We start from the raw sequence: 122,163 nt of genomic DNA on the forward strand, positions 1-122,163 counted from the left end.
TTCTGCTATCCTGCTTTCATCCTCTCCCCGGATTCTTGTCCCTGACCTTGGAATCACTGCAGCTTGCTTCTGACGGCTGCGAGAGGTCACATTTCGTCGGCTACGGCAAGATTGACACTGAATAACTGGAAAGAATTTTCTGTTGAAAGATACTTCTTGCCTCGTTTTTCTTTAAACTAAAATTTAGCAGACCTATGTGTACACACACACACGCACACACACATAGAAAGAAAATGAGAACTTTCCAAATCTTGCATTTAATATTTATACAGTCATTTTCTGAAAGCTTTGAATATAACCAAAGCTACTGTTCGGCAAAGAACTTTGACTATAATGAAGGTTATTGTAAGACAAGAGAACATGCTGTTTTTATCATCCACCCACTTGCTCTCCCCAAGAAAAATACTGAACAGCAGTTAGCTCATTTTAAGGGCTATATCTAGTTGCTGCTAAACTGGCAGACTTCTGTCGGGCTTCTAAAAGCAATTCGTATTGATTTCTGACTTTAGGGCTAAAATTAATAAGGAGCCCAGGAAGGCCAGGGTTTTTCCTTGAACAGAGAAAAAACCCAAAGGTTATGTTAGTGACTGAATTTGCTGTGTTAGTTAAGGGTTAAAAAAAAAAAAAAAGAAAGAAAGAGAGAGAGAGAGAGTACATATATTAAAGACTATCAATCACATTGAAAAATGGGCAGTTACATAATAAAAGTTAATATCAGATTTTGGTCTCTTTTTATTGTAAGCCAGCAGTGACCCTTCCATTTGCCTATTAGAGAAAGTAGAATGTTTTGTGAGCTAATCGTTCTATAAAATAATACCTCCCTGGCCTGTGTGTTATTAGATGGCAAACTCTGGGTTTGTGGAGTAAGAGTAATTCATTCCTGGAACCAAGACTAATGTTACTACTGATTTAATAGACACCTGTAAAATCCGTATCATAGAGCCCAAGAATTAAAATGGCGCAGAGCGTCTCTAGTGAGGCTCCTCACCCACCACTGCAGAAATCCTTTTTACGGGTGGGCTTGGCGGCACCACCATCACCTCAACAATGAGAGTTCCTACTATGACGGAGGTAACACTAGAAGCTATTTTCTTTTTAAGTTTCTTTAAAATTTTTATTTATTTGACGGAGATCACAAGTAGGCAGAGAGGCAGGCAGAGAGAGAGGAAGGGAAGTAGGCTCCCTGCTGAGCAGAGAGCCCGATGCAGGACTCGATTCCAGGACCCTGGGGTCATGACCTGAGCTGAAGGCAAAGGCTTTAACCCACTGAGCCACCCAGGTGCCCCTAGAAGCTATTTTTATATTCCCAATCAAGTCCAGAATGGTGTTGGTACTCTGAATATCTATTAGTTACTCTTGATTTAGTAAATGTGTCTCAGTATCACACAAAAGCCTCAAGTACCGGTGAGAAAAATCAAAACAGAAAACAGGCACAGCAAGCATTCCAGTAGCAAGGCTAGAGAGAGCCACAGGTAAGGAATGGACTGTTCTGGAGTGGTCATCCTTGGAAGCCAATTACTTTCTCAGCAAAATTAATTTCTCTTTCCTTCAGGTTCACTTAAAAGTTAATAAAAGGAAGAATATCTGGCAGGATCATCTATCTCTCCATCTACCCACTCGCTTAATCACTAGCCACCATGAACTGAGAGTCTGGGAATGCACATAATCATTGGATTTAATTGGATCTGGCACATTCTATTTCCTAATAACTTCTGCCTTGTCTTCCATTAGAGGTAAAATCTTTTAGGGTGAGTGGATAGGTCAGACTTTACAGAGAAGTTTTTCAATTTTCTGTTTGCCATAGGAGTAAATTAAAAACAAGAAGATGTAAGAGCCAATAGCTATGTCCTTTATGGAAGTACTGGGTTCTTGGTATTTATTGTTGAGGAATTAGAGATTCTAGTGCAAGGCTAAGACCAATGTTCTAAAAATAGGTTGGTGTGTATCCTCTGATAACTGATTAATGAAGAGTCCTTTCTAGAAGCTTTAAACATATACTTCAGCATCATGCTTTTTCATTTAAATAGTACTTTGTTTTCAGTGTGAAACTGAGAACCACAAAGTAAGGAAGACTAGAAGTCATGAAGTCATGTGACATCCTAAGATTTGCATCTTTCTGTAATGTTTGTGTTTGTGACATGAAGCTCACCAGCTTAGGTAATGACTGAGTTGCCAACTTCATACAATGAAGTTTTGGATACTTGACAGCAAGGCATCAGTGTTGCTTGTAATGCAAATTTTTACTTAAACTGCCTAAACTTCACAAAACACTGATAATCCTTTTGCTCTTAATAAACATGCCTAATTCCCTAAGAGAAGTCACTAAGGAAATTCATTTATGATACATGCCAGCTATTGATTTATCATGTCTTAGCTCCAAATTCACCCTCAAACATTCTGTAATCATGGACAGAATCCCTTTAAGCATGTCTCCCTCACGTGAGTCCAATGTTAAGCTTTCTCAGTTGTAGGCTCTCCTGTGTGAGAGCATGGTGGGTCAGTCGTGTGGGTCTTGATGGTGCTGCCTTCTCTTGCGGTGGTGGTGGGGGGTTGTCGCAGAGCATAGGGTCCCACAGAGACCTGGAGCTCTGGCCCAGCCATAACCTCCCTCAGCCCCCTTGACATGGACACACGCTTCTAGTCTCCTCTGTCTGTCCTGCATCTTGACTCCCTCTGCAAGCCTACGTGCCTGGCCAGAGCTCCCGGGCCCCTGATTGCACTTGAGTTTGCTTGCTGTTGCACATGACTGGAGACTAGCCAGCAAACCTCGATGCCATCAACCAGTTAGCTGCAACCTTGACACCCACCCCCCACCAGGAGCTCTGAAGCCCCACTTCCCTCCCAAGTTTGTCCCTCCTTGGGTATTCTCCCTTAGCCCTGCAGTAAAACATAGTGTTCTTATATCTGATAGTCACTTCTTTCTCAGTGCTTGGGAATTCTTTGTATTTAATTTCCTGTGCAAATAACCATGTGGTGTTTACCTCTTGCTTGGTTACAGACTGATAAAAACACACTTCACTTAGCAACTGGTAATTGTCAGCAGAAAGAACACAAGGGATAGGCGTTACAGGGATACAGTAAGAGAAGAACTCGACTTCTCAGCTCAGGGCCGTACTTTCGATGATCAATTAGACTGTTGAACACATACTAATAATCCATGTATTTTATTTGACTGTAGGGTCAGCTTTTATGTAAGAAATTTATTGTATGCAAGTTAAAAAAGGACGTACCCGTAATTCATCTCTCTTAATATAAAGCTGACCCAAACCAAATGGTATAAAACACACACACACACACACCAAGAAGTTAGCTTCTGAGATACTAAGCAGTGAACATTTATGCTCACAAGTAAATTACAAAGAGTACTACACTTTCACAAACATCACACAAACAGAATATCAATACTGGGTGTCAACAAACTCACATAATGGTCTTAATACAGAAGAGATAATGGTTCTGGTTTTTATAACAACAAATTTGGGTTTCACTGGGGACCGGTGTTTACACCCTCACTAAAATGGGAAAATGCTATTTTCTTTCTCAGATGTTTACCAGGTTAAAAAATATACATATAAGCTGAGATACAAAGAAAAAAAAATATGACTTACTAGCACAGAGTTCTTGGGCTTTGGCTGGACAGCTTATTTGGTGACTCTTAGTTCTACCACAAATTATGAGAAGGATGCTCTTCCAATCAGCAAAAAATTAGAAGGTAAATTTTAACTCTATTGAAAATACTATTCAATAAAGAGCTATTTGCAATGAAAATGCAGTAATGTTTTCAGTAATGGTGAAAACACTGGAGAAAACAGATCTTCCCCATCATCTAAAATCTATTCTCTCCTGAAATTACCCATTTTCAGGAAGATGGCCATCTCTTGAGGTAGACACCGCTCCCACCCAAATTCCCGTATCACAACCTGTCATTTTGCCTGCATATCCATGATTCCAGCAGTAGGTCTGTCCACCCTTACTGCAGATGTACCGGTTTATGTGCTGGGGTTCTAGAGGACAGAGCCCCTCTGGAATTGTGTCAGAGTTAGCCTGGTCTCTAAATGAGTCAATGATAGGGAACAGGTTTCCTGCAGTCATTCAGAAGCCACCCACAAGTCTCAATGCCGTAGTCACTTCACCTGCCAGATAGGTAACTGCTAAAATTCTGTTTGCCCGGTCACTTTATGACTAGAATGGGAAACTTGTCAGGATTCAGTTTCTCATTTTGATTCTGACGGTGTAATAATAAATACTTACGAGGCATGTAAAATAGTCGAGCAAGGGAAGCTGCAGCCGGAGGCACTCCTTCTGCCTGCCAAACTGGAGAGTAAAAATACCACTGCTGTCATCACTTCTGCCACCTGTACTAGTGGAGTAGGATGTGGCTAGGAGCAGATTGTTTAGGAGTGGTTTACCACTAAAGACAGGCAGGGAGAGAGAAGAAGGTAAATCCGGTCTAGGATAACAGAGTCAATGCCAAATTACAGGTCTTTTTTTTTTTTTTTTTTTTTTAAGATTTATTTATTTATTTAAAATTACGGGTCTTTTTGCCCCAACTATTTATCTCAGAGTCATCTTTGAATCTGGCTTTGAATCCAGAGCCCAGAATCTGTATTTCAGTCTAGGGATGTTATTAATATGTGGCATGAAATGGATTGATATGAAGAAAAATACTACCCCAATTTAATACTTTGGGATAATAATATCAATAAGCTACATCAAATGAACATGAGAAATGTTCATCTATAATTTATCTCAGACAGATTCTGTGGGGTTATTCCATCCATCCTGAAAGGATAAAGCCTACATACTATGGTAGTTCATGAGAATGACAAATAATGAGCCCCAAAGCAACATACAAAACAGCTATGTGAAACACAGATAGTTGGCATCTGTTGGCATACAAGGACTATAATACAATCACTCTCATTTCAGGGAAGGGTCCCAAACAAAATAATTAAACAACAACAACAATAACGTCAAACAACAACAACAACAAAACCCAGGGCACCTGGGTGGCTCAGTCAGTTACACATCTGCCTTCGGCTCAAGTCATGATCCCAGGGTCCTGGGATTCAGTCCCAATTGGGCTCCTTGCTCAGTGGGGAGCCTGCTTCTCCTTCTGCCTGCTGCTGCTCTCTCTGACAAGTAAATAAATAAAACTTTTAAGAAACAAAACAAAACCCATTCTCCTACTTAACAGCTACTGTCGCCGTCCATTTTTTTAATGACAAAATGTAGGTTTTCCCCCAAAACCGTTTCGCTGAGAGTAGCAACAAGAAAATGGCTTAAAACCCTGAGCAAAAAAGGGAAGATATTTTCCCTTAATACTCACATTCTGTTTTAATCTTTGGCAATGAGACCAGAGAGAAATATACAAAAAGTAGATTGTCCGTATATTCCTATGAGCTCAAATGAGTTTTACAGATACAGACAATTAACATTTTAGGAAATCTAGGATAAAATCCTATTGATATTTATCACTGTTTGGCAGATTATAGATGCATCTGTATGGTTCATTAAATTTCCTCTTTAAAAAGAGGGGCGACAGGGTGGCTCAGGTCACGATCCCAGGGTCCTGGGATCGAGTCCCACATGGAGCTCTCTGCTCGGCAGGGAGCCTGCTTCTCCCTCTCTCTCTCTGCTTGCCTCTCTGCCTACTTGTGATCTCTGTCAAATAAATAAATAAAATCTTAAAGAAGAAAAAAAAAAAAAAGAAAACACACACACACACACAGACCACCATGACTGTTTATAGATGTGGACCAATTAGAGAGGAGATACCACTTTGTAAGGCAATAAAGGAACAAGAGGTTAGATAGAGAGAGATGCCCCATATTACCATACACAGAGAGATTACTCTTTTTATCCCAGGGGAAAAAAGAACCTCCCTCTTCACTACAAAAGTGCTTCAAGCTAGAAGGACAAAAAAGCAAAATGAGAAAAACATCTTTCTTGGCAGTATTAGAAAATTATATTCCAAAAGATGTTCACACTTTCATTTTACAAATGAAAGAAGGAGCATTATGCCAAAAACCCCAAAAACCTTTTAAAGGTTTTGTAAATTCTATTGTAAATTCAGGCAAAGGTTGGTATGGAATAGTACCATCCAAGAGGACTATAACACAAGCTATACATGTAATTTAACATTTTATAGTGGCTACCTTAAAAAAAGTAAATTCATTTTAATATTTAATTTAACCCAATATGCCCCAAATATGATCATTTAAAAATGCAGTCAATATAAGAAGAATCAGTAAGTTATTTTACATTCTTTCCTTCATACTACATCTTCTAGTATGCCAGGATCCTATTAAAAAGCTATTAAAAATGCTGTCCCTGGGCAGCAAGAGCCTCAGAAGATAAGGCTGCATGGTAATTTCTCATTCTTATACCCACCAGTCAGTTCACACACATGAAAACATGCTATGAGCACATCACACTGTGTTATATTCATAGGCTACAGATCTAACTCATTCAGCTTAAGGATTATTTAACTATGAGTATAGGTTCAAAACAATCTATAACTTAAAGTAACTTTTTTGATGTCCTTTTAAGTATAGCATCATTTTGGCCTAGCGTAATCTTACATTTTGGTAAACTAAGGAAATGTGCATATATAAAGATTTCCTTTCAATAAAATTTTGTAGCAGAAAACCAAATGATATTAATTTCCTGCCAAATAACTAAAATTGATGAGCCTTACGATAAGCTTCAAAGAAAGAACCCTGCTAGAGCACAGAGGGGCTTCTCTGGGCGAATATGCGGACAAGCTGAAAATTAGCACAAAATAAAAACACACAATATATGCACTTAACTTTATTTTCTCCAAATAGAAGAAAGCTTCACATGCTTTTCATACTTCTGGTAATTGCTTCAGAAGATTTTTCTATTCTAAATATAATTTCTCTTTAAATAGTTAAATAAGCATTAACTGATAAAAGGTAAGTTATAAAGAACTTTTACAAATTGATAATTAAAAAACAGAATACCATAGGAAAAAAGGTAGGAGACGCAAAGAAGAATTTCCAAATTCCTACTTAGGAATTACCATAATAAAACACATTCAACCTATTAGTAATCAAATATGTGCAAAATGAAACCGCAATGAGATACCATGTTATATTTTTTGGCTTGGCAAAAACTTGATTCCAATGATCCTGAAGGTGGGCAGGATCTAGAGTACTGAAAATTCTAGGATACCAGTGGAAGTGTGAGCTGGTACCATGACTTTGGAGAACATATCTATTGATAATGTGCTTTACTGTACCACACAGCAATTCTATTCAAGGTATACATCCAGTCTTGGCTATGTGCACCAGAAGTCATATAAAAGAATGTTCATAGCAACACTTCCTTTTTCTATTTCAAAGAAAGATGCAGTTCAATATCCAGCAACAGAAGAAGGGAAAAACTGTGATACAGTCATACAATGAAGTAATACCTAGCAGTGAAAAGAAACCAGGATACCTGTTCCAAAACGATAGCGCCCAATTGCAAAGAACGTAAAGTGACAGAGGAATACAGTTCAATGCCATTTATTATTACTTAAAGGTACAGAGGATAAAGGAGGTAAAACGGTAAAGGGGAAAAAGGTTATGATCTGCAGACTTCAGGAGAGGGGCTCCCACTCTCAAACGGGGATGGGAGAGGGCCCGAGAAGAGCACACAGCGCCTCAAAGGAAAGGCACTGAGCTGGTGGCAGGCACACAGGCGCTTGTTCTCTTTATATTTTAGTGTGTGTGTATGTACGTGTATATATTCCATTGCAAGAAATAATCTTAAAACCTGGAAGGGCTGTAACAAGCGAAGGAGATTACACATAACATTTCATGACGAACGGAGTGCCAGGAGCTGACCTTGACCCTATGGTTCATCACTCGGCGGTAATGGCCACCCCTGACTGAGTTCTCCTTCACGGTGGAGACTCCTGCCCTGCTCAGACAGTACCCACTCCAGTCCAGGGGCTCAACACATGCTGACTGAAAGGATGACCCGCACTTCTAGAAGAACTAGGAACACTGAAAATCTGGGGTATAAGTGGGCAGTAATGACCTGGCTTCTTTGGCCTCACGATTTGGCACATTTCCTTCAAGCTTAGTCTGTTCTCTTTTCTCTCCTCCTTCACCCTCCTTCTGTCTCGGTGCTTAAGGTCTGAGATAGTTCAGTGATGAGATCAGCTTCAGACTCTGCCTTCAGAAATGTTTTCTCCCGCTTTTCGGAGAGGGCTGCCTCAAGGGAGGCCTGGCTGTTTAAGGGTGGTGGCTATACTGTACTTGGTTTTTTGCACCCAATTAAGGGAACAAATCCACCAGCCTGTGGCTTCAGTGTACTCAGGAAAGCACTATATCTACTGGAACAACCAAGGGAACGAGAGATCTAATGCGTCCTTGGTCCTGGTCACTGAGAGGATTCTGCGATCACTTCCCATCACACATACACATAGGACCACGTCATGTTGGTCTCCTCGAATGGTCAAATGCTCTGTCCACATTTTTACAACAAATCTGCAGCATTCAGGTATGAGATTCAGGAACAGGAGTACAAGTACAACATCCCAATTGAACAGGAAGGTTTCAAGCAAACACAGAACTGACATTAGAAAAGGTATAAGAAATGGCAGGGGACAAACACTCCATTTTAAGAATATGTGTTTTCTGGAATTTATTTCTTTTTAATGCTGAATATAAAATCTGAGGTTTTACCAGGGCCCTTAAAGACAAATGCATATACACTGAAATCTAAAAATAATAATTATGCAGATCAAAGAGGGCCCTGACACTTAAGAAATGCTGTCAAATGAAAAGTATTTCTAGATAAAGCAAAACCCTATATAGCAAAATCAAATTAAAACAAAACAAAACAAAACAAAACAGAAAGAGGCTTTGGTACCTTTCAATAACAGAAGACAAAAACAAGTTTAGTTCATTTTTAAATTCATGTAACACAAAAACAGCTAGGTATTTAAAGAAATCTATAAAACAGAAACACATCTAAAATATATCAGAATTTGACAGAGAAAAAAAAATTTTCCTTTTCTTCTCTTTGATTTTAACAGAACACTGGAATTTGGAAAAAATCAGTATTTCCCCAACTAAATTTTCTTTTGGTCTGCATATACCTAGCATGATGGCACTCTGTATTTTATCTAATTTTAAACTGGCATAATTTTATTTTTAGCAGCACATTTCCTTTGTCCCAATGAGCCTACTCCAGGAAATAAAAATTCTGAAATGCCTTTGATATTACATCTACGTCTGCAACTCCCACCTAGTTCTTTCCTAGGTTTTTAAGCGTGTGAATATTCAAATCTAAAGGCAGCTAGTTAAAGAAGGGAACAGGAAATCATTACATGTTTGGAATTTAGCTGGTAAAACAGTACAAGGAAAGAGACAAGCTTCTCTGAAAACAACCTGGTCCCAGAGGGCAGTGCCCGGCGGAGCCTGGGTATTGCGGCAAAGGCCACACAGGGTGCTTCCACCTCCCTCAGAACAAGTACAGCACCAGCCAGGGCTGGGCTCTCTTATTTCTATGCTGATTTAAAAATAATCATTATTATTATTAAAATAATGAGGTGAGGAGAAGACGATGTGTGACCGGTAGCAATTTAGCAATGCCATCCAACTAGTCGGTTTAGGAGACCCATTCGGGTCCTGCCATAACCACAGTAAAGCAAAAGTTTTAAGATAAATAGATCTGAGGAGCTGTCTTTGTCTAGCAAGTCTCTTGTTGATCCCACAACCCCAGAATCTAACTTGCAAGGCCTGGATCTTACCAAGTTGGTTCTTGGTGCTCATTGGCAAGAACAGACTAAATGAAGTTAGACCACTGTGGCATTAAGCTTTTTAAAACTGTTGTTATCTGCAAACGAAATTCTGAGCCTAGTCAGAAGACGCACGGACTCAAACACAATATCCAGTTCAAAATAAAAGATTTCTGGATAGTCCCTGGGATTTATCAGATGGAATACGACCTGGATCTTCTTTAATGCCACCTAAGCAGTAATACCCATGATTTCACAGCAGCTTTCCTTGGAGAGAAAATTGTGGATCATGTATTTGTTCCAGTCAAGTCGAAATCTATGGTCATGCTCGCTCTTCTTCGGGTCGCAGTCCTGGGCTGCAGATCTCAGGCTGGGGTTTCCGCGTCAGCATTCAAGTCCTTTAGAGTGGTCCACATTTAGTTAGTTGGAGGGTGAGAGAACACAGGTGACAGGGCTTTCGTTCTTATGTACTTTGAATTTCTTACATCCTGCTCAGAATCTGAATGACAGGTCCAGCATCACGATGCTGAGGAAAGCAGAGTATTTTAGGCAACCCTCTAAGAATTTATCCTATTCGAGACTGTTTATGTTTGGCAACCAAAAACTCCAAAGACTATAGACAGGGACAAGGATGGAGAAAAGGAACCTTTGCCTGAAGGAAGTAGACATGCTCAGCATCCATTCCGAAGGCAGTAGAGAGATTCTACATGCCCAGTACCATTCAGAGCTATTCTCTGACAGTTCCTTTCTCTGAAAGCTCACTGGTATCCACACACGGAGTGAGAATACGTATCTACATTACCCTGAAAAATCTGGGACTGTACATTGGCCAGAAATAGTAGCAGGCAGTTAAAGGTCTGGTGAAAAGCAACCAAGGGAAAAAAAATAAAATTGTACCCCAATATTAGTATCTTAGTATGCCTCATTAAGGGCTCACAAAATATATCTAGCCAAGATCTTCCTTTCTCAAAAAAAATATAATCCATTCACAAAATAGAATAAGCAGCTGTTAGTTAGGGAAGCTGCATTTAAAAATATGTTACTTGTGCATAAAGAAGTTGCTAGAGCTGAAAATCCCTTCAGATAGGAGTCAGATCATTTCCCTATAAATTTACTATCTAATTAGGACACCTCCTAAAATACATCTTTTCTAAGCTCTCTTTTACATTTAAATAAAACTTTTCCCTTGCAGATGAAGAAGCCTGTATTTTCCAAAATACCAACTATTTTTATCCCTGTAACTTGGTCCTGATCACACATTGTTGCGACAGTGATTTCTGGAAACATCTGTAGGAGTTTGGAGGATTTATGGAAGTAAGAGTGTCCATTACCAAAGGAGGCTAGAACATCTTTATCTAAAGGTGCTATCACGAAGCCCAGGACTAGTGACAGTTGTGACTTTTGCAGCAAAAATCTGCAGCCCTTTGTCAGCCAGCATTGCTTTGTTCCTCTATGATCAAAAGATTCTACTAGCTTGGCAAACTAAGTTCAAGGATATGATCCAGGCTGCTTAAAGAGAGGCGGGTCTGAGCAATACTGGCATCAACTACAACCTAGGGCAGATCCAACATCTTCTCTCCAATGGTGCCACCCACTTTATCTTTCAATCATTAAGGAAGCACACCTGTAACAGGTTAGAGTACCTCCAGGTGAATGAGGCAACTGCAGGCAATTTTGAAAATAAGGGAAAAACCACCACAGTCCTGATTTGGTTCTAAGCAATCATGCAACCCCATTATACCCATGTCTTCTAAAAACACCTTTTCCGTGGCAAGCAAAGTTACTGATGATGCACGTGGCTTTAGTCACAGTGATGCATTAGGTAAGCAGGTGTGTGCTGAGTACCAAGGGGCGCTCCAAAATGCATCTCCGTTATCTTCCACTTGTCGTCTCTAAGGTTCTGCCTATTTATTTAAAAAAAGAAAAAAAGGTCACTTGTTGCATTGGGTTGATAAGAAAATTCATCCCGGCAATGATTTTTAATGATGTCAGGAATGGAGATGTTGGAAATCATAAGAAATCACCCCCATGTGATGATGAGAGCAAATCCTAGGTTTTAGGATCAGCATAGATTACAATCATACCCACCTGACCTGCCAAGTATGAAAGGAGAAAGGAACCCACCTGTTTCCAATGACTGCACGGACTGACCATGATTTACTAGCTGTTATGTATTTTGAATATCACCTCTGAATGGCAGGGATCCCAAAGCAGAAACTTCTACTCCAGACTCTGCTTTAGGTATAATTAAACAACAAACCTGATGATTTTCTACCTGAAAATTATTGGTGAAAAGGCCTCCTTTTCTCTTAGGTAGCTACCCAGGATGGGTTGGCTTCTACTGGCTCCAACCAGCCAAAGAGGAAGTGGGCTCTCCTAGGGTTTCTGTCCTTTCAATTTTTTGAAAGAAGAGAAGTGAGAAACCTGTATTTTTAATATGAGCAACACATTTAAATTCTTTTCAAAGTTCTGTGTAGGACAGATGCATCCAGACCCAGTGCGTCCTATAGGCCACCATTTTGTGACCTCTCACCTTTCTCTGCCCTGTCCATTTCTAAGAACTGCCCAGAGTCTGCCTTACACCTGGGCCTGTTGGGCTTGTGAACGTTCTCTTTCTACCATCTCTCTATTCTCTCCTCACTGTGTAAGAGCAATTACAGAAGCTAGTGGTGATTTATATGTTCCCCGACATATATGTATATAGTACATAGAAAGCTCTATTGTTTATGAACATATACTGCAGAGAGGGAGGGAGAGAAAGGAAAGGAGAAAAGGGGGCATCCATCTTTTAGTACCTTATACCCATGAATGCTCTGTCTAGGCCTTTGAGTGTGGATTGTGGATTGAGTGTGTTTTACTACCACAGTAAAAAAAATATGTGAGTAGGAAGGGGTAAAAGCTGAATTGCTCTTCAACATATTTTCACCTCTCTCCTATGCCAAGTGTGAGTTGCCATTAACCCTTAAGGCCCTGAATGATTCACGAGAGAAGACTGCACAAACACTGTTCCATGGACTTGCACTCTGGTTCCATGTGCTCCTGCTCACGTGACCAACTGAGGGGCTGGAATATGGTGGGCTGAATGGGTGGGGTTGCCCAGGGCCTTTAATGCCTTTGGAATGGTCGACTGAAGTCAAGCAGTTGTCAATGGCATTGGAAGACCAACTTGAATACTGTGACCACAGGTTATGTGAAAATGCATACTTATAGATTATAGACTTCCTGGGAAATTTATGAAAATAAATATTTTTAAAGAGTAGGAAAGTCAGCCTTCAAAGTCTCTAAGGAATCTGCCTCTTCAGGGAAAAATGAGAACAAAGATGGCAGGCACACAGTATTTTTTTTTTTAAGGTTTTTTTTTTGCAGAGATAATGATGTCCACTAGATTTATACATCCTTTAGATTACTCCCACCCGTGTTTTTTCCAGGTCTTTGAAGATAAATCTGGATTGTTTAATATTTTTGGATGAAATATGTTGTAAAAACACTATAATTTTCCTAACAAGTATTCCAATGTTCCATCTTTATAAAAATAGTTTTAAGAACCTTTAAATATTATATGTGTGGGTTTTGCCACTGTTTAAAACATATGCATGGAAACCACCCACAACCATCTGTGGACTTAGTAATGTAAAAACAAAGCAAGATTTCACATCGGCTATGAACTGCGGGTGTTGGTATAAAATTTATATTATTAATAATTTCTGCTTTCCTCCCATAGGTGTTCCAGAAATGGACAGATCCTGGGAAGCCTCAAGAGACCTATTGCTTACAGACATCAAAGTACCCAGTACTGCACTTTCATTTCAATTTAGTGTTAAAAATAGATACTTTAGAATTCAGTCTCAATTTGAAATAGAGTCAAAACCTCAACTGGTTTGTATAAAAAGACTGCAAGGAAATATACCCAAAAAAGTGAACATGCTTATCTCTGGGTGGTGGGATAATGGGTGATTTTTATTTTCTACTCTACTCTATACTTTTGTATTTTCTTAAATGAACCTTTCCTAAATGAGGCTACTTTCATAATCAGAAGAAAATGGTATTTTTTAAAGGGGGAAATAAAATATTACCTTATTTAATAAATAAACCCTATTTTTTACTTTGGAAGTGAATCTATATATTTCACAAACTTGTAATAATATATATAACTTCTGGTCTTAATACTAGAAAAGCCTGAGCCTTTTATGTTCCTTCAAAGACATATGATGTAATAAAGTAGCTTCAAAAAGCTTTCTGATTTAGTTTAGGAATTTTAGTGTTTTTTTCAAAGTTGACCGTTTATTATTACAGACCATCTCCCTTCCAAAGTACAGGAGTTAAATGTGCAAAAAACGTTAAAATATGGCTTTGATTCTGCTATTTCGAAAAAATGTAAAATAATGTAAACTTGCACTTTAAAGTAGAAAGCACTTACTACCTAAATTCTTCTTGGAAGAAGGGGATATAGATTATAAATGAAATAAATGATAGATAAAATTAAACTCTAATATAAAACAATTGAAAATTTGAGGGAAAAAAGCTGGACTCTTTGTGTGTTTTTACACCAGGTAGTCCCTGACCGTGCACTTGAACAAGCAAAATTTAAAAATTTAGGAGACTACATACGCATTCCTTTAACACCTTCAATCTCAACCCCTAGAGACAATTCAAAAAAGATAATTTTAAAACAACAAAGGATTTCCCTACCTTTGATGCCAACCGTGGTTTCAGGCCTAAAAATGAATAGACCGTGTTGCTTTCCTTTGCTTCAAAAAAACTGTCATAATCCTAGAAAAAAGAGGAAGAGAAAAACAAAACAAAAAAAAAACAAACAATTATCAGTATTTGGTGCTTCTAAAAAATTCTTTATGGAAACAAAAAAATGCGCCATTGCTTCATGCAGGCCAGGGAAGGCCTATATAAATCTACTGGATTGGCTCTGCTGGAGCATAAAAATTTCTCTGAGTATGACGATGGGTGTACCATGTTTTTAATACAAGGCCTGTGACAGGATTAAAATGTAAAATACTGACCAGACAAGTGAAATCAGAACATGTTCCCTCTCCCTCTTGTGCCAAACTAACATTTATTTGTGTGAAATCACTCTGATAAAAGATTCTACTTCGGGTGCTTCCATACGAAAGGCTGACTCCCAATTCCATTCTTATATTTTGTTATCTAGGGCTTTAAAAGAAAAAAAATCACTGGGTAAACAGGAAGCCATAAAGGTCTCCGTGTGTCCGTGCAAGTGCTTCTCTTCTGCTTCTGAAGTTTTCCACATTCTTTCAGACTGTGTCTTCAGAGAGAATATAAAGATCAAATAAAACCCAGAGGAAACTATATCCTCTGTAACATTTATCTTTGCCTCAAACACAGAATCATTTTTTTCTTCCTACTTTCACAAGAGAAACTAAGAAGGAATTCTGGTCAAGGTGTTCATCAATTGTTTCTTTTCAAACTTTGCATGGATGTTAACTATATGGTTTCTAAGTTCAGTTCAGGTAAAGCAGTCTCAAAATTTGGTAGTTCCTTGGATAACTTTTTCCGAAGGATCAATGTAAGCAGACAGTGATCAGAATCACTGGAGCCATTTGCTCTGTGCAAGGGACTTTAAAATCAGTACTTCATTCAATCCCCACCACAGACCACCAGGTTGGAGACTGGCTCCGAGTCAAGAAAGTCTGCCCAAGGTTGACAGGCAGTCCGTGAAAGAGCTGAGATTTGGGGCCAATTCTCACTGACATTAAAATCAATGCTTTTTGGACTCTGATGCTTTCTAGCCAGAAGGAAACCAGGTATGGGGCACCCTGTATTTCAGTCACTGAGTCCTAATGAATTCGCTGCTGAGCCGAGCCAATGGCATCACAAGTATTTCTGAAACCCGTCTAGGAATCTGGATGACAGTCCATCACTTGAAGAATGGAGATTTGCTGCCTGCAAAGGATGCCTCAATGATGAAAAAAATCTTTGAATTATTTCACTCTGTATAGAGACTCCCTTGTTCAAATGCTTTAGCAAGTCGAGTGTCATGGGGTTTTGAAGGAAGCTTGATTTGAATTCACGATCCTCTCAGCCTCAGGCCTTCCACTCGCTCTTCTTCCATAATCTTCAGGTGGTAGCTCCCCCTGCGAGTTAGGAACAGCCACAATACAGTGCATCGCCGAAGAGAGCCTTCCTTGACCCGACAAGAAGGAGCAATGTATCTAAAAAGCGAGGCTCAGCAAAAAACCCTACGTCAAAAGTGGCATTTTAAGGGGCGCCTGGGTGGCTCAGTGGGTTAAGCTTCTGCCTTCGGCTCAGGTCGTGATCCCAGGGTCCTGGGGTCGAGCCCAATGTGCCCTCTCCTCGGTGTGGAGCCTGCTTTCCCCTCTCTCTCTGCCTGCCTCTCTGCCTACTTGCGATCTCTCTGTCAAATGCATAAATAAATAAATAAGTGGCATTTTAAGCTGAAAGATGGAGGAGGAGAAGAGCTGACCAAGTGAAGGGCTGGGACAGGGAACAGCCCTGGTGAAGAGTGAAGCTGGCAAGTCTGACAGGGAGGAGCATATGCCAGACTGTGCAACACCAAGAAAAAGATTTTGAATTTTATCTTAAGTACAAAAGGAAATCATGTATGGGTTCTGGGCAAGGAGCAGAATGATTTACTTTCCTTTAAGAAAGTAGCTAAGTTAGGGACCCCTGGGTGGCTCAGTCCACTGAGCACCCGACTCTTGATGTCGGCTCAGGTCATGATCTCAGGGTCCTGGGATCAGCCCCACACTGCACCGTACCCAGTGGGGAGTCTGCTGGAGATTCTCTCTCTTGCCCTCTGCGCCTCTCCCCACTCACGTGGATACTCTAAATAAATGGAGATGAAATCTTTAAGTCCACTGTGTGGAGAATGGCTCAGAGACAGGCCTACAAGAAGGAAAGCAGGGAGAAAAGTCAAGGGAGTACTGTGGTAATCAGGTAAGAAGGTGGCAGCCTGAACCCAACCCACGATAATGGAGAGAGAGAAAAGTGGACAGACTGGAGAGATTTTGGAGGAAGAACTGACCATACTCACCTGTAGAACTGTGGGGGAGGGGGTTAGAGAGAATTAAGACTTAAGGCAGCTCTGACCTTTGTGATTTGACAGAAAAGACCAGAGAAAAAGCAGATGTGAGAGTAAGGCTGAAGTGGTTTCAAAATGTTCAGTTTGAGCAACTGTAAGGGACATCCAAGTGAAGAAGGTATCAGCGAGGCAGCTGGAGGTTTCTAGTGACTATCTAGGATATTACAGATTTCGTAGTTTATAAAATTTATAATTTTTTATAAGAAAAACGATGTCACAAATAATACAGGTCTAACAGAACTTAGGCAAAATCCCATGAATTGAAAATACTGACAAATATTCTTTATAACAAAGGTATTTCCAAATAGTTGAATACCATTTTACTGATCTGGGTTCAGATCCTGTTCAATGCATACTTTCTCTGGCTTTAACATCACTATGGCTAGGGGGCTTCTTACCTGAATATTGAATTGGATCCTCCCAATAGCTTAGATATTGTCACTTTAGGTAATTAACTCCTTTCAAAGCGACAAATATAAGATCTGGTAATTAACTTTAAAAGCAGAATAATTTAAGGGCAGTAATTTTTAAAAGCGTGTGTTACAACAGTACCTGATACACACCAGGTTACCAATATTTGTCAAGTGGATGAATGAGTTATGTTTGCTAATTAATGACTGATGGGTCATGTTTCAGGAAATCTTATGCTAGTAACATGCTAGTAACATAATTGGAGTGACTCCTATCCTGGGTTCTTAAAAATTATGTAAAAAATTTATTTTCTGATATTTAAAAGTCTGATGAATCTCAAAGTGTAAAAGGTTTTCAGCTTTTTTTTTTTGTCATATTTAGGCAGATAGGAGGTTGATAATTTAAAATCTAGGATTTCTCACTAGTTAATACCTCCTTTTAGAGATAATAAATTAAACAGTATGACTGAAATAATTTAAGAATAAAGTAGTATTAGAAAATTTTAAATCACCTCCTATTAAGACGTAAGTTTTATGGCCTTAGGCATTCCCCAATAAAAGAGAAAGTGCTGCTTTCTTATCAAATTCATCTCATTTATCAGGCTTCTAATTTTAAAAATGTATTAAGGTTTTTACTGCAAAAGTTAAAAGCACTGTTATTTTAAAAACTCACTATAAAGCCTCGAAGTAGACTTGCTGAATTCTATATAGTCAAAGACACTTTCTGGAATGTCTATAAATACACATCTACAAGTTATCTATTTCAGCAAAAGCAGCCTTCTGGAACTGTACAATATAATGATCAGTTAATATTACGTTTGGAGAAGGGTACAAATATACGAAGCATATTCAAGATAAAATTGCCCAGTTTCAGAAGCTAGTACATTTTCATTACACATAAGACAAAAGAATAAAACTCACTTTGTTTCTAGTGGAAGAAAAGAGAAATTTCTGGACTATACAGGTATCAACATAACTGAGCACTATTACTAATGGAACATCTATCTAAATGCTGCAATTTTAAGAAAAATAAAGAAGGCTAAACAGCTGTTAAGAAGGGCGGGGGAAGCTTCTGTCACCTAAACTTCTGTTTGCATTCAAGTGAAAACCAATGTCAGAAGATTTATAAGCTCATGATAAAATCTACAACAGGTAGAGTGCATAATAGCCTCCTGCTTCCACAGAGCTCACTTAAGTACATTACCTGTACACCATGATTAGACTGTTAAGGACTAGACAAGAATTTGAAACAAAGACCTTAAAGTTCTTTGCCCTTTTAGTGTTCCCTAGGAGAACAGTGAGGAAAACCCACAGCAGCCACACTGCTAGGCTGTATCACTTCCCACGCTAACTCAGTGACAGTTAAGTGACAGACCCATATTATTTCCAAATGCCAAGGGCACATCCAAACAGGAGGCTGTGCGGAATAAAAACTACATGACTTGTAAGGAAATGGTGGCAGCAGTCGGTTCTAACTGAACCAAAGCAAATTTGGTTTACCCAAAAGAAAAAAAAGTAAATAAATGCTAAGACAACCAACGTTATTGCTGCTGCAGCTGAAAATGGGCAGAGGCTCCTTCTTAAAATTTTTCAAGCCTGAGGGTAGCCTCTGAGCAGAATATCTTATTTAGTGGTTAAGGACTATGAATGCTATGTTGTATTTTATAAAATCTTGATATAGAAGGAAAAAATAGTTGACAGTTCCAATCCTGGTAGGGTATGTAAGATGTATTTGTCTGAAACAGCTTCATTCAGCAATTTCTATGCCAAACACCAAAAATATGGGTAAGCCCAAAGCTGAGGATTTTAAATTCCTAATTCATGTTTAACATTTCTGACCATGCTGGTACAAGATGGTAGAACGAGCAAATATAGCGACCCAAGCACCAATGGAAACTGAATGGAAAAAAAAAATTGTGTGTTAAACATAGGAAAAGGAACCAGCAATAACATTTTAAGAAATACCCAGAGGAGTTAAGTGAAGAGGCAAAAATTAATTAAGAGAATCTCTTGGATATTGACATTTATGTCATTCTCCTTTAAGCCACAGGGATTTCGTAAAATAGAATAACATACCCTCCTCTATGACTGTGGACACAACAGCTCTATAGAGATTAGCACTTATAGGTTCATACCAAAATAAATATTAAATATGTTTACATATTATATTTTAGAATAGTTATTACAGTCAGAGAGGAGAATGTGACGTATAAGCTTTAGCAATGCTGTGCGGGCGTGTGGGGGAGAATCAACGTGGGGGAGAAATGAGAGAAGCTATTAAGAATGCAGATTTCTCTTCATCTTTCAAAGAAAAACGTGCCCTCTAAAGTTTTATATCAAGGAATACAGGCACAGAATGGTGATAACCAAGAAAACTGCAAAGTCGAACCTCACAGGAGAGGCGATCTCTTGGGAGTTTGGGGGTGGGGGGCACCTAAGAAGCAGGGCAGAGGAAAACTGACTTTTCACTTCTGACCCTCCTTTATTGTCTTCACGTTGATAATATTAACACGGCCTTAGTGTCTTTAACAGTTTTGTTTTCTTTTCATTAACTCTAACTGCATGAGGCTCAGAAAGAGAAACATTTTAACCAAAAGAAAACCTCCAACGTGATCCTATTTAAGATACACCGTTAAACATGCAGCTGGGGCAGCCAGAACCTGTCTGGATGAAGGTTTTCAATATTCACGGCATAAGCCATCGTTTTCATGAAAGACACGTCGCAGGGATTCATCACTGCAGAATACTGCAGCAGACATCTCACTGAGCTGAAAGTGGGAGATTAAACATTTATACATAGAAGAATACAAACTACGGTTATATAAGAGAGATAAAACCGCAAAGAATATCTAATTAAATTGTTATGCTTCTAGGCATACAGCTGATCAGCAAGAGATAGAGAGGAATTCCTATCACCCCTTCCCCACCGCCTGACTTTTTCCTTTCCTAGTATCTGTGAGGATGTCAAATAAGATTATTTACAGTAAAACATCTGAAGATTGTTCTTGATTCGATAAGTTATCTTTAATTTGAATTTAATTCAAATTAAGTTTCTTAAGAAAATTCTACCTGTAGGAGAGGCGAGTTTCCAACAGAGGTGATTTTCTAAAGAGATGTCATTGTAAAATTTAGAAGATGCCTCAGTGAGCTTCCTCTTAAGACTTGACTGTTATTAATAAAATGGGAATGCGAATGCTCAGAACTTCGACAAGGTGGGACCCAACAGAATAGGTTAGCTACCTGCTCAGCTGAAAACATCTGTGTAGCTATTCACCCATTCACACAACCAGTGTTTGGTTAAGTATGTTCTGGGTTCCTAGCATCATGCAGATACTAAGGTAAATATGCCACAGAGCCTGCTGAAGTGAACACAAGGAACCTCACGGACTGGCTGAAGGGAACTACATGAAAAAAAATTCTGATAAAGATCCTAACGGGAATGAGGCACAGGTTTGCTGGGCCTAGGGGAGGGGCAGTGAAAAGCAGAGCCCTAGTGAGACAAAGCTCAGTAACAAGGACCGTTTGAATGGAGTTCTGAGAGAGAAAGAGGGTGGAATTCCATAGGAGATAAAAATTACAGGATTTGGTAATGAAGGGGGATTGAGGGGAGGAAAATGAGTCTGGGATGACTTTCAGGGCTTTGCCTTACACACCATGGAGATGATGTAGTCATTAAGCCTACGTAAATAACATCCATATTTTAGAGACAGAGCACAATCTCCCGTGAATAACGAAAATTTTACTTCAGCTTTCCTTTTTTACTTTTCCTTATTGACTCCAACAATCAGAGTTACAGTAACACAAAATTACTGTCAGTAATTCAGCCTGGGTCAAAATTCTATCACTATGTTCTACTCCATTCTGCCAGACGATATACTTCATTTTCAGAGGAGACTTGGAAACAGCTAATCTTGTGTTTCTCAAATGTGGCCTCTAAAGAACCCGCAGAGGCAGAAGAAACAACAGACCTTCTAGATGGCCCCTCCTCGGAGCTAAGCATGGTTTGACATTTTTAAATGACTAGAAAATAAGATGAAGAAAACCAAATGAAAAAGAAGATGTAGCAGAGAATTGGTGGCCTGAAAAGACTAATTTATCAGTTGGCCCAACCCTTGATCTAGAACATTGCAGGATATATTTTGAGGCAGCCCCTATAAAAGTGAAATTTCTTTTGAAGCCTTGTTCAATCTTAAAAATCCATGGAAATCAGGCATCCTGCCCCATAATGTATCTGTGTTTCTTTTGCCATTAAAAAATATGTTTTGCAACGTACTCAAAATCTTCAAGCAAAATGCTCTTTTGGACAGACAGGCAGTCTTTATCCTATGACTTTGGGTACCCCTGAGCCCTCAGAGACTCAACTTGTTTTAACTTTTACTAGTTTTCATTTTGCCAAGTGATTTCTTCTTCACCTCGAACCCAGATTCTAGGGCCACTCAACAATAACCCTTCATTTCTTAATAAATCCCAAAATATTTTTGTTATTTGACAGAAGACTCTTGAAGAAAGAAGGAGAAATGACTCTAAGGAAAAGAAAAACAGTAGAATAGCTTGAATGAGAATGTACTTTAAAAAATAACATTCAATTTAATGCATTCTTCAAAAGAGCTTGCCAGTTGCAAACTATTATTTCAAGTGACTGGAAACAAACTAAATAGCCCATAGGGAGGGAATGATTAAGTTAATTATAATAATCTACCCAAGGGAGTAAGATGCAACCTCTAAAAACCAAGCTTATAATGACATGAAAACTACTTCTGTTAGAGAACAAAGCAGGGCACAAAACGGTATATACAGTATGATAAAAAAATGTGACTTTAAAAATTTAAATCAACTGGTAAAAAAAGAGAACATGTATAGGCCAAATGTTTGCAGTTGTATTTGAAAGGTAGTATTTATTGTTCCCCCTTTCTTATTCTCATTTTTCAAATATTTTCTACTTCCATAATCATTTTAGTGTTGGGAGAAAAAAGTAACAACAATAATAATGTTGGATAACCAATTCAATATGAAAATCTCTTTAAATATCTCTTTCCAACAACTTCTTAAAAGATTTCTGGCTGAAAATCATTTCTTACATTTATGTGTGGAGATATATATTTATATGTTCAAATTCAATATATTCAAATTAAAATATATGATTTTTAAAAAATAAAATCATATGCATGAATCAGGGATTTTAAAAATGATCATTAAGGGAGTTGGTTCTGCATGCTTCAAAAAGATGCCCAAACACACTTAAAATGTAGAAACAATAAAACTACATACATTTAGGTGTTCTGTGGTGTGCTTCTGAGCCTCCACCAATGGTTAGAATTCACTAACATATCTCCTCATCTCCCTTGATGGGAAAGAAAGAATAGGAGAGGAGAGGACACGAGGAACCATTGCAGGTCATTCAGCCTTTCTGCACCTCCTTGAGATTATTCTAACCCATTTCTAGTCTACTTCTAGGCTCCAATTAAATGGACAAAGTTGGAAGACTCGCATTTCCTGATTTCAAAACACATTACAAAGCTACAGTAATCAAAACAGTGTGGTACTGGCATAAAGACAGACACATGGACCACTGTTACTGAACAGAGTCCAAAAAATAAACCCACATTTATATGATCAAATGATCTTCAACAAAGGTGCCCCAAGACCACTCTCAATGGGGATAGGACAGTTTCTTCAACACACAGTGCTAGGAAAACAAATGCACATGCAAATGAATGAAGTTGAACCCTTATCTTAAACCATATATAAAAATTAACTAAAAAATGAATTGAAGACTAAATATAAAACCCAAAACTATTTGGCAAGTAATGATCTTAGGTATGACTCCAAAAGCACAGTCAATGAAAGCAAAAATAGACAAATGGGGACTACATCAAATTTTAAAACTTTGTTCATCAAAGAATACAATCAACAGTATAAAAGACAACCTAAGAATGGGAGAAGATATTTGCAAATCAGGTATGTGGTAAGGGGTTTAATATCCAGAATATACCAAGAACTCTTGAGACTCAACAACAAAAAATCCAATAGCCTGATTTAAAAATGGGCAATGGACTTGAATAGACATTGCTTCAAAAATGATATACAATTGTACCATTAAGTGTATGGAATGCTCAATGTCACTAATCATCAGAGAAATGCAAATCAAAATTACAATGAGATACCACCTCACACCTATTAGGATGGCTGCTCTCAAAACAAGATGAAACTGAAAAAAGAAAACAACAAGTATTCATGGGGATGTGGAGAAATTGGAATCCTTGGGTACTGCTGATGGGACTGTAAAATGGCACAACCATTATGGAAAACCGTATGATGGTTCTTCATAAAATTAAAAGTAGAATTACCATGTGATGCAACAATCCCACTTCTATGTATGTATCTAAAACAACTGAAAGTGGAATCTCAAAGAGCTACTTGCAAACCCATGCTCAAAGCAGTACCATTCACAACAGCAAGGAGGTGGAAGCAGCCCAATCTGTCAGTGAATGAATGGATTTAAAAAATGGATATATACACACATCAGAAGCCTTAAAAAGAACTGAAATCTTGTCACCTGCTTCAATGCTATAGGCTAAATGTTTGTATCCCCCGAAATTCATGCTGAAATCCTGATGCTTAAACGCCTTTAGGAGGTGATCAGGCCATGAGGGTAGAGCCTTCAAGGATAGGATCAAGACCCTTATAAAAGAGGTCCTCCGTCCTCTTCCACCATGTAAGGACATTTCCAGAAGTTGGAAATCTACAATCCAGAACAGCATCTTCATCAGAACCCAACTATGCTGTCACCCTGATCTTAGACTTCCAACTTCCAGAACTGTAAGAAATAAATTTCTGTTGTTTGCAAGATACCCAGTCTGTGGCATTTTGTTACAGTGTCTTGATGGACTAAGACATACAAAAACATGGATGATCCTTGAGGACATTACGCTAAGTGAAACTAGTCACAAAAGGACAAACATTGTATGATTTCACTTCTATGAGATATCTAACATAGTCAAATTCATAGGTAGAAAGCAGAATGACTATTATCAAGGTCTGGGGGGAAAGGACAAAGGGGAGTTGTTTAATGGGTACAGAGTTTCAGTTCTATAAGATGACAAAGCTCCAGGTATCTGTATTACAGCAATGAATATACTTAACACTACTAAACTGTACAATTAAAAGTAAGATAGTAACTTTTACAATGTATGATTTTAATCAAATATTTTTAATATTTATTTAATTTAATTTAAATGTATTTTTAAGAATCCAAATCTTCCCAACCCTCCACCGAATAGGGAAGGAGAAAAGAAATGAAAAGGGAGAAAATACTTTCCTTTAGTGCAGATGTGTGCATTTTCAATTCCGGTACACTCCACACGTGCCAGTTCCACACACAGAGAGGACAAAGGTTAAACTTTCAACATGAGGACCATGGGCTTTCCAAAATCCAAATCAGACACTGTAAAAGCCATCAGAAAAGTCTAGAAATGGTTTACCTTTAGGTCACCCATTTCCAGAGAAGAATCTTGCTCATGGTAGGGATACTCCCAGGAAATAGCAAGAACAACCAGTCTGTGCAATTTGGGTTCTTGACTACAAACAACTAAAATGGACATTAGCAACTTAACAGGACAGGAAGTTGTGGCAGTAGAGCGGGAAGTTGTGAATCCACATTAAAGCTGGAGAACCAATTTATAAGACGAACTTCTATGTCTGGGTGGCCAAGAACACACCCCGGCCACACCAGGGGTTTGCCCCATTAGGACACCTGCCATGGCTATTCCTGACCCCAAGACCCCCGTCCAACTGCTCCTGTGTTGCTGCCCTATCTCCTCAATGTTCAAAATCGGGGGTGAGAAGAAGTGACTGAACATGCCAATGAGCTCCCATTCAGTGGCGGAATTCTTCCCTACAGGCAGATTATTCAAATACTAAAGGGCAGAGAGAAGGAAATGGTCTACACCGATTACCAAGTAGCTTAGCAGCTGTTTATGTCTCCCATGGCTAGCTCACCCAGTTTAAAATAAAGTAGTTTCCAGCCAATTCTGGGGAACAGGAGAATCTTCATGCTCACTGGATTCTGTCCCTTGCAACGCAGCAGGTTTCCACAAGCTACCCAACCAGGTAAGACCACTCCTAAACTGTCACTAGGTAAAGCAAGGCACACAGGAGCAGGCAGGATGAATGAGACCATGGCTAGTTGCCCTCTAATGCTTTTGCTTCTGTCAACGTTGAATTGACTTGATGGTGATAAGAGCAGACACTGTCTTCCAAACTCTGCCAGCACAAACTATAAAGACAGAGTGTGTACCAGTGCTGCTGTCACCAGTCTCACGGGACTAACACTGCTCCATCAGAGAGGAGGCCATTTATCCAGCACAGTTTAATCAATGGGTAAGCCTCTAGCCAGCTCCCAGACAGTCCATCTGAAAAGAATGTCCATAGACTCTGTAAGCCAAAGATACACAGAAATTTAGAAAGTCATAAAGAAGTGAAAGCAAAGGTAAGGAATTAACTTTCTTTCACATTACATTCTTTTATTCATTCAATACATTCCTGTATTAAAAGGGCTCTGAAAAATAGACTTCTATTTTCATGATGACAGACCAAGATGTCTCTTCCTCCTTTATCTTGAAAAATCAACCAAACAAGAATTTAAAAAAAAAACACCAGAAACACCATTTTAAAAAAATAAAACTAGGAGACTGCTATAGCTCTGAACCACCACCTATGCAGGCAGTGAGGAGAGAAATGGTGAGGGGCATGAGAGAGCAGAGGAGATCAAACCTCGGTGTCTGAACAAGCTGCGGGGGCGGCCCCCGAGACGTCAGGAATGGAGGCATTAGCTATTGCGACGGTGTGGTGAGTGGGCAAAGGCAGAAAACAGGGAGACTGAAAATCTACCTACACAGCAGTTAGATTTCCAGGGTACCTCACTCTCTCCAAAGGAACTAGAAAGTATACTATTAATAAATATGGCTTCTGGGAAGCAATAAACTTACAAACAGCAGCATGGAAGGGCAGGGGGGTGAAAACAGCAAAGTGAAGGTGAACAGCAGTGAGCAAAACCCTCCAGCTCTCGCAGCCTATAGGTCCAGACCTCCAGTGGCCTGGCTGATATCCCCAAAGCAAGAGACCAAAGAGCCATTCTCCAGAAAAATTAAATCATCATCTGAGAAGAGACTTGCAGATTTTATTATCCATATCTACCACAAGAATATAAGAGGCTACCCAATCAAACTACAGAGAAGTCTGGTAGGAAACAAGCCCACCCCCCACATATATATGAGCACATACACAGCTTCTAATTAGCTTTCTAGTGCCTCAACTCTTAAACAAAAGACAAGGATCAACAGATATCTGAGGAGAGAAAAGACCAAAATAAGCACGTGAAAAAAAGGGGAATTAGTAGAACAAGAACAATACTACTAAGAAAAGAAAACCTAAAGAAATCATATTTAACATCTACACTGAGCTAAGATCTTATACTCATCTTACAAAAGCACATTATTAAAATGAAAAAATCAAGATGTAAGAAAGGAAAAAAAAAAGATGACATAAAAGTTCAATGAAAAAATTCAGAGATTAAGTTAAAGAAATCTTCCACAAAGTAGAACAAAAAGAGGACAGTACAAAAGAAAAGGATAAGAATATTAGAAAATCAGTGTAAGATGTTCACATGTAAATTAATACATATTCTAGATAAAAAAAGAACAGGGAGAAAAAGCAGGGAGAAATTTTTCAAAGAAAATAATATAAAAACATATTTAATAATCATGTAATTCTTGGATAATAGGGACCTACTCAACACACAGCACAGGGAACTGTGTAACATGGTGTAACATGGTATACATATAACACAGATTACATTATGGTAATTCACCAAAAAATTTTAGGATACACTTATGAGTAAGAGACATTAAAAACCTGGAAAGAAGAAACTGGCAAAAACATACAAAAGATCAAGGAAAAGGGCATTAAACTTCTCCATTGCAGCACTAGGCAGCAGATGGTAATGAAGCAAAACCACCAACACTCTTCCCAACCTAGAATTCTATACCCAGCAGAATTATGACTCAACTACAAAACCAGAACAAAGGAATTCGCATACCTGAGAACTCTGAGGGACAGAAAACTGCCAGATTTTTAAGTCTTACAGCAAGCACTATTTGACTAAGAGTTTTGCTTTGTTTTGAACTGTACAGTTTATATACAGTTTCAGCTATACCTCATTTCAGTTTGCAGACATGAGAGTCCATTTTCTAGGGTTTGTAATCATGAACGGGCTATACCTTCAGCTACCACATACTCCCCTAATAAAATATGAGATCACAATGTAAAAAATTCCACAATTAAAACAATAAGCTTTATTCTTAAAAAGTACTTTATAGTCACAAAATATCCTGGGAAGTAAGACAGATATTATTATCCTTTGCTTAAAGATGAGAAAACTGATACTGTAAGGGAAATGACTTCCCAAAGGTGTCAACACAAACATAAAGTCATACGAGAACTATCTAAATCTAGCGCCATGTTCAGGATTTTAACCTGACATGAATTCAAGAAGTCTGTGCACAATCTTTATGGCTTTACATTTCAACATCTCTTTCTCTCTTATGCATAGGAGAACTGCTTCCTTTCAAGGTATCTAAAGCATTATTATCCATTTTCTCCACTCCAATATAACCCAGCTACTTATTTCACCTTGAGCACCTCAGTACTGGAGCCCCTTCTCCTTCTCCAGGACACCCTTAAAGAACTGTAGTACAGGTCCTAAAATAAACACTTAATTATACACTAGAGTGTGACAAGGGCAAATCCTAACTACTCATTAGGAAGAAGTTTCTTTTTTTTTTTTTTTTCCTTAACCCAGGGAAAAGTAAAACAGATAATTAGACAAATGTGACTTCATCTTCTCATATGCTACATACAGAAAGAAGGCACCTAATGTATCTCAGGTGTTCATAATGATCCATCTGACTCACTACCATAAAAAAAAAATGTATAAAAAACAATTCTGGTTTATAAGTGGCTATTAGCAGATTTTTATAACATAGAGGAGTAAAGATTCAAGAACAACTATCCCTTCCATTCTGCCCCCAAAATGTATTAATCAAAAAATCTGCTTTAAAATTCAGAACACATTAAACACAAACACTCCCCTTCCCTTCCCACCACTTTCCTCAAGCAGAGAGACAGGAGGACTGACAGACAAGTATGCACTCACATTCACACATCATCTGTGTCCTTGGACTCATAAACCCTCTTTTACACTGTGAACCTGAAAGGCACAGGGTGAAGAGGTCACAGTCTTCCCTGAAAAAATCCAACTTTTCACTCTAGGTAACTTGTTTCAAATCACCCAAATAACAGTGTGGTAACAATCTGCTACTTACTCCACAGTATCGGTCACCATTAAATATCTGAGGTGGCAGAGGGTTGCCCTGAGCAGGCTTCTTTTCTGGGGGGATGTTTTTGTACATCCATTGTCTTTGTTCTTCTGACATCGTGATATCCACCTCCTCAAACTCTATCTTGTTGGCTTCCAGAAATCTAACCACATCCTGCTGCTTCTTCTTTATCTAAAGAGGGAAGACAAAGAAATAAGGAGACAGGCTCATCTGAAACAATGTGTAAAGATTTCCAAGTTGAACTAGATTTGATTTCTTATTGTCAGAGATCACTGATGGAAAAAAAAAAAAAAAAGAGGCAATATCCATAGGCACCAAGCACCATCCTCTCACTGGATATCCAGAAGTCTAGGCAAATCCTGACATGATGATTTCTTCACCTAGACTCCCCAGAACTCTGGGGCACAACCTGGAAGGATCAGATTATGTATGAGGTGAGGGACTCAGTTCTCAGTAGGCCATAACCATTCTCCCTCCCACTTACAGAAGTTGACATTTACAATCATGAAAGCTCTCTCTGCCAGAACCATTTGAAAACCATGTATAGCCCATCTGAGATGTCAACATTTCACCGATTCCCAGGAGCAGCAACATTTTTATTCCCCTCAGCAGTCTCTTTCAGATATTCCACAGCTGTAGCCACTGTCATAAAAGCATCTTTTCATCAGTTCACAAGAGAAAAATGTTCTCTGCTTCTAAGGTGAAAGTAAACAAGCATCATCTTACTTTGAACTTAACCCTTTTTGTTCCTCTCATCTTCAGTCACCAGGAGTCAGGTATGCTCTTGAAGAGCAGCAAACACATCTGTAGGTTTTCAAAATCTTATCAATCTTCTTATTTAAGGGCACATATTAAATAATTCAGACAGAGTGACAGCAGTCAGTATCTTAAACACAGCATGTAGAACATGATTCAAGGGACTTGCTTTTTCTAAAGTGAATCTGGGAAATGGACATGGAGAAAAAACTGAAATGGTGAAGTAATTTTATAATGGCCATAGAAAAAACTCTTTTTGAGAGATCAAGTCACCAGAAAGACCTCTCATCCAAAAAACAGAATGTCTGAAGAACAAACATTCATATACAGATTGCCCCTACCAATTTCCTCCACCTTCCCCCCAAAAGCCTCAATGACATGTGCTTCTGAGATGGAAATCCGCTGTATGCCATGAGCACACAGTTTTTGATCATTGAGTTGAAGCCTATGAATGACTAACAAGATTGCACAGTTAGTATGGACAGAAATACAAAGCTAGCCAAATAGGAATCTTTACACTCGGTGATATCAGAAAACAAGGGAACTACTGTATGGTAGTTTGATATATTATCTTAGTTTCTTGAATTAAGCTCTTTCTAATTTCTGAAAAAGTTAGCTTTTTTTCCCTCACTGGTATACAACTTCAGAAATGTAGTTATATTATTCTGAAACTTTGGCTTGCAAAAGAAAGTATTTTTCATCCTGCTTAATTTCCCTATATAGCCCTAAAGGCTTAAGATAAACAAGGCTGATGCTGAGGTCAAAGTGGTCACTTATTTTTTTTTTTTAAGATTTTTATTTATTTATTTGACAGCGATCACAAGTAGGCAGAGAGGCAGGCAGAGAGACAGAGAAGCAGGCCCCCCACTGAGCATACAGCCCAATGCGGAGCTCAATCCCAGGACTCTAGAATCATGACCTGAGCCGAAGGCACAGGATTTAACCCACTGAGCCACCTAGGCGCCCCATGATCACCTATTTTGATCAAGGTCTTAGTATGTGTTCTTGTTAAGACAATTATGTCATTCTCCTGTTTATTTAGTGGGTCCCCATTGACCTTGGAAGAACACACGCATTTCTTAGCATAGCACAATGTCCTTCATGATCCAGTTCCTTTGACTATGAAAGCAATGTATTTGCATTTTTATAAGTCTAGAAACTGTAAAACAACCTAGTAAGAAGTTACTTGCAATCCTCTCAAAATCTAATTGGAGGAAGGGGTTTGGATTTAACGTCCATATGTAGAGCTTTACATATGCAACACATTTCAAATGTTCATGAGAGTGATCAAAAACGTAACTGACACACAGTCACACTTGAGTTTTCCATATAATCTATATACACATAATATCCATCCCACCTCTACATCTTCCCCAAAATGTGAGTGCCTAAAAACTCATATACTCTCAATACTAGGATATATCAAAGATACATACATAGCTTCTTTAATCCCCAGTTCCCTAGCTCCCCCCACCACATACACACATTAGTGGACTATAATCCCCTATACCGCAACTGGCCATTCCTTTCACAGAATCACCCTCAATAAAAACAGCTGCATCTTGCCCCTTTAACTCAAAAATACACCCTGTGTACTGTCCTGTCATTAAAAATTTTTCAAAAGCATGAAATATGTGCTTAGCAATCCATCATGTACATGTTTTTTGTTAACTTATATTCAATTATTGGTATTTAGAATACTTGTAACTTCCACCACTGGAAGTACCATGTCGTGAACATGTTTATTTAGAAATCTTTGACTGTAACTCTCAACACTATTTTAGTGACAAAGCCCGATGAATGAAACTCAAATCAAAGGGTAGAGACATTTTTTAGGCTCCTGATGAACACATGCTAAACTGCTTTTCAAGAAGTCTGTGTCAATATACGTTCCCATTAGTAATGTATAAAAGGGTTCACGGCTCAACACCCCTCCGTCCTTACAGCCAATATTTGAAAGATGTATCACACAATATTAAAGTTCAAATGATGTGAGTGATGGATGTGTTAACTATGGTAATCATTTCACAATATATACATATATCAAATCATTGTGTTGTATACCTAACACTTATGCAATATTATATGTCAGTCGTATTGCAATAAAACTGAGGGAAAGGAACAAACTGGCTGCTGTTTAAAAAAGAAATTCAAACACATCACTACACACTAACAATGCTCATGAAGCAAAGGATAGTTACTAACAAAGGTGATAACTGACAGTAGTACAGGGAGTAAAATGTAAATAATTATATCTCTGGTTTAAAAGAGGAAAGCAGAGAAGGCAGGAGTAGGTTTGTGTTTCAAAGAGATCACTTAATACTGCCCAACTGAAAAATAAAAAAGGAGAAGCTCTGTATGTACCATTAACACTGCCATGAAAGATCTCCAGAGACCATTAGTAAGTGTGGGGGGAAGCTAGAAAAAACAAGGAAGAGAACTGTGCATAGACTAGGAACACTTTTTAAAAATAGAAAAAATAAAGGAACACATTTGTATTTGCTTTTATTTATGTTAAAAATGAACTCTTGAGTTTATCTTTGTGTATGGTGAGGCAGGAATCCATCAGAATCCTAGAGGAGAACATAGGCAGTAACCTCTTCGATATCAGCCACAGCAACTTCTTTCAAGATATGTCTCCAAAGGCAAAGGAAACAAAAGCGAAAATGAATTTCTGGGACTTCATCAAGATCAAAAGCTTCTGCACAGCAAAGGAAACAGTCAACAAAACAAAGAGGCAACCCACTGAATGGGAGAAGATATTCACAAATGATAGTACAGACAAAAGGCTGATATCCAGATCTATAAAGAACTTCTCAAACTCAACACACACAAAACAGATAATCATGTCAAAAAAATGGGTGGATGACATGAACAGACACTTCTCCAACAAAGACATACAAATGGCTATCAGACACATGAAAAAATGTTCATCATCACTAGCCATCAGGGAGACTCAAATCAAAACTACATCGAGATACCACCTTACACCAGTTAGAATGGCCACAATTAACAAGACAGTAAACAACACGGGATGGAGAGGATGTGGAGAAAGGGGAACCCTCTTACACTGTTGGTGGGAATGCAAGTTGGTACAGCCACTTTGGAAAACAGTGTGGAGATTCCTTAAGAAATTAAAAATAGGGGCGCCTGGGTGGCTCAGTGGGTTAAGCCGCTGCCTTCGGCTCAGGTCATGATCTCAGGGTCCTGGGATCGAGTCCCGCATCGGGCTCTCTGCTCAGCAGGGAGCCTGCTTCCTTCTCTCTCTCTCTCTGCCTGCCTCTCAGTGTACTTGTAATTTCTCTCTGTCAAATAAATAAATAAATAAAATCTTTAAAAAAAAAAAAAAAGAAATTAAAAATAGAGCTTCCCTATGACCCTGCAATTCCACTACTGGGTATTTACCCCAAAGATGCAGATGTAGTCAAAAGAAGGGCCATCTGTACCCCAATGTTCATAGCAGCAAAGGCCACGGTCGCCAAACTGTGGAAAGAACCAAGATGCCTTTCAATGGACAAATGGATAAGGAAGATGTGATCCTTATACACTACTGAGTATTTATGCCTCCATCAGAAAGGATGAATACCCAACTTTTGTATCAACATGGATGGGACTGGAAGAGATTATGCTGAGTGAAATAAGTCAAGCAGAGAGAGTCAATTATCATATGGTTTCACTTATTTGTGGAGCATAGGAAATAATACGGAGGACATGGGGAGAGGGAAAGTTGGGGGAAATTGGAGGGGGAGACAAACCATGAGAGACTCTGGACTCTGAGAAACAAACTGAGGGTTTTGGAGGGGAAGGGTGTGGGGGGTTGGGTGAGCCTGGTGGTGGGTATTATGGAGGGCACGTATTGCACAGAGCACTGGATGTGGTGCATAAACAATGAATTCTGGTACACTGAAAAGAAATTTTAAAAAAATAAAAAATAAATTAAAAAATGAATTCTTGAGAGAATATAAAAAACTAACAGAAATTGATGTCTAGGGGCTAGGGGAGTGGGAACTGGGCGACAGAACAAAGTAGGAGTGAGAACTTGAAACGTTTTTGAACAGTGTGAATATGTCAATATCCAAAAGATAAAACAGAAGAAAGTTATGTTGAGAAAGAGAGCTTCATATAGAAGGGAACAGTAGTATATAGCCATATAGATGTGGTGTTGTTTTTTGTGGGGTTAGGGGTTTTTTTTTTTTTTTTGAGTTTTTCTTTTTTAAAGATTTTATTTATTTATTTGAGAGAGAGAGAGAATGAGAGGGCATGAGACGGGAGAAGGTCAGAGGGAGAAACAGACTCCCCAGCAGAGCTGGGAGCCAATGCAGGACTATATCCAGGGCCTCCAGGATCATGACCTGAGCCAAAGGCAGTGGCTTAACCAACTGAGCCATCCAGGCGTCCCAAGATGCAGTGTTTTATATAAATCAGGTTTTCCAACCGGACATGAAGCCCCAGGAGTCAGAGCATGTTGTTCTCACTGGCCTCCATGTTTACTCAAACTTGTAAGAAAAGCCAGATGATTAAAAAGAAATTTTTCTTGGGTGCGTCTGGGTGACTCAGTCGTTAAGTGTCTGCCTTCGGCTGGGGTCATGATCCCAGGGTCCTGCTTCACCCACTTCCACTCCCCCTACTTATGTTCCCTATCTTACTCTGTCTGTCTCTGTCAAATAAATAAATAAAATCTTCAAAAAATAATAAAATAAAAATAATTTTTTCCTAAGAAAGAGGTAAGGCGACAGAAAATTAATACTACAGCAAATCATTCAAATAAACAAAGGGCAGAAATTTAACCCAGAGCAGGAAGTTTTGGAGTGGATATCTGTGGCATTAGCATCAGGAAGGAAGATGAGTCACAAGCTGCCACTACTGGCTATTTTTAAGATCTGCTGGGGTGAATGGGGCCTGGAACTGCGGAAGCCCAGGCTTATATGGCAGGGGGACAGGCCAGCTTGGGCAGCGGGGACTTGGGAGAAGAGACGGCTTGCTGGGTAGGGCCCCAGGTAATAGAAAGGATTCCCACGTGGCAACAGGAAGCTGCCCATGGCGCTGCCGTGCTGGCATAAACCCAGAATTCAAATAACACCAACATATACCCCCTTGGTACCTCCTTGATCCAAGGAGCTTTATCCTCCCATTTCAACTATCCTGAAACAAAATGTACAAAATGTAAATGATATTGATGTAACAATCAATATCAAAAGACACATGGGGCGCCTGGGTGGCTCAGTGGGTTGAGCCGCTGCCTTCGGCTCGGGTCATGATCTCAGGGTCCTGGGATCGAGCCCCGCATCGGGCTCTCTGCTCAGCGGGGAGCCTACTTCCTCCTCTGACTCTGCCTGCCTCTCTGCCTACTTATGACGTCTCTCTGTCAAATAAATAAATAAAATCTTTAAAAAAAAAATCTAAAAAAAAAAAAAAGACACATGAAGTGATTGTGGAAGAGAAGTAAACTGTGGGGCAACAGTGGGACTACCGTCGCTGTCACGTGTGACAATTCAGCTGTGATCAAGGACCTACGTAACTCGGGGTTTTTTTGTTGTTGTTGTTTTGTTTTTTAACACACATTATCGGCAGATAATGCTAGTTTTTACCCAGTAGCCCATCTCCCTTCCTCTCTTAGTACCAGAAGCCTGGTTTTCTTAGGAAAAGCAGTGCGCTCCACTACAAAGTCCTGTTTTACCCAGACTCCTCCGGAACCAGAGGGTCGTCACATGACACAGTTCTGGCCAATGAGAGAGAAGGCGGATGTTCTCCGGAGGGCTCCACTTTATGAATGAAAACACGAAGTCCATCATGTCCTTCTCCCTCCTCTCTTGAAGGAATACAGAAGTGGTGCCTGGAGGGGCAGAAACCATTCTGCAACTGTGGAAACAAACACCAGATGCTAAGAATGGCCAAGCAGAAAGACAGGAGCTTGGGTCCTTGATGCTGTGCAGCCAGCTCTAAACCTTTCTGTATTAGACAAATTAACCCTAAATTGCTTAAGCCACTCTGCCCAGTTTTTCTATAGCTTTATCTGAAGGAAATTCTTAACTGCTACTTAAAATGTCTTCAGAAATACGAGGATGATGGATTGAAAATAAAAGCTATTACTGCATAGCAAAGCCTAGAAATAAAAGCCGTAAGACATAAATTTAAGTGAAATGAATGTCACTGAATGAACAGATGAATTTTCATTATTATCACAAAATGACTGCCAAAAAAGAAAAAAAAGGTGAGGGACCCCCAAACAGAAAAAGAAAGAAAGGAAAGCATGAGAGTTGGATTTTATTATTCAAATATACACCATTACACATCATCCACAGCAATTAAAAGACATGGATAATCCAAAATCTCTTAGGCTAGATTATGGAAGGCAAACTATGGCCCACAGCCTAAATTTAGCTCATAACAGTTTTTGGATAGCCCACGGTCAAAAATGGGATAATTTTTAATGGGGTCAAAAAAAAATAGTACTTGATAACACATAAAAATCATATGAGATACAAATTTCAGTGTCCATAAATAAAGTTGTGTTGGAAGATGACTCCAACCACTCATTTCCACACTGTCTGTGGTAAAGCTGAGGGCTGCAACAGAGGCACAGGGCTCCCAAAACCTGAAGAAGTAGTCTGTCCTTTATAAAGTTTGCCAGCCCTGATAGACAAAAGATCCCACTTCTGGCTCAAAGTTCAATTTCTTAATGAGGCCTTCCCTGACAACCAGGTTTTACATTTTTCCAGCACCCCAACCCCCAACTCCCTACTTCCTTCAAGGCTCCATTTGTTACCACAGCACTTAGCATCTGACATACTGTACGTTTTCCATATTTATTTCCCTATCTCGCCTAATAGAATATAAATTCTACCAGGCCAGGGATTTTAGTCTCCTGTTTTGTTCACTGCTGGATCCCCAGGGCCTCAAAGCGTGTCTGGCATGTGGCAAACACTCACTACATGGTTGTTAATGAATAGACAGGATTTTCACACATGGAAGGGCCAGGGTGACAGAAAGGCTTCATCCTGACTCTCAGCAGTGTTGGTTCTCCCGTCCTTTAGGATGCTCTACCACGGAGAGTCCTCCCTAACCACCTTTGCTCAAGTTCTATTGTCTAAATTTATTAAAATTTTATTTATTAGCCTCTGTACTTGACTTTAGGCTCACCTCTCTCCACAACATCAGTTCTGTCAGCACAGACACTGTGCTGACAAAAAAAAGCAGGAGGCCCTCAGTAAATATTAACTGAACGGATGATTAAAGAATTATCACTCCAGCCCTGAACATCAAAGATTTCCAGGTGATGTTCTAGAGATCAAATGGAGTTGGTAATTTAATTTAGGAACAAATGTAACTGAAGTCTAGCCAAAAAGGAATGCAGATCAAATGTCAATATTTCTCAATTAATGCTAAAGCTGTATGATTTTTAAAAGCAGTATGTCTAGGACGCTACATGTAACTGTAAATTACCTAAATAATTCAGAACAATCTGTAGACCCTGAATGTGAAAAAGGCTTTGCTTTTAACATTGACAAGGATACTGAAGAAGAAAGTTGTAGGTGACTGTATATTTGAATAAATGCTATTGTCAGTTAATTTTAAAAACTGCAAGTGTATAATGTTGTATTTTGTTTGGCCCAAATGTTTTTTTTTTTTTTAAAGATTTTATTTATTTGACAGAGAGAGATCACAAGTAGGCAGAGAGGCAGGCAGAGAGAGAGAGAGAGGAGGAAGCAGGCTCCCTGCTAAGCAGAGAGCCCAATGTGGGACTCGATCCCAGGACCCTGAGATCATGACCTGAGCCGAAGGCAGCGGCTTAACCCACTGAGCCACCCAGGTGCCCGGCCCAAATGTTTTAAATGTTGATATATCTGCAAACTGATGGAAACTGAGAAAGAAGCAAATAAAGATACCCATATTTCCCTGTCTCCGCTTCCAACAGCTACCATGGGGTTCTCTCACTCCCATCCACTTCCCCCAATATTTCCAAAGCTCTGAAGCAAGCTTTTTAAGAGGCCCTGTATCAATAAATGATCTGTATTCCTCTCAAAATTCATATGTTGAAACCTAACCCCCAAGGTGGTGATCTTAGAAGTTGGGGGCCTATGGAAGGTGATTATTATGAGGACAGAACCCTCATGAACAGGATTACTGTCCTTAGGTAAGAGACCTAAGAGCATCCCTGCCCCCTTCCACCATGTGAGGACACAGCCAGGAGTCTGCTGTCTGCAAGCAGCAAAGGGCTTTTCCCAGAACCCAACCGCGCTGGCACCGTGATCTTGAAACGTCCAGCCTTCAGAACTGTATGAAATAAATTTATACTGTTCCTAAGATACCCAGTCAATTTAGTTATCCCAGCCCAAACAAAGACAAAGAATGTTTACCCTTTCAACCCCATACCCTGGCAAGCAAGACCTACCCAAGCCCTGGTGACCCACCCCCACCGGCGCCAGTGCGATAAACTGTCTGGGGGGGTGCTGCTGAATGGGCTGACCTGGCATGAACACTCGACGACCCGTGAAAATCGCAGTGAAGATGTCTGTAGCTCTTTCACTGGGCAACCTCCTGGCTCCAGGAGTCCCTCGGGATTGGACGAGAGGACCGGCTAAATAAATTACACTGCACTTGAGTCAGATTAACCCCTACTCGGAGGCACTTTTAAGTAAACTTGCACTCCTCCACTCTCTCTTCTCCTCGGATTAGTTCTTTCCCAGAAGGCTGATGGTTACGTTAGGTAATTAAGGAGCCCCTGCTAGAATCCTTCCATAGGCTTCTAGACATGTCTAGTCATGTGTCAACTCCGGGATATACACAGCTGATGCTGCACCTCTGGATCTTGGGAGCCACTAGCAAATAAAGAGAAATAATCAATTTGAAGAAGATAGTTGCTGTTGTTTTTTTGATAGAGATTTAATGTGCATAATTGTGGCAGAGCAAGTTTAAAGAGAAATGAAGTACAGATGGAAGACAAGGAAAACTGCATGGAGGATAGGGAGTGTGTATTTTTGAGTTAGACTCTCCCGACTGTAATCCTGGCCCTGTCACCTGGGTAGCCTTGGGGCAATTACAAAGCTTCTCTCTCAGCACTGGTTGCCACTTTGGTGTGAAATGGACCCCCCCCCCTTTTTTTTTTCATAGATTCACTGAGAGTATTAAATACAAAAAGAGCTGAGCAATTCCAGGGTCTTGCTCAACTGTCTCATTCCTTCAAACGCATGAGTTTTCCTTTCTTTGCCGTAGATGGGACCCTCTGCAAAAATATATACAAAGTGCCTTCTGGGTACTTTCAAAGACTTTAGGTATTTGACATAACAGTTCTTTATTTCACTTACTTTCACATTTCAAATACAGTTTTCTTTTTTCTGACTTGAGGTAGATGTAGGACTGATTAAGACCTTTTATATACCTCCCATGGAAAAAGTGAAAGGCAGAGGAAAGAAAACAGAAAGTATGAATTTTCTAGTAACTTGACAAAACTTACCATGGAGGGGCTGGACTGAACTAAGGAGAAGGAGAGGGCCCTAGGACAACTCCTTTCCACCACAAAGGGAGGAAAGGACCCATGATCTTTCCCTTGTCAAAGGCCCTAGGAACTTCCCAGCAATTGAGCAAAGTATCTTGAAGAAACATAATTTCACGGCAAATTATTTTTTTCTGAAGATTTTGTTTATTTGACAGAGAGAGAACAAGCAAGCAAAAGCTTCTGGCCAAGGGAACTGGGGAAGCAGACTCCCCGCTGAGCAGAGAGCAACATGGGACTTGATCCCAGGACTGGGGAATCATGGCCTGAGCCGAAGTCAGATGCTTAACTGGCGGAGCCACCCAGGCACCCCACATGGCAACTTCTTTAACTAATACCTCTCTGGTGTACTCACTAGGCACTATACTGTCAGAAAGAGGATGCAGATGGCAGGAAGTAGCGGCAGACACTAGACTAGTTGCCTCTCTTTCAGTCTGTGAAGACTGGAAAACCAAAGTTCCAGTTTGCCCAGCACCCTGGCACCTGGGTAGCCTTGTGACCCAGCTCTGACCCCTGAGGTGTGAGCCCGCGTCTGCTGAGCTTCTGAACGAGGCTTTGTTTGCTCCCCCGATCAAGCAGAGGGATTCAGATGCCAGGCCCTTCATCCCCGCCCTTCCACCTCCCTCCTGCTTGGAACCTCATGTGAGGGCGAGAGGTATGGAGGCAACTTTTCCACCCTAAGCCGGTAAACATCAGGAAAAGACCAAGAGAATCCTAGAAACACAGGCCCTGAACAAATCAGCCTGCAGACTTACAGAGACACCAACACTTCCCGTTCTTTTAAGCTCACGTTAGCCAGGTTCTCCCTTAGCGCCAGGAGAACACACTCCTCACTCGGACACTCACCAATAAGCTTCATTGCTGGGGAGTAGGGCAGGCTGGAGACTAAACCCCAAGAAGCCATCGGCTGTCACCGTTCTCACACTGTTTAACTAAACATGAGGTCACACACAAGTTCAATGTGTCTGGTGTCTGTTGCACGTTATCTTACTAGAAAGCAAATACCAGGTTACCAAGTCAAAGATAACAATGAGAGAGGCTGTCTAGCAAGAGATTGAAACTTGAGTTTTAAGGAATCAGAGTGTCAGATAGAGATGGATTATGAAATACATGACGATTTCTGAAATAGCCAGTATTATATGGTATAAATTAAAGCAATAAAATTTTAATAATGGAAAAAATTGTGCTTTTTCATCTGTGTTTTATTAGCACAGTCCCTGTTATTTAACAGGCACTCAATATGTTTATGTTAACTATATAAATATTACTCAGTTTGAATAAATACTTTTAATGTTTTCTTTTGAATCAGTCCACATTTTTGGTCCTGTTTTCTTAAACAATTTGCATTGGTTTCTTTTTTCCATTTTTGTAAGTCATCTTCGCAATTTAGTAATTTTTTATTTTAAATAACTCCCATGATTTCAGCCTGAAACAAGTTTTTTTTATACTATCTTCCAAGGATACAAGAATTTATACTATCTTCCAAGGATACAAGATTTAGAAACATATTTAATACAGTTGTCATAACGTACGCATTTAAGATAGGATATTTTGGTTGTATCAAAAATTATTTTGTTTTTATAATCTTCAGAGTTATCTTATTGCGTGCATGAATTCTATTAAGTACTAATGTTTAGAACTTTATTCTATCATTAGAAACTTAAGTATGTTCTAAGGATTTTTTTTTAATTAAAAAAGAAAACTCTTCCAAATGTGCTGACTTTTTCATGATGACGAGTATATCAGCAGTAAGCTACCTAACATACTAACATATATCAGACCCTTTTTCACACATACAGACACACACCCTCTTCTTTCTTGACTCATCCATTCAAGGTAAATATACTTTATCAAGTAACTAGTTTACAGAATGGATTTGAGGAGATGTTTGATAGTATTATTTTGATATTATTATTTTGTTACTGAAAACGATGCTTGTTGTCTATAAAAACTGTCAGTATGAAAACCTCTAAGTATAACTTTCTAATTTAAAGTGTTTCAAATGGAAAATTTCACAAGAATTTTTAAATTTCTCAGTGTAAAAATGTAAAATTCTTCAACTGGTTTTCAGGAACTTACTGACATCCTAGAAGACAGTATAATTTCAGCTATCAAAATTTAACAGCTTTTGCATGACTAATGAATGGGATCAGAAAAATGATTACCGCTGTTCTTTAATTATAATGATGTTCATCTTCCATCTAATAAATCTACGGATTCTTGGGGAATTACCTTTTCAACAATGACAGCTGTTAAAGCCAACCTTCAAATTGTAGTATTGATTGTTAGCTCACACTATTCTCGCTAAGAAAAACTGTTTTTCATGACAGAAAATTTTGATCATTAACAAATACAATCAACAATATTGTTTGAACTGCATCCCATGACTTTTACTGCTATTCTGTGGACATTTTATGATGCATACCTTTTATTATTAGGGTAGTATATAGACTGCACTTATTTAAAGCATATACATATTGGAGATATGTGCTCAAGGAATTTTTTAATTATTATTAGGATTAGGGTATGTGATCAAAAAATTCCAGAGATGACTGCACTAAAAAAGCCATGGGGACCAGAGGAAACACACGTGTGCATGCACACAAGATTATAAGTCTTTATAATGCTTGAGTCTAAATAACTTTCAAGTCAGAAGGCAGATCTCTACTCTAAACATGAGAAACATTAAATTCTATTAATCTAATTTTTCAGTGCCTTTTTTCTTATACTAGGTTTTAAAAGTTAAGTTTGCAAATTCCTATCCTTTAAAACCAGCAAAAATGGAGGGAACAAAATCCACCATATTTTCTAAAACTATGGCTTAAATATTGACATCCTTTACCTAGAAACATTCCAGCATGCCTGGGAGTGGAAAAGTTACCACCAGACTGATAAAGAGATCCTAAAAATCTAATCTTGCTTCACTGTAAATATAGCAGCATGTTATACTGCTAATATATTTTCTATGGGTTAACATAAATGAGACATAGTACTAAAACTAGAATCAGAAAAGACAGGAATATTAGCATACCCTTACAGCACCTGAATCTGGCAAAATAGAGACATCTTAAGGTCTGGGCAACATTCTTTATAATCTGTTTTCTCTTCTTATTAGTACTTTAGCCCTTGAAGACATAACACACTTCCACAGCTTCAACTATAACCTCTATGAAAAGATATCTAAAAATCTGCATTTCAAAACTGGCCTTTTGCACAGGGTCAATCCCACGGTTCCAAAGCCTTTCTGGAAATTTATGCTTGAATGTCCCAACATCACCTCAAACTTGGCGGCTAAAACAAAACAACAAAAACAATGCTGTCACAAAGTCAATCCACCAATCCACTTCCTTCCCCTAACTTTCCTGTTTTTATTAACAAAATACAACTATGTTGATGACCCAGTATGACAAGAGAACCACCTACAAGTCCAAAACTTAACATTTCACAAAGATAACCTACGTAAATGAAAACCACGCACTTGTGATTCAACTAGATGAAGGGCGACTCTCATACTCAGTTTGGTAGCACTAGAAACAGGGGCAGTATAAAGAATAAAGAAGGTGGGGAGGTAAAGCTGACCACAGCAAGCCTGGCCGTGAGGTCTCTGCAGGGCTCTGGTTCATGTGGCACTTTGCTCATGCTGGCTGGAACACTGTGATAATGATGCCAAGGGCAATGGCCTGATCCTCATATGGGCCACATAACTCTTGAGTCATGTTCTAGTCCTGGCCAGGCAGAAAGGGAAGGATCACCCTGGACAAGTTCCTTATTCCATCGAAGCCTCCGTGTCTCCATCTGTGAGAATCTATAGATCATAATTCAGCTCAGAGGGCAGCGATGAAAATTAAATGACATAATGCTCCCAGACTTGTACCTGGCCCAGTGAAAGAACTCAATGCACGTTTACTATTATTATAATTTTGATTTTATTGTTTTTTTTTAAAAGATTTTATTTATTTATTTGACAGAGAGAGAGAAAGAGAGCACGAGAGCACAGGGAGAGAGGCAGGCAAGGCAGAGGGAGAAGCAGGCTCCCCACTGAGCAGGGAGCCCAATGTGGGGCTCGATCCCAGGACCCCGGAAACATGACCTGAGCTGAAAGCAGATGCTTAACCGACTAAGCCACCCAGGAACCGCCTTATAAGTTTTATTCTAAGGCCACTAACCTCATCCTCTGTTCTTTTCTTTAGCAAGCGTGTTCTGCTGGCCACTGGGGATACCCGGACCCGGTACAATTGCAGTCACCCGGCTTTTTTTCTCCATTCACTCCTTGATTCACTCATTCGTTCATTCCGCCAGGACATTCTGAAGGTCTCGCAGGTGTCAGGCACCGGACCCAGCAGAGGGGTAAACGCTCACCTCTGCCTTACTTCAGCTCACTTCCCAAGTGAGCAGTGAGTTACGGGGAGTCAATATTCAAGCACCGACAGCGCCCAGACTTTACTACTTGACTTAAACGTAGGACCCACTCTTTTTGGGACTGTGCATTTTAGTAAGACTGAGTTTCCCTTTAAATACTACCATAACCCTTTCTCACTAGCAGCACATGTTCCCCGAGGGGTTACTCGGCACCCAGGCTCGTGCTCCCACACACGCTCCCGTCCTCCCGGGGCATCGGGCTGAAGCAGCTGGAGAGCGAGCGGGGCTGACCTCTGAACCGAGGCTTGTCCAGAGCAGAACGGGGTTGGGCAAACAGACACCAGTCCTTGCTGTGTGTTCACCAGGATAACCTTTCGACTCTCCATTCTCTGCAGCACACAGGAACTGAGAAAAGGAACGCAAAACTTAAAACTAGAAAGTGGAACAGGGAGAACCCGGGATTTCAGTCAAGGAACAGAGGAATTAACAAATGTCCCCATGCTATGCCCTCGGACTTAACGTCACTACTGGTGTATTTATTTTAACACCCAGAGCCAATGTCGACTTAAACACCTTTGTTATTGTGAGTCACAGCGGTCTCTCTTTTGGAAATACAGCTTAAGACCAAGATGGTTTATATGTAATTAGGTCCAGTCAGTTCATTTAGCTCCCTAACCGAAACTCGGGCAGGTGTCTGAGTTTATGGTCTATTGCTCTTGGGCTTAAAGAAATAATTCAGAACCAATCAGAGAGAGGGTGCTACTGCCCCACCACTGGCCCAACAATTCTTCCCATGAACTCAGATCTAACTACCATTAATGAAAATGCTACCTGTATGTACTTCCTGACTGGGAACAAGTATTTTCAGAGCAGCTTAGTCAGTGAGACATTATTTATCTCTAATTCTTGGCATAATTTTAAAAGATAACCAAGTAGGACAGTACCAGAACTGAATTAAAATTTAAAAGATAGAGGAATCTCTAAAATCTGCCCCCTCGAGCTTAGTAACTGTATTTTTCAAAACCACACTTACATGTTTGATCCCACATGATTCCTCGTTCATGTGAAAACCTAAGGCCAGCATCTCTCCCAGCAGCCCCCTCTCTCCCAACTGCTCCATCAGGGGTTCCAATAGCCAGAGCTTCCTCCAGTTTCCTAGTAACCATGAGGTCATCTCCTCCTTTCCTTCCTTCAGCTGCCAAGTCCTGAAACTGCTACCCCTCCTCTCTTGTCCATTTCTCCCCATTTCTAAAGTCCCTACTGTGCTGCTGGCCATACCTCTCAGAATTTACTGTCCTACCCACTCCCTTCTAAAGGCAGACAAGAATGTTCTTCTCAAGCACACATCACTATCTTTTCAGAATTTTACAACTCCTCGTTGACTCTTCATAAACATCATAGAAAGACAGCTACACGGTCTCACGTTCTTAGATTTCCGGAATTGTGGAATCCTGATGTACACCGTCACACACATCGCCATCCAGCCGGAGCACCTCAGCTCACACCCTAGGCCTGTTGAGAACTGAATGAGGCTTAAAATCTCATGTCGCCTCTCAAGAGAACACCCCATCATCTCTTTTCTCTAAATTATGCAAATTTACCTTGTTTGGCTAGACTTCTAGACACACCGGAGTCCAAACACCTTGGTTACATCTTTATTTACTTATATTCTCTGACATTTTATATTTTTTGTAGAGCTTACACAGTATTAGTACATATTAATGTCACTTAGGGTTCTAGATGTATGTGGCACATATCCCAAGAGAATTTTCCAGATAGTATATACTCACATTGTTGTCTCTGAAGTTTGTCAGAGAAGTACAGATTCTAGGAAGAGGAATGAGTGCTTAAGATTTACTCACACAGGGGCGCCTGGGTGGCTCAGAGGGTTAAGCCTCTGCCTTCGGCTCAGGTCATGATCTCAGGCTCTTAGGATCGAGCCCCACATCGGGCTCTCTGCTCAGCGGGGAGCCTGCTTCCTTCTCCTCTCTCTCTCTGCCTGCCTCTCTGCCTACTTGTGATCTCTGTCTATCAAATAAATTAAAAAAAAAAAAAGAAGATTTACTCACACATGAGGCCCTTATGATGTGGGAAACAGAAGCAGAAAAAAATTACTAATTTCCTTACCCACTGACAAGCCCTTAAAACAGGCAGAGTGACATTCCTCTAGGGACTCAATTACCTCCACCTGGAGGCTTTGCTAAGGGCAAAGGGCAATCCTAACCTAACTGACCCCCTACCCCCAACCAGGATCCTTAAGTCTATTTTAACAATTCCTTTGGAAACTCTATCTCTAAACCGTCCAAGATACAGGTTGACAATCATTTCCAAACATATGGCCCACTGATATACATCTCAAGAAAAGGTCTTATTACTGGTAATGAATAATCTTTTTCCCAACAACACATAGCCCCTCAAGGTCCTAGAAACCTTGCTACCAAAATTCCTTAGAGACTTAAGCCATCCCTAAACCCCTCTGCAACCTGCAAGTATATAATGATCGCACCTCACAGCCCCGGGCAACAGCTCTTTCTGCCTACCGGTCCCTGTCCCCCTGCTTTAATAAACCACCATTTTGCACCAAAGACGTCTCAAGAATTCTTTCTTGGTCATCAGCTCCGGACCTCACCCCACCGAACCTCACTTATATTCTAAGACTTCATCACTTGGGTGGCTTAGTAGGTTAAGTGTCTGCCCTGCTCAGGTAATGGTCCCAAGATCCTGAGATCCAGCCTCATATGGTATTCCCTGCTCAGCAGTGAGTCTACTTCTCCCTCCCCCTACCCCTCACCCCCTTGTGCACGTGCACATGCAGTCTTTCTCCCTCTCTAATAAATAAAATCTTTTTTAAAAAATTTTAGTCGCATATAAGAAAACCAGAAAATTCAGAAGATCTTCAAAATGGTACTACCACCTACTTATTTGCCCAACCCAGAAACCTGGGCTTCATCTTTCTTACTCTCCCAGATGGTACAATTAATCAAGTCATGGCCTTTCTGCTTTTCAAATTTTTCTTGAACCCATCCACGTTTCTCCATTTTCACTCCCATTAGCCTTTGCCAAGCCATCGTCTCTCGTCTACAGTTTTTCTGTGTCTTCTTCTAACCAGATTCCCCCAAACTGCTTTTCACTGAGCAGCTAAAATATTCTTATTAAAGCATAAACCTAATGGCTTCATCTGTCTGTTTAAAAACCTCTCTTCAAAAAACAAACCAACCAACCAACCTCTCAGTAACTTCCCATTATCCTTGAGATGAAAGAAAAAAAATCCTTGCCCAGCCTCCTGCCCCTCCCCCACTCACCCTGAAGCAATGGCTCTCCACCCACAGTACAGCCAGATCACCTCAAGGGCTACTCAAAACAGACTTGTAGAAAGGAGGTCAACCTCAAAGTTTCTCACTCAGTAAGGCTTGGGTGGGGCTCAAGAATTTGCATTATATATCCATAGAATTGAGCATTTTCCGGCCATAAACATGCATGAAGTACTGATACAGGCCACAACATGGCCCAACCTTGAAAACATGCTCAGTGAAAGAAGCTAGTCATAAAGGAGCATATACTACCTGATTCCCTTTATAGAAAATGTCTAGAATGGGCCATTCTATAGACAGAAAGTACAAGTGGGTGCCTACTGGGGACTGAGGTGGGTGGGAGGCACGGGGGAAGGGCTAAGGTGTGTGGGATTGGCCTCTGAGGTCCCAACTTCCTCCTGCCATCTCCCACCTCTCCTTTGCCTATTACTTCCTCCCCACAGCGACCGAACCTGTTTCCCTCACCAGGAATGTGGTCTTGCCTTCTCAACATTTAAGTCCTAAACAAACAAACAAAAAACTCAACAACAACAAAAAACATGTAAGTCCTACTCTTCCTACAAGGCCCAACTTCGAGCCCACCACTCACAGTCCCCTCCCAAGTCCGGAGTATCTTCCACTTCCTCTGAACTTGCAGAGAACATGCTACTCAAAGTCCTTTTGAACTAGTGGATTTTGCCTAGTCAAGTAGACAAGAATTTTAGACATAATTTTAAATTCTGGAGGGCAGGGAACATATGCTACACCTCTTTGACGTTCAAGGACCTTGCATACTATGTCAGCAAATGATAAAGTTGCAGAAACAATGATGTGAAATTGCCGATGCCTGGACCATGACCCTGGAATGAGTCATTTGTCCTACAATCATTCAATGGCCTGTCCATTCTAGTCTTTTGCAAAACAGTAAAACTGGCCACAGAGAAGTCAGTTAAGTAACTAACCCAAAATGACTCACTATGTAAGTAGCAAAAGTCAGGGCTGGAACCCGGATTTCCCAACGAGCAGCTCACCACCCACTTCTCCATTCTGCTAAATGACTGACATTTAGGATTTGAGACACCAAGAACTCTTGTCTCATTATATCATCCTGAGTGAAATTACAAAACTTTAAGCTCCACATATTATTTCCAGCAATTAGTTTTAATGTATTAGCAAGGAAACAGCTAAAATTCAAGAATTAAGCATACCAAGAAACACTAATACAATCATGAACCAGAGCTACAAAAACAAAAGGGAAGAGGAAAAAAAAAACCCACGAACACTTCAGATATCGAAATTATCGGATATAAATTATAAAATAAGTATATTTAGTAAGTCCAACAAAAGAAAAGTTAGTGGCAGATGGGAGTCTCAGCCAACTAACGCTTTCCAAAGCTTCTAGAGAGGACATGAGTCAGCCTACATAACCGCACATCAATGCTGTCCAAAGTCCAAATAAGACTCCATATTATAAGGTCATCAACACCAGGACAAAACCACAAAGGGGACATACCTTTTCCACTCAAAGAAAATGCAAAGGGACCATATGTACTCTCCTTCCTTACCTTCAGGTACAGGTATAGGCACTGTCTGATTATCACAAAAGCTACTTTGGGCCAAAGACACCAAAGTGTTTACAAATCCCAAAAGGAAAGGACACCCACAATCTGACACACAAGGTTTAGAATGTATACATTAAATTAAAGTTTCAAAGGGGCAATTACCCAGTTCAAAATCATGGCTCAAGGGCAAGTGACTAGAAAAGGTATCTAACTGGAGATAAAACAGGCAACTGAAAGACAAAAAGTATAGAAACAAGCTAAATGACATTAACACCTCCTTCTGAAAGTTGCTCCCATCTCAAAAATATCCACTGGACCGCCTCTCCTGACTTCCCAGTCCATTCTGCTCTACCTGGAGACTTTCATTCATGCATTGTGAAAAGATTGAGAAGGAGGTCCAAGATGTGTCAGACTCCCTGAAAGATCTCACAAACCAGTCTGCCTTCACGTCCCATCTGAACTATGGCTAGTCCATCTACTTCCCCACCACACACACTAAATTCAGTCTGATCACAGCCTTGGTGCTTCTTCAAGCATAGTGGTAAAGGATCAGTTTGCTGTTGTTCTCATGTTAATGTTCCAATCTGTCACAGACTGATACTTGCAGAAAATAAATTTCTAGAGAAACAAATTAACAAAAACATAGAAAGAGAAGGTTAGGGGTGCCTGGCTGCCTCACTCAGTAGAACGTGGGACCCTTGATCTAGGGGTCATGAGTTCAAGGCCCAGACTGGGAACAGAGTTTACTTTAAAAAAAAGAAAAAAGAGAGAGAAGCCTAAAGTTTTTACTACTATAACATAAAAAAACCCCAAACTCATAAATTACTGTGTAAACTTACTATAAAAGTTCCTAAATGTTTACCTTCAATTGCAGCGCTAATATCAGCAACAAAGTTTGGTCCATAAGTCATACTCCAAGTAGCTCTACTCCAAGACTGGCATTTGTGGAAACTGACTGGGTCTTTATGTAAATGCTTCCTCCATTCCCATACTATCCACACTTCCTATACAAGTTCTATTTATTCTTCACAGCCTAGCCCCAAATCCACACTGTGCTCAACCATGCCTACCCAGTGGTTCTCAATGGGGAATAACTTTGTCTCCCATCAGGGACATTCGTTAATATCTATAGATATTTTTGGTTCTCACAACCGGGTATTACTGGCATTTAGTAGGCAGTGGCCAGAGATGCTGTGAAACATCCTACAACACACAGAAAGCCGTCCACAACAGTCAACAGTATCAAGGCTGAGCAAGCCTGACTTGCACCAACCACTGCCTTCCCAGAGCATCTCCTTCATCAGAGTCCCATCATACTCCTAGTCACTGTCAACCCAGCAAAGAATGACACACAGCCTGGCACGGTTTTGTAACAGCTGCACGTATCTGCGATGTTCCCCAACTCAGCCATAATTCCTCTGAAGACTGAAGACCATGGAGAGCATCACATCTGCATCCCCTGTGGGATTCAGGAGGGTCTCTTAGGAGGAGCTGCTTATCACATACCTGTCAGCTAACCTGTCTCCTTCCCCACCTGCTAGATGCAATGTAAACAGCTCTAACTAATTTCACCACCAACACAAGTATTAAACTACTTTCGTCTGCATTTTAAAAAAAACTTGTTTGCATTAAAAACAACAACAAAAAAAGAACAGGAGCACCCGATTGCTTCAGCCAATACACATGCGACTCTTAATCTCAGGGTCATGAGTTCAAGCCCCACATTGGGCATAGAGCTTACTTTAAAAATTAATTAACTATTAATTAATTTAATTTAAAAAACAACAACAACTTGTATTACTTATCAATGTGAGGCCATAATAAAACATTAGCAAATGGAATGCAAGATATGGTTGATTTGATTTTATTGTTTTTACATTTTTTGTCAAGACTACATGTTTACTTCCTTAAAGAAAAAAGTCAGTCAAGTATAAAATATGAATTTAGGATGCCACGATTTTACAAGACTAGAATTGAAAGTTTTACACAATGGCTCATACACGTGCCGCCTGTTAATGAGATAATACTTTGCAGAAAAGCTGGTCTAGCAAAACTTGCTCTAATAGTCAAAATCCTCTGCAGTAAGGAGGAAATCCTGCTGAGGACAGTATTTTCCACAGGCAAGAATTACTGGCCTTCATCCAAAGGCCATGCCTTTATCAATGGCTGGAGATGCTACTCTGTACATAGTGTGTTTTTGAATATGTTGTTCCCATTTCTGCATCAGTTACTCCTCAATTGTGTGGAAAGTGATCCTAAGAGATGATCTGGAAACTACTTCTACTTACATTTGAAAAGTAATTTGAGGGACAGCAGATCATTTTCACAATTACATTTTATGAGGCATCATATAATTAGCTCACATTTCCTTTGTAGGCACAAACTGATACCTCTAAGAGAAAGTCTGGATGCTCTTTTTTTTTTTTTTTTTTTAAGATTTCATTCATTCATTCATTCATTTATTTCTGTCAGAGAGAAAGAGAGAGAGAGCACAAGTAGGGGGCGCGGCAGGCAGAGGAAAAGCAGACTACCTGCAAGGAGCCTGATATGGGGGCTCAATCCCAGGGCCCGGGGGGTCATGACCTGAGCCGAAGGCAAACACATAACTGACTGAGCTACCCAGGTGCCCCTGAAAGTCTGGATGCCCTTACCAGCATTCTATGGACCCATTCTGCCTTGGACTTGCCACATCCTCAGCTTAATCTTCTGACCTTGGGCTTCTGAGCAAATCTACGTGCCTTGTCTGCTAAAAACTCTCACCCAGCTTCAGCTAGACACTTGGTTCTGTTTGGATCTCACACAACTGCCAGATAAAATGAAGTCTTGAGGAATACCTCCAACTTCTGGTGCTTCCACCTCAACTCTCTCTGTATCTTTAGCCATAAAATTCTCCATTCCATCTTGACTCAAGAGAGTTAAGTGGAGAAATTAACAAAGGAGAGAGAGAGAGAGAGAATACGCTGGGAGCCAGCACAAAGAAAAATTAAAGTCTTCTTTAAAAGGTCAAGGAGTCATTGTTTACTCACAGGTTTTTATGAGACCTTGTGGAGACCTTGCAATGTGCTAGGCTGTCCTAGGAACTACAGGAACACAGGTGACAAAACAAGGCCTCTAATTTGATGCAGTGCATAGTCTAACAGGGGTGGGGTGGAGACAGGGCTTGCCAACCATGAACTTCCGTATGAAACTGGCAGTCACGGAGGGGTGCCTATAGGGCTGGGCAGGACTCTGTGGGGAAGTGGGAGGAAGGGGGGCTATGAAGCTCAGGGACGTGTAAGCAAAGAACAAAAGCACAGTGCCAGAAATATAAAAAGAAGGAATATAATAAATCAAACAGCTCTGAGGATAATGGGGGAAAGGCGCCTACAGGTAGGGATTATACCTAAAGGTAGGGAGAAAGAAGGTGGAAGGCAAAAGAGGAGTCGTAACAAGGGGGACAGAGGTAGGAGCAAGTAAGTTACCTTCTCCTGGAACTGGAGATTGTGGTTTTCTGTATAACTGAAGCACATCCCTTCAAACACAAATTTATTTTTACCTCATTTTAAACTAATTTTAATTCAGAAATCTTTCTAAAATGCACTCCATGTGTTCCTGCATTGTTCAGCAGAGCACGTCAGAGCAAAACATGCCCAACCTGATTCAATCTGTTCTGGATGAAGAATCATCATTATAATCCATTTTTGTACTTTGATGTGGTGCACTGGCATTCTCAGAGTCACTTATATGTAAAAATCTGCTGTTTTACCCTATACCAACTACAGCCTGAAACTGGCTTCTGGAAGTCTCTCGTTCTGCCTCCAGGAGAAAGCTGGTACTTCTCAGAGCTTCCCTTTGCCCTCAGTGGAGCAGAAGATGGCTGTGGCCGGTTTCACTCAGCTGTGAGGTAAGGCTCTGAAGGCCAGCCCCCTGGCCAGCCCCCCAGTATATGGAAGAGCCAACTGCCCCTCAGAGGCCCCTCTGCTTCCTTCCAGGTCTCCAGCGTCATTCCACACAGGCGTTCTAGAATTCTTATATCTGAGCAAGAGAAGGAATAGTATAATACAATCACCTCTCATAATATGCATTCTTCATGCCACTTATTTAAGAAGCAGGAAAATACAGGTATTGTTGCTTTTTCAAAGTTCACAGTATGCCACTTCACTTTTATATAAAAGGCCTACATTAGTACCTATTTTCACTAACTGAAAAAAATCCAAAGAGGATTTTCACCTTGATGTAAAAGGCAAAAAATAGCATTCAGCATTTGTTTGGCAGCAAGCCTTTATAGAAGTAGAGTGCTCCCCAGCAGCGGGAGTGGCGCCCCCAAGCCCCTTCCCTGGAACTACACTCAGCAGCTCAGCTTCAAGCCTCCGCAGCTTTGAACTGTGTCTCAGAGCATCTGTGCTTTATCTCTATTCATTGTACGCATCTGTTAGCAAGATGAGTCTTCAGGTATCAAAAAAGCCTAAGAGAGGTTATCTTCTTGGGTTTGGGAACACTCAACATTGTTTTCATATAAATGAACGATAACTGCTTCTTTGCTTGATGGCATTTTGGCTTATGAAAAGTTTCATAGGAATGTTCTACTTCTGGGTTGCAGGGGAAACCTATAAATCATGTCCCTCGCAGCCTTTTATGTTTTCCAGGGCAGACTTCCGTGTATGGGCTCCATGCTGGTCCCACTCTGGCATGGTCCTGAACTCTTGATAAGCTCAATATTTGTGATGTGGAAGCTGTAGAAACAATATCTCTTTTTCATTCATTCAGCAAGTGCTACATGCCAAGTTCTTTAAAGGAAATGTGGAGGTATAGAAAGATGAATGCAACGGCTGTGACCTCAAAGAACTTAGAACTTGCAGTTCAAACAACCTGGGTACAAAATAATTAAAACCGAGGGTGGAACGTGTGGAGGCCCCAGGAGAGCAGTTCCATTGGCTGCACCATGTTGGCCTGGAGAAGCAGAGTCCTCCCAGTTTGGAGGGAGGAGGAGAAAGGGAGGGCCGTGGGGAAGACTTCACTGGGAAATCGTACAGGCTTCAAAGAAAGGAGGGGAATCTGGTCACAATGCAGGGTGAGCACAGGCAGAGGGGATGTTAGGAGAAAAGGCATAGAAGGCAGAAGGTAAAAAAAGCCTGGTGTATTTATATCGTAGTCAAAGGAACAGAAAGAGAAAACGCTGCAAAGGTAGGTCAGATTCAGATCACAGAGGGCCCCAAATGCCAGGCCAAAAAGTTAGGCCTTGAAGCTGTAAGCGTTGGGAGCCAATGAAGTTCTTCTAAGCTCTCTGAACCGAACACATAGACTTAATCTTGTTAAAAGGATGAAGCCCTTTTCTCCCCTTTAATGGAAAAGGAATTCAAAAAGTCAATTATTAATCATCTCCTCCCTGTTAATTATCTCTTAAAAACCAAGCTCGCTATTAAAAGGGCCCCATGGAACTAACTAGACAGCCTCCATTTGTCTAGCTCTCACACTATGGGAACTACTTATCCGTAGAAAAGGAGTCATCTAGTATAAAACAAAGGGCAGCACAGACATACAAAGCAAATTCATTCTTTTGATGAAAAATAACAGGAAGGGTGACATCTATTCCAGGCCACAAGCTCATATAAAATATTTTGTGGAAAAAAATAAACTCCCTTCCACTGGCCACTTGTATTTTAGTGAAATTTTCTAGAACAGCCACCTTCCCAAGAGGATGCTATTTTTCCATCTAGCTCTGGTATGACTTTCTTTGTCCTCATCCAAATAAACACATCTGCCCCTGAGACTTACCTACGAGATAGATCATTTTCGCATTACATTCCATGGGACTCTGTATTACCCTCTGTTTTCCATGTTTACCTTTTCTCCTCAGAATAGGAGTGGTGTGGGAGGGGAAAGGATCATGCCATGTACCCAATCTGCATTCTGAATACGACTAAACACTGTGAAATAAAAAGTACTCATAAACATAGGAAAACAGATTAACCCGATCAATTTCCAAAATAGATATCCCTAAAGACCCAATTCTGTGTTAATCATATTGGTTCATATGTAGACTAGAAGAAAAAACTTAAAAACTCAAAGCTAGAAGAGTTCTTCAAAGGATGGCTCTCAACTGGTTCTTAAAAAGCATCAACATTATTAGTTAGAGAGATGCAAAACAAAGCCACACAGAAATACCACCTCACACCTACTAAAATGCCTAGAAATGAGAAGACAGACAATAACAAGTGTTGGTGGGGATGTAGAGGAACTGGAACCCTCAAACCTTGCTAACAGGAATATAAAATGGAACAACCACTCAGGAAGACAGCTTAGCAATTCTTTACAAAGTTAGACATAGAGTTACCATATGAACCACCAATTCTTCTCCTGGTCTATATCCCAGGGAATTGAAAACATGATCACACTAATGTTCCCAGTAGCATTATTCATAATAGACCCAAAATCAGCACAATCCAAAAGTCCATCAACTGATGAATGAATGAACAAAATGTGGTATATTGATGCAATGGAATATCATTCAACCATAAAAAGAAATGAAGTACTGATACATACAATAACATACACGGACTCTGAAAACATTATGCTAAATAAAAGAAGCCAGACACAAAAAGCTATATACCGTGGGATTCCATTTATGTGAGAAGTCCAGAACAGGTAAATCCATAGAGAAAGGAGATCAGTGGTTGCCAGGGACTGGGGGCAGGAGGGAATGGAGGTGACTGCTAATGGACATAAGCTTTTTGAAGTGAGGTAAGGTTCTGGAATTAGATATGGCGATAACAGAGGAAGTCTATCAAAACCCAATGAAAGGTACAACCGGAAAGGATGAATTTTATGGTACGTGAATTGTATCTCAACTAAAAACAACAATAATAGCCTGAGGAGAAACCTGGAGCCCAGAAAAGCTTAGTTTCTTGTCTAAAAACAGAAAGCTGATTAAACGGCAGCAAAAAGAGTGGGGGGAGAGCACGTGACCCTTCATCTCTGGGTTATGAGTTCAAACACCATGTCAGGCACAGAATTAACAAAAAAGAAAAAAAAATGTCATCACCAGAACCAGACTGTCTCCCAACTCCCAGTGCAATATTCTAGGTCCACAATACACTGTTCTAGAAATACAAGGGCAGTCAGTGCAGACCTGAATTTAACAGCTCACACCTCATCAGAAGGGAAAGATGAATCAAATGATCTCTTTAGTTCCTTCCGGTTTTAAGGCAATCTTTGTGAGCATTTTCCTCTCTGCTACTATAGATTAGAGCAGGGGTTCCCAACCAGGTGCGATTTTGGCCCCTAAGAGACATCTGGGAATATCTGGAGACATTTTTCATTGCCACAGCTGCGGGCAGGGCATACTACAAACACCCAGTGAGTAGAGACCAGGCACGGTGCTCAGCATCTGCAATGCACAGGACAAGCCCACAATAAAGATTTACCCACACCAAAATGACAACAGTGATGCCGCTGATGCAACCTCACTTAGGGTATGATCAAGTTCATTTTTAAGATTTTCCAGGAAGTTCTGTCCTGGAGTATAATGACTCCAAACAGCAGGTCAGAGATCAGAGTGACTGAGAGGCCAGCACCAAGCACAGACAGGAAATAGACACTTTTTACTTCCCATAATTATTAGTTTCCACAGTAGTAGAAATGCCCATAGAAGTCAGATTCAAATGCCCATAGGAGTCAGAGAGTTAACATAAATTAATGAAGCCAAAAATCACCGAATAACTATTTAGGACTATTATTTCCACCTTTCCACAAAGAAACTTTCACCGGCTTCCAGTCTTCATGAAACACATAGAACCCTCTTAATATAATCTTGTAGTTTCCCACTTTTGATAAACATACATGCGACAAATACTTTGTACTATAGGAAAAAGAACGGCACAAGCTCAGTAACAAGAAGCTCAGAGTTGGGAAGACAGCAGGAATGGTAGGGGATATGGAGACCCCCAAGAGCGCATGCCCTGATGAAGGGACCACCACTAATCGACTCTGATGCAGCCAGGCCATGATGGAGTAAGGCACTGGGGTCAAATTGATCTACAGATGTCTCAAGAAGGCATCTAGATTGTATGTGTGTGAGAAAAACATTCCCCAGGATTTAAAATCTTTGCTCAAAAACATTTTAAAACACTGTGTTAACTCAAAAGAGAAGGGGTTCTAGCCTCTGCAACTCGACTATGACCTCTAGCCTACACAGACCCTAATAAATACAGATGTGTTCCATTTAACTCGGGACCCATTCTCTGGCTAGAACAATAATTTTTTTCCCTTAATTAAATCTGAATAGCTTATTTAGAGTTGAAAATTCACAAAGACCAGAGAACTAGTATAGACTTAAATATAAATGAAATTTATAATACTATTAATGGCTGCCTCGTCATTAAGTTCCAACAACTTTACAAATGGGGATACTAAGATCCAGAGAAGTTCAAAGACCTGCTATGCCATCTTGCCACTGACAACACCGGAGCCATAATTTGAACCCAGGTCATTATACTCCTAAAGTTCACCTTCTTTCCACTTACCATCTTATTTATATCACATAAATGTCTTCTACAAAGCATAGCTACAAGGCTCTCTCAGTAAATTACATGTTAAGAATCTGATCTTAAAGAGAGAGATGGCTGACAATATGGAAAGCACAAAAATTAAAAAATTATTAAACGGGTCAGATGAGGTGAATGAATACCCTCCTACTTCTATGGGTCCTTCCTGCCTTCCTGTACACGTTGACTGCATCTTTCCCTCTACACACAGTGGAAGTCTGCACTCCTACAGGCCCTCTGTCCCTCCCCTACAACCACTAACAGCCCTGCCTCTGGTCCCCCACTTTCTACCCACTCTGGCACTGAACTCCCACAGTAGGCTGCAATATACTAATAAACTCTTTCCACCCAAAAGGACACATTCTTTACAGGGTAGAAAACAGGGAATGATGAGCCTGTGGAGAAAATGTCTCCCAAGAACAGAGGATCCCGGATGGAAAGAATGAGAGAACACACTTCTACCACTACCACCACCATTTGTCCCAGTAGATCTCACGGTGACCCAAAGATCTCAAGGGATTAATTGTCTCTGTCCTGGACCTCATCCCCACCAACCTTTTCTTCTCCTGTATTACCCCATGAATATCCCATGCCATCTTGCTCCCTCCAGCTCAACACACCTACTCAGCTCTACTCTATCACACAAACCAAGACAACTGCATTTAAGGTAAATCATACATTTGGTTTCAGGACATCCAACAAAACATTCAACAGTGTCTTCAAAGACCATCTCCATTTCTCTCTAACCTCTGACTCCTTCTTCTGGGACATGGCCATTGGGAAAATGGATGACACAGACGTAGTGTCTGTACCTTCTGGATTCTATGACAAGGCAAGGTATTTGAAATTTCTGAGTTTCATTTTCCTATTTTGCTAGAGAGAGTAAAGGAGGGTGGGAATGAATATGAATGGCTGCCAAGCCAAGTTCCTTTGAGGAATACAAAAAACAAACACAAAGCCTTGAGTACGTCCCGAACACGGTGTGAATGAGAGTTGTCGTTTCCATTACTATCATAATCTTTATGAAATATTAGCTTTCCATTTCAACCCGTATTTCTTATATCTCTTACCAGTCTCTGCAGGAGCAAAGTCATTGCACAAAGTCATTTCACATGCCAAGGACACTGCAGCTACAGTCACCTGCTCCACAGCTGAGCGGGGACCCCTGGAACTGCTCCTCTCTCCTTCACTTGAGCTCACACCCTGTTATCCAAGCCTATTTCTGAGTCTGCAAGACCCAGCTTCTCATTGGCCTCTGAGCAGGGGCTTTTCTTGTGAGTAACGTGAGATAAAAGTACTGGACACAAAATCTTAAGACGGAGGAGTTCAAATCTGGAGTCTTTGAATTGAATGATCCTAGGCATGGTACTTAATCACCCTGTACCTCAATATTCTCATCTAAAAAATGGATATAATAAACAGTTTGTAGAGGCATCCTTATGATTAAATAATTTGTAGGAAAAACCCTACCACATTCTGGGCACAACAAAACACTAACTGTTCACCTGACCTTCCAGGGCTCTAAGGTTCAGCAAGGCTGAGCAAGGCTCAAGGTAGACAGGCTCAAGGCTCAGCAAGGTAGACAGACAGTCATACCTGACAGTCCACCTATCCCAGTATCTTTCTCCCCTTCTCTTTCTACCAACTTCTCCCACAAAGCCCCAACCTCTTCTGCCACCATCTGCCAGCCCAGCTGCCACCTAGGAAAGCTTCCCACAAATGTTTAGCAAGCATCAAAGTTCAGTGTTCAGCTTCACAGTCACGATAATCACTTTCTTCACTCACCTTCATTAAACACAGAGATCCTGGCCCTTCTCTACCGCCCTCCCCCAAGATCTGGGGTGAGATGTTTGCAGAGGATACTGTTTACCCATAAGTTCAACTTGGTGTCTCCCATTTCTTTCCCCTTTTGCTCCCAGACTCAAAATACCCTACGTTCAGTTATGCAAATCTGAAAGAGTCTACGACAGGGCTGGCAAATACATGGCATAAACCCTGGTCCTTCCTGCTCTGGAGCCAGGTCAGACATCAACAGTCAATCACACTGTTTGTTTCCCAGCTCATCCCAGCCAGAGCTCCAAAACCCCTCTCCCAGCTTCACCATCCATCAGTCAAAATTGTCATCCGGGATGAAATCTACTTGCTGGGCGCCTGGGTGGTTCAGTGGGTTAAGCCGCTGCCTTCGGCTCAGGTCGTGATCTCGGGGTCCTGGGATCGAGTCCCGCATCGGGCTCTCTACTCAGCAGGGAGCCTGCTTCCTCCTCTCTCTCTCTCTGCCTGCCTCTCTGCCTACTTGTGATCTCTCTCTGTCAAATAAATAAATAAAATCTTTAAAAAAAAAAAAAAAAAAAAAGAAAGAAATCTACTTGCTAAGCATAGGAAGCCTGAAATCAAACCAGGACTCTAAATTCATGTACTAGGACAGCAAAGAATAGTGACCAATTAACTGCACAGTAGTAAGCATTCTGTATGTATGAATAAATATGGCTTAGGGCCTCATGCAAGACATGCTGTGTACCTATAAAAGGTTCATAAATTAATTATAATTAATTAATTAATTAGAGTTACAGAGCTCTAAGTGATTTATTTGGGGGAATGACCTCAAATTGTAATGATCTCATTATTTATTCAATTCAAACTTCCAACTTCAGTTAAAAAAAAAATTCTTTATCCTTAAATTTACTAAAAATTTGAAAATTTGGCTTAGGAAGTACTATATACTATACATAATTTTTTTTAACTATTATTACTACTTGCTGCTATTGATAAGGATATATCAGAAACAACAGGTAATATGCACTGAGTTCTTACTATGTACCTGGCACTCTGCTTAATACCTCCCATGGAAGACCTATTCATTCAGTTCTCAAAGCAGTCACATACAGAAGGTACTGTTCCCATCCCATTTTTACAAATGAAGAGTCTCAGGTTACTTGCCTAAGGCCATGTCCTTTAGCAGCGGCAGAGCTAGAATCTGGACAGCCCCAGCCTTAAATGTGAGACTATACTGCCTTCCAATGAGAGATAATCCACAGATGGGGCAAAAGTAGGTGCTTGGCTTCAATATAAGCTAACTCCAGAATTAAATAAACCAGCAAATGTTCAACCCAAATACTTTGGCTTCTAAGTAGTTTATTTATCATAAAAGGTCAGCACAACCCAAAACTCCCGTCAATAGGGGATCCAGGCTTGTGGAAGTGGCCAATTCCCATTCAAAGAACCATCCTAATGAATGTAATTCCTAAAGCAGAGAACTAGTAAGCTTCAAATCACATGGGAATGTCATGAATGAAGAAGACCATACTCCCACTCCTTCTGTAGCACCAAAAGGAAAGCAAAAGAACTCAAAAGCTTACGTTGGTTGTGTTGCCTTGGGTTTTCTGTTTTGTTTTGATTTGTTTTCAACATAGGATTGGTATGCAGTAATAGTTGCTGACTTTAACTATACTTGCATTTACCAAATACCACCCACTGACCTGTCAAGCAAGTCACTTAACTGGGTCTCTCTTCTTCTCAGCCTTCTACTCCCAAATCCACTAGGCCCAAGCTGACAAAATGCCAATTCCAGATCCGAGCCATCGCTGGTAGGAAATAGAAAACACATCTTGAAGTACCGAAAGCCCTTTGCCCGCACTTACAGCCAGCATTTCATTTCCGGCTTCAGGAGCTCTGAAGCCATGTTGGCAGAGAGCCCACGAAGGTCCGGCAAGGAGGCAGACACACCCTGATGCACACCACACCCTGCCCTTCCACTTTCGGGGGTCAGTTCCAGGAAACACCCTTTGGGGTGTTTCCAGGTACTGAACAGCCCAGAAGAGTTCAATCCCTTCAGGAATAAATAAACTGTCAGTGGTAACAGAGGGAACCAGACCCAGGGGACCAAACACATTGTTCTAGTCTCCAGGGGCTGCCCCAGCCTGAAAGGACCTGTGCTTGTTGGTAGGGGGCCGCCTACCTGCCACTTCTAGTTCAGCTATCAGTCCTACTACAAAGCTGCGTCAAGAGCCCAGAGGGCACTTTCCTAGGTTGATTTCTTTTTAGAGTTCAGAAAAAAATAATCAAATGTAAAACAAATAACAACACTTTGAGTTACCAAAGTTCAGTTCCTCAGTAATTAATTAGTCAGTGCTGGCAGATAAACTCAGATAAGCCTATTTTTAAAAGAGGACAGATAAAAGGGAGGCTGCAGGGCCTCAAACGACATTGCTGGGCTGCGGCTGCTTGTTGACTTCTGATCTCCAAACCTACCTCTCCCGGCCCCACAACTACCCCCCATTCCAAGCAATACTGATCACTACTGGGCTCAACAATCACTCAACAGAAAGGCTCAATGACTTACTTACTTACTTTCTTTTTTTTTTTTTTTTTAAGATTTTATTTATTTGACAGAGAGTGAGAGAATCTCAAGTAGACCCTGCTGAACACTGAGAGGAAATCGGTCCCACATTTAACCAGCTGAGCCATTCACGTGCTCCTCAGAGACATGGTTTTAAAAAACTAGAAAAAGGACCACCAAAAAACAATTGTATATAATCAGAAGTGGATCTTTTCCATGAAATAGTAATAAGCATTTACCATGTCCCTATTTCATAGGAAAAAAAGGCCTTTTCACTAAATTTCTAATTTGGAAAGCTAAGGTCCTTTTTCACATACTGAATTAGACAGTGTAACGAAAGCTAATCACAGAAAAAGAAAGTATATGGGAATGTAATTTGAATCAGAATAACCTGCTGCTAGCTAACTATGCAGCTACTGTAGCCCCCATTAAAGCAATTCCTACTGAAAATTTGCTGAAACCCGAAAGGATCTCCTTTTGAAGTTAGAGTTTAGAGGGTGACTTTTAAAAAAACTGAATTAGCAATTAAAGTAATAACTTCTTGATCCCATTTTTTAAATCTGCATTTCAAAATAAAGTATTTTAAACTTTCATGTATAATGACCATAATTCACACTAATTTTTATTTTTAAAAGTGAAACATTTTAACGTAAAACATTAAAAATGAAACATTTTAAAAGTGAAACACTCACTAAGAAGCTAGACTTTTTCTCTTTTGTCATCTACTTCTAACTTCACTGAAAAAACAACCAACCATTTTTTATAAATTAAACACAAAAGGGCACCTAGGTGGCTCAGTTGATTAGGGTTAGGTGCCTGCCTCTGGCTCTTGTCCTGGAATAGAGCCCCATATGGCTCCCTGCTGAGCAAGGAATCTACTGCTCCCTCTCCTTTTTTCCCTCCCCCACTCCTGCGCAATCGCTCTCAAATAAATTAAAATCTTAAATAAATAAATAAATAAATCATGAAAAAAATCTAAAGAAGTATTCTTTAATTTGGTATCTCATACTGCTGTGTATTAAACTGGTTTTTTTTTCACTATAATTGTTTTCCTTTTGTTTTGACAAAAAAAAATTGAAAAAACACACAAAAAGATTCAACTAGTCTTAAATTCCTGCAATGTGGAAACCACATTATATTCCATATTATAAATACTTATCAAAATTTCATTTTCTCAAATAAACAGAAATGTTTACTAAAAGTATCCCAATACAAATGGATAAAAAGCCCCTAATTTTTTAAGAGTCCATGTCCTTGACTAATATTTTTAAGTTTAAAATATTAAGGTAGAATGAGAAAATATCAAATTTGGGAAATAATAAAATGAACTAGAAAAACTGAGGTCAGGTCTTCAGTTGGGATAGTGCTAATCTCTCTTCCTAACAATAGAACTTATACATTAACTGCAATTCCATACAATTCTATAACCAAAAGCTAACTTTGAGATTCAGAAAATTTGCCTGTAGTCTTCCCAATTAAAGGGGGAAATTCCATTAATTAGTGTTTCTATTTCAACCCTTCCGTATTGTTATGAGTTGAATTGTGCGCCCCCCAAAATGTTGAAATCCTAATCCCCAGTACCTATGAACGTGATGTGACTTTATTTGGAAATAGGATCTTTGCAGATGATCAATCAAGATGAAGTCATTAGGGTAGGCTCTTTTCAACAGGGCTCTGTCCTTATAAAAAAGGAGAAATCTGTGCACTGTGAGAGACACAGACCCAAGGAGAACACCATGTGAACATAAAGGTAGATGTCAAAAATGATGTATCTACATGGCAAGGAATGTCAAAGCTTGTCACCAAACCATCAGAAGGTAGAAGGCACGGAACAGTCTCCCTCCCAGCCCTAAGGAGGAAGCAACCCTGCCAATACCCTGATCTAGCTTCCAGAACTGTGAGGCAAATTCCAGTTAACCCCCCAATTTTGGACCTTTGTTAACAGCAGCCTTAGGAAATTAATGCACTTGCCTTCCCTTACGGTCACATCCTTGTTCCTACACCCCCCAACTTACTCTTGCTTCTCCTGGTGATTTCTTACATGCTCTCACCTCCCTAACCTCACTCCACACCCTCACTCGCCAATGCTCTTCAGCATGGTTTCTCATGAAGGGTACCTCCGCCATTCTCATGGGGGACTGTCCAGCACACTACAGGAGGTCAAGCATCCCTGGTATTCTCATTCCCCCAGGGTATCACGGTGCCCACAGAGGAGAACTGCTCTGGAACCTGCCAGCTGGAGTCTGACTTAGTCTCCCACCATCTACTGTGTCTGATCTCTTCAGGGCAGTTAACTTCAGCTTCTTCATCTGTAAAATGGGAACAAATAACCACCTTGCCCTGTGACTCTGAAGCTTCACTGAGTTAAAGAGGCTAAGCAGGTGCGCCTAGGTGGCTCATTAAATGCTGGCTTAGGTCATGATCTTGGTGTCCTGGGATAGAGCCCAGGTTGTGCTCAGTGGCGAGTCTGCTTGTCCGGCTCCCTTGCCCTCTGCCCCTCCCCTTGGCTCATGCTTGCTGACTCATGCGCATGCCTGTGCACTCTCTCAAATAAATAAAATCTTAATAAATAAATAAACAGGCTGATGACGCAGGCTTACCCTCACCAGCTTCTTCTGGCATTAGAATCACATAGGGAATTACTGCCTATTAGTCCATTCTACATGATCATATCCTGACTTTAGCTGCCGTGGAACTCCTTGCCAGGGCCTCCTCACACAGCAAAGCTTCACTGAGTACACTCTGTGGAGCTGCAACAGCTTCACTGGTTATTACATGTTCAAAATAGCTACGTTATGCCAACTAGTAGGGTATGCCTTCTACAGCTGCAAAGATCCAGACAACTTTGGGCATAGTCTCTATGAGTTCCACCGGCTACTCTCATCCCCACTTGAAAACAGAGCAGCAGCCCTGGGCAAAGCTCTATGTTTTCCAACTTTGCTTCCAATTTCTTTGTATCTTTTCCTCCCAGTGATGGTCCCTCTCTAATAACCAAGGATATACCACTCATTTCACCGTGCTCCATGCGAACACTGCCCAAGCTCACATCAGGCCTTCATTCTCCTTTTTAAAGATTTTATTTATTTATTTGACAGAGAGAAATCACAAGTAGATGGAGAGGCAGGCAGAGAGAGAGAGAGGGAAGCAGGCTCCCTGCTGAGCAGAGAGCCCAATGCGGGCCTCGATCCCAGGACCCTGAGATCATGACCTGAGCCGAAGGCAGCAGCTTAACCCACTGAGCCACCCAGGTCTCCTTTTTAAATGGTTTGTGTCCCAGGTCTTTGACCCGTAGTTAGCACTGATGTGTTCCATAAGGCCTGCGTTTAAGTCTTTCCCCAGCCCTCACATACACCTACCACCTAATAGCACCTAACACAGAGCCTGGTACTTAACAGGCTTTCAGTGACTGATGAGCACAAGAGTCAATTAGGGGATGAATGAATGCATTGCTGAATGAACAGAGGAATGAATACATTCAGGAGTCAGGAGATCTGGTGTCCATTTAAGCCTTCCTTAGCTCTGCAGTGACTGATATAAATGACCCCAGGGTAAGCCACTTGATCTCTAAGCCCAGATTTCCATCTCTGTGAATTTTAGGTGGTTGGATGTCTCGAGAAAACCACTTTAGGTTTTTTTCCAGCTCAACTGAGCCCAGAAACTTTAACAAAGAGTGAAAGATTGTATTTCTTTTTCTGAGACATTTTAGTCAAGGCAAGCACAGGGGTAAGGAATTTTCTAAAATCACATACCAGGGATCCCTCCCTGCCAGAGAGTCCCTTGTTACTTGGGGACAAAAGGCTCCAGACAGCATACAAGCTGCAGATACTGAAGACATCTCTGAGATGCTGAGCACTGCAGAGTTTGTTATCATGGGCTTCTTGCAGGAACTAAAAGTCTACCCCGTCTTCAAATGAGGTCCACAGGGACACTGGTGGCTTGCCCTCTTTTACCCCAAACTCCTCCCTTTCCAGCCTGAACAAGGTGGGCCCTGCACTCCCTTCTGGGCTTCAAATCTAACTCAAGTCCTTTATCTAACTCAAGTCCTTTCTCTGCCATCTGCCTAAGGCTCCCACATGCATATTTTATGATTTCTGGCACATTTCCTCCTTATCTAACATCCTGCAATGTATCCCTCTGCCCCTACATTATTTCTATTTCTGATAATGTGTTCTGAAAGAAGCAAGTGTCCTTGAGGTATACTTTATTACTGGTGGTTTTGGCTTTCCTATCTTATCTCCCCATTCAGTCCTCACCTAAATTTCTTGAGGGCAGAGGCCACATCCTCTATTCTGTTCCAGTTCCCCACAAGAACAAGGACCAAGCAGCGCAAGCAGCAGATCCCTAGAAAATACTTGTTGCATGAATAAAATAACGAATGAATGAAATAATTGGCGGACTTCAATTTTTCAAATTTAAAGTCGTATTAATATACTTCCTGAATAAAGTTACCAGGACACCCCTTTCCCGGTATACAACCAGAGTAAATAAAATTTTAAAATGGCACTTTAGAAATACACTATTTTCTGAGGACTGAAATAAATGTCCTTCACTACAATATGAACGAGAGCAACATTATCAGCTGTGTAAGAAATCTGCTTTTTAGGTATCCATAGCATAATAATGTGGCATTTTACTTCCTAGTAAAAGCAGATTTTACCTGGAGCTGGGGCGGATAACCCCTTGGTGTTAATTATTCCAAATATCACTGTTATGTGTTGAAGCTGGAAAATTCAGGGAAGTCAGACAAGATAGGAGGATTTTTCTCTAAATACATTGTTTAAATCTCCCGCTGAATGGGGCAGAACACCTTTTTGGAAATACCATCGACTCACTTAGCAAAGTCAATTTCTAGTTATGTTCCTTCCTTGTGGTTTAATAAACTTCAGCTAGAACCAAACTGATTTGGAAATCAAATTATTTGTTCTCCCACGCACTTGCTAGTCACAGTTGGTCACAAAATAAAACAGCACCAATGGTCAACAGAACTCTGCTAGAGGGAAAACATTACGGCTATGCCATCAAAGCTTAATGTAGCTTAATTCTATAGGCCCCATTAACGTCCCCAGGCCAACACTTAACCTAAACAACTTCATTATCTCTTAGAAAGCATTACTCTTGCATACCACCATATTCTTATCATCACCGAAAGTATCAACATTACACTATTACAGAAAAACTACGTATTAAGGTAAGAGATAATTGTAATTGGAGGGACTTAATGACTGAGGATTGAGAACTAAAAAAGTGAGGTCCATTAAAATAGACAATTACTATTTATGGACAGAACAAATTATGTCTTCCAGCTCAAATCAAACCCTGTCAGAACACATACTACTAGGCAGGGCAGTGAGAGAAGCTGAGACATCACAATAAAACACCAAAGGACAAGAATAAACTCATTTTGAGGCTAATATGAATACATTTAAAGTGGGGAAAAAAAAAAACACACTGTTACAAGGATTTATCCACATTTACACAACTGATAAAATCAGAAGAGGTTAAAGCTAGAATGTAATGCTGAGTTTTATATCATAACCCTTCATTCTACAGAAGAGAAACTCAGGCAGGGATGGAGCCCCTTCTCCAAACTTTGGTCTCTGAAGTCCAGATTCATGTGCAAAACACGTAACCGTAAATTTAAAAATTAAAAAAGGTCATAGGCAGACAAGAAACACTTGTTAATGGATTTGAGGACACAGAGATCCACAATTCCAGAACTATCTTGGTATATTACCTGCTCACAGGATAAGCCAAGTAATTACCTAAAGTTTTGACTTTGACTTGTCCATCATAACCTAGGCTTCTTAATACTACAGATCAGCCCTTCCATAATCAATAAAATGCTATTACAACAATTATTGAAGCATACAAGTTGGTGGTGAAACCAAAAGCTTTGGAGCATTCCTATGAAGAAGTGCATTTGAAAAAAATCTATCCACAAAATAATATGGGTTTCCTGACACATGAAGTGTAGTTCAATGGGGAAATCTGTAAAGGACAGGTATGACTAAGCAACCACAAATAACCAGAAATACCAAAACTATCAGGAGTATGGGGACACCACATGCCTGCATATAAAGATAAGGTGGAGTTTCCCATTTATTGTTCCTAATAAAAAAGAGGTCTTTTTTGTACTACAGTGTTGACTTCTTTTTAAATAAAAAGTCTCTTCTTTTTAAATAAAAAGTGGTTTTTAAGGATTTATAAATAATATTTTATTCCATCCTCCATCCCACCTGCTTCAGAAACAAATTTGGTGACAATCTGGTTGTTGCTGGGCAGACAACTGACCAGATCAAATTTAAACAATCAATATATAGCACTTTTGATGTATCTGATTATGTATCTCACCAAGGAACCCCTTAAATCTATAGTTTAACTCTCACTAAGGAAACCAAGTCTTAATAATCATGTAAAACATGTCTTCCTCTGTGGGCTATCAAGTATATTACTGATTTTTTCCTTACAGTTGGACACCTCGCTATTTAACTTCACTTCTTCAAAAAAAAAAAAAAAATCAAACTAAGCAAAACAGCTTAAAATAATCAGAGAGACAACAATTTATACATCCTCAAGATAAAATTGACCATGGCACTACAAGGGTAAAGAAATCAAACACACACATTTATATAAAGATGTAAAAATATTCTTAGCATCCAAGGCAGGGGGAAAAAAAAAAAAAAAGACAAAACAAAATCCGAGCACGACAGGACAAACCCAGTCCACAGTTCTATTGGCGCAGGTATAAGACTAAAGAAACGTACTGGGTGGCGAGGAAGGGAGGGGGGAGAGCAATTGCTACTTAAACTTGTTTCATTCAGGAGCTAGGTAGCTAAGCAGCCTAGATAAAAGCGGTTTATACAAAATATAACCAGGCTGAATGTCCCAAATCGGGAAGAACTAACACTAAGGGAAACGGGACCCCCGGGGCTCTCAGACTCCCCCTTCCCCAAATTCCCGAGCCACACTCCTGGAGCTGGGGGCTGCCCGAGGACTCCATTTTCCCGCAACGCTGTCTCCCTCGCACGGCCTGTGGGTGAGCTGGGGTCCCCCACCCACCTTTGCTCCCCGCCCTTTTCATTGTTGTGCAAGTGTGATGGATCACCTGCCCGGTGCGGGTTCCCGCGTCCGGACGCGCTGCGCACCGAGACGCGCAGGGGCGAGCGGGGCGCGCCTCCCGCAGGACCCGCGCCTGGTGCCCGCGACCCCCGGAGACCCGATCCCGGCCCGCTGCCAGCCCCCGCAGTGCTCACCGCCACGAAACCCGAGGAGGAGGCGATGAACACGCGGATCACCATCCTCTCGCACGCCGGGACGGGCAGTCTGCCCCCGCGGGCTCAGGGCTGGCGGGGACGCGGAGGCAAAACTCGGCTAAGAGCCGCCACCGCCGCCGCCGCCGCCGGGCAGAGCGCTCGGGTGGGGGAAGATCGCAGGGACCTGACTCCCTCCCGCGGGTCAGCAGATAAAAGCCCAGAGCCTCCCGGCCGCTGGCCGAGGGAGGAGGGGGAGGGGAGGAGGAGGAGGAGGAGGAGGAGGGAACAGGCTGCGGGGCGTGATGGGAGTTGTAGTTTCGTTCTCTGCCTGGAGTGCGTAGTGGACTGAGCTCTTTCCAGCCCCTCCTTACTGCGTGATAATCGCTTACCCGCGCAGGTGGTTGGAGGGGAGAGGCTAGGCAGACGCTGTGACAAGGGGTAGCGAGGATCCCGGTGAGATCGAGAAAAAGAAAACTAGGCAAGAGGGTTTGGTTCAGAGTCCAACCTTGGGTTGTATGTTGTGGTTTACTGATTTGGAGCATCCCCACCCAGAAACGCCGACAGGAGGGATCGAGCCTCCGAGACCCGCGGTCTCGAAGCCGCTAGCGTGCGGGGCAAGCCCGAACCAGCTGCGGGCGGGTGGGGCGGGGTGGGCCTCTCAGCAGGGGGCGGTGGTAGGTACTGTGGGGCTGCGCGCTCCTGTGCGCTCCCTGCGGCTCTGGAGATTGCAGAAAGGTGATTCTTCTAGTTAAATGAGACGTTTCCTTCTTCTGTAAACACTGCAGATTAGAAGCCAGCTGAGAGCACAACCGATATTTTATTTTTCTTTGCAAAACTGTAATTGTAGTAGAAAAAATAAATACCAAGCGAAATTAGAATCCTCCTATCAACATTGGGCATCAGGACCCCACCCGCCCCACCCGCTACTCTACACAATGGCTTCGCCTCTGTGCCCCTTATATTTACAACGGAGCCAGATCTGGGCTTTTTTCAGAACCGATGCACATTCCAAGCGCAATCTCCCAGGAGGATGCTGTTAAATAAAAAGCTTTTATGTAGTTGCTAATAGTTTAGGAATAGTTATTTAGCAAGAGTTTTATGTTTCACAAAAGCCCAAGCCTCTCACAGGTTGGTGGAAATGAACCAGTTTTCTCTGCAGTTACTGTATTTACTTTCTGCGTTTCAGCAGGGGAGTTTAACAGAGTTCTGGGAACAATGTTAATTAATAGTTCTAGAAATAAAGAAATTAGATAATGAAGCCTCTAGCTCTTTGGTTAATTTCTTGCACAGATACTAACCATCTTTGAGCATTTGCTTTTTAGAGCAATTTTTAATATTTCAAGTTTATAACCTGTCCTATTATCTTATGTCATTTCTGTAGTACTCTTTTTTAATTTAGCACGTTAACAGAAGATTCAATCTTTTTATGACTTTATTTCTTCTTATAAACAATAGCTAAATATAACCTTTGCTGTAATTAATATCTCTCTGCATAGGCATGTTAATTTGCCTACCATACATGTGGAAATGAATATAAATTCAAAATAATTTCTTAACAGTAGATACTACGTTTCCTATATAACTGCCACTGTTAAAAGTCAGCATTTTCTTCAGTTTGGAATTATTGAGCTGTGAAGATATGGCTAAACTCAACCAATAGAAACTTAGAGCCTATTCTCTGAAAGGTACCAAAGTGGATGAAAAGTTGAATAAGTCATTTCCTCACTCAGTGGAGCACCTATTGTCTGCAAAACAAAAAGACAGGTACAGAAATAGCAACAGAACAAGACACACTGTACCAATAGATTGTTGTGTGGGTATAAAAGGAAAAGGTGGCTTTTTAGAAGAGGCTTTGAAGATGAGTAGAATATCTGCTGGCAGATGGGGGGGAATGCTGGGTGAGACTATGCAGAGTTTATGAGATCAACAAGCAGTTGGTTGTGCTTCAAGAAAGGGTTATGAGGGGCCTAATAGGAACAATGTGGAAAATGTAGGTTTGAACGAATGCAGCAGGACACTCTCCCTGGTTGTCTACCTAGCTCCTCGCTCTTTTGTGAAATCTATTCCTCAGCTTTGATCTAAGAGGTTGTAGGGGTGGCATACCAAATCCCTGTTCGTACAGCAAGACCCAGAGCTCAGTTAGCCACAACTAATTTGTCTAGGGGTGAACACCTGACCCAAGCTTGGCCAGGCAACACCCGTACCCTAAAGATTTGGAATTAGTACTGGGAAAGAAATAGAGAGCATAAGCTTTAACTTGTGTCATGGAAGCTGGGAGCTTTTCAGAAGCCATGTTTCAACATGAGAACCAGAGAAGCTGAAGAACCTAGTCAGTAGGAAGAGAACAACGAAGCACACAAAAGGAAATTAATTTCAGAGAATCCTGATAATGTTTTTGTCTGGGGGTCCTAAAGCTAAGACCTGTGTAGCAAATTGTGTGTTTTATAAATAAAGTTTTATTGGAACACATTAATTTTCATGTTGTCTACGGCAGAGTGACAGAAACCATATGGCTTGCAGAACCTAATACATTTATTATTTGGCCCTTTATAGAAAGTTTGCCAGTCCTTGTTTATGGCTCAAAATGTTCCTACATCCCTACTTTTAAGGCCTACATAACATCAGTGTATCCATATCATAAATACCTCATTTTACTTAAGCAACCTGAAATGGGTTTCTGTTTCACACAATCACTAAGAAGTTTACAGTGAATTTGTTAAGCTTTCCAAGGAAGAAAAGGTTATGATCGGAGCTATCCATTAAGATCATTCTGGCATGGGGTAATTTTTATTCTCTGCTGATGAAAAAGTTTATCTCTAGAACTTGTATGCAGGACAGAGTGTTAGAAGGCCAGGAACCCACAATAGCACGTGTGGAGTTGAGACCCAGTGTTAATAAACAACATGGAAGAGTGAGTGAGAGTAGAAAGCAATCTGGAATATAAACTAGAGGTCCAAGATCAACACCACAGGGTATCATACCACACCCATCTGACAAGTAAAGTCTGCAGATAAGGCAGGCAGCCAAAACTGAAAGACAGAACTCTGAAAATTGAGTAGGTCAATAGGCTTTACGAAAGCTGCTCTTGTATTACCTAAGACTTAAGCCCTTTCGTAAGTCACGATAGACCATCTGGCTAGCATGGGTTTTTTCTTAGCTTTATTGAGATATAATTGTATAAATTACCTATTTCACCCATTTCCCAACTCACCTCCTTTCTGGTAATCATTAATTAGTTCACAGTAGTTAAGGGACTGTTTCTTGGCTTAGCTTTCTCTTTTTTCTTCCTTTGCTCATTTGTTTTGTTTCTTAAATTCCACATATGAGTGGAATCATATGGTATTTGTCTTTCTCTGACTGACTTATTTCACTTGGCGTTATACTCTCTAGCTCCATCTATGCTGTTACAAATGACAAGATTTCACTCTTTTATGGCTGAATAATAATCCATTGTATGTATACACCACATCTTCTTTATCCATTCATCTATCAGTGGACACTTGGGCTGTTTCCATAATTTGGGTTAATGTAACTAATACTGCTATAAACATAAGGGTACACATGTCTTTGAATTAGTGTTTTTATATTTTAGGGGTAAATATCCAATAACTCGATTACTAGATCATATGGTAGTTCTACTTTTAACATTCTGAGTAACCTCCAGACTGTTTTCCACAGTGGCTGCACCAGTTTTCATTCTCGCCAACAGAGCAAGATGGTTCCTTTTCCTCCACATCCTTGCCAACACTTGTTATTTCTTGTGTTTTGGATTTTAGCCATCCTGACAGGTGTGAGTAAGCCACTATGATTTTGAAGTATAAAGGGAAAAAAATAAAATTTTAAAATATTTGCAACTGTTGGAAAATATTAAAATACCTATGATTTCTATTGGTAACAAAGTCATATATGTTTACTGCTATTACAGTGGCTTGTTGCCTGCATTCACAATTGAAGGAATTAGTAAATTTTTTGAAAAGATTTATCTGTTCATTTTAGAGAGAGAGAGAGAGACAAGGCACTTGGGCACGTGAGGGTAGAGGGGGCAGAGAGAGAGGGAGAAAGAATCTCAAGTAGACTCCCCATTGAGTCCAGAGCCCAACACTGGGCTGGATGTCACAACCCTGAGATCATGACATGAGCCAAAATCGAGTCGGATGCCTAACTGACTGAGCCAGCTAGGCGCCTTGGGAGTAATAAAGTAAATTTCTGTTACAGTTTAATGAAAGTATGAATATGTTAATTTTTTTCTCAATTCAAGTTCATGAACTCCGTAACTTCTATCCACAAGTCCCTTGGGTAGAGTGGGGGGGCAGTTGTGTCCAAGAACCCCTGTTTAAGAAACCATAGTCTGACAGTATCCAACTGTATAAAAGCCTAGGCATTTACCTAAAAAGAAAGTACAGAAAGAAACAAGAAGGAGCCATGAAGAATCCCTTGGAGAACTCTTCCATTCAAAAGTTGGAAAGAGAACAAAGAATTAAAAGGAATGGAGGAACTATCAGAAAAATACAAAACAAAAAGACTACAGTGTCACAGAACCCACGAGAGGTGTTCTAAACTTTAAGAAGTAGAGAATAGCACGAACATTGCTCAGCCTGGAAGTCGGGAAAGATAATAAAAAAGGAGGCTTGAAGTCTGTTAGTTGGGTAGGCTGTGTTCACATTCCAGCTTTGCCAGTTAATTTCATGGACAAATTTTGCCACCTCTCTAAGCCTCCGTTTTCACATCGATAAAGTAAGTATAAATAATGGCTCTCATTCGCAATTGTTATGAGAGTTAATTATGCTCAGGATATTCTCCAAATTATGCCTGAGGGTATCTGTTTGCTCCACCTGGCTACAGATGTTTGGACCAAATCTGTGTATTTCCCTCAGTGGGACCCATTGCAGCTTGAAAGCAATTTATGACAATTATGACCAGGCTTGAAAATACATGCCAGTCCTCTCTCCGGAATTCACAGTTGGAAAATCGAAAGACTAAGGCAATTAGCAGTAGGAGCATAAAGGAGGATGCTGCAAGGGAGGGTGGAGTGGGGTTGAGACGCTTTGAGCAAGTGAAGGAATGAGGAAACAGAAACAAAGACTAAGAGAAAGTGTGTCTGTGACAGGAGAATGGAGCCCCTGTGGCCTGAAAAACAGAAACACTAATAAAGAGGCTGGTAGCGGTCCTACATCCAGACTCAGTTTCCACAAATCCAAGCGTGCCACAATTCCTGCCTTGGGTTGCTGTTTAAACACCTCCAACTTTATGGGGTGCCTGGGTGGCTCAGTGGGTTAAAGCCTCTGCCTTTGGCTCAGGTCATGATCTCAGGGACCTGGGATCGAGCCCCGCATCGGGCTCTTTGCTCAAGCGGGGAGCCTGCTTCCTCCTCTCTCTCTGCCTGCCTCTCTGCCTACTTGTGATCTCTGTCTATCAAATAAATAAATAAATCTTTTAAAAAACAAACAAAAAACCCACCTCCATCTTTTATCTTGGGCTTGTGTAAGTCGGGGTCTTTTCCTGACACCTCTAAAATCCTGACCAGAACCTCCACGTGACATGTGGGTAGTGAATCACGTGCCCACAGCAGTCATGAGGAAGGTCCAGGGACACACAGGCTTCTCCATGCAGACTATGTAGCAAATGGGACCACCCTGCTCAAAAACTTTGGGTTTTTGTCTGAAATATTCTGATATTTCAATGTCGACTCAATTTTTTGAAAAACTGGGTCAACTAAGCCAAAACTTCTGCTTGCAAGTCCTGTGCAATCCTGTGGTTCTCCAAGTTTCTCCCTCCAGTGTAAGTAGAACTCTGAGGCCAGGCTTGGCGCCCACTAAACCCACAAGTAGCACCAGGTGTTATTATAATGATGGTCTGTTATCATTGCTGGCCTTTGCGAGGGCACTGCCAGCAGAGGATGGAGGCATTCCCCTGACAGCAGTGGCTTGAGGACGGATGGGGTCCTAGAAACAACTGTTTTAGTCTTTTCTGATTGAAAGTTGGGGAATGATGACAGAAACTTAAAGGGGCATCAGGGAGCATAAACATTCTTCAGGAAGGTTTATCTAACGACTAAATAAAGAGCTCTTTTATTTTATTTTTCTTTAAGATTTTATTTACTTATTTGACAGAGAGAGAAAGATCACAAGCAGGTGGGGAGGGGAGCTGGGGAGATCAGGCTTCCCGATGAGCAGAGAGCCTGATGCGGGGCTCCATCCTAGGATCTCGAGATCATGACCCGAGCCGAAGGCAGAGGCTTTAACCCACTGAGCCACCCAGGCACCCCTAAAGAGCTCTTTTAAACAGTCAGGTGACTCAACTGTCCAGATTTTATTTTTAGAATGGAATTGGATCTGATTGATAATTCTTCACTGTCAGGGCTGCCTTCTTTTTAACAGCACTTAATCCAACACTACCTAACTCCCCAAGGAGTTCAGTCAAGGCATGTCAGTCACCACACCATGCCCATCACAAATCCCTGCCTGCTCCAGGCAGTTGCTCCTCTGAAAGCTGAGTTGGTACATTTGGCTGTTAGTGGGTGACAGATCTGTGGGAGAGGAGGTTAGAAGCCAGAGGGCAGGGGTAGATCAAAGTGGTAAAGGAACTGGTCTCTGGGCCAGACCTGTCACAGCTGTATGCACCGTCTTTAGGCAATTTACTTAACTTGGGACACCTCACCTTCCTCGTTGTTGGGGGCTTAACGGAGAAGACGCATGTTAAGTGCTTTATTATATAACGCCTTGGACGTAGTTAGGACTCAGTAAGTATTAGCTATTACTAATCGTGTAAAGTAAATCAGAGAATGGCCTTCATTTGCATAAAGAATATAAATTTCATAAATATTTCCTTTTCTTAAGATTTTATTTATCTTAGAGAAAGTGCCAGCGGGGCTGGAGGGTTTGGGTGTTGGCGGGCAGGAGTCCAGAGAGAGGGACAAGCAGCCTCTGTGCTGAGCACGAACTTGATAAGGGACTTGATCTCACAACCCAAGATCATGACCTGAGCCAGTAAATCAAGAGTCTGATTGTCAACTGACTGAGCCACCCAGGTGCCCCTGGATTTCATAAATATTTCTGTTTTATGTCTGTGAGTTTAACTATCTAAATAACAAGTTATGGTTTGTATGAGCCTCTTTGTACAGTGCCATGTTCAGTTAAAGTACTTAACAAAATCTTTTTGATGTTAATGAAGTTTAGAGGAAGCTGTACTTAAGATAAAAGGGATATTGGTGAAATGAAGCAGTAATAAAGTCAAAGAACAGAAGCTTGAATTCCAGAAGAGAATTCACCCTCTGCTTTTATGTTGCTTCATCAGGCTCATTCTATTTTCAATAAAATAAAATCTTAGGAATACACTAACCAGTCCCTGAATTGGATGGAATTTTCCATGCTCATGTTTAAGGAATGAAGGAAAATCATAAAGTAAGGAATAAGCCTTGAAACCAACATATTCTTGAATCTGTGCATATTCCTCAGAGGGTTCACTATCTTGTCTTACAGGAGAAAACACGTTCATCTCTTCAATGCCTTGATTCCCCTAGAAATTGGAAAAAGGTATGGGAAGAAAAGCAAAGGGGATAAGCCACCATCTTGGAACTGTAACAAGGAGGATTTGAGATCTGCTGGTCACCACAGGAAGAACTAAAAACCTTGTGTGCAGTTGATTTCTTTCAGCTATATTCCTTCAGTCTGTGCCAGATGCTGTGCTAGGTGCTGGCCCAGTCCCTACCCTCATGGAGATTATGGCTAATCCAGAGGACTAAAGATGAACAAGAATGTATCTACTTGAAGGAAATGACAACACAACAATTGTGTTGCTTTTTGTTGTTGTTTCCTTCATCTTGAAGGCCTTTCCTAATCAACTGTTTTTGGTGAGAGATATCTATAAAATTCTCTCCACCACTCCAAGATTACATTGCAGGTCAGAAGATGATATCATCATAACAAAATAAAGATTAAAAGTTGATATTACTTAGATAGTTGTAGGCCACGCAAGGTAGGAGAACTTCCAATACTCTACAATATTTTGGTTGTTAGTTCATTGCCTTTATAAATGATTACCATATTATAATAAACAAAAATTTACATTTCGGTTATTGTTGAATTCTGAAATTACTTTGATTCCTCATGAATATATTGCTAATGAGATTTCAGTTCATTATAATTTCTTATTATGCTACATAAAGGCCGTTTAGAATAATTGCAATGGAGAAAGTATAAGAAAATGTTTATATATAGCTACAATTAAAGAAAATGGAAAAGTCAAGTTAAACAAACATAAAGTGTATTATTGTTGTAGCAATTATTTTTAGTATTTGTTTCCTGTGATTTTTGAAGGGCTTGCTGAATGGAAATTATGAACATTCGCTTTTAGTACATTTTAATACCTTGAGGCATAATGATTTTAAAAAGAACAATGAGGACTTTACCTTTAAATTTCTTGACTCTTTCCTTAAAAGTAAAACAAAGGATGAGTATAAAATATATAGAACACTTTAATGTCAGGTTGCCACTTTGTTTCCTCAGTTTTTTGCAGCCATCCCTATCTCGGATAGGGATGGTGAAATGAAGCAGTAAAATGAAGTTGTTCCTCATTCCATTGTGGATATCACTCTACTTTGGTCTCGACTACTGTAAGAACCTGTGGGTCTCAATACCATTTTTCCAAAGGGAAGGCATTTTTGCATTAAGCAGAATTTCTTTTAACACTGACGTCAGGGAGCGAGACTTCCCTATGAATTCAACTCACTGTAACTCAGAAGCCATGATCTGGCCAGATACTACTAAGTTTGTGACAAAACGAAGAACTTAATAATGGAATTCTGCTCCTTCCTTGCTTCCTGGTTGTAAACCAGACTTATTTGAAAAATTCATTAAATTTTTCTTGCTCTGAGAACAATGTAATGGAAAGTCTTATTTTACTTTAACCACAGTTTACATTTGCCCCACGCATACAGCTTTTTAAAAGCCCAATCCATTCAGTTCAACTTACTTGTTGAATGCCTGCTCTCTGAGTAACTTACTAAACTTCATCTCTTCAGCAATTTGCTATTCTTTAAAATTTAGTAATTATTGATAAATTATCTCTCAAAACCAGAAAATTATTAAAATGTCTCATAATTCCTGAGAAGCTTATAACTGGTAGCTAGCTTATAGCTAGGAGGGGAACTAAGCAATTCTAATTCTATCCATACCATGACCATTTATCAAGGTCCTACTAGGCACTAGGCACTAGGCACGGGGCATTAGGCACTACTGGATGCTGGGAATATGAAGATTCATAAAACAGAGAGTGTGTGTTGGGGGTAGGGTGAAATGTTTTTGCCCAAACTGGAGTCCTGGGTAGAAGCACAAACAAAGGTCACTGAGTGGTTGTGTGAGAACAATGCAGACACATGGAATATGGGTCCTTTGAATGGAATCTTTGTAGTGTGATCTGAAGTTTATTTGCCATGTGTATCACTATTGTTCCTGTTTTAGATAGTAGAGTGACATCTTAGGTAGTTAAAATCTCATCCATGTCTATTTTCCTGTGATTTGCTACATTTTATCTTTGTTTCTGGGGGAAGCGTAACAACTGTATACTGGGAATCAAGGTTGAAGGGGGGAGATGCTGGTGAAAACAACTCTGCCGTCCTGAATAGAACACGGGGAGCCTAAAACAGAGATGGGCTTCCCATGTCCAAATCTACTTCTGTTCCCATTTCAGTTGACATACATGCAACTGTATGCTTGGCTAAACCTGACAAATTTTAGGGAACCGGAGTGACATTTAATTATTTCACTTAACAAAACTTAAGAGTACTGGGAGGTGAACCTAGATTTCTTGTAACAATGTCCTCAAAATCCAGGAGCCTTTCCCCTTTTCATTTCGCCATCCTTAGCACAATGACATCCTTCCTTGGACTTGGGGCTTCGCATTGCCAGTGGCTGCCACAGCCGCAAGTAGAGAATCTTCAAACCATCATCAAGTAGTAAGAAAGAAGGCAAGCAGAAAATACGCTTTCCTCTTCTCACAGACGAAAAGCTTTCCCAGAAGTCCCCTAGTGGACTTCTCCTTCAGCTTCATCGGTCAGAACTCGGTCACAGAGTCACATGCAAAGGAAGCTAGGAAAATGTGTGTGAGTAAGGAGAATGCGAGAGCCAAGATGGGCTTATGTCTGTTATCATTCAGCCAGTGGGGTAAGATGCAGGGCGGGCATACTAAACGCCACGCTACTGAGATTCTGCTGGCAAGGAAGACAGTGGGGGCTGAGCGCAACAGTGACTGCTACAGACATTTGCTTAGTGGGACCTTGAGGAAATTATTGAGCATCCGTGCCTCAGTTTCCACATCACTAAGATGGAGATAATAGTAAGACCTAATTCCTAGCCTTGGGGTGAGGGTTAAATTACATAATCCATGCCAAATGCTTAAATAAGTGCTAGAACATGGTAAGCACTCGTAAATATTGGTTACTAACAAAAAGAGGCACTGTATTTTCCAAGGTGCTTGATTTACAACCAAATTCCTCAAATTTCCTGCATAGCACCGTGTGCAGAAGATATAGATCTGGAGAACATGAACATTTCAACCCTCCAGGGAGAGCTCTTCCCATAAGACCTATGTCTGTGGCATATAGTTTGGACCCTTTCTCTGCTTTCCCTATAATGTCCCTCATTCTTCTTTCTTTCCTTCCCTTCTCTCCCTTTCTCTCACATCTACTCTTCCATCTCCTCTTCCCACACAGGCTCCTTTTCTCTCTCATGACCCCCCCAACCCCCCCACCATCTTTCAGACCAGGAAATGATCGGGGCTTCACCCTGCTCCTGACTTCAAGGCTAAAAAAATATGCTGACCCTCATGCAGGGCTCTTCTGAGTCCTGACACTGTTATCCTCGAACAGGTGATATATTCGGAGCTGGGTTAATTTATTCTGCATACGTAAAGCATAAGTAACTCACAGGCCGGGTGACAGTCCTGCATCTGGTGTGGGGGACTCATGCAAACCACTCTTCGCTGCATGAGTTTCTTTTTGCCGTATCACACTCCTAAAGGCCAGAAGAAAATCACCTTAGGAAGAAGCAAGACCTTTTTAATTTAACCAAATTGGTCTACTTACCTTTTTCTAAAAGAGTAGGGCAGAAATAGGACAGATAACTTAAGAAGTGAACTTTGAGAAAAAAAGAATTTGCAAAAAGAATTACCCAACAAGAAAAAAAAAATGTTTCTCATTTCAAAAACAAAACAAAAACGAAAAACAGAACCCGATTCTATGAGATTGATGAATGTGATACCTCAGGAATAAAAGAAAACTAAATACATGTGGGTGTTGTGAGCTTTGGAGACGAGCGGGGGTTAGCCAGCTTGAAGCTAACTATTTAAAACTACTCTGAAAGCAATTGTTGGGTCACAGGGTAGCTCTATATTTAACTTTTTAAGGAATCTCCACACTGTTTTCCAAAGCGGCTGCGCCAACTTGCATTCCCACCAACGGTGTAAGAGGGTCCCCCTTTCTCCACATCCTCTCCAACACATGTTGTTTCCTGTCTTGCTGATTTCGGCCATTCTAACTGGTGTAAGGTGGTATCTCAGCGTCGTTTTGATTTGAATTTCCCTGATGGCTAATAATGTTGAACACCTTTTCATGGCTCTTTACCCCAAAGATAAAGATATGGTCCATATATACTACGGAGTATTATGCCTCTGTCCAAAAGGATGAATACCCAACTTTTGTATCAACGTGATGGGACTGGAAGAGATTATGCTGAGTGAAGTAAGTTAAGCAGAGAGTCAATTATCATATGGTTTCACTTATTTCTGGAGCATAAGGAATAATGTGGAGGACATTAAGAGAAAGAAAGGAAAAGTGAATTGGGAAAAATCGGAGGGGGAGAGGAACCATGAAAGACTGTGGACTCTGAGAAGCAAACAGGGTTTTGGAGGGGAGGGTGGGAGTTAGGTGAGCCTGGTGGTGGGTATTAAAGGAGGACACTTATTGCATGGAGCACTGGGTGTGGGGTATAAACAATGAATCTTGGAACAGTGAAAAAATAAAATTAAACTATTCTGAGAAATCCAAAACATCCATTTTTGAAAATGGAAGTTCCAGCTTCAGTGTGCAATACAATCTTTCTTCAACTGATTAATAGGACTTCTGAATCTTAGTAAAATCCTGTGTTTCTTTATTTTTTAAATTGCCTTTAAATTAGCACAAGAGGGTGATGGTTCCCGTTTGTGCTTTCTAGAGAAAGGAGAGGGAATAGATGCAGAAGTTAAAACCAAACTGCTCTAAAGCCACTCCCTTTCCTCACTCATCGCTCCCTAGCTCTCCATCCAAACAGGAAGAAGCCTGTGGCAGGATCTGTGGGAAAACACCAGCGCTTTGGTTCCTATTTACCCTCCTCTCCAGCAAAGGCAACTGGACTGAGGGGAGGAATCTTCGGGAGTCTGCTGTACCTGGTGTTCCCTGCCTCCACCCAGCCGGAAAACCATAGCAGAGGTCAAAACCTCAGATGCCAATGAGAACCAGAAGGGTATAAACAAAGGCAAAAAGAGCCACAATTAAGATAATATAAGCTGAACTGCTTCTTTTGGATTACATAGCAACAACAATAGTGTAGGATTGTTGAATAAGGTATGCAGTAGTATAAAAAGAATGAGGAAGATATGTATGTACTTATATGGATTCTCCAGGATGTATGTTAATATCGTGAGGAAAGGAAAAAAACCAAAGTACAGAGCAGGGAATATCATTTACTTTGGGGCTCCCGTGTGGCCCAAAGTCATTGGGCGTCTGCCTTTGGCTCAAGTCATGGTCCCAGGCTCTGGGATCGAGCCCCTCATCTGGCTCCCTGCTCTTCGGGGAGTTAGCTTCTCCCTCTGCTAATCCCCAATCCCACTGCTTGTATTCCTCTCTCAGTCTCTCTCTATCAAATACATAAATAAATAATCTTTTTTAAAAAAGATTAAAAAAAATAAAGAAGTAGAGGAAATTACAGACACAGACATAAAATATCAAACCAACAAAAATAAAATAATTGGTTACTGAAAGAGGCCAAGAAGTGGGGAGGAAAGGAGGCAGGGTAGAGGGGATATTTGGATGAACATAGCTGATTTCTCTATGCTTTTATATAATTTTTAATTTGAGCCACATAAATGCTCAAACATGTTTTTACCAATTCAAAAATAAAATTTAACGACAAAGAAAAATAAAAGCAAACCAAATTTGAAATCAAACTGAAACAAAGTAACTCTATATCATATGGGTGACATACACAGAAAATTCATCCAAGTGACTTTGGAACACAACACTTGCTGTCCGTCTTTAAATGTATTCTAAGGACAAATAAGAAACTCCCTCCAAGAAAAATCCAAAATTTGCCACGTAATTTTTTGGTATTTCTACTTTAAATCTACTTTATATATATTGTAGACTATGGCAAGTAAGTAAATAAGTTAGTGTATTAGGAACTGAGATTTTCTATGTAAAAGAAAAGAGGTACAAGTATAAAATAAAAGGAAAATAACAAAAAATATGTAATACTCCCTCTGCCCCTATCCCCCACTCATGTTTGTCCTATCTCTCAAATAAATGAATAAAATAAAAAAAATAAATAAATGATGTTCATGACTTAAGTACAAGGATGTTGTGGAACAGATTATCCATACCTTGTAAAACAGATTTTCAAGGAATTCCCACACCTTTGCAATTGTAGTGGTGTAGCAAAGATGTTAGGGTTTGAACCCCATGGCCAAGAGAGAATTCTTGAGAAGTCTTTGGTGCATAAAGGTGGTTTTATTAAAGCATGGGTTCAGGGTCGGTGGACAGAAAGAGCTGCACTGTGGTCATGAGGAATGGCTGATTATATACTTTCAAGCTGAGAGGAGATTAGAGATAGCATAGGTCCCTAAGGAATTTTGGAAGCAAGGTTTCCAGGACCTTGAGGGAGCTACTATTGTTGGGAAAAGTCATTTATTACTGTCTAATAAAGCCTCAGTCATGAGACCCTTCAGATGTATATCAGTGGGTCATATGCTTAAGGGATGAATTGCCAGCATGTATCCTGAGGGTTACAGATAAGGAAGTTTCCAAAGGAATTATTATATGTTAAAGCAGACTCACAGCATCCTGGGGATTCAGGCTAAGATCGCCTTTTGCCCTCAGCAAAGTATTAACATCGAGGTAGCTGAGTTCCTAGAGGAATGTCACTCTGCCTGTTTTAAGGACTTATGAATGAGCTGTAAGTAGTAGGAAATTTAGTTTTTCTTTTGCCTTTGTTTCCCACACCAGAACGACATGTGGATTGTCACTTTAGCCAAGCGATAGTATATGGTATCACTGTTGTTGGACAACCTGGTGTTCTGTCTCCTGATTGAATCGATATGAAGTACAAATAACCTATGAAGTACTCAGGCCAAAAATGCTTAACCTAATTCCAATCCAACCTTTAGACCATCTTCTAGTTTACAGGAAAAGTGGAGGAGGGTGTTTACATGAATACCACAAGGAAAACAGACAGATCTAGAGTATGGGTTATTCTACCAAACTTTGGTCTGGGCTCCTCTTAAAGTCAATGTCATGAAACAAAACAAACATACCAAAGCTCAAGGGACTCTTTGTTTACCTTGCTTAGCCAAATATAATGAGTAAAGCTTGATTGGCTCTTGGTTCCAAAACACCTGTTGCCCCAATGAGCAGCCATATCGCTTGGGCTTTCAGGTCAAAGGCTGAGTGCAGGATCATAATGCAAAAAACAAAGAAAACTGTAACAGCTTTTGGAGGGAAGGAAATTTTTATCTGGATTGGCTGTTAAACTCTAGAATATAAATGGGCAACTATTATTAATTTGCTTAGGTATGAACATGATTTGTGGTTATGCAAGAAAATGTCCTTATTCTTAGGAGATGCAGGACTAAGTTAGGGGTGAAATCTCAAGATGTCCATGACTTAATCTCAAAAATTCAAATAGATGGCATAAAACAGATAGATACAGAGAATGACATGGAAGTATTAAATATGGTGAAGCTTTAACAGTTGTTGAATCAAGGTTTTTGATGTTTTTCATAATTGAAAGTTGGCTGTGGGGTGCTCAGCTGGCACAGTTGGTAGAGAATGTGATTCTTGATCTTGGGATTAGAAGTTCGAGCCATACGTTGGGTATAGAGATTACTTAAAAATAACATCTTTTAGGGGTGCCTGGGTGGCTCAGTGGGTTAAGCTGCTGCCTTCAGCTCAGGTCATGATCTCAGGGTCCTGGGATCGAGTCCCGCATTGGGCTCTCTGCTCCGCGGGGAGCCTACTTCCTCCTCTGTCTCTCTCTCTGCCTACTTTTGATCTCTCTCTGTCAAATAAATAAATAAATTCTTTAAAAAAAAAACATCTTTTTAAAAAATTGGCTGAGAATTCAAATATGAATTAAATAGAGTAAGACATAATATCTGGCACTTAGTAAATAGGTATTCTGTGCATTTGCAGTGAGCAGAGCTTCCCAACATGACAGGAACAGCATGAGAGAGGTAGACAGGACCCTGGAGGTCATCTGTGCAACACCCCCCCCCCCTTATGTAATCATAGGAAGAGGAGGTCTGGTCTCTGAACACAGTGGCTGGTGCAGATTCAGGACTAGCCTCCTTGAGGCTCTGTGGTTTTTCCCTGCAAGAGAGTGTACTCTGGAATCAGGAAGACATGCACTCAAAGTACCTGTGTGATCTCAGGTAAGTCACTTAACATAGCTGCAATGTATCTTCTCCCTATATCCTCCTAACAGGTTAGTCACTAAGAGGATGTAGCAGAAAAATAGGCAAGAAGAGCCTAGAACAAAAGTGCCACATAGCTCGGAATCCCAGTAAATGCTGGTATTTATTACTTCTGCCTACAGCTCCTCCCCACCCTCCAGTTTTCTGCTGCCCCCAGCTTTTCCTACAGTTGCCCCGTTGAGTGGCCATGTCACTTGGGCTTTCAGGGGAAGGCTGGCTGCAGGATCATAATTCGAAGGGGCTCCTGCTTCTCCTTGGGGGTGTTGCAGCCCAGCCATCTGATGTGAGCTGTGCTGTGTCTTCGTGCTGAGGGAAGTCCTTCAGAGCAGTTCAGGGCCTTCTGCCTCCCCAGCATGACAAAAGAAGGTGGCTTCAGCCCATGTTCTTTCAGAATGAAACCTGGAAGAAATCAGGGGTGGTTTAAAAAAAGAAGACTTTTTTTTTTTTTAAAGAAGAAATACAAAATATTAATAGAGTTTTAAATCCAGAAATCATTTGACATTGAGATTGGTACAGTTCACTGTGTGCTACAAGTCACACACAGGAGGGGCTAGCAGCACCTGAAAGATGAAGTATGACCATGGAGTGTTCAGTACGATCAGGTGTTGCCTTAGGTACTCAACAGGTGCCGTCACTCTCAGTCCTCAGAGCAGCTCTTTGGAGGAGATATTCTTCCCCTTACAGATGAGGGAGCCAAGCTTCAGGGAGACGAAGCCACTTGTCTATGAAGCAGCAGAGCCACGTTTACAACTGGGTCCCGTTCCAAATTTTTATGACCCTATAAGGTATACCAGGCTGTAGAGTTACCTGCACAGATGTGGCCTCACAGAGGGAATGTCCATTCAGCTGGACATCAACCAGAAATTAGAGTCAAGGTGTAAACTCATGATATCGCCTGCTGACTGACTGAAACCCAAGCTCTATTTGAACCCCTGGCTTTTATTCCAACAGCGTGTGGTCCCTGCCGTGGGGTTTCCAAACTTCAAGCAATCAGGGGATCTTATGGGCTCCCAAGTAGTATGCACTCCCTAACCAGTGCAAGAGGGTCTGAGTGCTGGTGCTTTAGGCCACTGTCCACTGCAGAGGTTAACAGTGAGTCCTCTGGGCTGTCTCTGGCAGTGTCTACCTACATCAGTCCTTAATGGAAGTAGCCTCTGGGTTGAGCCCTGGAGGGGAGCCAGAAGTGGCTTACTTGGAGAAGAATCTCCTACCAAGCTACCTTCGTTCACATCTATGGTTCTTTCTGTTTCTGCTCCCAGAAACCGGTATACCAAATCAGAAAGTGGTTTTCAGCCCTTTTCGTCTTCTGTGCTGTTGTCTGTCCTGGGTTACTGTCCCAGTCCTTCATAAAACTACCCTTTTCCATGGGTCACCTGGGTGGCTCAGTCAGTTAAACATCTGCTTTCTGGTCTGGTCATGACCCCAGCGTGGAGGGATCAGGCTCCTTGCTTAGTGGGGAGCCTGCTTCTCCCTCTGCCCCTCCCCCTGACTGTGCTCTCGCTCACTCTCTCATGCTTTCTCTCTCTCTCAAGTAAATAAATAAAATCTTAAAAAACAAGCAAACAAAAAACTACCCTTTTCTTCTCCTGTGGCCACTGACCTCCATGACCCACAAAATGCATACTTTGTTTCCTCCAAAAGACCTGTTTCAGGAATAGTCTGTTTGAATAAGAGCAGTTTCTACAATGTGCCAAATCCGTACTCATAAGCTCCCTTGAATACTTCCTGGAACTAGTTGGGTAAGCAAATAAATGTGTGTCTACTATGTGCAAAGCTTTGCTCTAGGTTGAGAGAGGGATGCCTAAATTCCAGCCTAGGGTAAGACAAAGGCAGAGGTGGTTGTGGTATGAGGTCCAAAGCAAATGATAAGAACAATAGCAAAAAAAAAAAGAAAGAAAGAAAGAAAGAAAAAAAAACACCCAAAATGTTATTTGGGTTTTAAAAAGAAGAAGAATAGGGCAAACTTCTTGGGTCCCCGTCCTCTTTGGGAGCACTGTACTATCACTTTACTACCACCGCTCAATAAATGTTTTGTTGCCCACCAAAAAAAAAAAAAAAAAAAGAAAAATGAAAAAAAAAAGAATAAAAGAAGAAGGATAAAGAGGAGGAGGAGAGGATGAAGAAGAAAAGGAAAGAGGGAAACAAGCCACAAAAGACTATTAAGGATAGAGAACAAATTGAGGGTTGATGGAGGGGGAAAAGGTGGTGGGTGGGCTGGATGGGTGATGGGTATTAGAGAGGGCACTGGTTATGATGAGCACTGGGTAATGCATGTAAGTGATGAATCACTGAATTCTACTCCAGAAACCAATACTACACTGTATGCTAACTAGAATTTAAATTTTAAAAAATTAATTAAAAATAATAAAATTTTTAAAAGAAGGAGAATCTCTGGTCATCAGGGGTAAAGAAAGATTTCAAGGAGGCCATGGATTTTACAACATTTTTGAGCCCTAAGTATTATATGTCAGGGGGAAAAGACAAATAAAATTCCTCTCCTGCCCATCTTAGCTCTTGCCATCCTACGTAAGCATTCTAGATTCCACCCAGGCTAAATAATTTGTTCTATCTGTAATGTTCTCTACCACTTTTTACCTTCAACCTGGCTCTTTCTCCCTGAATCACTTCCTTTTAACCCACGGTCTCCAATTGGCTAAATCTAAATCACCTCCCCCAAGACTCATGGCACGGGTCACCTTCTCCAGAATGCTTTCTATGTGGGAACCCCTAATGGACTTTCATAGCAACATGTGTCTCTCTGTCCTTGGTAGTATGGGGTGATTATTAGCAAGGCTTCTAGAGCCAGAATGTCTGACTGTGAATCGTGGCTCTGACATCTATCAGCTAAATTACCTTTACTTGTTAAGAGGACTGAATTCATCCCCACAAAGTACTTAGAATAGTGTCCAGTTATAGAAATCACCAAGAACATTCTACTACTATTAGTGCCACCCGCAGCGGCATAGCATATGTCATTCTGGACTGCAATTCTTTGTCTGTTTGATACTATGACAAGATGTTCTTGAGCACAAGGACTGTGTGTTATACAACTTGGTATCTTCTACGCTTCATACATTTCCCAGCAGATAATAGCATTTAATACATACTTGCTGGAATTGGGGGTGGGTGGGTAGAAAAGAGAAATGAATGTGGGCAGGTCCACAGGATAAGACCAGAGAATAGCACTTGGCATGGTCTAAGGCATAACCTGGTGTCATGTGATGAAGGTAGAATGGAGGTCATCAGAGGCGAGGAAGCATGGACTGATGCATCCTGATGTCAGAGGGATTATTCAGATGGGTTTTTTGATCAACAAGGCTGATAAAGGAAGTACAGGGATATCCTGGGAAAACAGGAAATCCAGGGATGTGATGCTTGCGTCAGATGGGATGTGATGCTTGCAAGAGTTGGAAGATGTTGTTGCAATGGAGGACAGGAAGCATGGCATTGAGAAGAGGAGAGATTGCCTCTCTCCTGTTCTCCATTCCCATTATAGTCTTTATGTTGAAAGCATAAACTTTGTTGGTTAATTGCCTATTCAACATCCTTCCTTGGCTTTCCTAGCCTGTAGTTTGTATGTGTGAACATGAGTGTTAGCACACAGAGAGCTTCATGTTTTGGCCCTACTGATCTCACTACCTTCTACTCCCTCATCTCTGCCCATCTCCACTATATCATATTTCCATCCTCCTTGCTTTGGAAGGCTGATCTGTATCAGTATTTGCTATGTGACCTTGGACAAGTCACCTTTATTTTCTGGGCTTTTGCATTTTCTGATATAACATAGAAAAGTAGAACTGTAATCTCTACAGCAGTATTTTTAAAACTTCAAGTCAAAACTCATTAATGGATCAAGAAACTGATTTAATGAGCCAAACATTAAAATAGGAAATAGAACAAAAAACAGACAGTAATATGAAATAAAATAGAATATGTATTAGATAGAATGTGTGCATGTGTGTATGTATATGCTGGGCCCTATGTAAATACATTTCTTACTATGAATGATGGTAAAAAAAGATAGAAAACACTCCTCTTTAGATCCTTCTGGCTTTAAAATTCAAGATGTATAGAATAGTTCCAACTTTTCTTTGCAACTTTGAAGGTGGAAATGAGCAGGGGGAAATATGTGTTTTTAAGGAAAAATTACTCATGCCAACAACCAACAACTTCAGGTTGTGCTGATGAGGCAGTTATCCTATGTTTCTTTAATTCAAGAAATTATTCATGATACTGCAGTGACAGGGACCAGATTTCTGCGGTGACAGAGTATCTAGCTCAAAGTTTCTCACTGAGGGGTGGGAGTGGGAGGAAACCCTCTGGGGCCTTCAGAATCAGGCTTTTCTTTGGCGGTAGTTACAGAATGAACACAGTGTATCTGCCAAAGGATGAGAGGGAGAAGTAGGAAGAGCCAAAAGGAGGAGGAAGAGGAAGAGGAGAAGTTAATACTTCCTTCTCCCAAATCACAGGACAATGATGTAGTGTTTCTCTCCCTGATGCATAAAATGCCACCATTACCCATCTAGTGCTATGTGGTAAGCACGATTCCTCCTAAAGATTCTGAGAGGACTCCACCCTAATAAGGTAACATATGAGAGTGAGCTCTACAGGGAAGTGTTAGAGCCTGGAATTCTGTTGAGATCCTGAGTTTGAGTCACAGGAAACACAAGTTCAAGTCCCAGCTCTGAAGTTCAAGGTCTAGGTCAGCTTTCAACGAATGTTTTTTGAGCACCTATAAATTTAATCTTGTTAAGTCCCATTTTTTTCCCTTTTCTAATGCAAAGGCAATTCATTAGAACTTTTCTGAGTTTCCTTTCATATTCAGGACTCAAGTGAGTGGATCTCACTGTGATGCCTTTATAAACTTTTTACTTTTTTCTCCCAATAACCTTGCGACAGCTATTTTTATTCCCAGTTTTTGGATGTGGTGTGGAGGGTTAAGTGACAGGTCCCAGGTCATGTGACTAGAAGCCAACTATGGTCTCTGCCTCTGAAGCCTTTTATATACTACCGGTTTTTAAACATTGGTCCTCTCACGCCTGCTTGGGGGCAGTGGCCCTTGCCTTACCCAAGCTTACTGAATCACAGCAAGGTGGATAGCCTCTCAGATGATTTTGGTGAGTCCCAAAGCTTGAGGACCACAGCAATAAACAAAGATGTAAAAGAGCTTAGGACTCCCACACCTCCCCTACTACTCCCCACGCTTGATTCAGGATGAGTTGATGAGATGACTTTCCTGAATGACCACAGCAGCACCTCATATTCACAGCACACTTTCTAGCAGCCAAGCACTGTGTGAGCTTCCTTCTGTGAACTTTCATTGAATGACAGTCACATTATTAATCGAGTGCTATCCATGCTTAAAAGGGAGATGTCTGAGTTGAGGAGCTTGACCTGGTTATGAAGTTAGTGAGTGGCAGAGCCATAGACGAGGCAACATGGTTCCATTCTCCCCACCTGGGACAATTGCACTAACCAGTCTCTCAGGTCAATAAAAAAAACTGAAGCAGCACAAGAGAAGAAGGAAGTGGGAAGACTGGACAGAGAGCAGGAAATGAACTGAGGAGGAAGCCTGGAGATGCTGAATACAAATATTCTGTATTTTAGTGTTTTCCATCATTAGCCTTAGTGAGAGAGTGGAGGAACCAGACACATTACATGGGGTCTATTATGAAGCAAAATGAGGAAAATGACACATCTTCCATTTCTTATTTAAAAGTGTGGCTTTGTCATCAAGGAAAGAGGCAGGACTTAGAGTATGAAGATAGGGGCTAGAGTCTGTTTCAACCTGGAAACAGCCCAGACTCTGATGGAGCTCCTGCCATCACAGATAATGAGCTGGATGCCTTCACCTTGACCTCTCTGGGTTTCTTTATCTGCAAAAGGGGTATAACAATACCTACTTGATGGAATTGCTAAAAGTAACAAATGATATTAAATATTTGGCCCTGTCTTGTGAACCACCAACAGTTGACCTATGTCCAGGGACATTATTATCCACATGCAGTTTCTTCATCATCATTAGTTTGCCAAGTTCACCCAGCATTGCTTAGACATGGGTAAAAACCCTAATTCATGGGTAGCACAACCATGGAGACCAAAAGTGGACCCGTCAGAGACTATCAGTACCTTGTTTTGTGCATAGCTCTTGTCAACTCCGTGAGTGCCTTCTCCATATTGCAGATGAAAACTGCAGGGGAAGGAGGTCGAATAAACTCCCTGACCTCAAGAGGCAGAGCAGAAAGCAGGAAAGCAATCCCTTTCTTCCAAGGGCACTGGCTCCAGATGAATGTGGCTTTTTATTTTTTTTTAATAAAATACAAAAAATAGAGAAGAGTCCCATCTATTATTACTTCTGATCAGTGAATTATCGGAAGGTAGGAATTCCAAAGTTCATCCACTGTTGGTAACATTTACACAGAGCCTTATCTCTAAGTACAAATGCTCTCAGGTGTCGAGGAAGACTATAACTCCTTCTCTACATTATTTTCCCCCAAAGACCCCAGAAACTACAGATTATAGTACAGTATACTGTAAACTGAAATAAAATGTTCAAAAATTAGTCTATTTTACTGGAGTGAATGTTGCGCTTTCCTTCCCTAGGTTACAGATTGTTTTCTTTTCTGATTCTGAAAAGGACAGGCTGGTGGATTGCTTTATTAGCCATGGTATAAATAGAGTACTGTTTGCCTTTGAGGTTAACAGGGCCTCCCAGAGGTATCTCCACGCCTGACCCTCGGGTAATGAAAGTTCCAGTAGGACTCAGGTGATAATAGTTCCAGTAAGACTGGCCCTCCTCAGGGAGAGCCTGAGGTCCCCTGGACATAGCCACTGACAGCAGGATCAGTGGTGGAATGTCCTTGCTGGCCGTCCCAGGTCCTTACATGGCCAGGAAGGACACAGATGGATGAGAGAGGGATTGGCCTGTGCCAGCTGAATTCATAGAATCAATGGACGTTTCCAACTTGATGAGTACACAAATTTGGTTCTATGGATTTTGTGGATTGCTAGAGGACTTCTGTCGCAAATATTTAACATTGAGCAAGTTGGGCTTCTCTGAAACCAGGTAGGCTTTGAGATGTCTCTTCCTGCTTTCAGTTGAGGAGAGCTCAGGAAATGGGAATTGATTTTATCCTAGGTAGAACGTAATGAGAGAGGACATTTTGTTTCTGCAACATCCCAAGCTTCATTTCAAAGTCAAATCAAAATTATTTTTGTATTATTCCGTGGTTCAGATTACTTAGATATTCCAAGCATGTATTTCAGCAGCACTGTAACAGACAGCAGGTTGCAATTTGAAATCAGTTAAATTTTTGCACTCACTTAATAGCAAATCCTTGATAATTGGAGTGCCTGGGTGGCTCAGTGGGTTAAAGCCTCTGCCTTTAGCTCAGGTCATGATCCCAGGACCCTGGGATGGAGCCCGGTATGGGCTCTCTGCTCAGCAGGGAGCCTGTGTCCCCACCCTCTCTCTCTCTACCTACTTGTGATCTCTGTCAAATAAAGAAATAAAATCTTAAAAAAAAAAATCCTTGATAATCATCTGGAAATTCCTAGACAAGATAGGGTTAGGGGAACAAAACAATCATGGGGAATGCTGCCAGAAATTATTATAGGCTGCAACTGGGCAGTGGAATTTGTAACAGACTGCATATACCTGTTCTCTTGCATGGATGGAGAAGTTATTAAAAAACCCAGAGCTTGGGGCACCTGGGTGGCTCAGTGGGTTAAAGCCTCTGCCTTCAGCTCAGGTCAGGATCCAGGGTCCTGGGATCTAGCCCCGCATCAAGCTCTCTGCTGGGCAGGGAGCCTGCTTCCTCTTCTCTCTCTGCTTGCCTCTCTTCCTACTTATGATCTCTCTGTGTCAAATAAATAAATAAAATCTTAAAAAAAACAAAAAACAAAAAAACCCAGAGCCTTAACAACATGGACTTGCTTATAGCTGATATTTTGGGAACAATTCCCATGCCAGATTCTCTCTCTCTTTTTTTTTTTTTTAAGATTTTATTTATTTATTTGAGAAAGAGAGCGTGTGAACAAGCATGAGCAGGGGGAGGGGCACAGGGAGAGGGATAAGCAGAGTCTCCACTGAGTAGGGAGACCCTCTCAGGCTGGATCCCAGAACCCTGGGTTCATGACCTGAGCCAAAGACAGATGCTTAACCCATTGAGCTACCCAGGTGCACCCGCCATGCCAGATTCTTTACAAGCAATGAATATTCCCAGAAAATCAGCAAAAGAAGCATAATGATTCATATTTTATAGATGAAGAGATTGAAGCTGTGAGTGGTTGAATCACTTGTCTGAGGTTACACAGCTATTAACTGGCTCAGCTATAATTAGAATCTGGATTTGCCCAACACTGGAGTCCATGACTGAATATTTTCAAACTAGAGACTTGAGTTATACACTGTAGTTAATTAAGGCCAATTGATTTAGCAAAGCTCTATTAGCTAAAAAAAGAAAAAGCTGTTATTTGATAATAAAAGCAGCTACCACTATCATTTGTTGGGCACCTTCTTATTTATTTATTTGATTTATTTTTTGTTAGTTTCAGAGGTAGAATTTAGTGTTTCATCAGTTGCATATAACAACCAGTGCTCATTACATCGAAGGCTCTCCTTAATGTCCATTACCCAATTATCCCTTCTCCCCACCTTCCTCCCCTCCACAACCTTCAGTTTGTTTCCTAGAGTTCAGCATCTCTTATGGTTTGCCTCTCTCTCAATTTTCATCTTATTTTATTTTTCCTTCCCTTCCCCTATGTTCATTTACTTTGTTTCTTAAATTACTTATATGAGTGAAATCATATGATATTTGTCTTTCTCTGACTGACTTATTTTGCTTAGCATAATACCCTCTATTATTTCTGTCCATGTCATTGTAAATGGAAAGATTTCATTCTTTTTGATGGCTAAGTCATATTCCATTTGTATATTTTATAATGCTTATAGATTATTATTATATATATATCAAACATCTATCTTCCATATCTTCTTTATCTGTTCATCACAGAAAACTCAGAAATGGACCCTCAAACCCTATGGTCAGCTTATCTTTGACAAAAAAAGAAAGAATATTCAATGGAAAAAAGACAGTGTCTTTAACAATTGTACTGGGAAAACTGGACAGCCACATCCAGAAGGATGAAACCAGACCACCTACTTACACCATACACAAAAATAAATGCAAAATCGATGTTGGTACCTTCTGTGTGTCAGGAATGTTTCCCTGTAGCTCATATCCCTTATTTTATTTAAGCCACAAAATAGCCCTAGGATTGTTACCCACCTTTGTAGGTGAAGATAATGATAGAGAGGCTACCTGGTTACCTAGCAACCTTTTAAGGATCAGTGCAGGGTCTCTCAGGCTCCATGCAGGAGGATTAGGCTATAGACCCAAGTTGTGAGTAAAGCTAGGATATAAAATTATAAAATCACAGAAACTTGGAGCTGAGAGAGATAGTCAAGGTGGCCTAGTCTAATTCCTTTATTTTGCATGTAAGAAAAGCTAAGTTTAGAAACTTACCAAAAAAAAAAAAAAATCCACATCATCTAGTTGTAAATCCAAGACTAGGATATTCAATTTAATTAATTAATTTTTATTTGAGTGCCTCCTCTGTGCCTCACATGACCAGGTCTCCTATCTCCAGGATCAAGAGACTTTTTTCTTCAGATTTCATTTAGAAGGCAGAATAAGGCCTGAGATCATGCAGCTCACCCCTAGTTCTGTAGGGGATGAGACTGGGGCCTGAAGAGTAAAGAAAACAGGTGTGACAGGGCTTGATGAGGGAGCTGTATCCGTTCCTTTGCTTACTGACCATTCATATGATACACCTCTAGCAAGGGTCTACTTGTGTGCCAGGCACCGCTGTGAAATATGACAGATACGCATGAAATTCCTGGACGCTGTTGGACCTCATGTAGAAGTCAGAATGTGTCAGACCTTGTGTAGAAGGTCATGTGTCTGGGACCTGAGATCTTAGTCATGGAATTAATAACAATTAGTGAGAAAAACTTTCAACCTTCCCTAAAGGCAGAGGGGAAGGATCAGAGCTGGAGCATCAGTCACAACGTGATCCTAAACGTGAATGTCAAAAAAATACTGCTCTGAGTTACTTTTGAAATAACTTGTCTAGCATGAAATAAAAGTCAAGGCTTTTGATTAGATCCTCATCGGATGATTTCTTTTAATACAGTTAATAAGAATTACGGAAAACATCTGTTTCAAAAACAAAAAAAAAAACAAAAAAAATCTGTTTGGTAACAAAGGCCATATTCATCAAGTTCACAACTTGTGAACTGTGAGGGCATTTATGAAGATAAGAGTGGCTCTACTGTGCACAGGCAACATAGGGCGCAGCTTCCCCATTGGCTTCAAGGGCATGACTCTGTCTCTGTCTCTCTAAGCTGAAAACATGAACTCCTGAAGCACTTTGTTTATGAGACTCTTTTTACTCTAAATATTTACATATAATTTAAGAAATGTATGTTGAATGATAAAAATGTGTGACTGAAAAATAAAATAAACAAATAAATATTTATTTATAAATATAAAATAATAAATATATATTATATGTAATATATAAAAATTTATATAAATAATAAATAAATAAAATAAAATAAGAATAAATAAAAAGTGAGCTCCATGAGTTAAGTGACAATCCAAGGTTATGTAACTAATTAACATCAATCTTGGACTTGAAGCCTCCATCTAATTTGTATTTCACTCTTCCAATTTGCTTCTTTGGAATCTTTCAACACTATCAAAAAAAAAAAGAAGAAGAATGGTAATATTGTGCCTTCCTTTGCTCCAGAGTAAGAATGTCAGCAAAATGTCTTGCAATCTTTGAACAAGCAAGTGTAAAGTTAATGTATGGAAAGGCAGACATTATCTCAGGCAGCATATCTCTAAAACCTGTAACAAGCTGCATAATGACATTTCTAAAATTCTCTAATTTGACACTGGAAATGTGCCTTCTGTGTGCATAAATGTAATAATAATTCCATTTGCTGGGTTACACAAGAAATGAGACTTGAATAACTTGCCTTCTTTGGTCAGATAAATGGATGAGAAGATTCTAGCCAGTCTCTCTTAATTTTGTGTCCACAGGCATATTTACTCCATTAGTGGATATTAAGACCATCTTTATAATAAAGGCAGCCAGGCTGAAACATGGCTGATTCAGTGTTTTGGAATCCTGAAAACTAATGGAAATATAGCTATGTGACTGACTGCTTGGATCAAGGTGGCTATTAGATCAACTGTGTAAGAATGAATTCTTAATAATTGCCATAGAAAAAAAGGATTGTGCCAACTCATTTGGCTCTGTTGACTTAACCACATGGTAGGCCTGGGAATGGATAAGCCTGGACAGAAACATGAGGATGAAAGAAAGAGAATTCTCCCCTTGGGAAAGCTGTCAGAGGGAGGAGAGCAGGGGCGGTGTGGGTGGAACCCTGAACCTGGAGGGGCAGGGCACATTCTTGAATCAAAGCCAGTATCAGGTATGGCCATTCCTTCTCAACTAGTCAAACTCGTCTGGATGTGTCTAAGCAATGTCCTTGGTAGGCAAATAGATTTTTCAAACAGTACATGCTCTCTGCCCTCTATATACATTTTCCCCTTATAAAACAATGCTACCTCCTTACTATCAGCACACCGACCTCAAATTCATATCCTGAAGTCCAATGTCATGAATGAAAAGGAGCTTATCACACAAGGGGAAATCCTATTGCTTGCCAATGAGAAGGCACCTCTCCTACCAATCATGAATGTATGTTTTGGTGTAAATGATCAACTTGACTCTCCACTCCTCCCTGTTCTAACCCTGATAAGAAGCAGATTGTTAGGTCCATGGAGTGCTACACCCTCAGTTTCCCCAGAAATTTTGCGGGGTATGGAAGATTAGTCTCCTAGCACAGGACTCTGCATTTCAACCTTCCCCAGGGGCAGGGTACCCCACCCTTGCTAGGCATCAGACAATCACCTAGGCAACTTAAAATAAATAGATGTTTTTCAATTGTTCCCCATATCCAATGAATCAAAATTGATGGTAAGGCAAGTGGGCGTGTGTTTCAGCAAGGACTCCAGGGAGCTCTGATCTACAGATCACTGATCTGAGATAGGAAGCCAGATTCTGAGATTGAATTTGGGGGAGATTTTGTAGGTCATGGACAGAATTTTCCCACTGTATATGCTCAGATATGCTGAGACACTCTTGGAATCTTTACAAAACCATTCTCATAGTGCCGCCGTGTTACTACATTAGTGTCCTCGGCTTGAATTGTAATCTTTTTAGAGGAGGTTCTGAATCCTCTTAAGTCAGAGCCTCTCAAGCAGTTACTATGTGCCAAGACCTTCGGGCAACAAAATAGGTTAAACATGTTTCCTGTCTACTGGAAGCTAACACTGAGTCTAGACTAGGGAGAATAAGCCTGTCATACATGAAAAATCAGATGAGAATCTGGAGTCTAAAAGATTAGGAGGTACTGAAGGGATGAGTCTGATACACCTTGATCCAGGTGATGTTGGTAACTGTCCTCCTAGGAGGCCATGGGAGCCCTCATCCAGTCCCACGTTACTTCTCTTGTGATTGATGAAACACCCACGGTTGCTGTGCATCTGGGCTGAATCCGACTGGACCAGTAGGGGAGGACCAAGCAGTAGAGAAGCACCTCCCAGCCTCTAAGGGAAGAACTCAGGAAAGGCTGCAATATCCAGGAAGGCTGCAGATCTGTGGGGTAAGTACTCAACGGGACTGTGGATTTAAAGAAGGGAGGGAAATGATGATAATGAAGATAACAAGAGATAAGAAGAGCCAGGAATTCTTCCTTCTGCCAGGTACACTGGGAGGCCAGCAGGTGCTTTTTTTTTTTTTTTTCCCAGCTGTGCATTCTGAGCCTCATATTCCAGTGCTCTGCTCTCCATCTCTGGATTTGTCCGCCAGACTGCGGGCTTTCTCACTTATGCATGCTCTCTTGCAAGGTTAGAGTTGCCCTGTTGTGGTTTGGAAGCTACAGGGAACCAGCTGGGGTAGGAAGCTCCACACTGCAGAAAATTTTAAGACCAGCTAAACCAAACAACATCAACAGAGATCACACGGAGACTGGGAGCAATCAAGGCCTGTGTGTGTATGAGTATGTTGTGAAATGACGTTATTTACGTTCTAAAAAAAAGAGTGCTAGGGGAAAAGATGGATGTTCTGGTAGTAAAGCCAGCCATGAAGTCCCTTTTAAATGTCTCAAGTATTCTAAAAATGTACCGTAGAGGGGTATCTCCTCTACTCTGATAAAGAAGCCAAGTGTGTTTTCCTTTTAAACAACTAGAAAAAAAAAATACTTATGTCTATCTCAAAACTGGAGCCCGAAATGGAGTTCTGAAAATAATGAACATCCAAAACCAAAATAGTTTTCTTTAAAAAAAAAAAAAATAAAGAAAAAGAAAAATGTGGTTGTAGGTAACAGCGGCGTTACTCATACGATGTGTACAACTGGCAGAACTTTCAGATTTAATTGCACAAATAAATGACAAAAATTGTTAATTTATATAAACTCATCTGAATAAGGAAATTATTCTAGTTCTAAACAACAACCAAAAAAGTACAGTATTTAGTAAAAAGAAGGAGGAAGGTGGCTTTCTGATTTCTAAAAAGCCAAATTATCCAATTTCCTTGACAAGGTAACCTGTGACATTTTAAACAAAAAGCAAATGGCTTCTGAAGGGTCTGCCAGCCAGCCAGGTACTTAGGGTCAGACGGTTTTTCTGTGACCCGCCAGTGTCGGTTTGTTATAACTACGCTGTGTAGTTGTATGCATGTATAATGCGGTGTAACCAGAATCACGAGAGTGGAAACTTCTGAACTCTTCAGCAAGGGTAGCTAATGCCGGGCATGAACAAAAGTTTTCAGAGACCTATGAATATAAATATAGCTGTAGATGTGTATATGACTAGAAGGAGTTGGAAAAAACAAAATAGAAGCCCCACCACCTAACACTGAAACATTCTGTGTATAGATCCTCCTGAGATTTCAAGATGACAGACTCTCGGCCTTTCCTTCAGGAGAAAGGACGCTTTGCAATCCCCACCTGGGATCAATAGGATGCCAGGTGGGTTTGTGAGCTTCCCGCAGCCAGCTGCTCTACCCAACCATCTCTCACTGCTGGAAAGGCCCTTTCTAGCCCTCAGCCTCAGTTTCCCAATTTGCAAAGTTAGGTTTGGAAGACTAATCTAATGGCACCCTAAAGTTTCATTACCTTACTGTTTCCTTTAAATGAGCAGCCTCTGGCTTGTTCTTTTGGGGATTAATATGATTAAGGCGGTAATCTAATATCCAGGAGAATCAACCATAGCAAAAATTTTCCACCACGATTCTATTTCCCGATGAAATTTACTTCCAAGTGACCAACTCTACTATAATGCTTTCAGACACTGTTTTCATTTCCTGATTTGCTCAGCAGGAATGATTTCTCTTTTGAATGTGTTTAAACAAACTGACTGTAATAACCACACATCTTCCAAGTTTTCTTCACAAAACTTGCATTTTGGCTGCACCGGCAGTTGCTAGATAATAACAATGCTTATTCAGCTGCTCGAATTCCTGTGCCACACGTTTCATATTCGTACTAACATTTGAATTGAGGTACTCATTGAACTAATTTCCCGCATCTTAAAATTGACTGAATATTGTAGCTTTATACCACAACATCGAACATTCAAGGTGGTTTGTGAAGAAAGTTACGATCGTCATACTTGTCTGAAGAATTCCTCATGCTACTTTAAGGGCAGAGAATGGGAAATTAAACTGTAATGGGAGATTGGAACAAGATTATGAAGGTATTCATTGTATGATTAGTATAGTTCAACAACTTATTTTTCTCTCAAAATTCTGTGGGTCACTTGCCTGACTGTTCGGCTGATCTCTCTTGGCATCCTTTCTGGGGCTGAACCCATGTGGCAGTTGGGCTCGGGGGTGGCGGTGGGGGGGACTCAGAGAGAGGCTGTTGGCCACAGCACATTGGTCTTACATCATGTAGGCTTCCCATAGAACCACCCTGAGCTTTCTTAACAGCATAGTGGTATCACGGCAGAGTTCTCAGAGGGAGCATCTCCAGAGTGTGAGGAGAGAGTTAGAAAATCTTTTAAATAGAAGCTATAAGACTTGTCTCAACTCTGCCACATTTTATTGGTCAAAACCAGTCATAAAACCAGCCCCGATTCAAGTGGAAAAGCCACGTTACAACAAGCTTGTGGGATGGGACATATGGAGGCAAGCCATTTCTGCAAAACCCTTTACTATACCCCACCTGACTAAATCAATGCGCTAATCACCACCACCCCCATGGCTCAAACCATGATGGCTCCTGCTCCAAGTTTGGGATTTAGTCATCTCCATCAGGTTCAAATGCAGAAGGGTGAGCTCCCTCATGGGCAGCTGTCAGACGTGCTTCTCTCCAACTGAAAACTTGTGAACCAAAAGGCAAGTTTCTGCTCCCCACACACCCAGCACCCAATGATGACACAAGGACAGGAAAACTGCCACAGACAAATGATTATATGTAGTGCACCAGGGGGAACCTAAAGGAGGCAGAGGTGAGCATGGAAAAAGTGGGAAGTTGCTGACCGCCCTCGGAAAGATGGATGAGGAGCCCTCGCAGTCCTCTGGTGAGAGATAATCATGGAGTCACCATCATTTCCTGAATATTTACTATACCAGACACTGTTCTGAGCATTCTCCACACACTTTCTCATTTAACGTTCATCACTAATTTGAGAAGAAAGGAATCCATCTGGCAGTTGAGGAAAACCCGGGCTCGGACACGGTTAGTGAACTAAGTCACCTAATCCCCGTGGCTAATGTGGTTGGAGGTGGGAAGACTGAAGGTAGCTTTGAACTTTCTAGCTTGGATATTAACTGGGATAGGCAAGTGGAAAAGTTAAATTAATCTTTGGACATGTGGATTTTGAGGAGCCTGCAAGATACCCGCGGGGAAGAACTAAGGGCCGGAAATACACGCTTAGCAGTGACTGGCCTTCTTTAGAGATGTCTCCACCTCTTATTCAAACTTATTAAAACCTTCAGTACAAGTCTGAGTTACGGTGTTTCCAGCATAAATCTGCATTTCTTACTTGTCTCTCCTTTACGTAAATGAGAGGTATGGAGGGGAAAGCAATTTGGGGATATAGCTGGTGATGACAGTGGTAAAATCCAACACCTGCTCAATGCAAGCTTGTTAGGGCTAAAAGTAGCTTCTGTGTGGCTGGCATTTCTTATAAATCATGCTGTGGGGCATGGGTAGGTGGGATGGCTCAGGGCTGGTTTTTCTGCCAGTTGTGATAGAATTCTCACCACAGTTCCCTTGAACTTGCACAAGAAAGCTCTATTTCTAGTGAGAGATAGATTTAGAATATTCATTTCTCTCTCTCCTGGGGAGAATATATTCTTCGCATGGCCCACATTTGAGGAAAATTCGAGCTTTGGTCAATGGAGAGTCTCATTTCCTTGTAGAGGATAGTTCTTGTGTTTTAGTCTACTTCCGGTCTAATTTTAAATCAATTGCAATTGAAAACATATGAATGTATCAATTGCTGAGACCATTGCCTAATTATATAATAAGGGGCACCTGGGTGGCTCTGTCTGATTCCTGATCTCAGCTCAGGTCTTGACCTCAGGGTTGTGCGTTCAAGCTGGGCACTGGGCTCCACGCGGAGCCTACTTTAAACGAAAAAATTAATAGGAACAATGGTCTCTGAAGGGTTGAAAATCAGAGCCATTGCAATACTTCAGATATTTCTTGATGCCCTCAAGGGGAATTTTACTAGCATTCTAGAGCGCTTCACATGGGAGTAGACATGAAGAGCAGTTGTGTAATGTTGCAATTTGATTTAGAATCACCCTCTTAAAAAATGACAAAAATAACTCATGTCACTGTCAGGTCCATTTTAATATTTAGCTGGCTACAAGGTTATATAACCCTTTGGTGTATGGTAGGCAAGAACACAGATGGTCCAGTAACCATAGCAACAACACTTTGGATTGTTTTCTGCCTGTCAGCCTTTTTCAACATCATATTCCTTTTAAAGCAGAGGCTCTCTCTTACATTTACGCTCACTTGCTCTACTCTTTCTCCTTCTCTCCCCCCTCCACATTCCTTCCTCCTTTCCCCTCTTTCCTTGCACTCTCCTCTGACCACTCACTCCTGGCAAACCGAAAAAGAACAAAACAGTTTCATAGAACTTCCTCCGGTTTATTCAATCACTAAATTATTCAACCTCAGATATGAGTTTGAATTAAAATGTTTCTATCATAAACTACATTTCTTATTTGTCTCTCTTTTACTTGAATAGGAGATATGGAGGGGAATGCAGGGGCCCCTGGGTGGTTCAGTCTTTAAGCGACTGACTGCCTTCTTCAGCTCAGGTCCTGAGCCGGGTCCCACTCCACGTGGCTCCCTGCTTGGTAAGAAGCCTGCTTCTCCCTCTTCCTCTCTCCCTCCTTGTGTTTCCTCTCTCACTGTCTCTCTCTCTGTCAAATAAATAAACAAAATCTTTTTAAAAATCTGCTTTAAAAAAAAGGGAAGGGAATGCCATGATATGGCCACAAGTTAGCATAATAAGGCTGTTTTTAATCCTTGGAGTTTAGGCAAATACTACACCTCAAAAATCAAATCTGTAGGATTATTTCAGGGTTCTGAACTTCCCTGAAACATCTCTGGGCAGAAATTACATCTCCTCTCTTTTTGTTTTTTAAACACCCACCCCACCCCCTCAGGAAGGCTTTCCTGAACTTTGGTTATTTTCCTAGTCCCTGTACACTTCAATTCTGATTTATATTTATTTTCTGGATTAGTTGTTTATTGTCCTTCACAATAGACTCTAAACTCTATAGATCAGAGACCATTTTTGAAATGTTTAACTTTGTATTCCCAGTATGTTATTTAGGATTTGCTTCCTTGGAAGTATTAAGTAAATCATTTCCAAATGAATGAAGGAATCAGTGCTTCCTTTTGGATACACCTTTTAGATCTGGTTGTAGAACAAATCCAAACCCGTTTGTCAAATTTGAAGAGCTGGTATATTTTCTGTTTTCCCCTTTACTTTGGCTGCTAGAAAGTTCAGGTTAATGTTCAATCATAGTTTTATTTGCTAATGAGCTAAGCATATTTTGTTTCTTTCTTTTGCATGGCATTTATTTTCTACTATTATAGATTTATTATTTTAAAGTATTTTTTTTATTATGAGTCACCTCAAATACTTCCTTCCAAAAAAAAAAAAAAAAAAGATTTTATTTATTTGAGAGAGAGAGAGAGAGAGCACAAACCAGGGGGGAAAGGTGGAGGGAGAAGCAGACTCCTTGCTCGGCAAGGAGCCCCATGCAGGGCTCAATCCCAGGGCCCTGGGACCATGAGCCAAGCCGAAGGCAGACACTCAACCAACTGAGACACCCAGGCATCCCCTCAAATACTTCTTGAAAGCAAGAATCATATAATAATAATAGATACAGTAAATGTAATATACTTCATAGTAAAAGGATTTTCCAAGAATCTCCTAGAGAGAATGATGTGTACTATGAATGGTTAACTCTGTTAAATAATGACATGGACAATAACCAACAAAACTTTATATATTTTTTAAAGATTTGTTTATTTTAGAGGGGAGAAGAGGCAGAGGGATAGGTAGAAAGAGAATTTCAAGCAGACTCTGTGGAGCACAGAGCCCAACATAGGGCTCAATCTAATGACAGTGAGTCAAAATCAACAGTCGAGGGACACCTGGGTGGCTCAGTGGGTTAAAGCCTTTGCCTTCAGTTCAGGTCATGATCCTAGAGTCCTAGGATCGAGCCCCGCATTGGGCTCTCTGCTCAGCGGGGAGCCTGCTTCCCCTTCTCTCTCTCTTTGCCTGCCTCTCTGCCTACTTGTGATCCTATCTGTCAAATAAATAAATAAAATCTTAAAAAAAAAAATCAACAGTCGAAGGCTTAACCAACTGAGCCACCCAGGTGCTCCTAACTAAAGAAATTTTAAATAAAAAATTGAAAAGGCCTTTTTATTCTTTAGTTATGTTATTAGGTATTAGGTGAAAACAAGCAAACATTATATGTGAATCTTGTCATATTTATCAGCAAATAGCTGAACTTTTAAAAGGTAAAATCCACTTGAATTGCTGAAACATTGCTGCATTATTTATATATATTATATTTATATATATTGTATGTATAGACATAAAAAATGTGCAGATACGTATATGTCCTTGCAGATCCACTTAAAACTCTCCCTCTGGGGCCTGTAAGATTCCCTGCTGCCTTTTTCTACAGAAACAAAACCTGTCTAAAAATCATAATGCACAGGTTTTATCACCTTCAGTAAATGGTGTTGACAGATGACCCTGGTTTGCAGATTCAGGGCATGAAATCCTTCAGCTGACACTGAGATTAGTTTACCGATGGTGGAGGGGGAGGAGAGGGAACCTGAGGAGGGACTCCTGAGATGCTTTGAAGAATCTGTAGCCAGAAAAGGAAGCTGTGGTGAGGGAGCAAATCAATGACATCAGTGTCACCTGGGAAGATGGTACGACAAGTGAGGATTTATTAATAGAAAGGACAATGTGGGGAAATGTCATGCTTAGAAAATAAATGATTAGTGAGGATTTATTAACAGAAAGGACAAGTATGGGAAAATGTCACACTCAGAAAGGAAATGATTAGTGGCAAGAGAAGCGGAGAACCCACTTCAGATGAAAGAAAGAAGTACTTCTGCCCAGCAATAAGTATCTACCTCTGTGCCTGAGAGGGTAGGAAGGGAAACAAGGAGCATCAGTTTGATTTTCTCCCTGGCCCCCCGTGAGTGGGTGGAGAGTGGAGGAATGGTTAATGTGGGTAACGCAGCTTTTGAATCAGCTCAGGAATGGAGGGTCACTGGATTCCTCTGTCCCTGTTCCTGATTCTCTAGGCCAGGGGACACATGGAGAGTAATTTGCCTTCTGCCTGTTACTTTTCCTCTATTCAGAACTAGAGACGGGGTCTGTCACCCCAAAGTCCCATCTTGGACCTTGGAAAACATTTAGTTGCCCACCCCCCATTTTCTCGACCCTCATTTTGTTTCTTTCTAAGATTCCACACTTACGCTGGGCTAACAATAAGGTACATTGCTTTTCAGGAGTTTCAGGGAGTGTGGTAATCGCACCCATATCCCCTGTGGGTTCGGAACCAATTGTAAAAGGAAAACAAACAAACAAATCCTGGTGTGTAAAAAGTATTTGTTTTGTGAGGGTGATTGTTGTTTTTGGCTATTCCCCCTTTGTAATAGCACCCAAATGACATTTACAGAGTATCTTCTCCCCCATTGTTAGTGATTTCTGTGGGCCCACTGATCAAGAGCCTGCTGGGTCCTGGCCAACTGAATCCATCCCAGAGTTGTGTGTCTGGGTTGTACCAGTCTTTTGTTCTCACAACAGAAGCTACTAGGAACATTATTGCTCAGGTCTCCCAATGTTTGTGTGAAAAGAATGGATTTGCTAAGTCATAGGGTGTGTACATGTTATTGCCAAAGCATTTTCCAAAGTGGTGCTTCTAGTTCACACCCTTGTAAGCAGCAAATGGCAGTCCCCACTGTTCTCTGGCCATGCTAACACTTGACACGTTCCAAACTTTAAAATTTCCCCACTTGTTTTAAATAGGATAATGGATCACTGTGGTTTTAATTTGGATCTATCTGATACTGAATGAGATCGAGCACTTTTTAATCTTCTTAACAACATCATTGACAGGTAATTCACCCTTAAAATTCACTCACTTAAAGTGTACATTCAAAACTTTTTAGTTCATATACAGAGTTGTACAACCATCACTGCAAGCAATTTTAGAACATTTTCATCATGGCCTAAAGAAATTCTGTGTCCACTAACAGCCATTTCCTATTTCCCCCACTCAAACCCATCAATAGAGGCAGTGTTTTGCCTCTATTGATTTACCTACTCTGGACATTTCCCATTAAGTGAAATTATATAGCATCTGATTCTTTGTGAGTAACTTCCTCCACTTAGCATAAAGATTGTAACTTTCGTCCACATCGTAGTGTGTACCATTATCAGTATTTCATTCCTTTTTATTGCCAAATATTATTAGTCCATTGTAGCCATATACATTTTATTTATCCATTCACCCATTGAATGTTGTATAGAAATACAACATATGAGTTGTTTCCATTTTTGAACATTGTTTACACATTTTATGTGGATATATATTTGCATTTCTCTTGGCACATACACCCAGGAGTGGAATTGATGGATCATATGGTTAACTTTATGTCTAACCCTTTGAGTAAATGCTAGTGGCTGCAGTTCCATACTAGCTGCACCATTTCGCATTCCCACCAGTAGTCTATGAGGGTTCCGATTGCCCCATATCTTCACCAATATATTATCTATCTTTTGATTATAGTCATCCCAGTGGATACCAAGTGGTATCTCAGTTTGGTGTTGATCGACATTTCCCTGACAACTAGTGATGTTGAACATCTATTTATTTGCTCTCAGACCATTTGTGTATGCATCTTCTTTGGAGAAATGTTTATTCAGACCATTTGCCTATTTTAAAAATTGGTTTAGCAGTCTTTTTATTATCGAGTAGTAAGAGGTCATTACATGTTTCATAAATAAGTCCATTATCAGAGAAATAGCAAAAATCTTCAAACAATTTTAGTTGTTGTCTTTTCAACAACGACCTTTGTCTTTTCACTTTCTTCATGGTGTCTCTTGAAACACAAAACTTTTCAATTTTAATGATGTCCATTTTATCATGTTTTTCTAATTGTTTCTTTTGCTTTTGGTATCATATCTAAAACCATTTGATTGACTAGTTCAAGGTCATAAAGATTTCAATTTCTGTGTGTACTTTTAGAATTTAGATCTCACATTTAGATTGATCCACTTTGAGTTAAATTTTGTAAATGGTGGAAGGTATGGGTCTAACTTCATTGTTTTGCATTTGACTATCCACTTGTCCTGGCACCATTTCTTGAAAAGACTTTTCTTTCCCCCGCTTAATTGTCTTGTTGAAAATCAGATGACCCTAAATGTGAGGGTTAGAAATAAATTCGATTCTATTCTAATGATCTCTATGTCTTTTCTTATGCAGTACCACATTTTCTTGATTACTGCAGTACCATAGTAAATTCTGTATTTGAGAAATATGAGCCTTTCAAGTCTGTTCTTTTTTAAGATTGTTTTGGCTATTCTGGATTCCTGGGGTTTCCAGGTGAATTTTAGGTTCATCTTGTTGATTTTTGCAAGGAAGCTAGCTTTGATTTTAATAGGGATTGCATTATTTGTGTAGATCAGTTTGGAGACTATTGCCATCTTTACAGTACTAAGTCATTCGATCTGTGAACACTGAATGTCTTTCCATTTATTTTAGGTCTTCTTTAATTTTCTTTCAACAATATGTTATAATTTTCAGAGTATAAATTTTGTACTTCTGTCTATGAGGGTTCCGATTGCCCCATAAAGTTATTCTTTTTTAAAAATTTTTATTGACATATAATGTATTATTTGCCCCAGGGGTACAGGTCTGTGAATCATCAGGTTTGTACATTTCATAGCACTCACCATAGCACATACCCTCCCCAGTGTCCAAACCCAACCACCCTATCCCTACCCCGCCATATCCCCAGCAATCCTCTGTTTGTTTTGTGAGATTGAGTCTCTTAAGGTTTGTCTCCCTCCTGATTCCATTTTGTTTCATTTTTTCCTTCCCTACCGCCCACAATCCCCCACCTTGCCTTTCAAATTCCTTATATCAGAGAGATCATGTGATAATTGTCTTTCTCTGCTTGACTTATTTTGCTCAGCATAATACCCTCTAGTTCCATCCACGTTATTGCTAATGGCAAGATTTCTTTTCTTTTGATGGCTGCATAGTATTCCATTGTATATATATACAACATCTTCATTATCCATTCATCTGTTGATGGACATCTAGGTTCTTTCCATAGTTTGGCTATTGGGGACATTGCTGCTATAAACATTTGGGTGCATGTGCCCCTTCGGATCACTACATTTGTATCTTTAGGGTAAATACCCAGTAGTGCAATTGCTGGGTAATAGGGTAGTTCTATTTTCAGCTTTCTGAGGAAACTCCATGCTGCTTTTCAGAGTGCAGCTTGCATTCCCACCAACAATGTAGGAGGGTTCCCCTTTCTCCGCATCCTCTCCAACATCTATCATTTCCTGATTTGTTAATTTTAGCCATTCTGACTGGTGTGAGGTGGTATCTCATTGTGGTTTTGATTTGTATTTCCCTGATGCCAAGTGATGTGGAGCACTTTTTTTTTTAAATAAAAGTTTTTATTTAATTTCTAGGTGGTTGATATGTAGTGTAATATTGGTTTCAGGACATAATTCATCCCTTACATAGAACACTCAATGCTCATCACAACAGTCCCTCCTTAATAGCCATCACCCATTTAGCCCATCCTCTGCCTACCTCCTCTCCAGAAATCTTCTGTGTGTTCTCTACAGTTGAGTCCCTCATGGTTTGCCTCCCTCTTTTTTTCCCTTCCCCTAGTTCATCTGTTTTGTTTCTTAATTCCACATATGAGTGAAATCATATGGTATTTTTCATTGACTGACTTATTTCAGTTAGCATAGTACTTTCTAGTTCTATCTTGCAAACAGCAAGATTTCATTTATTCTTTTAGATGGCAGGATAATATTCCATTGTACTAGTATACCACATCTTCCTTATACATTCATTACCTGATGGATGTTGGGGCTCTTTCAATAGTTAGTCTTTCATACTTAATGTTGCTATAAACATTGGGTTCCATGTGCCCCACTGAATCACTATTTTTATATCCTTTGGGTAAATACCTAATAGTGCAGTTGGAGCACTTTTACATGTGTCTGTTGGCCATCTGGATGTCTTCTTTATAGAAATGTCTGTTCATCTCTTCTTCCCATTTCTTGATTGAATTATTTGTTCTTTGGGTATTGAGTTTGGTAAGTTCTTTATAGATTTTGGATACTAGCCATTTATCTGATATGTCATTTGTGAATATCTTCTCCCATTCTGTCAGTTTTCTTCTGGTTTTGTTGACTGTTTCCTTTGCTATGCAGAAGCTTTTGAACTTGATGAAGTCCCAATAGTTCATTTTTGCCCTTGCTTCCCTTGCCTTTGATGATGTTTCTAGGAAGAAGTTGCTGCGGCTGAGATTGAAGAGGTTGCTGCCTGTGTTTTCCTCAAGTATTTTGATGCATGCATTCTTTTCTCACATTGAGGTCTTTCATCCATTTTGAGTCTATTTTTGTGTATGGTGTAAGGAAATGGTCCAGTTTCATTCTTCTGCATGTGGCTATCCAATTTTCCCAACACCATTTGTTGAAGAGACTGTCTTTTTTCCATTGGAAATTCTTTCCTGCTTTGCCGAAGATTAGTTGACCATAGAGTTGAAGGTCTATTTCTGGGCTCTCTATTCTGTTCCATTGATCTATGTGTCTGTTTTTGTGCCATTACTGTACTGTCTTGATGATTACAGCTTTGTAATAGAGCTTAAAGTCTGAAATTGTGATATCACCAACTTTGGCTTTCTTTTTCAACATTCCTCGGACTTTTCAGGTCTTTTCTAGTACCATATAAATTTTAGGTTTATTTGTTCCTATTTCTTTGAAAAAAATGGATGCAATTTTGATAGGGATTGCATTAAATGTGTAGATTGCTTTAGGTAGCATAGACATTTTCACAATATTTGTTCTTCCAATCCATGAGCATGGAACATTTTTCCATTTCTTTGTGTCTTCCTCAATTTCTTTCAAGAGTACTTTATTTGGACATTGGGGAGGGCATGTGCTATGGTGAGTGCTGTAAAGTGTGTAAACCTGGCGATTCACAGACCTCTGCCCCTGGAGCTAATAATATATTATATGTTTATAAAAAATAAAAAATATATATATGAAGAAAAGAGTACTTTATAGTTTTCTGAGTAAAGATTCTTTGCCTCTTTGGTTAGGTTTATTTCTAGGTATCTTATGGTTTTGGGAGCAATTGTAAATAGGATCAACTCCTTAATTTCTCTTTCTTCTATCTTGCTCTTGGTGTATAGAAGTGCAACGGATTTCTGTGCATTGATTTTATATCCTGACACTTTACTGAATTCCTATATGAGTTCTAGCAGTTTTTGGAGTAGAGTCTTTTGGGTTTTCCACATAAAGTATCATATCATCTGCGAAGAGTGATAGTTTGACTTCTTCTTTGCCATTTTGGATGCTTTTTATTTCTTTTTGTTGTCTGATTGCTGAGGCTAGGACTTTTAGTACTATGTTAAATAGCAATGGTGATAGTGGACATTCCTGCCATGTTCCTGACCTTAAGGGAAAAGCACTCAGTTTTTCCCCCTTGAGAATGATATTCGCTGTGGGTTTTTCATAGATGGCTTCGATGGTATTGAGGTATATACCCTTGATCCCTATACTTTGAAGAGTTTTGATCAAGAAAGGATGCTGTATTTGTCAAATGCTTTTTCAGCATCTATTGAGAGACTCATATAGTACTTGTTCTTTCTTTTATTAATGTATTGTATCACACTGATTGATTTGTGGATGTTGAGCCAACCTTGCAGCCCAGGAATAACTCCCACTTAGTCATGGTGAATAATCCTTTTAATGTACTATTGCTAGTATTTTGGTGAGAATTTTTGCATCCATGTTCATCAAGGATATTCGTTTGTAATTCTCCTTTTTGATAGGGTGTTTTTCTGGCTTTGGAATCAAAGTGATGCTGGCCTCTTAAAATGAGTTTGGAAGGGCACCTGGGTGGCTTAGTGGGTTAAGCCTCTGCCTTCAGCTCAGGTCATGATCTCAGAGTCCTAGGATTGAGTCCCGCATCAGGATCAGGCTCTCTGCTCTGCAGGAAGCCTGCTTCCCCCCACCCCGCCCTGCTCCTCTGCCTCCTTGTGATCTCTGTCTGTCAAATAAATAAATAAAATCTTAAAAAAAAAAAGAGTTTAGAAGTTTTCCTTCCATTTATATTTTTTGGAACAGTTTCAGGAGAGTAGGTATTAATTCTTCTTTAAATGTTTGGTAAAATTCCCCTGGGAAGCCACCTGGCCTTGGGCTCCTGTTTTGAGAGATTTTTGATGACTGCATCAATTTCCTTACTGGTTATGGGTCTGTTCAGGTTTTCTATTTCTTCCCAGTTCAGCTTTGGTAGTTTCTATGTCTCTAGGAATGCATCCATTTCTTCCAGATTTTCAAATTTGCTGGTGTACAGTTGCTCATAATATGTTCTTATAATTATTTGTATTTCTTTGGTGTTGGTTGTGATTTCTCCTCTTTCAGTCACAATTTTATTAATTTGGGTTCTGTCTCCTTTCTTTGGATAAGTCTGGTCAGGGACTTACCAATCTTATAAATTCTTTCAAAGAACCAGCTCCTAGTTTCATTGATTTGTTCTACTGTTCTTGGTTTCTATTTCATTGATTTCTGCTCTGATCTTTGTTAACAATTTCTCTTCTTCTGCTGGTTTTAGGCTTTCTTTGCTTTTCTTTCTCCAGCTCCTTTAGGTGTAGGGCTACGTTGTATACTTGAGACCTTTCTTGTTCCTTGAGAAAATCCTGTATTGCTGTATACTTTCCTCTCAGGACTGCCTTTGCTGTGTCCCACAGATTTTGAACAGTTGTGTTTTCATGAATTTTTTCAATTCTTCTTTAATTTCCTGGTTGACCCATTCATTCTTTAGTAGGATGTTCTTTACCCTCCATGTATTTGAGTTCCTTCCAACATTCCTCTTGTGATTGAGTTCTAGCTTCAGAGAATTCTGGTCTGAAAATATGCAGGGAATGATCCCAATTTTTTGGTACTGGCTGAGACCTGATTTGTGATTTATTCTGGAGAATGTTTCATGTGCACTGGAGAAGAATATGTATTCTGTTGCTTTGGGATGGGATGTTCTGAATATATCTATGATTTCCATCTGGTACAGTGTGTCATTTAAAGCGTTTCTTTCCTTGTTGATCCTTTGCTTGGATGATCAGCCCATTTCAGTGAGGGGGGTTTTAAAGTCCCCTACTATTATTGTACTATTGTTAATGTGTTTCTTTGATTTTGTTATTAATTGGTTTATATAATTGGCTGCTCCCATGTTAGAATTATAGATATTTAAGATTGTTGGATCTTCTTGTTGGACAGACCCTTTGAGTATGATATAGTGTCCTTCCTCATCTCTTATTATAGTCTTTGGCTTAAAATCTAATTTGTCTGATAAAAGGATTGCCACCCCAGCTTTCTTTTGATATCCATTAGCATGGTAAATTGTTTTCCACCCCTTCACTTTAAATCTGGAGGTGTCTTTATAGACAGCATATCAATGGGTCTTATTTTTTTTATCCATTTTGATACCTCATGTCTTTTGATTGGGAATTTAGCCCATTTACATTCAGGGTAACTATGGAAAGATATGAATTTAGTACCATTGTATTGCCTGTGAGGTGACAGTTACTGTATATTGTCTCTGTTCCTTTCTGGTCTATTACTTTTAGGTTCTCTCTTTGCTTAGAGGACCACTTTCAATATTTCCTGTAGGGCGGGTTTGGTGTTTGCAAATTCTTTTAATTTTTGTTTGTCCTAGAAGCTTTTTATCTCTCCTTCTATTTTCAATGATAGCCTAGCTGGATATAGTATTCTTGCCTGCATATTTTTCTCATTTAGTGCTCTGAATATATCATGCCAGTCCTTTCTGGCCTTCCAGGTCTCTGTGGATAAGTCTGCTGCAAATCTAATATTTCTATCATTGTATGTTACAGACTTCTTTTCCCGAGCTGCTTTCAGGATTTTCTCTTTGTCACTAAGACTTCTAAGTTTTACTATTAGGTGATGGGGTGTGGACCTATTTGTATTGATTTTGAGGGGGGCTCTCTGTGCCTCCTGGATTTTGATGCTTGTTCCCTTTGCCATATTAGGGAAATTCTCTACTGCAATTTGCTCCAGTATACCTTCTGCCCCCTTCTCTTTTTCTTTTTCTTCTGGGATCCCAGTTATTCTAATATTGTTTCATCTTCTGGTATCACTTATCTCTTGAATTCTCCCCCTCATGGTCGAGTAGTTCTTTGTCTCTCTTTTGCTCAGCATCTTTATTCTCTGTCATTTACTCTTCTATGTCACTAATTCTCTCTTCTGCCTTATTTATCCTAGCAGTAAGATCCTCCACTCTTGATTGCACCTTATTAATATGTTTTTGATTTCAGCTTGGTTAGATTTTAGTTCTTTTATTTCTCCAGAAAGGGATTTTATTTCTCCAGAAATTATTTTTCTAATATCTCCATGCCTTTTTCAAGCCCAGCTAGCACCTTGATAATCATCATTCTGAACTCTAGTTCTGACATATTACCAATGTCTATATTGATTAGGTCCATAGCCCTCGGTACTGAATATATGTTATCCAAATCAGAAAAGACCCAAAAACCAAGGGGAAAGAATAAAAAAATAAAAAATGAAAAAATATATATATTAGACTGGTGAATAAAACAGAGCCACCCACCTGGTTTTGGGTGTATTCTGGTCTCTTAGAAGAAACTACCTCCCAAAAATTTAAAGGAAGAAAAACATATATATATATATGTGTATATATATATGGGTGAACACAATGAAGGGATAGAATACAACTCTAAAGATGAAAATTTTAAAAGATTCTAAAAAAGGAGTTGATAAAGGATGCCTAGGTGGCTCAGTTGGTTAAGTGTCTACATTCAGCTCAGGTCATGATCTCAGGGTCCTGGGATTGAGTCCCGCATCAGACTCCTTGCTCACCAGGGAGCCTGCTTCTCCCTCTGCCTGCCGCTCTTCCTGCTTGTGCTCTCTCTGACAAATAAATAAAATATTTTAAAAAACAAGAGTTGATAAGATAAATTGGTTGGGAAAAGAAAAAAGAAGAGAAGAGAATGTAATCAGGCTGGAGACTATAACAAAGCCATGCACTAGATTTAGGGTATATTTTGATCTATTAGCAGAAATCGTTTCCCAAAATTTTAAAGGAAACCAAAGTATATGTATATAAAAAATAAGGTTAAATATAATAAAGGGATAAAATATGAGTATAATAATGAAAGTTTTAAAGGATTTTTTAAAAAAGGTATTGATAAGATAAAATAGTTAAAAATTAAAAGAGGAAAGAGGAAAAGTTAAAAAAAAGAATAAGAAAAAATAAATTAAAAAATTTAACTTTGCGGGGCGCCTGGGTGGCTCAGTGGGTTAAAGCCTCTGCCTTCGGTTCAGGTCATAGTCCCAGGGTCCTGGGATCGAGCCCCGCATTGGGCTCTCTGCTCAGGAGGGAGCCTGCCCTTCCTCTCGCTCTGCCTGCCTCTCTGTCTACTTGTGATCTCTGTCTGTCAAATTAATAAATAAAATCTTTAAAAAAAAATTTAACTTTGCAAGACTAAAGGATCATGGGAAAAAAGCCACAAATTCTATGTGTTTCTTTCCCCTAGCTCTGGAGTTCCATAGTTCTCACTGATTGGTGAATTGGTCTTGGCTGAAAGTTCTCCCTGATCTTCAGGAGGAGGGGCCTGTTGCAGTGATTCTCAAATGTCTTTGTCCAAGGCAGAATTGTACCACCCTTGCCAGGGGTCAAGCTAAGTAATCTGCTCAGGTTTGTTTTCAGGAGCTTTTGTTCCCTGAATGCTTTCTGTAGAGCTTTGGAGAACAGGAATGAAAATGGTGGCCTCCCAATCTCAGGCCCAGAGGAGCAGAGAGCTCAGGGCCTTATTCCTCAGTGCGCTCTCAGAGAAAAGCAGTCAATCCCTCCTATCTCCCTGGTTTCTGGCCACACTCCGTGCTCATCCAGCCTGTGACTGAGCATTTCTATCTCTGGTGCACAGCCCCATTTGGAGTCTCCAAACCCAGCTGATTCTTGCCACACACTCCCATGCTGCTCCTGCCAGAGGAGGAAGGGGGGTTCTCTGGATTTGCCACTTGTGGGGTCCCTGCTCGAAGAGCAGTGGTCTGACAGTGCCTTGGATCATGGGTTAAGGTAACCTCAAGCTGAGAGCTCACTGTTTGGCTTCATCTCTGTAGCTGGCTTCCCTGCTCTAATACCTGGGAGCTTTACCACCCTCAGACACCCCTGGTCTTTCTGTGATCCCGTGGGTCCTGAGACCTCACAGTACCCATGAGGGCTCCACCCCTGCTTAGCTTCTGGAGCAATGTCCCTCAGTGGAGCAGACTTCTAAAATTTCTGATTTTGTGCTCTGCTGCTCCACAGCTTGCTGGGAACCAGCCCCTACCCCCACGGTCTATCTTCCCGTGGCTTTGGATTTACTTCTCCTCTCATCCTACCTTCCAGAAAGTGGTCAATTTTCTGTTCCTAGAATTGTTACTCTTCTACTCTTCTATCTCCTATTGAGTTTGTAGGTGTTTAGAATGGTTTGATAACTATCTAGCTGAATTCCTGGAACCTAATGAAATTTCAGTCTCCTACTCCTCTACCATCTTGTGTTAAGTTATTCTTAAGTATTTTATGCTTTTTGATGCTATTGTAAATGAAATTGTTTTCTTAATTTCACTTATGATTTGTTCACTGCTACTGTATGGAAACACAATTGATTTGCATATATAGGTATTGTGTCCTGCAACTTAGCTGAACTCATTTATTAGTTTGAATAGTTTTTTAATAGAATCCTCAGGATTTTCTATATGTAAGAAAGACAATGTGATCTGCAAGTAGAGCTAATTCTACTTCTTCTTTTCCAATCACAATGCCTTTTATTTATTTATTTTTCTTGCCCAAATGACCTGGCTGAAACAGCCAGTGCAACATTGAGTAGAAATGGCAGGAGTGCCATCTTTATCTCATTCCTGACCTTAAGGGGAATGCATGCAGTGTTTTGTCATTAAGTATGTTGGAAGTTGTGAGTTTTTCATATACAGCCTTATTCAGATTGAGGAATTGCCCTTCCAGTTCGAGTTTACTGAGTGCTTTTATCATGAGGTTGTTGAATCTTGTTAAATGCTTTTTCTTCATCTATTGAGATGATCATATGCTTTTTGTTCTTTATCCTACTGTATGATACATGACATTAATTGATTGTGGATGTTAAGTTTGATTATTTTAATATATGTTTACAGGCCATTTGTATTCTTCTGTTAAACACTGTTCATATCATTTGGCCTTTTCTACTGGATTGCTCATCTTTTTCTCACTGATTTATAATACTTTTTATATAGCCTACATACCTTTATTAGTTATATACATAACAAATGTTTTCTCTATATTTGTGGGTTTTTTTCATAAAAATCTCTTATTATGAGGTCTTTTCATGAACACTAATCCTTAACCTCAATGTTATAAAAATTTTAAATCTTTATAGATTGTACTTTTGGAGACCGAAGAAATCTTTCTCTTATAGAAAGTATATTCTTCTTAATGTCTTGCTATTCACAGTTGGATCTCTATTCCACATGGAATTGACCTTTTTTAAGGTGTGAGGTAGGATCAGATATCTTATTTCCCCATATGAATATCCAATTGTTTTGGACACAATTAATGCAGCTCTTCAATTCACTCTGATTCACCTTGCCCAGAGTCCTCAGCTCACTCTTGGTGAGCTCCTGATGGCTCTCTAGCTGCTGGAGCTGTTGCCCTGTATACCACACTGACATTTTTCTCTACCTTCTCCATAGAGAGTGCCAGTGGCAGCACTGCCCCCATCATGTCTGTTGCTGTGGGAGTACCAGGCGATCTGGTACTGGGAGTACCAGGGGATCTGGTACCCAGGCCCAACCCAAATGGACTCATAGAGTCTCTGGCTTCTCCTGACACTGCCCCCCTTTAGATAAAATCCAATGTCACAAGACTTGAGATCTTGGCATGAGTGTCCTAGAGGTGACCCCAAGGGACCAAGTGGGAATTGTAGTGGGGTTAATGTTTTCTAAGACAAACTTCAACCAGTGAGGAATAGAAGTGAAAACAAGCATATCAATTCTCCTCTTATCCTTCTTCTGAGAGACTGTTTTGAAGCGGGTTGCTTCTGAACAGCCTGTCTTAAGATGTTCAGCATGACTGAGCATTGAGCAACCGGCTGTGTCTCTTTGTGAAGCTCAGAAATGTATTTGTTTTGCCTTTCTTCCCAGCCTCACTGTCCTTCATTTTTTCTGCCCTGCGATTAGATCTCTCCGTAAAGAAATAGTCTTTAAGCTTTGTTCCAGATTCTAGTTTCTAAAAAAAAAAGAGAGTAAGATAATTATCTTAGTTTTTCCTTTATTCACATATCTGCAATATATTACAGATATATCTGGAATATATTATAGCATAAATGAAGTTTCCCTTAATGTGTCTATTTCAAAATTGTGTATTTTGTTCCACTGATCTGTTTGTGTAGCTTTGCCAACCATTTTTAAAAATTATGATTATAGTTTATCATATATCCTCAAAACTTATTCGTCTTCAGGTGATTTGGGATCATAATATTTTGTAAATTTAATACTTACCTGGATTCAGGTCATCATGAGCAGAAGAGTTTGTGTAAAGTTGGAATGACATTTTTTTCAGGTGTTTGCTAGAATTTGCCTGAAAACTTTATGGGGCTTGGGATTTTTTTTCTGGGAAAAATTTTCAATTACTGTTTCAATTTCTTTAATGGTTAGAGATTATTTATAATATGCTTATACTTGAGCCATTTTTGGTAAGTTGTATTTTTCAGGTTCAATAGCTGTATTTTTCAAGTTTATTGATAAAAAGTTCACAACTTCCTTTTATTTTTCTCTTCAGTATCTACAGAATTTGGTATTGTTTTCTTTTTCACCCTTAATTGTGCTTACTTTGAATCTTCTCTTTTTTCCTTGATCAAACTTGAAAAAAATTTGTCAATTTCATTACCATTTTCAAAGAACCAAATTTTGACCTTCTCACTGCTATTTATTATTTATTTTAATAATATCTTATAATTATTTTCTTGATTCTTTTTTTAGTTGAGGTTTTTTAGTTTATTCTGCAATTTATATTTTAAACCTCTTAAGTTTGAGTCTTAGCTCATTATTGAGAAATTTTATTCTTTCTCATTTGCAATCTTGTAATGCTTTTGATTTCCCTTTAAGAAATACCTTTGCTCCTCCTCACAATTTTGATTATATTCTTATTATTTAAATCCAAATTTTTCTAATTTCTATTAAAATATTCAGTTAAGCAGTACTTCTTTATATATGTATTTATATTTTTTATTAAAATATAATTCAGTTGCATCAGAGATTGTTATTTTATGATATCAAGCCTTTGAAGCTCATTAAGGCTAGTTTTAGGGCTTAACACATAGTCTATTTTCATAAATATACCTCATGTGTTTAAAAAGACTGTACAGCCTTGGGCCAATGAACATATGGAGAACATTGCAACAAACAGTTGCATGTTTATTAGCTCAGGCGTGCAAATTTTGTTCAAATTTCCCATATTTTCATTCATTTTTGCTTGCTTTCTGTGTTATAAGTTTAGAATATCATATCATCCTGGTAAAGTAAGACTTATCTTCATGTAATGAATCTTACTTCCTCTAACAGTGATTTTTGCTTTAAAGCATATTTTGTGTGCTATTGCTATAGTTAGACCATTTTTACTTGGTTACTATTTTCCTGCTGTATTCTTTTCCAATTTGACTTTCAACTTTTCTATATCCTGATGTTCTAAATATGCATTTTATAAACAAAAACCTAGCTGAATTAAAATCCAGTATGACAATCTTTGCCTTCTAACTAGAGATATGAGAACTTTTAAAAATACTTTTGTTTGGAACACCTGGGTGACTCAGTGGTTTAAGTTTCTGCCTTTGGCTCAGGTTGTCGTGATCCCAAGTCCTGGGATTGAGTCCTACAATGGGCTTCTTGCTCAGCAGGGAAACTGTTCCTCCCTGTCTGCTACTCCCCCTACTTGTGCTCTGTCTCTGTCTCTCTCTCTCTGACAAATAAATAAATAAAATCTTAAAAAAATACTTTTGTTTGATTATTCATTTTTTTACTATTTTATTTCATGTTTACTATTTTTGTTTTTATCTTTTGTTTCCTCTTTCTCTTCTTTTTTCTTCCTTTTTCTTATTCTAATTCCTTCCTAAATATCTATATTTTAAATTATTACTCTTGCCATTTAATGTGCATATTTAAAGTCTAAAATAATCTGTATGTTTATTATTCTTCCTAATAATTTAAGGATATTAGAATGATCTGCCCTCACCCACTTATCATATGCTGTATGTTTAGTATTTTGGCTTTATTCTGGTTACCTTTCACAAATTAGACATTATTATTATTAACCTACATTTACACTAATGTCTTTGTTCACCATTCCTTCTTTTTTTAAAATTTGTTTATTTATTTTTAATAAAAATATAATGTATTTTTAAATTTTTTATTAAATTTATTTATTTTTTAAAATAAACATATAATGTATTTTTATCCCCAGGGGTACAGGTCTGTGAATTACCAGGTTTACACACTTCACTTACCATTCCTTCTTATCTCTGATACAATCCATTTAGGATCACTTTCTGTCTGGATTGATCTTTTAGCATTTCTTATAATGAGAAACGATTGGTGCTCTCAGGTTCACAATTGCATAACTAATGTCTTTATTTCACTCTCATTCTTGAAGGAAAATTATTAACCTATATTGATATACCTTAAAAGAAACATAGTAATACACCATGTGTGTGGATACAAAGAGGTCATAAAGATAAAGATAAAGTTTTCTCCAAATTCAACACAATTCCCAATTCTACCAAGTTTTATGTTGTTTTGTTTTATGGACCTTAACCAGATTATCCTGAAATGAAGGTTTAATTAGAATGCTTCCAATGAAATGGAAGAGTAAAAGGCAAAGAATAGCCAAGTCATTTATAAAGAAAACCTATGAATGGATCCCCTTCCGTGTACAAAGATTTAAGAAGATATAATTTAAATGGGATGGCATTTAGCAAAACAACAGAGAAAAAAGAGAACAATGGAAAGAACTGAGTCCAGAAACAGAGCCATGCACGTATAGTAACCTGATATTTAACATAGGTGGCATTGCAGCTCAGTGGGGAAAGTTAAGCCATTCAGTAAAGGCTGAAGTGATAATGGATATCTATCTGCGGAAAATGAAACTGGATTCCTACCCAAGAATCTGCATCAAGTAGAGGAAAGACCAAATGTACAAAGCAAAACTTTCAAACTTCTAGAAGAATATATAGGTAAATGCTTTTGTGCTTTCGGGGTTGGGGAAGATTGTGTTATCAAGAAAAAGAAATTCAAGCCTTTAGGGAAAAGACTATGAAATAATTAGACTACATTAACATTTTAAATGTCCACGCACCTGAAGACAGTGTTATAAAAAGTGTGAGAAGATAAGCCTCTATCTAGAGGAGATATTTGCAATATATATCATCAACCAAGATTTAATAGAGTATGTGTACTATTTATATGTAAATGTCTACAAATCAATACAAAAAAATAAGAAAAGCAATGGATATGAACAAGCACTTTACAAAATAAAAACACATGACAAATGCTCAATTTTGTTAGTAATAAAGGAATGTAAATTAAATTAGTTAAATGTAAATAAATTGGTAAAAATAGTTTGACAATAGAAAAAAACTGCAAAGAATTTGGAGCAATGGGAACTTTCATTTATTTGTGAAATTGTATGTGGGTATAACATACATTTACATATGTGTGCACAAGGATATCATATGTATGAAAACTGAAAACAACCTAAACATCTGTTAATATAAGGATGGAGAAATAAATTTTAGTATAATCATACAGTAGGAAAAAAGTGAACGAATACTAAATGCAATGTGTTATTTCAGATTAGGCTCTGGAATAGAAAAAAAAAAAGGATATTAATGGAAAAACCAGTGATACCCAAATAAAGTCTGAATTTAGTTGTTTGTAATGTATCAATGTTAATTTCTTAGTTTGGACAAAAGTACCATTGCTGTGTGGGATATTAAGACCAGGAAAAGTTGGGAGAATGGTGTGTACAGGAGCTCTCTGTACTATGCAACTTCTCTGTAAGTTTAGAACTGTTTTAAAATGAAAAGTTTGTTTAAAAAATAGAGCTACTAATATCATTACCGATAAATCTCTCAAGCACAATGTTGAGAAAATAGCAAGTGGCAGAAGACACATGAAGTATATAACCAACTATATAAATTTAGAAGCATTCAATATAAATTGTTTTATTTAGTGATACAAATATATGTAGTATCATTTTAAACATACATATGTGAATGATAAACACCAATTCTGAATATTAATTACTTCTTGGGGGTGAAGGACTGGCAAATGATCAGGAAGGTTGACAGGATTTAAATTTTATTTGTAGTGTTTGGTTTCTTAAGTTGGGTGATGTGCACATATGCAGATTTGGTTATAAAATTCTCCTTTAAATTATCTAAAATATTTGATTAAAAGAAAAAGAAGCCAATTTCTGTGTTTTTCTAAAAGGAAGAAAGGAAGGGAAAGAAAGAAGGTAGAAGGGAAGGCAGGAGGGAAGAAAAAAGATGAAAGGGAAAGGCTGTATTAAATATAAGGTTTTAAAAATACTGCTTTCTAAATGATTTGAAAGTCTTACTGTGAACAGGTTTTAACAACCTCTTGTAGTAATCTTCAAGGGTTGGAGTTTGAAGCACATTTAAGACAACAGCCATGTGAATCAGAATCTCAAGGTAGCTGGCATAAAAGTTTAATTCCTAGGCCCAAGATCCCAAGAGATTTGAGTTCAAGTAGGACTAGGAACTTGAAATTTCATCAAACTCTGTTTTTTACACCATTTAAAGTATATCTGTATGGGTAAACTGATTTAGTTTATTTCAGCCATGCATTGATTTTAAACATTTCCTATTTGTGTGTGTGTGTGTGTATTTTATGTGAGTATGAATATATGTATATATGATTTATATGTTGCCTAAATTAATGAATGGTCTCAGCTCAGAGATAATTTGACCAAGAGATTAGCTGGCTTGCTAGATAACCCATAAACATTTTTAACCATTTTTGTGCTATGACAGTCTGCTTAAATTGTGGGTCCCTTCCAGAATAGTGCATTGGAATGAATAAAATAAATTGTGTACGATTATATAAGAGGGGTGCCTGGGTGGCTCAGTGGGTTAAAGCCTCTGCCTTCGGCTTGGGTCATGATCCCAGGTCCTGGGATCGAGCCCCGCATCGGGCTCTCTGCTTAGCAGGGATCCTGCTTCCTCCCTCCCTCTCTGCCTATTTGTAATCTCTGTCTGTCAAATAAATAAATAAAGTCTTTAAAAAAAAATATTATAAAAGAAACCCCATTATATTGAAATGTAGTTACAAATTTTTTTTTAAAGATTTTATTTATTTATTTGACAGACAGAGATTACAAGTAGACAGAGAGGCAGGCAGAGAGAGGAAGGGAAGCAGGCTCTTCGCTGAGCAGAGAGCCCAATGTGGGGCTCGATCCCAGGACTCTGGGATCATGACCTGAGCCAAAGGCAGAAGCTTTAACCCACTGAGCCCCCCAGGCGCCCCTGTAGTTACAAATTATTAAAGTAAATGAATTTGTGGCATATTAGTACCTGTGTCTTTATTAAAGCATTGAATAATAAGATATATGTACCACAGATAAAATAACTCATAATTTGCAAGTGGCATCAAAGTCACAAATAATGCTTATACTATTATGGTTTGCTGTCCAAGTTCACAGTTAAAGGAAATGCTAAATTTCAGTTAGATGTTAGTCTACAGATCAAGGTCAAGACTATGATGAGGTGAGTGAACCAATCACATTTAGTGGAGAACTTAGCAAGCACCAAATCCCCCAGCTATCAAGATATTTTAAAGCAATATTTTAAAAATTCAAATTAAGGCAAAAAAATCATGATGAACAAAAATACCAAGCTTGTTAAATAAAGAGAGGTCAGTTAGAGATGCTCTGAATTTTGGATCCACAGATCCAAAAGATTCTACCCAAGAAATCCCTCAGCTCTTTTTCCACTTTTCTACCACTTTTTGATATTGTTTGGGTAGATCTATCAAAATCTTCCAAATTTCACTTTGGCATCAATAATCTTTACATGTGATAATAGATACCAATTGGTTATTTCTATTTATGTGCTGCTTAAATTCCTTATAATAAAATTAAGTTTCAAAATCTAAAAAGTCTCTCTTGATTTTTTGGCAATGGTGGCAAAGATAAAAAAAAAAAAAACAACAGGAAAAGTAATTTTGACATCTTATGGTTCCTGTTTTTAATCTAAT

At 39.9% G+C, this 122,163-nt stretch overlaps 1 protein-coding gene across 1 annotated transcript; it reads right to left on the minus strand.

Moving 5' to 3' along the window:
- Positions 1 to 6,800: 6,800 nt before the first annotated feature.
- Positions 6,801 to 68,518, minus strand: SH3BGRL2 (SH3 domain binding glutamate rich protein like 2). Its single transcript, XM_032339208.1, has 4 exons — positions 68,210 to 68,518; positions 28,624 to 28,809; positions 14,447 to 14,527; positions 6,801 to 11,661 (listed from the first exon to the last, which is right to left on the minus strand). Exons 1-4 carry the CDS (start codon positions 68,252 to 68,254, stop codon positions 11,650 to 11,652), a joined length of 324 nt encoding a protein of 107 aa, XP_032195099.1. The 5' UTR covers positions 68,255 to 68,518; the 3' UTR covers positions 6,801 to 11,649.
- Positions 68,519 to 122,163: the final 53,645 nt, after the last annotated feature.

The sequence above is a fragment of the Mustela erminea genome, chromosome 4 (assembly GCF_009829155.1).
Source record: "Mustela erminea isolate mMusErm1 chromosome 4, mMusErm1.Pri, whole genome shotgun sequence".
Lineage (NCBI taxonomy): Eukaryota > Metazoa > Chordata > Mammalia > Carnivora > Mustelidae > Mustela > Mustela erminea.

What these genes read in the sequence shown, in the direction of transcription:
- SH3BGRL2 (XM_032339208.1), bottom strand. Translation starts at nt 68,254, where the DNA reads ATGGTGATCCGCGTGTTCATCGCCTCCTCCTCGGGTTTCGTGGCG. An exon ending in CCTCCTCGGGTTTCGTGGCG is followed by an intron (nt 28,810 to 68,209) that starts GTGAGCACTGCG and finishes TTCCCTCTTTAG; the next exon opens with ATAAAGAAGAAGCAGCAGGA. An exon ending in ATGGTGACCGATACTGTGGA is followed by an intron (nt 14,528 to 28,623) that starts GTAAGTAGCAGA and finishes TCTTTTTTCTAG; the next exon opens with GATTATGACAGTTTTTTTGA.